Here is a 128658-nt window from a genome sequence, read left to right as displayed (position 1 = left end):
ACTTGGTCGGGAATCGGTTTGCAGAAATGACTGCTTCAATGCGGCGTGGCGTGGAGGCAGTCAGCCTGTGGCACTGCTGAGGTGTTATGGAGCCCCAGGATGCTTCGATAGCGGCCTTAAGCTCGTCCACAGTGGGGGGTCTGGTGACCCTCAACTTCCTCTCCACAGTATCCCACAGATCCTCTCTAGGGTTCAGGTCAGGAGAGTTGGCAGGCCAATTGAGCACAGCAACACCATGGTCAGTAAAACATTTCCCAGTGGTTTTGGCGCTGTGAGCAGGTGCCAGGTTGTGCTGAAAAATGAAATCTTCATCTCCATAAAGCTTTTCAGCAGATGCAAGCATGAAGTGCTCCAAAATTTCTTAATAGCTAGCTGCATTGACCCTGCCCTTCATAAACACAGTGGCCAACCACCAGCAGCTGACATGGCACCCCAGACCATCATGACTGTGGATACTTGACACTGGACTTCAGGCGTTTTGGCATTTCCTTCTCCCCAGTCTTCCTCCAGACTCCGGCACCTTGATTTCCGAATGACATGCAAGATTTGCTTTCATCTGAAAAAAGTCCTTTGGACCCCTGAGCAACAGTCCAGTGCTGCTTCTCTGTAGCCCAGGTCAGGCGCTTCTGCCGCTGTTTCTGGTTCAAAAGTGTCTTGACCTGGGGAATGCGGCACCTGTAGCCCATTCCCTGCACACGCCTGTGCACGATGGCTCTGGATGTTTCTACTCCAGACTCAGTCCACTGCCTCCGCAGGTCCCCCAAGGTCTGGAATCGGCCCTTCTCCACAATCTTCCTCAGAGTCCGGTCACCTCTTCTAGTTGTGCAGCGTTTTCTGCCACGCTTTTTCCTTCCCACAGACTTCTAACTGAGGTGTCTTGATACAGCACTCTGAGAACAGTCTATTCACTCAGAAATTTCTTTCTGTGTCTTACCCTCTTGCTTGAGGGTGTCAATGATGGCCCTCTGGACAGCAGTAAGGTCGGCAGTCTGACCCATGATTGTGGTTTTGAGTAATGAACCAGGCTGGGAGTTTTTAAAGGCCTCAGGAATCTTTTGCAGGTGTTTAGAGTTAACTCGTTGATTCAGATGATTAGGTTAATAGCTCGCTCAGAGTACCTTTTCATAATATGCTAATTTTTTGAGCTAGGGATTGTTGGTTTTTCTTTACTTTTTGGAAAAATATCATCAATATTAAAACAATAAAAGGCTTGAACTACTTCAGTTGTGTGTAATGAATCTAACATATATGAAAGTCTAATGTTTATCAGTACATTACAGAAAATACTGAACTTTATCACAATATGCTAATGTTTTGAGAAGGACCTGTAGGTTCTATGTGATGAGCCTGGCTGATGGAGACATAATCAAAAACAGCACAAAAATGTTTTGTTTGAGTTTGGATTGGAGTAATTTGACTCTGTACCAAAGTTACCAAAGCAGGGTTGAATAAGTTTGAAAAACAAAAAAAAAAAAAGTGCAACAAAACACTGCATAGATGACCAGTGTCATTCCAGTGAACTGAAACATAACACACAGAAAAAGGATACAAAAGGAAATAATTCCCCAGTAGAAAACCTTGATAACATTTGTTATAGAGGAGTAAAATAACTGACAGAAAGAACAAAATCCTTACAGGAACCTTGTCTCTAAGGTTACTGTGACCTTGACCTTTGACCTCCCCAATCTGATCAGCCCATCATTTGAGGACACGTTCGCATTTGAGACAAATTTCATAACATCCAGGAACAAAAGCAGAGAAGCGTGTTGACAGGAACACCCTGGAACAAGCAGAGACGGTGACGAGCGGCGTGCTGCGGGTGGAGACGGTCGCTGCAGCAGCAGATCCTCCTCTGACCGCGACTCTGAGCAGTTTGAGGAACGCCGTGTTCAGACTGGCTGTTGACTGTGTTTGTGTGAGGTGCCAGCGGCGGTAAACAGAGTCTGATAGCTCACACTTCTGCTCAGGCCGGTCCTGGATGGAGGCCAGCAGGGTTAGTGATCCTCCCCCCCCCCCCCCCCCCCCCCCCTCCCACGTCTGCCCCCATTCTCCCTCTCTTTCCTCATGAACTTACATTTTTCCCGGGTTTGAGAGAGAATTAGACCCAACGGACAGCATCTGAACGAGCCGCAAAGCAAACTTTACTGCCAATCTTTGGACTTTTACTCCTAGTGTTGGATTTCCATCTAACTTTGTGGCTCCTGGCAGCTTTTTGAAGACCTTTTTATTCTTATTTGGGGACTTTTCACCTCTGTTTTCAATGACACTGGCAATGCTAAATCCACAGGTGAAAAGCTCCCTGAGCGGGAGCAGATTTTTAGATGCGGGCCCGACGGAGGAGCAGGAACCTCCACCTCCGCTCCGCAGTTATCTCTGTTTGACGATTTTTACGTGCTTTTGCCCGGCGTACCCCGTCAACATCGTGGCTCTGGTCTTCTCCATCATGGTAAGCACGAACTCCGCCACGTGAGACCCTCTGGTCCTGATCTGAGGCGCAGCGAAGAAAAAAGTGTCGTCATTTGGGTTTATTTTGAAACGAGATGTACGCGGCTGCTGTTGTTGCTGAATGTGCTGGACATGAAAGTGTAACCCAGTCACACACACAGCTGCTCTGCCCATCAAACGAACCCACTTCATGTTCCGTTTTGGAAAATTGAATGAAATTTCTGTGTGCATAAGTGATGGCTCCACGCTTTCATTCAGCCAGACTACAAATGAATTGATTTCACAAGACTTATCCTCTTAAGATCAATTTTAAAGGTTCAAAATCTGCAATGAATCACTTGATTTTTTTTACTCAAACTACTTGGAGCTGTTGAATTTCATCAATATCAGACATTTACTCCCAAAGTCTGAATGCAGAGGTGTCCAATCCACCTCCTGTGATTCCTTCTGCCCCCAAGTGTCCTGATGAGGTCTTTCTTTATATGTCCAGTCTAGAAACAGTTACTATCAAGGGGACTTCGACGGGTCCAGGCGGTTGGGGAAGAACGCTCTCTATGTGGCTCTTGCGTCGATCGTCATCGGCCTCCTCATCATCGCCACCACCTGTATCATTCATTTTACCACCGTAAGGCACACTGGAGACAGGCTCTGGTATCATCTCTGGGATTTAGTTGATTTTAATGTGTTTTTCCAAGACTAAATGGAGGTTTATTCCCTACAATTTGAGATATACAGAAACTATCTGTCGTGCTTTTGATTATAATAAAGTCATCAAGTTATTTAATACTGCTGTAAAACAGGAATCATTTTTGTATTTTGATTAAATACCTTTCCAAATACATAATACCTTAGGGAGTTGCTAAGTTACATTTTTTTTTGCAGTTTATTTGCAGGCACAGTGGGATAGTTCAATAGAGAGCAGGGGTTTTCAGAGTGAGGGTCGATGAATCTTCCTCATGGAGCTTGAAGCACTTTTCTTCCAAATCCATATTAGCCATGAAAACTGCAACACTGCTTGTGATGATTAGTTACTTTGAATTTCAGTCAGTAACACGTGATAACTGCTTGTTGTGAAATGAGATCTATGTTATTGTTTTAGTTTTTTTTCTACTGAACTCCCCTCTGGTCTAAAAATGTGTGTTTTATTAAAACTGATTGGCCGTAAAACTATTATTATTTGTTTTAATCATAATTTCATCTGACCACACACTTTGAAAAACATCTTATCTTTCAGTGTAACTAAATCTTACTGGAGAGACTGCTGCATGTCAGCAGTGTAATAATATCAAAACAATATTCCACTATAGGAGTCTTTTGCTGAGTGTAGTTGTCTTTGTGTTGCAGATGGATTTCTAGTGCCGTGGGAGTGAAGAACGGATGAAGAACAGGAAAACAGAGACTTGAGCAGAAACCTCTGGATGGTGACGGCTGTTGGCTCGAACATCTGCCAGTGGAAGGAATTTGGCTCGACTCATGTTTACTTCAGCCTGTTCATGATTTCCTTTATTTTCTATGGACACTTTTAATAATTTCATTAACAATTTACACGAAAAAGGCAGCTCTGAACAGCTGTGTATGGATCTTATGGCTTCCACAGCAAATCCTGGTACTGGAAATCACTGCAGCGGTGGAATGTGGAAGATGTTAACCTGACGGTGACCTGTCCTGGTCAATATAACAATGGGAACAAAGGGAAGTCAGGTGTTAAACAGTTCAAACCCACAAGGCCACTAAACAGTGCACCTTAAGAAACACAGAAGATTCATTCTCACTCAAATTATTGTGCAACATAATTTATTTGCTGTGTTGTAAAAACTCTCGACGCAGGTTTGAATCTGGAAGAAAAAAAGAAAAAACTAAATTCTGACATTACAGTATTTAAGTTTTATGTAACTTTCGTTTAACCTTATCAAAGCTCTGGTTACAGCTGTGGTTTATGTACGTTATTCCTACGTGTGTTGGTTCATTAGAAGATCATGGTATAAGTCATCTATGTGGTTTAGGAAATCCAGCATCACGACCCCCACTAGAGGTCATGTGATGAGAAATGTTTTGCCAGGGTTTGTTGTTGTTGTTGGCTGTTAGTTTTGCCAGATTTAGCATATATTCAGAATGTGGAGGAATTAAAATAACAATATAATTGCTTTTTTTTGAAATATCTATTATATTCATGACAAACAAGTCACTGTTCTGTAATAAAGCTTTTTGGAGGTTTGTCTGGAAACATTGGAATTGTGTGCCATGGTAAATTAGGCTCAATTTAGGTCTAAATCCATTCATAATCTATAAATAATCCCTTGCTGTATATTCAGCTTGTGCTTAAAAAAATCATGAACCTGTATTTGATAGATCTTGTGCCATCAATATTATAAAGAAAATATTCCAAGCGGAGCATCCTCTGTGACTTACAATAAACCTCTTAAAGTGAAAATCTGTGAATATTTGTGAGAAGAAACAATCCACTTTTCACTTTGAACAGTAGAAAACAGTCACAGAGTTTGTTCTTGTAACTTTAAGTAATCAGTTTGTGCCACGTACCTTTCAGCCGCTAATCAATGCAACGTTTGCAGACTGCAGTTGCATAAAGGCGCTCCATATACATATGTGTCCATATGAGTGCTTTTAATGAGATTAGAGGCTGGAGCTGCATTAGCAGCGGCGTAGCTCCATCAGTAAGAACTGCCCAGCCTGTTTTTTTAGCGCCTGCTTGCAGCAGCGTGGGCAGGAATCGCACAATCATGCAAAAAGCTACTCAAAGTTAATTCTATTTTGCCTGTTTGGCAAATCAATTATGGCTAACAAACGCTGTGAAAAGCACTCACGGGCAGATTGGAAACACAACTGAACTACTGAATTCAGGACAGTCATTTTGCAAGCCTTTTTGAGCTTGCTGCTTTTCTTTAAAACATGTTTTCCCCTTTTCTCTCTCGTATGTCATCTCACTAACCTCCCAAGCCCTGCGAGAATTAATTGAGGGTAATTCCAGAACTGCGTTTCAGCCATATTGCGAATGACAGAGCTATTCCTGCGACATTACTTCCTGTGTGGACTGATGCGACACGGCTCGGCTTCTGCAGGCGCTCCATTTGGCATAGAGGCGATAATGCACAAGTAAACTCACCCTGAGAGATCACGTAGCACGTCTGTGATCTCTACACCTGTTTCTCATTCTAACGCATCAGCCACCTCATTTTCAGCGGCAGTCACGACAATACACAGAGACGGGCCCAGGCCTGTTTGTGACGTCTCTCCTTCACTCGATCATTCCACTCATAAACCCACCTTGAGAATTGAATTACAACACGTCTTACTGGTACATTTCCCTGTAGTCTGATATGTCATAGTATATCCACAACTAAATATAGCAGGTTTCCTCTGCGTGCAGCAGATTGCCCCCGTGTGTCACATGGTCAAATAGAGCTGCCCCTGCTGGGAAGTGGCTGCATGAAAAAGTGGGCCAAAAGAAGTAAAGCGGTGAGTCGGAGCGGTTCTCGATCCCGGTCTCATCTGATGACTCATCGCACTGTTCTTATCGCTGCCGTCCAAAAAAAAAAAGCAACACCTTTAGTGTGTTTTCATGCGCGTCATGTCCTTCAACACCAAAAACGTCTCCCGTGGAAACATGCAGATTACACACGAAACAAAACTAAATGTCCGGCTTGAGTTTTTCTCATTTGATGTGAATCACAAAGCTTTCCATCAAACCTCTCGCGTGCAGGCAGGTGTAATTCAAAGCAGCCTCTCTGATGGAACGAGCTCGCTGCCAAGATTCAACTGTTGCCGTAATAAAAGTCGACAAATCAGTTTTGGCAGTAATCTTGTACTATTATCTTCCATTACTTGAGAGAGAAATACAGCGTGATTGTAGCGCTGCCTCTTTGATATCACACCAAAGCAACAACTCCAGAGGACGAGATGAAAAAAAAAAAAAAAAAAAAAAAAGGAATGAGTGCAGGGATTAGGCGACTCGAAAGCAATTGGACAGATTATCAAGGGATGAAGGTGGACTCTGCGATAAGAAGCAGACTGCCACAGTGTGTAAGAAAGATTTCCCACAAACAAATTAATGAAAATAGTCTTCGTTTTTCATGCTGCATCAAAAGGAGATCCTGGCTTTCATCTGCGTGCGACAGCCGCTTTTTCCCCCCCCTATTTTTCTGCATGAAAACAGTGAATCATTTCATTCTCCACTTGCTGCATTGGCAGCTCAGGCTTCACCTTAAGCACTGCTGTTGTGTTGCTGCCTGCACTGCAGCCAATAAATCTGGAGAGCGCCCGTGACTCATATGAAGTGCTCATAAACAGGCCACTCAAACAAGTTGCCTCCATTAGCACCTGATAGAGCCTCCATTTGTGCGGATCCCATGACACTTTCCTCCCGTCCAGCTGCAGATTGATCCGGTTGGAGTAAATGAAAGAGGAGCGATGCAGAGTTTATAATACAAATGGAGACACCTGATAGCCCAGACTCTGAAGAAACAGCAAAGATTGCTTTTTTATTATGAAGCAAAATGGAAAAAAAGTGCTTTTTTTTTTTTTTAAATATGTAATTATAATAGTTTTCTATCTAGCATTTCTTAAAACTGCATTTGCAGTTGCACTTGTTCATCCTATCCACATGTATTTATCTAAAAAAAAAACAAACAAAATGATGAAACATTGTTATATTTCAGATAATTTGCAGAGGAAGTGGATTAGAGAGAAATGACCAGATTCTGGATCCTTCAGTAGTAGCGAGTGAATAAACAAATGAGAGAATAAATAAATCTTTATTCCACTCAACAGCAGCAATGAGGTTAAAAAAAAAAAAAAAAAAAAATCAAAACTGACCTTTTCTCACAGCCTCTGCTCAGAAAACTCCCTCCCAAACACTTGATTACTTTGCTCACAGGTGATCTGAATCCCTTTTCCAGAGAAGCACAGGAAGACTCAGCTGTTAAAAACAGTAAAGGAAAAACAAACTTGCAAAGCCGTCTTGAAGCAATCTTCAAAATTTCTGTGAGTCTGCGTGAGTGGTAACTTTACTCTGATAAAGAGGCTTTTCTCACCCCTGCTGCCATGTGTGCCACTTCATGATGATTTTTCTTCTTCATATATCTCATTTGATTTTTGAACAACCATGAGATGAGCAGATTTTCATTTGTGCTTTATCAGAGAAACTCAATCAAGGTGCTTAACTGTCATATATTGACAGTATTTCTTCCCCTGTGTTTTTAACAACATCATTCTGTTTGTGTGCATGATTTGTTTGATACAGCCGATCACTACAATTTATGTGAAAACCTGTCAGCTTGTTTTTGTAGCATCCTGTTACTGCAATGTTAGAATATTTTGACACCCACTCCAACAGTGATATTGCTTGTGTCGACCTGTTTCTTTCTCCTTTTGTAGCAGGTACCGGTGTCGATTGTTACAGGTACTAATGGGAGTTTAGCTGTGAGGTTGTTCAGAAACATGGCTTCCGTGTTGGTAAAATAATTTCATGAGTACCTCTGTGACATTCTTATAAGTTACTTTTCATCTACAATTTTGGATCATTTCATATTCCAGTCATATTTTCTTTTAATATGTGATGCTTACGTTGTCATATGATGGCCGATCTTTGTTGATATGAATAGAAACTTGTTGGGATTCATTTTTTCAGTGTGACAGCACTGCCCTTTGAAGACATGCGGTGGAAAAAAAGTGGGTCACGACTTCCACAAACGAATTAGAAAAGTATGGAAGACCTGTGTGTGTGGGGAGTGTGTGCCGTTATCCCAAAGCACTCCAACAACGGCAGCTAACCTTCAGTGCACAGAGACAGACGGCAAGGTCTGAATACCTGCCAGTGTCAACTAGCTGAGAGATTTGAAAATACAAAGTAGTTCTGACTGTTTTGGATTCGGCAAAATATCAAGAGTTGAAGACTCAGACATCTGAGATCATATTTCAGAAACACTCGTGGCACTGACTAGGTAAATTCAAATTAAAATGTCAGATTTCATCAAGATGTGTCCTTATGAAAGAGAATAGTTCAGACTTGTACAACTCTTTATTGTCTGATTCAGATACGCACTGCTAATCATATTTTATCGGAGGCAGCGTGAGTTCGCATTATTATAGCGAAGATATAATCTACCAGACAAACATCTTCAAGTTTATTTTGTGCTGCACTTAATGATACAAAGCAGCTTCATGATGCTGTTCATTCAGACGCTTGGTTTGGGAAAGGGAGACTAACTTGCACAAATGTCAGACAGATTACGGATCAGTGACTCAGACAGACCAAACTATGGGTGGTTAACAACAGGAATGTATTTCGGGCATTTTAACAAGGGGGGAAAGCATCTCCCTGAATCTCCCACTGATGGAGGGTATATTAAAATCTGTGGGGCGTTTGTTATTCACAGATCGGACACCTGCACCAAGTGTAGCCTGCAAAACTACAACAGCAAAGACAATGAGATCCAATAAAAATGGCAACCGAATAATCCAGTTATGAGATGAAATGATGCATTTGATCACACTGATCTCTCTGTGATAGGATGTGAGTTGGTCTTTGCATTTGCACTTTGGCTTTTACCGTTTGTTGTGTTTTTGCATTTGTGCTGTGGCTTTTTGTTGCTGCGTTGTGCTTTTTGCAGTTGTGTTGTAGCATTGGCGCCTCTGGGCCACCATACGATCCTGATGGGTTTTGTGTAACATGATATGTGTTCGAGAAGGTTTCAAACTAATAAAATTGGAAGCCACAGAAGAGCTTCAGCCCGAGTCGCTGTAACAAAAATGAACAGAACACAGATAAAACCACATGAAAAACCAAAAATGAAGGACAATGCATATCGGAGAGAGCATGTTTTGCGTTCTAATGTCCACTGAGGTAGACGGATGGAAATGAATGGCTTTAATAATTTGCTGCATTAAATCCTTTCCTGTTGTGACCACAGCATGAAAATATAATAACAAACAACATGATTACTGCATCGGAAATGCGTGAGTACAACACCCAAAGCTGCCGTTAAATGGAGAAAAGCCAACATTTCCACATGACCAGGCCATTAAAATGTGACAAAGAGGAAAGCAAATACAATGGAGACGCCAAAATGTTTAATTCATGACGATATTGATGCTCGCTCGGTGGAAATGTACAACTTAACAGGCAAAGACGTTTTCTAAAGTGAGTTCAATGCTGCACTCCCACTGCTCTGCCAGTAATAATATTTATGGCCTGCAGAGGGGCCTCGTGCAGACTGTCCTTGTGTCTGCAGCTCCAGACTCTCATAAATACTCTGACTTGATAAAAGTCAAAGTGGTTTGCGTGAAGTGGCTGATCACTTTCATAAAAGAGCTCCATAAATTAAAAAAAAAAAAAACAAAAACACCTGAGTGATAGATTATAGACTATGAAACTTGGAGAAGAAACACTTCCACACTGACACGGGACAAAAGCCGCAACGCTAATTGCTTGACTCTGCATTGTGAGAGTCTTTTGGAGCCCTGACAGCGGTGTGATAGTGCTGAAGCAGTGCCACATTAGTGAGTCTGCAGCACTTTTAGAGTGTGGTATTGATCCTACAAGCCAAAGAGCAGGCCTGGAAACAAAACAGGGAGTGACTGTAAAATTCCAATTAATGATCTTATACTTATCCTAACATACTAATGAAAAAAAACCTGCCAGGTTTCATCACTTGTCAGAGCTCTGAGGGAGATCCCCAGGACGATCAGGAGACAGATCGAACAAATCAGGACAGAGGAGTTTTAGAAAAACTGTGAATGTGCTCTGCGCTGGGGTGTACCACCAGCAGCAAACACTGTGGTCCTAATTGGGTCTTAATTTGGATCCTTTTCATCAGCGCTCAGTGTGGTCGCCTCTGTTTCCAGGCCTGTTGTTGAGCAGCTGAAATAATTTGTTTAGCCATACTCTGCACTGCGATACGAGGCGGAAGTCATTGTTTTGCCTGACAGGCGGCTTTTGCTTGTTCTCCGTAACAACCTCCACACACACGCCCCCCCCCCCCCCCACCCCCCACCCCCCTCCACCCCCACCCACCCTGTCTGCAGCAGGAGCCCTGTGTAATTACATCCAAGCCATTCCCCTCTCCTCTACACTTGATATCACTGCTGACACCCACCAGCTCAGCCTCTCTCTCTCTCCCTCTCTCTCTCTCTCTCTCTCTCCCTCTCTCTCTCTCTCTGCTGAGGGAGAGCTCTCTTGCAGGCAGTGTGCAGTCCCGGTTCGTCTCTGGTCATGTGTGCAGTGCAGAAGAGCAGACAGAGAGGAGAAGAGATGCGAGAGAAGAGAGGATGGAGCACTGCAGACAGCTGAAGAGGGAACTGTTTATGCACGTGAACAGAAAGACGGGGATGGAGCATCACTGAGACACAATGTGGGATGTTCATTAAAAGAATAAAACACACACTGTTGGCCGAGCAGGTAAGCGTGCAACTAGTATGAATGTGAAACTTTGCATGCAACAGGATCCATACAGAAGGCATTTAAAGTTGTCTTAATGACTAGAATTGGGATTTTTTATTTTTCTCCCAAACTAGAGACAGTCTGTGCTTGTTTAAGTGGAACATAATCAGTAAGTTTATACATGATGCACAGGGGAGATGTCTGTGATTGCTTCATTCAAGAAAAAAAAAAAACAAAAAAACAAAAAGGAAACAGGTGTCGGCTGCTCTGCTGTCCTCCTGGGGGCTGAAGGCTGCACCAAAGCCAGATCAAATGCTGTCTGCCTCTATCAGATCCACCTGTCACAGTCCGTGGGCAGCCGGCTCTCCATCATAGCAGCGTGTGGAGGTATGAAATTCACCCATGCAGGGGGAGTTTGATTTACTGGTGAGGCTGACTGATCAGAGATGGTTCTGAGTGTGTCTGTGGTAGACCTGTGACTTCCAGCCAGGTGTGTGGTGAATACTTTTTAACCTCACAAAGCCCCTGAACAGTTGTGTGGAGTTTCGTGTGGAGCGTAAAACCAGCAGGGGAAATAAATAAGCATATTTAACAGGGATAGATTGGCAGAAAAACACAACTGTTAACTATTGACGGAGGGCTATTGACCTGTGATTGAAGGTGTTTTCCCTCATGAGAAGTGGGTGTACTCATGCTGCTCTGCTCCTGTTTGAGAAGGATGTGGAGAACCGGCTGCTGTGAATAACAAGATCAGTGACACTGCTAATTGTGGCGCTCTACATCCAACACATCTTGACCATCGCGTCCAATACGGCGCCTTCGTATTGCTTCTATAGTAAACAGATGCTTGAGACCAAACTAGTGTCATTACCACACAACAGTGAATCTTAACTTCTCATTTTGCAGTATATGTCAACAAAGATGCTTTGAACAATTTACGAATAAAGTGAATTTGTATTGATCAAGTGTCTTTTGATATTTTTTTGAATGACAATAAGGTTCAACATTTGGAAAACACAGTCACTCTGCAGGAAAACACAACACTGAAAAACACATGTCAAGATTATAGACATTAATGTGAAGGGTTATAAGGAAATGACAAGAGCACATGAGTAATGTTTAGTTTGGTGAAAGAAAAATGTTTTATGCAAGGCTCTCCTAGTCTAATACTGCCTGGGAATGATTTATTATCAGCGGATCGAGCATAAATTGACATACATTATCTCACAAAGCGGCGACAGGCATAGTGATGATGAGGATTTTCCTGGTTAGCATCTTTCAAAGGGAAACCATTTTTTGCGTGTGACACATCTGCAAAAACACAGCAGCCTTTCATTTGTGGGGGATTATTTTGCGCCAGGCTAATGGTGGTTGTGTAAACCTCCACAAAGCAAGCCACAGTGGACCAGATGTGCTTAACTGTGCTTTGAAATGCACTTTAAGCCAAACACTGACAAAAAAAAAAAAAAAAAAAAAAAAAAAAAAAAATAGAAGCCCGCGGTGTGTGTACACTGACTTCTGTTGGCCGTGGAGCCTCTCTACAAAAGGAGAGTGTCAGAAAACAGATGTTTACAGGGATCAGACGGCCGCTACAGCAGGTGGTGGACGTCATTATGATCACATCAATCTCATTAGGTCCACTTGTCCTGTGCAGTGATGTGCTTCTGTGCTACTTTGTGCAAATATGATTATCTTTTTTACGATTGCAATACGTGAGCGTAAAGGCCAATTTGAATAATGAAGCTTAAAATCCGGGACTGGAAAAACTGATTCGAGCTGAAAACGTCTTAATAAAATCATTCGTCATTCATGATGGAGACTTCCTACTAAAAACATATAGAACAGGAAGAGACTCTTAACATTCATAAAGCAGTCATTTGTGTATTTTTGGCTTTATGACTAAATTCAGATTCATTTGGGGATGGGGCCCTGAACACACAATGCCGATTAACTTATTTTTAAGCATCCATTGACACTATAAAATGAAAATAGACAATGATAATTCAGTAATAAATGGAATGAAGAAGGTGGAAAACATGGAACGGTGGGGAAAAGATGAGAAGATTGACATGTTAAATCGCTGACACACAGCTTGCTCCTGTGCCCCATTTTATACTCTGCTTGAGTTCAATTATTTGTAATTGTTCTATTTTTTTCCTCTCTTCCAGACAATTGGAGGCATTCACTGGAGCTGATCGCAGTTTCTCAATCGGACAGACGATTCTTAAATCGCTCCTGCGAGCCAGTTCTCTGAGACTGCTCCGTATGGTGAAGTGTTGGTGTGTCGTATCAGAAAGACCGTCCAGGAAAACTGCGCCAAGAGGACCAAATGTTGAGACGGCTTTCCTACTCTCTGATCTAAATACTCAGCAACTTCTTTTAAAGAGCACTCCTTCATTAAACTGAGACTTTCTCCAACTCATTAGTGATGCTTCAACACTTGCAGTCTCCATCTTTAATAACAAACTATGAAAATTATGGAAGCAGCTTAAAATTCGGCGTCCAAGAGAGTGACCCTTGACACCGGAAGTCCGTTTCCCCATCATGGAGTCCGAGGACGGCACAGCGGGACTGTCCACGGCTGCGCTGGTGGCGATCGGATGCAATGCGTTTGTAGCCGTCCTCCTCGTCCTCCTCTGCCTGATCCTCTACCGAGCCTGCAGGGTCCCCTCCAGCCCGGAGCGGCTGCCGGTGCTGGATCCCAGCGAGGCGGGAAACCAGCAGACGAAGGAGCACAAGTACTTGTTGACCTCCTGACTGCAGAAAGGAAAACGTCAAACGCAGCAACAAAGCGAAGGCGTCGGCGCGCCGGCGCTGAGTGCGAGCAATAAAAACGCTCCTCCTCTCTAAGATCTCAACGTCTGTCGTCCATCTTAATATCACAAATGGCGATGCCACACAGAAGTAGCGAGAGTGAACACTGGCGGAAAGAAAAAGAATATTTTCTCTGTGTGCATGCGCGTGTGCACGTCAAAATCACTTGACTAATCTGAGAGTGTGTGAAAGGACATGGCCAAAGGCACCGCGAGAGAGAAATGCTTGGCGCACAAAGAACGGCTGGCCTGTTGTTGAAGGTTTCTAAATATACCCGCTTATTTCATAGGGTGGTCTATAAAAAAGAAAAAGTCAATCTATTGCTGAGAACAGGGAGTTCAGCCTGTGTGTGGGGTGTGTGTGTGTGTGTGTGTGTGTGTGTGTGTGTCACTGTCACTCATAAATATCAGTGAACTGCGAGGCACAGCGCCTTGCTGAGGGTGTTACATAAGGACTAGAGAGGCTTAGTTGAAATTTGTGTCCTCTTGAAAATGGCCCTCAAGCTGACATCTGCTCGTGGCTGTCTGCGACGGGCCACTCCGCTCTGGACTGAATCACAGGACGCCGACAAACAGCCAGACCGGCGTTCTCAGAATGACACAGGCCGCAAACATGTGAGTCCGTGTTCCTCACAACCCTGCTGCAAACGATCAATACCAACAACAGAATCTATATCACATCAGACTCAGCAAGGCCTGATTTAGAGAAGTGGTTTCCAGACCCTCAGAGGGCTTTCGTGGGGGGGGGGGGCTGCAACAGTATGACGGACAGAGGGCGGGGCGCCTTCAACAGGCATTTCTTGTGAAAAACAGTTACAAAAAATATATATATATTAGAATTATATTTCGGAATTTCACCATTTCAAAAATAAAAAGCACTCCTTCCATTAATTAGAATACTACTTCATTCAACCCAATACATGCATGAACAACAAAAGCCACAAAAGTGGGATGAATACAAATCAGGCAGATCGGCATCCATCCTTTGTCTATCCTACCACGAGAGACACAGAGAAAGACGCTGCCTGAGACAGAAAGTTAAATAAGTGGTTGGGACCCAGAGGAAATGTGGGAATAGAGCCTTGCACTGGATGACAGGGTGGTGCTTTACTGAAGGACAAAATCATTAATACGGAGGGGAATGCTGAAAAACATCAGAATAAAAGACGTGCCACCACTATGACTCAAAACAAAGTTCCCCCTGTCGATGGGATATTAATAGGCTCAGACTTCATCCCTGGACGGCAGCCCGGAACACTGGGTGCCAGGTAAGATGCTGTCTGGATGTGGTCCACAAATGTTTAATCTTTAGCAGTAATTCATCTCTCTGTGTTTCATTGCTCACTTGCAGTGTATCTCTCCTCTCAGTTTTTCATTGAAATCAGCTCATATAATATACATGGAAAGGATTTCACATGTTCCTTTGTGACAGATCAGCTGTATCGGGAGACTTCTAAAAGCTTCCAGGTCACTGTATCAGGTTCTGCTGTGTCAATAAATGCAATGCCCTTCAAATCTGGGAAAAAAATAAATAATCATATACAAACGGCTTGATGGTTCTGCAAACTGTTTTCACTGTGTGTATGGAAAAAAAGAAATACAAAATACAACAGTGACATTGTTGGTATGCATACTTGAACTGCGCATGTGCGAAGGGACCGTGCCGTGCTTTCAGCACCGCCTTCTGGTGGACATCCAGGATTCATAGAACCGTAGTTACATTTGCAGACTTCGTTTCAGTCTTTGCTCTTCTTCAGCAGACTGAGGAGTTTCTCCATCTTGGCAATTTCGACTTCTGGACCCTCTGGCACCTCTTCACCCTTCTTCACCTACACAGATAGAAGTAGAACGTTATTTGGCCCGGTGATGGAAAAGCCCAGGATGAGCTGACAAACATGAACATGAACTAAACAAAGGAAACGGCAAACAGGTAGAAACTGCAATGGATGCAACAAATGCAAGGAGCAGAAAGTCTCATGAAAAGGCACTGGGAAGAAAAACTGGAAGATAAGATGACAGACAGCAGTCGATTCTTCATCAGTTTTAATTGTGAAATTTACTCATAAACGGCATGTAGCTCTCATGACAGGCCAACCCAATATGGCTGCTTCCTGTGTTTCTTTGAAATCAAAACATCTGATTTCAAAATTCTGATTTTTAAAACAAGTATTAAAGTTCGATGAACGTTGAGCATCATGTTTCATTATTCAGGGTGAATTCTACAAGATCATCCATCTGTGGAGGGTCAAGTTTAATCTCTTCAGAGGTGGATGTTCCACCTCTGAAGAGAGGATCTTTGGATTTCCAGTGATTCCTCAGAACATCACTGAAAATGTGTCCTAGTGTTTTCTTGGAAAGCAACAGTCTGACAAGGTGAACTTTGAATCTCCCACTGCCCACTCAATTCAAAAAGCTGCCTGCTTTTTTTTTTAAACAAGCATGACAACATACATTAGTAAATCCAGGCATTTTCCTTGCCAATTTGTTTTGAGTCTATGTAAAGGCAGGTACACAGTGAGCTGCATTCTGACAATAAAAGGAGACTTCAGATGACAGCAGAAGGTTGAGATGGTGATGAAGATGATGTTCAGGGAGAGGAATTATGTATTCAGTGGATATGTCATCCTGTTCGGGCTTCACTGGGAGATGAAGGACATTTGGCTCATGAAAGTTAACTGTCTTGATCCAAGAACAGCAAGCCCATCTGTTCCGATTAACAACAAACACCACAACTGCACAGAAAACCAGAACTTCAAATTCATTCTTTAAAAACTGATCACAGCCTCAAGATGTCCATCTGGATCCAGACCCCCCCCCCCCCCCCCCCCCCCCCCCCCCATATTTGCATTTTATTTTGTCTTACAGGTTAGTTCATCACACGCCCTCTGTCTTAAAAAACAAAACAACAACAAAAAAAGTCTAATGAAAAGACATTCCTCATCTTTTGCTGTGGGGCCTAAAAAATCTGCCTGCTCATTTTCTGGCAACCTACACAGATGAAAATATCAGGGCTATTATGTAAGTTATATTCCAGGGGACAGTCATAAAATATTTCATAACATGTTTTCTTTTTCTCTGATATAGTTGCCTCTTGTAATGTGTGAGCAGCACAGACTGAAAAGAGATGTGACGAGCACAGACAGAGGATATTTCATGTATGGCACATGAAAAGTACTTGGGAGTGTGTCTGCAGCTTCCTCTGTACTATACGTCTGTTATGCAAGATTTCAAAGCAGATCAAGTTCAGCTCGCCGTGAACTATAATATCCCAGGACTTCTTGTGCAGGCAGTTCTATATGCACTCATTATAGCAGCACATTGCTTGGTGTTTTCACTGTTCTTCTGCACACTGCTTAAAATTTACAATGATCTCCAGAAACAAAGTTCAGCAATGCAGGACAGGAAGGCACTTTTAGTGGGTAAAAGTTTTTGGTGCACTGACGGGCCCTCATGCTCATAATGTTCATTTTCATGGGCTCACATGTCAATTTTGAAAGAAATATCACACGCAGTATTTACCGTCGGTTTTCGCTGTGTGGTGCCTATTTGTCATTTTAGCTTCCAAAATGCTCTGAGCACTGTCAGTGATGCTGAACTGAGCAATTACTTCCCAATTGTACGCTTTGGGGCTGCAGTCTGAGGTCACTAATGAGGCAGCGGCACTGTGTGTGAGTCTATGCGCGGTGCTTCTGAGTGCTGTTTATACATATTGCACCCAGGAATGGAAATACCATGCCAATTTAGAGCACTGCAAAAATAAATTCATATGATTTGAGCCAATAAAATGTCTTCTACTTTACGTGCAGTGAAGTGAACAGCACAAAGAGAGGCTGAAAAGCTCCTTTCAAACGGGCTCTGATTAAAGTGTTGTGACTCAGTGTGTCGGTTTGGTTTCCTCCTGTGTTTAGAAGCACTGCTGTGATCACTCCACAGCTCATTACCATCATCATCGGGGGCAAAGACGCCTTGGGAAGTCAGTCATTGAGGGGGATTAAAGTGGGATTTTGCTTTACTCTTTAGCTACAATAACTTTCTTTGAAGAGTTTGGTTCAGACTTTAAAAAAAACATTTTTGAATTTTAGAAATAGTGGGCACATGTGAGGGATGGGACAAAATGAAGAAAATGATCCATGCACTGGGCCCCAAAGGACCCAGATCCAAAAGTGTTGTATCTTTTTTCAGCCTGTTTTTGTAATGAACATTCTAATAAGCTTATTCGATTAAGATGGACACCCTGCTCTGTGGATAATTGTCAGAAGAAAAGAAATACCAGTGATTAATGATGCTGACAGAGGGGTGGAGGTGAAGGTTTGTTATTTGGTGAAATTAAATTGAGGTCAGGACTTTGCACTGAGCGAATAATCTGATCTTCTTTCACTGATGAGGACCAAGTGGCAGAAAAGAAAGAATATTTTAAACTGTCCCGAATCTGGTATAGCATATGTGAATAACCTAAAAGAATAATACTGCAAATCATTTAACTAGCAGCTTGTTAAGAGTCTCACCTTTGGTTTCTTGCGTAGGTTTGGGGAGAGTTTGAGGCTGGTGACGAAGCCTCGGTCATCACCCACGATGACGATGGGATAGATGGGATTAAATTCAATGTGAGTCAGCTTGGTCTTCTTTTTGGGAACCACCGGCTGCTGGCAGATGGGCTCGTATTTGTTGACGCTGAGGTCAAAGACATGAACCTGAAAAAAAAGACGTCATCATTAAAGTCTTCATCGGTGTCTACCCACCCTGACCATGACTGCGTGGGTCCCAGGTTCGAATCCAATTCACCATCGTAACTTTCTGGTGAACAAAGCAACTTTTCTCTTGTGCAACTTGCAATAAATTATTGTGGCTGCCATCAAAAAAAGGAAAAATAAAATCAAGGAGCACACCACAATCGATACAACAGGGCATGGCCTTACAAATTAATATCAAATCAATTGAGCACAAGTAAAATTAAATAATATGTAATATTAATTTGCGAAAGAGTCCACATTTCCGGTGGTAAAAAAAGAAGAAAGATAAACATTGTTCTATGTGGAAAGTGTTTTTGTGATATTATATAAGTAATACTTTAACATAAAACTAGATGTATACTGTATCCATCTCGTGTTATATTAAATAATCATACTCTATTCTCTGTTCTTCGAGCTGGTTTCTGGCCTTTGGGGCATTTCTTCCTTGCTGGTATTGGCTCCAGGCCCTTGCTACTTTAAATTGGACAAAGCTGTCTAGAGGATGAACAAAATATTGGAAAAATCTTTTTAATGAATGTATTTGGTTCATTATGATGCCAAAGTTATGATACCGAATGTGCGAAAGGATTACAAAGGATTCTCTGCAAGAAAATTTGATCTTCGGTACATTTACAATCACAAGACAGCGTGTTGCCACAGGACTCCCATAATATTGAGCTGGATGAGAGCAATTTTTATTGCTCTGGGCTGCTTTTGCTGACATATTAGATTGAAAATGGCACAGAAGGTGTACTAAATGAAATATGTGGCAATACATGCGCTAAAGGTTAATAGGAGCTGCACAGAGAGAAAATATGGACCTCATGATGAACAACTTGTGGAGGAGTCTTGACTTCTCATTATTTCATCCAGACAGCATTTTCTCATCAGTCAGCTCAGACGGAGAGGCAGGAACCGAGAGAACGAGTGATATTTGTTTGCGCTGCACAACAATGCGTCATTATTACACCTCAGCCTGCCAGCCAAGTCATTATCTTTAAAAACACATGTACACAAGCATGCATAAACACGTACGCCACTCTGGATCTGACATTTGGCTGTATGGCAGCAGCAGCAGGTCGTTCTTAACAGTGTGTGCACGTCAAGAGGCACAAAAAACTCATGCTGAGAGTCTCAAGCTCTACCAGAAGCTTGTCAAAAACAAACAAATAAAAAAAAAAAAGGCAAATGCACCGCAAGTAGACTGCTATCCTGGAGAGATTTACATCTTTTTATTTATTTCTGTTTTTGTGGATTAAATCAATTAATATGAAACATTGAGCCCACACCAGTAAATGTGAGGATCTGACACTGACCACTGTCACGTAAATCCGTGATGTTTGGTTGTGGAAGTGATAATTAAACTAGACCAGAATACAGTTTAAACACTAGTCATTTGTCGACAAAGTGAAAATTGTTTCACGTGAAAGCATGTACCTAAAATCCTCGTGGAATGATCAGTTCAGCTGTGAGAAACGCTTCCTGAGAAAAAAAAGACACCAGATTGACCTTAATGGACTCCAATTTTAGATTATTATTCTCCTCTCTGCTTTGAAAGGGCAAGATATTGTGCTTAAGAGATATATGCCAAGCGATGAAGTTTTAATGAGTTTTTTTTTTTTTTTATGGTGACTAAAAACTGCTCTGATCTAGTTATAGACCATAATAAAGAATACACTCGAGACTCCATGTGCTTTCTAGGAAAGCCCTGTTCACATTTTCTTTTGTTCTTCTTTGGAAAAAGATATTTACAGTTAAGGAATATTTATTCAGAACATAGTTTATGGTTGTAACGGTCTGTTATACAGCAAAGGTTTTTATTAGCAGAGTGAAAAACTGAAGTACGGTGTGGTGGATTGTGAAATTATCGACACTGTTGGAGGACACACCACGGCTCGTCCTCTGTGTGTGCTGACAGGATCTCAGTATCACACGGCGTCTCTAAAAATCCTCATCTATCTTTTCCTCCTTGTCATTCTCATTCAACTTCGCTTGGCACACTGGACAGGAAATGTGTCAGACACAACACTCGCCACTTTTCTAGTATCACACTGTGGAGGCGAACAGATGGGGACGGCTTGGAGCCACGCTAAGAGAATGTGTGGAGATAAGAAGCGTAGCAGCCACTGAAATTAGTTTTGCCGGGAATCAATAACAACTGGCAGAGCAGGAAGTCCTTTTTGTTACAAGAAACAGTGTTTGGACAAACTTGATTGCCCAAGGCTGTTCGACATTAATCTGAGGCTCCGTCTAGCAAAGGTTTAGGCAGGAAAGCCAATCACCGTATTATGAGGTTAATAATAAAGCTGGTGGCAGGTGCTAGATAGTGCAGCTGTTTGTTGCTTCACATGTTCAATCAGGGAAGTGTTATGTTATCTTTGGGGACACAGCATCATATGCCTTTGGAAATTTCTTGTGAGACTTGTGTATTTGAATTAATAATAATTGGAACAGCGGAAATATCAGAGATGAATTTGCAATTTTCAAGCTGCTAGGGTTCCAAAACACTAAGAATACTTTTTGTCAGAGTTTCCGTGTTTTGTTTGTTTTTTTTTTTTTACTCATTTTCATCAATAAATTCAGACTTATGATGGATCCTTCTTTCATGAATGGTATAACTGACATCGTCCAATGAAACTGTTCTTTATCAGGATATCAAATAAGTCCCTGAGGAGTAGTAGTAACACAGAGATAGAATTCTAGTGTAGAAGCCTACATGTCACTGCTGATCAACATTGACACCGCAGAAAGTCAGCAGTCATGAGTTTCTGTGTGAAGTTTGCATCTTCTCCCTGAGACAGTAAATGATCTGTAGGTATAGAAGTGAAATGTGTGTGACTGTCTGTCTCTCTGTGTCCCTGTGATGGACTGGTAACCTGTTCAGGGTGTACTCTGCTTTCATCTGCAGTCAGCCGGGATTAACTCCAGCCTCCTGTTCAGTAAAGAGGATGATGGATGAATGGAAGCATAGTTATAATTGAATTCTTCAGAAATAACACAATTTATTCCCCCGTCTTCTTTATTCTTTTTTTTTCTGGGAAAAGTGGATGCTGCCAGTCTCTGCCAGGCGCAACATTTATCAGGGCTGGTGGAAGCGTTTTAAGTTCGATCAAACGTTCGGTTTGTCACAATTTGCAATTAGTCCGACTCGTGCGCTGCGCTTGTGACAAGCTCCTTTTAGGTGGATGACAAGAACAGAATGAAATGTTTTTCTAACCTTTACACTAAATGTGTAGAACAGGTCTTACTTTTTTAAATAAAAGGTGATGTTCCATTTACAAAGTGACATGCAGTGGAGGTGTGTGCAGTATTGTGGGATCAGTGTTTAGTGTCTCACAGCCTGCAGTCACAGACAGGCAGGAGCTGCTGAAGCCTTCACGCTGGGTGTGAGGCAGATCCGAGGAAGAGCCTTACTGTTCCATCTGTTGTCACAGCAGCAAAGACAGTGGAGGAGTATGGAGACCAGGCCACGTCTGCAACGGGGTCTTTAAGATCAAAGATCAACATCGGAGTGCTGGAAAAGGAAAAAAAACACGCATCAGATCAGCAAGGGAACATCAACAACATCAAACAAATGTGAACTGTCCAAAGTATGTGAGAGATTCAGTGTCATCAGAGAAATAAAAACTGGAAACTTGCAAGATAACTAATGCAGGACTGTTTCTCCAGTCTGCTGTTTTTATTTTCAGGATTTCAAAATATGATGTACGGGTAAATGACATGTTGCCACAGACACAAACCCAGCTCTTGACTGTCATGCATAATGATAACATGTCCAGACAGTGACGAGAGAAAAACCCGACATTGAACAAAAGGTTTCTGCACATTGTTCCCTCACACATTAACCTGTGAAAAACCACTACAAGTAATCTTGTGTGAGTGTGTGTCTCTCTCTCTCTCTCTCTCTGTATGTGTGTGTGTGCACCTGCATGAGTATATTGTGAGTGAGAAAGTGAGTGCAAGCAAAACCATATAACAGGCTGTAACTTCAGTAGCTGACTAACTGGTACAAGAAAGCAATTAGCATTTTTATTGTGTGTATAACTGCCGTTTGATTTACTATGGCCACAAATAATTACATCCTCAACACCCGAGATGGTCTCCGGGGAAAATTTTGCAAATCGAAGCAGAGATTAAAAACACTGCTCAGAAATCAAGCACTGTTCTCCATCACCAGAGGAAGAAGTAAAAATGTGGTGATAATGACCACATTTAAGATTGCGATTTGGCAAACAAACATTGGCTTAACAATGTTTACTCCATGTGAACAACTTTCAGAAATTAGGATTCAGTTGCAGATGCGATCTGCATGAGGTATCTTTATATTTCCGTCACTCACCCATCATTTCTTCTTCTTTCATTAACACACTATACTCTTAAAATGTACAAACTGATGTGGAGTATCAGCAGACAAACTAGAACATGTAATTAAATGCCTCATTAAAAACTTGCTAACATTTCCCACCCACCTTATTGGATGTCAGAATGTTCTTCAGCACTGCTCGGCCTGTTTGATAAATAACATTCAGGTCGGTGTAAAACTCACCTCCATTACATTATGAGGCGCTGATTTATTTTCTATAAAGGACTGACACTGTTATAAACCTATAAACACAGCTAATAAGATTTGTAAATCATGTACAGCATTTTCAGTCAGCTACGGCGCAAAATGTTCGTTCATTTAGTTTGATTCATTGACCTGTTATCCTCTTTTAATGCCAGCCTTTCTGCTCGTCCAGAGATTCCTGATGGCATCTGCCAGTTTTACATTTGACAAAGCAACCGAGCGCAGCTTTTAACCTTTCACACTGTGCGGCAAAAAGTTTGCGACCCACTGTTTGATTACATTCGTCCCTTAAAATAGCACCTTCTGTATCTCCAGGGCATTATAGATCATACTTGAAAACCCTGTCTCTCATAATGGGCATTTGATTACTATCATTACTCAGTCAAGCAGCCGGCGCTGACAAGAGGTGGGAGGCACTGTGGGCTCCTCAAATAAGGCTGGAAAGTTTGCTTGACCAATGAAGACTATTGCAAAGAAAAAAAGACAAATGTGTAGGAATATTATGAGAATGTTACGTAAATGGTGAATACTTTGGACATATAGTTCACTGATTGCACATATATATTCCTTAAGAGAGCATTAATAGTATTGTTTAAGATTATGATGCCAAAATGTAGATGGTTATTAATAAATCGCTAAATAGTTTTATAAATTTCTTTGGTGTCATAGTTAGGTACATGATCCCTCACCAGCTTCCCACCAGGCAGCACAGCCAAATGTGTCTAATGCTACAAACCAAATGAACCGGCGGCGACTAATATGGAAATTCATTCATTGTGATGGTGGGCGGGTGAAGAAGCAACCAGATGTCACATCGTGACACACATCATTTGAAAGTCAAGAGGATTCAAGAAAAGTTGTGGTGGAGGAGAAGAAGTTAACAGAAAAGCAGTTTAGAAAGAAAAGCATACTCAAAAGTGTTTCGTGCTTCCTGGACTCTTACTTGATGAGATGGTCCCAGACCACGATGGTCCAGTCTGAACTGCAAGAGATGAAGACTTCTGGATGGAAGTGGTTCCATTTCACTGCATAGATGGACAGACTGTGGGCACAGTATGTCTCCAGGTACTTGGTTGAGTAAAGCTTGGAGCACTGCAGGATAAAGACAAAGGCTTTAGTTTGAGTAGCATAGTTTCAAAAAAGGAAGTAGTAATGTTCCATCACCTGATGATGCTGCAGAACTGAGTGAAGAAAAATAAGCAATCTCAAATTTATTCTGGAAAATTTAAGCTTTGAAAATCTCCAATGTACAATTGAGAAAGTACTGGGGTGAATTGCACCACACCTTTTAAAATCTGGAAATGAAAACAAATTTAAGATACTAAATATTTGGGTGACACTGCTTTATATTTGCACAATTTCCAAAAATATCCAGAGCTTTAATCCAGGCTGATGAGTAGCGCACCATAACTGACTGATCATTTAAATTTTCCATATTTGTTCAACAGAACAGGATTAACAGTCCTCAGACTGAATTGATAAATTAACAGTTCAGTTCAGGGTAAGAACAGCTCTGTCGTTGTGGGTACCGTGTTGTCCGTTTGAGACAGTTTGATTGCTGATCCGCAGCGAGGAGAGAGATTCTTAATTTGTCCTCTCCTGAGGCGCTCACGCTGCGGAGCCTTGAGGTGACAGACTGAGCATATTTCATCACACATAATGGGCATGTATCTGTCAGCAGCTTGGCAAGGCGAGCTGAATCGCTGAGTAGATTTCACACAGAGTCAGTTCTTACTGCAGCCAGACAAGGAGCTATTTAAAAGTCTCTGAAGTCTGGTGACGAAGAAAGGTGCCTCCAAAGAACTGCCTTGTTGATTGTAAACACTTCAGATACATACTGCCTGTTCCCATTGTGTACCTCATCAAAATAAATCAAAAGAGAAACAGCAACTTCAGAGCAACAGTAAACACCTTGAGTCATGATGAATTTCTTTACTCATTTCTTACTGGAACACTACAGGAGACGCATTTTAAGGGCAGGGCTTTTATGATCACAACTGAAAAATGAATTCTATATATCTGATGACTATGAGTGACTATATGACTATGTACAGATTAATGTCGCTTTCATGGTGGAAGAATTCTATAACATTTTGCAATGGGTGATTATTTTGCCCCCGGTTTTTCGATTTGGACTTCAATGCTACAAATGAATTGTAATTAATCTCATCTATGAGTGAACAGACAGGACGAGGAAGTTCCGGTCGCATTTGACAATAACTTGGATAAGTGTACAAAGCTTTCTTTATATGCTTTCTGGTAATATCTGACTGTTCTAGATGAAATTAAACATTAAAAAAAGAAACAAAAATACTAACAAAATTCACGTTCATGAGAATTTTACATGTGATCCTGTCAACACAAATCTGAATATAGTAAATGAATTAAATAATAATAAATATATATTAGATTGCTTGTACTGTGCAATGGAAGTTGTCATACACTCCATTATAGTCACACTGACACTTTAGTGCCTGCACCATTCTTGTGACACAGACCCTCTTCAAGCACTACATTGATGTAAGAAAGATCTGGCAGGTTTAAACCACACTGCCATATTATTAAATGAATGGAAGAAGTCATCTTAGAATAAAGATTGCTTCGCTTGCCAGAGAGTAAAACATAAAGAAGATAAAGGTGGAAAGAGAATCAATTGATTGTTTAAAGCTGATTCTGAAAGATCATAAAGGGATCACATGGACCCACAAACACACACATATAGACAATTAATGGAAGATTTCTAGGCAGAGCAGCCTCTGGAAGGGAATCTCAACATCTGTAAGTGCTCCACAAACAAAGGGAAGTGATTCTGAGGTCACTTCAGGATGGTGCACAAACACACAACTGATGCTCATCAAATTTGCTCAAATACTTTTGGAAAATTCATCTGAATCTTTTAATTTTATATTGACACCACTGTAGACGAATGTAAGAAGACCAGATTGCCTAATGTTGGAATAAACATGGCATCACGTTGGTAATGATGATCAGTCATAGTAATGTAACATTGGATTTTTTTGATAACTGTTTGTTGCAGGTAATCCTTGCAATATTGTAAAGTTATATTGTAAAGATTATAGGTTCCGGAGTATTTTTTCTCTTTTTTTCCCTGGATATCATCATTTATTTTCCATCATTTTACGCCTCAACGTTCTCATCAACAACTTGTAAAAATTTAGGACTCATTCAATGGAAAATCGGCAGAGTGGAATCATGAAGACCTACCTTATGTATTTTCCCCTCCTCAGTGCCAACAAGGAACAGAAAGTCAGTCTGTTTGTGGAAGTCTAATGATGTCCCACAAGCTGTGTACAGGAAACAACACTGAAGCTCAGGTCACACTTGCACAGACAGTTAACAAAAATAACTCGACAACATAGTATATAAACTTAGCAAATTCAGAGAGAGACTTCACCAGTAAGTTGCAGGTGTGCACATTGTGGTTTCTCGGAGATGGCACCATGCAGTGGCAGAGTAATGATGTCTGTGAACACCAGTTCATGCTGCAACGGAGAGAATACACTAAACAAAATGACACATTACAGCAAGCAACAAAAACCTGTCAGCAAGTGTCAACAGTAAAAAGGCAACACAAGGTCCGTAGAATGTATTTTCTGATCCAACCTTGAAAAGTGTCCAGGACACAACTCGACCGTCAGAGGACACTGAGTAGAAGTTGTGGTAGTTGTCAATATCATCATCTTGCCAGCGCACCTGCATAAATGAAATGAAAATCATTCCACTTTAAACAAAAACTGGTTACATTGGTTACAAAGAGTGATAAAGCAAAAGACACACTCACCACATAACCAAGGTTTAACTTCTAGCTGCCTCACAGTGTATCTACTTAACTATAACATGAAACATCTGTTGGCCACGTATCTCCCATCATCCCTGGAGTGTCACCTCCCCTCACCTGCCACACAGGGTCAGTGTGCTGGCCAGTCTTGGGTGTGCTCTTGTACACAGGCTCCTGGCCCTTCTCCTTTAAGTTGTAGACCGCCACAGAGCCATCGTAGAAGCCAATCGCCACCAGGTAGGAGCGCTGCTTGTGGATGTCCAGGCACAGCACGCCAGAAGCAGTGGAGTAGACGTACTCTGGGAAAGCTGGGTTCTTCAGTGAGTAGACTATGAGCATGCCTTGTCCTTGTTTCAAAAAGTCATCTGACAAGGAGATGATCACAAAACAGAGGATGACAATACATGATATTGCATATTTCACAGCATTTACTTATTTTCTGAGATGTTTACAGACCATTATCAGTTGTACTTACATGATCCCATTCCAACGGCAAACAGATCCTGATACTTTTTATTCCTGTTAGAAACAAGTAACTGAATTTATCATCATTCTAGGGATGTTGAGTACGATCACTGAAATACTGCAGTTGGTTCTGAAGAGATGTGCTGATGAGCCATCCTACCAGCAGAGGGCAGTGACAGACAGCCCTTTAGCTTTGTCATATCTGAACTTCCACAGAGGGAGAAGGGTGCCCTTCTGACCCCTGAAGTCATCAGAAGCGTCTTCAAAGTATTTAAAATCTGTAGAAGAGTACAAAGATTAAAATGTGATGATGATTTGTTTACACGAGTATTAAAAGGAAGTACATTTGATGCATGTGGGACTTACTTTGAACCAAACCTACCTTGTGCAATGTCATCATACGTGTTCTGACTGACCATTCTTTCTAAGATCTTTGCTGCCTTCCCCACTTTTGAGATATCATCGCTCTGAGAAAAACATGACAACTTGTGCTGAAATATTCCTGGACGATCATTTCACAACAGTTTCATTTTGATTGGTACAAGTTCAAAAAGGGTTGACTTGAGAGGATGATTGACTTTCATCAATTTTGTTTAACTTAACTCTGAAAATACCGACATTGTATACATTGACATCCACACCTGTGCTGTAAAATATATTCTATTCTACATTTATTGAAATGATCTTAAATATTAATAACATACGTGCTGAATAATCAAGTTTTACCTGAGTCTCCGTCTGCACCATGTTCTTGTTCTTCTCCTCATCTTTCTTTGATGGTGCAGCTTTTTGCTTCTCTTTGTTTTTTTCTTGTTTCTGCAGCTCCTCCTGGTAGGCATCATATATTTCCCACTGCAAAGAAGAATGATCAAGTATCCTGCATGGAAACTTTTTTTTCTCCTTTGTACACAAAATTGACATTGATAACATAATATATTTCCTAACTTATGTATATTGAATATATGGTATATATGTTTTGAAGTACCTGGTTAGCAGTAGCTGAGAAATTGCTACGCAGAGGAGGTTCAGTCTGACAGTATCTTTCCTGCAGTGAAATAAAAATAAAGTGGCACACATTTTTTTCATTAGGCCAATAAAACTCCTCAACATCATAATCACAAGCAAATGTTAAAAATCTCCAATATTATGCAAATGTTTCTGGCTACCCTCAGTGGATTATTGAGGGTCTGGGAGGCCCTTTCACTGAAGTTGAACTGGTTGGTGACTTTCAGCTCCTTCTTGTCAGCTTTGGAGGCAACACTGTCTGGCCTGTCCTCCTCTCCAGCCTCCTCTGCCTCCCCTCCATCCTCTACAGGGGTTGCCTTTGGAAAAACAACAATGACAGGTTTCACCTTCAGTGTTCTTGGGACACTTTGGAAGTTTTTGTCACATATCTTTGAAGAATAGAAGCATTAACCAAAATGTTGTCTGAAAAGTGCTAGTAGAAAAAAAAAATCACCGGTGTTTCAGCTTTTTCTCCATCAGATCCTGTTCCATTATCAACTGCTTCCGTTTCTGGACCCATCAGAAAACAAAAAACAAAAGTGACATCTTGTGGCACTAAGGATGTACTACACAAAACACACTTCATCTGACTCAATGCAAAAAAAAAAAAAAAAGAAGGATCATTTGTACTGAAATTAATTTTTGGACATGTAAACAAGCTCGACTCAACATGATAACCTTTTCCCTTTTCATTCAAAATATACAAAAAATAGAATCAACATACTAATTCCATGTATTCACTATGCACAACCCCCATCAAAATACATTTAGCAGACAAATAGTACAGTCAAACTATTTCAAATACCTCTGTCACAGAATGAGTGTGTGTGTGTATTTTGTGACAGTGATTTACCTTCTAGGAGACGCTCCTTGGCCATCAGTCTACGAGCCTCATCAGAGTCTTTATGCAGGAGATTGCTCTCCAACACAAAGTGCACAGCCATCTGATCCACAATTATCGGTTTGAAGGATCGTTCCTAAGTAAAATGCATACCAGAAATATAAAGAGTAGCAACGGACATATCAGTTTCATTTAGTTGTGAGAGAATAAGTTCATAAAATGATATAAAAAATAAAGATTTTCTAAGGCATAGCTTCCAAAGATTGAATCCCTTTCTTATTGACATGAAAAGCTTGACATCGAGGTAATACAGGGGAGCAATACTGTGTTCCTTCCTTAATAATACATGTATTTTATTTAAAAAGTCTCCAGTACCTGAGCAAGGTTTATATTTCACCAGTGTTTTGACAAGCAGGTGAAGTGATAGTTTTACCTTGAAGCTGTAACGTGCAATATTTTGAGGGGCATGCGGGTTATTTGCAGTTAGGATCCTAGTGAATTCTTCATTCAGCTCCTGGTCACATCACAGAGGAAGGACAGCATGGCAACACAAATTAGCAAAGATTTGGTATAAATAAAAAAGTAATTAGTATCGCTGAGGTCATCCCAGCTGACTGAGGGCGAAGGCAAGGTTCACCAGGGACAGGTCATCAGTGCATCACTGAAACATAGACAACCACACACTCATTCACACCTACAGATGTCAAACACGTTTTGAGAGTGTGGGAGGAAACTAAAGAGAAAATCCTCTCAAACACAGGGATAGCATGCCAACTGCACACAGGTCACCTTACAATTTTGCAAGAATGCATGAAATGTAGGAGGTGATATGGGATCTGATCGGACATCAAGTTGATAGTGTAATCAATTAATAGCATGGTGGCCGGCATTCATCAGTAAGTAATGTGAGGCCAAGTACTGTATACTTACAGCCTCTGTGAGCTCTGCCTGGTCTGTAGGATGAATGAGGCCTCTGCCATGAGGCTCTTCATTTAATTCACCAATGCAAAACTTCTCTTCTTCGTCCTGCAACACCACAGAGTCAATTTATTTTCCCCAAAACAAATCAAACCAAAAAAAAAAAAAAAAAAATAAATAAATAAATAAATAAATAAAATAAATAAATAAACGCATGCACATGTGTTCCTTGTATAGCTCCTGTCAACAATGCCCAAATTAATTTTAAGAAAATGACGGCATACACTGTGTAGGAAAGACACTCACTTTTTTCTTACTTGCCTCTTTGCTGGGCTTCACAACAGTTTTGTGAACATTAGAACTCTGTTTGGGGGGGGTGGGGGGGGGGGGGGGGGGGGAAGAGAGAATCAACTGACTATAGAGCAATGAGGTTGCATAAATTTTACATTTTACAAGAACATTTTCACTTCAGACGTTCCAGAAAATTACCTTTTTGGAAGCCATAGTGCTAATTTTCGGGATGACGGACATCACGGGTGAAATCCAAGATAAATGCTCCAGCAAACAATTTTCCTGAGTGGAATTCTCTCGTACCAGAAAGAGTCGGAGATATTTTTAGCTGTCAAAACAGAAAAAGCTCTCAGTTGCTGTCGGTCTCTGTATATCTGTTACCAAGACAACCAGCGCTCCGGCCGGCGGGTCCGAGGTGTCACAAAAAGACTGTCAACATAGTTCCGTTCACATTGTTCTATTTTGAAGAGTTTTATTTAGGCGTACTATTTGGGGTTTGAACGGTATTTATTAATTTCAACTTTATAACACCTTATTCCCATGTCTGTCACGTGCAAGACATTGGTTCTTAAAAAAAATACACACAGATAAATGTGTCTGACAATTTCAGAAATGTCAAATATATAAAATATGAAGTATGTGCAATCAAGCACGTACTTTTATTCGGTGTCTTTATCGAAACTAGTGATTGTAAATGTATTTCCATGCGTTCTGCTCCGCCATTGGTCAGCTCCTCATGAATATTCCACAGACCCGGAAGTGGGGCGGTGCTGCTGTTTTGCTGTCGAGTCACCTCTGTCAGGATGGAGGAAAACGAACTGCAATCATGGTGATTAACGGAGGATTCCCGACATCCGAGCATCATAAAGCGGGATAGCTACAACGAAACTCAACGTTCCGTTTCCGATCACTGCGTCGTTTCGGTGCCGCTTCGCCAAGATGATGGAAGAAATCGACAGGTTCCAAGTGCCTCCAGTCAACGGGGAGACACAGCCTTTGGTGAGAGACGAAAACACATCCGATGCAAATCACTGTGTGTTCAATGCTAACGGGAACATTTTCTCCGTCGCCCGGGTGGTTTGCCTGTGACAGCTGTGTCACATAATCTGCGTGTGAGCTAGCCGATAGCAGCCCCGCGCGGCTCTGGGACGCACCGGGTCCTTGGGATGGGTTTAAATCGACCATCTACAGATGCAAGGATAGCGACTTTCGTTCGCCCCACAAGACACCTACGCAATAATTACATGCGATATACATGCAGCGTCCTCTAATATTATATTACATCATGATTAAACTGCGCACTTTGCTGAGATCGTGATTTTTTTTTTTTAACAGCCACGTCAGTATGCGCTTGTTTACATCAGTAGCTGACATAGCCCACTGTTTCCCCCTGTTTTTCCTTTTTTTTTTTTTGGTCCACATTTCGTCATGTGGTGACGTGTTTTTTGAGGTCGGGATGGGTGCAGGAGCAGCCAGCCGACAGGACTGCGTGGACCGGAGCTGTGTGTCCAAATCACACACTGTTCTGAGCCATCTCCACACTGCAGCTGAGCCGTGGCGATCGGGCCTGGGAGGAGAGACACTTTCTCCTTCTCCTTCCTCCATCACAAGTTTCAGACCTGCCACTGAAATATGAATCAAATGTGCGTTGATCTGCAACTCCACTGATGTTGTATTCCCTTCATTGTATTTGAAAGTGAGCATTAATTTCAGCAATACTCCTCTACCAGCTGGCCTTATTCTCCAGTCTTCAAACAAAGCAGTGTAGAACAGCTGTCCCCTTTTTAAGTGTTTGCCTCTGGGTTTTAGGCAAAAAAAAAAAAAAAAGCAGAGCAACAAGTTCCACTGTTCATCCCACATCCACGCTTCCCCAGCCCCTCTACCCCTGAGGCTAAACTCTGGCAGAAATCACAGTCGAACAAGCTTTCATTGGTAGTGAGAATCTCCCTTTTTAATGCTGCTGAGAGCGCTTTGGCCCATGAAGATTTGATCAGTCCGCTCTCATGTTTCATCCTGTGAGATTTTTCTTATGCAGAGATGAATCCAATGCCAGGGATGCTCAGATCGAGGCTGCAGTCTGTCAGCGGTCAGCTCTTGACCTAAAACTCTCCAAACTACATAGTTTATTCTTTTTCATCGCATACTGATAATAGGCCATGCCACTCACACAACACTGGGGGCCTCTCCAGCGCCATATTTTCCAGGTCAGACTGTCAAAGCGGTCCCTTTTCTTTTATACCTACGTGGTGTCTGGCCATGTCAGGGTCCCAGTCTCTGTGACACACATGGCTGTGCATTGAAATGCTAATGTCCTCATTGTGATTCCCAAACCATGTGATTGCTCTTGGCACCTGCTCCTTTGTTCTGAATTAATTTCGCACGACGAAAGCCGCTTTATGTAGAGTTTTGAATCATTATAGCTTTCTGTCAGAGAAACAAGGGATCATAACTAGTCCTTTTGTTTTTTTAAGGCATAATGCTCTGGAAACATATGTGTCATAGTTTGAATCTATTGATGGGACGAATGTCCTGCAGTAGATCTGGCTTTAATATACACTACATTGCCCCATTGCTGCTGTCATGCATAAGGACAGCATTGAACTGTTTTATTGGTCACCTGATGTATCATTCCTCCCTGTGATTGGTCAGTGGATAGCCATGATGTATAATCCTACAAATCACTTGGAGTTTATGCTGTGTCAGCAACCTGGTGCCTCCTCATCAGAGGTAGAGACGGAAGACAGACTAATGAAACTGATACTCATCGTGCTCATTTTTACAATGTTTGCATGTACATTTTGGAGTTTGCCTAATCTTTAAAAACCTGTATGGCCACAACACTTGGAGAGAACACCGTGGGTGGTGAATGAGTCCAAGTGGGACAAAACGCATTGGGACAGTCATGCAGTTTTGTTGAGAAGCTGTATTTCAAGGTCAGACTGTGGTTAATGTTAGACTTGCTGTTCTGAGCCTCACACTGAGGTTCAGGTAAGTCCGCAGGTAATTAATATAAGTTGTTCCCCCAGAAAGCAGTGTGTGTGTTGTGTGTGTAAATATATATTTCGTGTGCACGAAGCAGGTGTTCTTGAATGTGTGTTGAAGGTCAGGTTGACAGGCCATGCTTTACGGTCATACATAAAAATCAACGTGTTCCCTCCAGTGTCCCGGGTCAGATCCAGTCTTTTTTTTGTGGTTTTCATGTTTTTAAGACACCACAGCCTCTTCACGTATGTTGTACTGAGTCAAATCTTTTTTTTTTTTTTAAGTAATTATTACTACCAGTAGCTTCTTTGATTCATGTTTTTGTTTCATTAAAACTCCAGATTTAAGTTTTCTTTAACCAGGGGTTTTCAGAGTGTTTGAGAATGGGGTCTCCCCTGTCACACAGCTTGAAACAATTCTTACAAGCTTTTTTTTCATGTGAAATTTTTCAATGACAGCCAGACTCATTACTGTTATTCAGATTACACAGTTCTTATTATTTATAGCTTTTGAGATCCGTAGGCAATGAAAACCGAACCTCCTGTTTTGCTCGTAACATGTTTCATGTGAAATGTCTGGTAAGTTTTAATAGCCTGATTTTAATTAGTTTCTGTTACAGTTACCAAACCTTCAGGGATCGGTATTAATGCTTTTGCATCAAATTAGTTTTACAACCCAGTTATTTTTTTTTTCCCAGCATGATTTCCTCTCAGAAATGCGTGGGACACCCTGACCCCCGTCACTTCCCCGCAGCTGAACCCCTGTTGTCGACTCTGTTCAACATTTCAAGTTGGTGCATTTCAGGAATAGTTTGTACGTGTTTACCTTGTGCTCACTCTCAGTAACTGTGCTGTCCTATTTTTTTTTTGAAGAAGTGGCAGAAATTTCTGTCACAAACAGCTTAATATTGAATCCCTTTCATTATTCACTGGAAGCTCCGCTGAAGGATTTCAAAGGGATTTTTTTTTTTTTTTTTGACGGGCTGTGTGACCCCTCTTCATCGCAGTATCTCTCTGTAGTGAGGAAGTGTTAAAGAAATAGGGAGGAAAAATCCCTAATGATCTAAGGGAGGTGTCTGTCACAGAACAGAAAGTGTTTGTGCTCGTTACAGCAGGAATACCTCATCTGTGGGCTGCTTCACCGCCGCGGTTGCCGCGGATTGCGTTCACTCATACAGCACTTATTAATTATTCCAGCAAAGTGAACATTTCTTCATCACCACATGAGGATGAGGCTGAACGTGCAATCCGGATATGCTGGTAATTAGATACATTTATTTTTATTGTGAGAAGAAAATGCACATTTATGATCGGTCAGCCCGTATTGATAACACAGTGTCACTGTTGCATTGAGCAGTCGCTACATGCTTCTAAATATGTTGCGCTCTGCCGTGCCGTCTCATCTGGTCCCACTGTTGGCCGCTTGTTTTTCATTGTGTTACATAAAAATTGGTATGCAAACTAAGCTTTTCACTGTCCCCGCTAAACACTCATGAATCTTTCATCAGGGCCTGTGAGATTGGATAAACTCTGTTGGCGTCATGGGATTGGCCTAAATTGGTGCAGAATTTCTCAATAACATCATAGAAAGGTTATAATGAAAATGAATGAGCCATATTTGTGCCGAGATCTGTTTGTTTTGTCATTCGTTCTCAGAAATTTCAAATATAAAATCTTTTTATTATTTTTTTGAAACATTGCTGTGGAATGCCACCTGGATAGCTTGAGGTGTTTTCTGGCATCCAACACAAACAGATTTATACAATCGGCTCACTATATCTGCTGCACAGGCTGACACGCCTTTATTCCAGCTGAAATACTCGCAGTATGTTTTTAGCACTGCAGCCTTTTTCTCAGGAGAAAACTCAGCGACTGAAAGCCAAACGCCGGTCGGCCGTCGCCTGTGAGGCCCGCGGAGTCCCCGAGAGCGCAACAAGGGGAGGCCTGTGGGCTCAACATAATGTGGCGCTCTGTCAGCAGAGCGGGCCAAGCGCGGCCCGGCTCGCCTCGCTCAATCTGGGGGAAACCGTGGCTCCAACAGCAGCCCCCTCTGTTCTCCCACGGCCGCCTCCCCATGCCATCGCCGCTCGCTCGCACATGAAAGAGACGCAGCCAGCAGCACAGGCCGAACACTCACGCCTATTGATGCAGCCGTAGCGGGCTGCAGGAATCCTGCTCGGCTTTTGGAGACAAGCAGGTTTTGGAAAAACAAGCGAGCTGTTTTCAATAGACTTGGTCCACATCTATGTACTTAAGATAATCAGAAATGCATCACTAGAAAAGAGTTACCAAGTACAAGTATCAGCAAGTTAGTTGATTTTTTTTTTTTTCCTCTTCCCAGGACCCAGCAGCGTCCTCCACCTCCGAAGCGGAGCCTGACACGAAGGGAGAGAGCGTGGCCTTGAACTACAAGCCGTCTCCTCTGCAAGTCCAAATAGGTATCAGAAGCAGCGTAGCTCCAAACACCATGGAAGTTCACGCGTTATATGTTCAGACAAGCGGCAACAGCGAAGACATGCACGCATGAAATTCACCATGCAATGCTATAGGCTGCCTCAGACGAGGTCAGGGTGGCTGAAAAAAGCATTCGGCGTCATATGATCGTCCAGAAGCATGTTATATATCACTTCACGGTAAATTTAAAGCTTTTGATTGGTCTCTCGTTTGTATTTATTCTTGAAGGGCTGTGATGGGTCTGTTGACTTATCGCATCCATGCAGATATTTCAAATGATTCCATCCACATCTTTACATTTAGAATCAAAACGTCTGGTGTCAGCTTTATGTCCCACTTTCTTTCGCAAAGAAACATTCTTTAGATGTCTGTCACATACTGTATCTCAGAGTGATAAGACTCACAGGGTGTCACAGTTTTCTTGGCATACAGAAATGTGAAAACTTCGCAGAAAGGCAGAAAACAGTAGAAACTTTTTTTTTTTGTTTTGCTGTTTTTTTCCTAAGCATAAATAAATCATCACATGATGTTACATTCACAGGAACACCAGAACTACATGTCCTCAGGCTGCAGTGAGGAAGACTGGTGTGCACAAGTAGTGGAAACGGACAAAAACCTTTGCTATGAAAACAACAGCAGACCGTAGACCAGTTGAAGTGAGGTAGATGTGTTTCGCCTAATCGGTGCCTTTTACTGATGACCTCACATCCTGTGGTTGCCCAGAGAAACAGAGGGACCTCGCCAGGAAGGGATCGGTGAAGAATGGCACCGTGGGAAGTCCCGTCAATCAGCAGCCCAAGAAGAACGCCAGAACAAGGTAGCAGCCTCCACCGACCCTTTGGTTTTTTCTTTTCTCCATTATCTTTTACCTGCCCAGTCACAAATGTCAACACTTTGCATTCATTAGCATCACAAGCAATATGTTTTTTTTTTTTTTGCATCCTCTCTTCTCCATGCAGCGCAAAACACTGTAAGCAAGTGAAATGCAAAGCAAAGCACGGGGACAGCGCTCGCTGCCTCTGAAGGCTTTGTTTGCTGCCAGCCTGCAAGGGACACCATCAGACTTCCTAATGTTACACCCCGGCACAAACAGCGCAGCAGGGCTTCGCAGGGAAATAATATACGTTTGTGGAGTATAAATGCTGATAAAAGAGTCGGCATATGCTTCCCTGCAACCCGCAGTATTGACAACTGGCGCTCATCTTCTTAATCCCACTCCATAGTGGATTAGTGGAAATATAAGAAAGACTACCCACTGGTCTGAACCCAGATTCTCTGAGGCAGAAAGATAATCTAGCTGCAGACGGCAGCCTGAAGGCTGCAGATTAGCCGCCAGTTCAGGAGAAATGAATGTCAAGCTTATGGAATATGTGGTCATGTATATATTTCCCCCAAAACTGTGAAGGTTTCACTCATAGAATAATGGTGTAGCTTGTCATATCGATACATTTGAGCCGTTTCTCTTTCACTGTTTAATCACCGATGCACACTCGTGTTGTTTCTCTTCTTTGCTGGTGTCTAGGTTGGTGGTGCCAAACAAAGGTTACTCCTCCTTAGACCAGAGCCCAGATGAGAAGCCTTTGGTAGCGCTGGACACTGACAGGTGAGTGCCCAGCAGGTTTTTCTCTGTCTTTTTTTTTTTATCACACTCAAAAATGATGACGAGAACACATTTTTAGGAACACAGTGTCTGACTCATGTTTTTGTGGGTGTCACTCACTCTCTTATTAATCCATACAGCAACTTGAGAGAGTTCTTAACAGAGGGGATCCTAAAAAGGGGCAAAAGCCCCTCCCAGGGCTCAGGATTAGCGGGATAGCAGGGCGAGGATTTGGAGAGGCAGAATCAGCTCAGAGATAGCGCTCGCCTCCGTCCTGAAACAGCAGGCCCGTATTTGTCACAGATGAGGCCCACCATGCACCCCCCCCCCCCCCCGCATGCTGCTACATGAGGCAAAGCCTCTCGGGGTCAAGCTTACATCATGGAGTGCATCACGCAACTCTCTCTGACCAGCTCTGTGACTCAGAGCAACACGGGATCCCCGTTTGTTTGTTGTCGAGGTGTTCCATTCATGCGCACGGCCCCTGCACAATGTCTCCCTGTGCTTGATGTTGGCAGTGCTGGGATTACACTGCAGATTACTCATTTGTAAGAGATACGCCGTCTACTCTGTTACCACGCCGCTGATTCTCCTCAGAAGCGTCTCAGATATAACAGATATCTGTTTGTCATGATGTAAAGGTTCACGCAGTGGCTTCAGTCTTTACTTGCAAAGTTATAAGCAGTGATTGTTGTTGTTTTTAATTTATTTATCAATCATTATTCAACCAGGAATTTCTCCCTGAGACTAAGAGGCTGTTTCTTTAGGGAGTCATTGCTGAGAATAACAGCAGGACAGAGACAGGTTCTGAAAACACAATGACAACATTTACAACGGCATAATACTATTATGGACAGAAAATTAAGTTCTGATGGGTTTTTTTTTTTTTTTTTGTCCTCCGTTATCTAATCAATTAAATATTTCCAACCAGAGGCCTTTTCTAAACTATTTGTACATTATCGGTCTTAATGGGCTCTAAAGATAAAAAGAGACTGAAACATTCAGATCTAGTAAGTCTTTCTGCTGTCGGCTTCAGTCTGATGTTAAAAATAAGGAAATGTGAGAATGCTGAGCCTCATCCGCCGTCCCCTGCTGTCTTTCAGTGACGACGACTTCGACATGTCCAGATACTCCTCATCAGGATACTCCTCAGCCGAGGTGAGATGTCTGAGGGACCAGGTATCTATGCACATATTCTATTGTTTCACAGCATCATTTGGTGGAACCACAAACATCGCCTCGTGATCACCCACTTTCTTTGTCACGCCAGGTGTCCGTGCACCCATTGGAAAACAAATGTACACCGGCTCCTCCACACACTCATCATCACAATGAATCTCCCTTCATTGTCATCCTCATTAATTTGTTCCTTTTCATTTCCTCTCTTCATTTATATCTTTTGTATGTTTTGGCATTTTCTCTTCATCCTTGTACTTTTCAGTTAATTTCATTTGTTTATATAATGTTTTTATGACAAATACTTTCACAATCAACTCATAGATTTAATTTCAACATCAGTCAGGACATGAGAAAGTTACTCTGCTGATACGGTGTTTGTTTGACCTCCGCAGCAGATCAACCAGGACCTGAACATCCAGCTCCTGAAGGACGGGTACCGGCTGGACGAGATCCCCGACGACGAGGACCTGGATCTGATTCCTCCCAAAGCGGTCAACCCCACCTGCATGTGCTGCCAGGCTGCCCCCTCCACGGCCTGTCAGATCCAGTAGCACCTCCTCCGCTCACCTGTCCGACTCCCGAGATCTCCTGCCTGCTCCTGCACACAGGCCGACGACTGACCGGAGGGCAGCAAGCAAGACTAACTGGCATGGGCACAAAAGGGGGGGGGGGGGGGGGGGGGTAAAAAAAAAAGAAAAAGGGTTCACAAAAAGAAAAGAAGAAGCCGAATATGTGCAGTGTCTGTGCATGTTCCTCCTATGGCAGGATGTGTGCGTCTTACTTCTGCATCGCTGGCTCAGCAGGGACTGATGGCAGTAACATTACCTCGACGGAAATCCCATTAATTCAGCTTTTTCTTCTTCTTCTTTTTTTTTCTTTCTTTCTTTGACTTCCATCTCAAAATCTGTCTGGTTTATGTGGACCACAAAGGATTATGGGACGCTGTGGGAGAAATCCAAAAAAAACAACTTGAGGTGAAAGGAATCCAAGAAAATAAATAAAACGCCTCGTTACTGTCTCACTTATAGCATCCAAGGACTCGACTGCTTCTCCTGGCCTGTAAGTCGGTGGTCACAGACAATGGACATGAAGAGGATGGACTTGAAGTGGCCACTGATTTCTCCTCCTTCCCAACTTCATCTAGCCAGTCTGCTTGGTCTTCCTGTGTATATACGTGGAAAATGACATGCGTTCGTCCGATTACGCCCAGGAAAATAGTGCTAAACCATCAAGCTGCTGAACGCTGCCCTCACGCCAAAATAGTAACCCAGATTCTTTGCCCCCCATCCGTTACACCAAGATTGTACTACTTAATTGTTTTGTATTCAGTTAAAATAAGCTGAAAAATGCATGTTGCCTGTTGACACTGCGTCCTGACGACCAGCCTGTGCAGATAAGTCAGTCTCGATTGACCCTAATCACATCCACAGCGTGTAGCCTGATGATCATGAAGTTAGTCCCGGTCACGTTTACCTGTTGCAGCGCTTTTCAAAGTGTGGGCCAGCCCTCCACTGGGGAGAAATCTGAGGGTGAGAGGAATGCATTACCCCCGCATGATTTATTCCTCAGACTATTGTTTCATTAAAACAAATGAAAAACGGACCGATGACATTGTGCCACAGTTGCAGATTATCTGGGAAGACTTCACAGACGTTTCATTACGTCTGCAGCTCGGTCGGGGCGGCTCCCCCTCCTACACTTTGAAGACCCCTGACCTGCTGTAATGTCAGTAGATCTATAGAGGGCCCATTGTAATTATGGCTGAACTGAGCTCATGAGTTCATGTGTGCTTTGTGCGCTCGCGTGCGTGTGCGTATGTGTGTGTGTGTGTGTGTGTGTCCAAGTTAACCTCCAGCAATGCAGGCTGTGAAATAGTTGGACTAATAGAGAAAAAGCAATGCGTTGGTGGAAAAAGGATCCCTGATACAAAGGAAGTTGTGCAGTTTTTAGTGATGCCTCCTTCTGAAGAATGCCAATGAATTTACATTTTTTTTAAACCGTTCATAGGGGAAGATTTTCGTGTTCATTTTAGAGAGAGATGCTCTTTTTTTTTTTTTTTTTTTTTTTTAGGAAGGGAAGTTCAAATTACTTTCTTTCTTTATAGGTTATCTTTTATTTACTTTGAAAATATGTTCCTATTCCCCTTCTGAGTTGCTTAACGACTAAATCATCTGATCTAAGGGACAAAAACTGCACATGTAGCAAGAGATAGCTGTGTGTCGTCCGTGCTTTATGCCATTTGTTGTTTTCCACTGAGTTCACTAGCATTTCGTTGTTTTAGAGGTACTGAATGTGCAATGTTTACTTTTCACATGTATGTTTACATCACTGTAGAGAGAGATGCTGAGCTGCCGCAGGTTTCCGCTCTCATTCTGTCCTGGACGGCGACAGTCGCTTGGAATGAAACGTTGACCGAGGGCCAGGCCGCGTTTTCCCAACACTGACACTGAAATCCGTGATCCTGACACACTGACAAACATTTCCCCCCCGTTAAAAGGCATTAAACATTGATGAGGTCTTTTTCTGTCTGAGTTGGTCGGCGGTGGAACCGCAGCATTCAGTACATGTAAAACAGCAGCGTGTCTCGTATTCAGAACGTTCTGCTGAAAGAACACACAGAACCGCAATGAACGATTTCACCTGATTTCAGTTTGAGCGTCTGCGTCGACTCTTGGCTGTGTTTTTTTCCCCCATTACTTTACATTGAAATAATTGCTGATTTCTAATATTTCCCATTTTTTTGAGACAGAATTCTGTGTAGTTTAATAGAAATGGCAACAAAAATGGATTTGCGATTGACTGTATTGGCATTACCGTCACAATTCCTTTTCTGTTGATATTTTTGAGGGTTATGTTCTTTTCATTTTGACGTGGCTGTTCAAGAGAAGAATGTGTGTTCTGGTCAAATGCATTCAGGAATTGTACTGCGTGGATGAGAGAGAGAAAAAAAAAGCCTGAAACCTTTGCAGATTGAGGTTTTAGCCGGTTTCAGTAAACCATCCTGACAAATTGTGTGCACCAGAGAGGAAACGATCCGGTTCTCTTCCCCTCTGTTCCCCTGGTGCCATGTGTGTAGACGATAAACTCTTTTGCATTAGGGAGAACGTGACATCACAGCACAGTAGGTAGTTTTAAGACGTCACCAATGCAGCTACTAGGCCGTGTGATTGTTCTGCCTGTAGCCGTGTACACTTAACATAAAACAATGAGGGACGGACTGTGCGACTGACTGAGGCGCTGCAATTTTCTATCAACGTCATCCCTGTGAATTTGCACTCCGAGTCGTCGCAGCTGTCCTCTACCGAGTGCAATACTTGTGGCTAATGTATAAACTGAGCTGTAGCTTCACTAACTTTTGAGTTTAGAGTCTGGAGTACTTTGTCGTAACAAAAGCTATTTATTTGCAGTTGTGTGTTTTTCATCGATTCTCATGTATGGGAAGTAATCCATATGCAGACAGGCAGGCGCTTTTTATTTGTCAGATGCTTGTTATGACGATTGTGAACTGGTTCCATTTAGATTTTAACAGTGTTGAAGTTCTGTGTATAGTGCAACATATCAACAAAAAAAAAATAAATATTAGGTATCTGAAGTTCCACAGCACCTCGTGATTTCATTCGTGTTCAACAGTCACCACGATCTTCCAGTCGAGCACTTCCTCCGACTCAAACAGCCATCATCCCTGCTGGAGATGAAACAAATAGCTGGTGGATGAAGCAGTTTGCCTGCCTCCCACACAGCCGCTGCTGGGGACGGGTGATTACCCACCGAAGTGAATGACATTACAGCCAGAGAGAGGCAGGGTGGGGAGCCGGCGTGGTCATTAGCAGTGAGCGTGAGGACTTGAAGGGGGGTTGGGCCTTTGTGATTAGCCTCGGATTGATCCCTTGGGAGCAGATGGTGAATGATGGCTTACCTAGACGCCTTGGATCCCAGGAGGGAACAGGCACTGCGTGTCCACGTTGGGTGGAGTGACGAGCTGGGAGAAGGCGAGGGGAGAAATCTAATGACAGAAAGGAGCAGGGAGAAAGGTGAGAAGCATGGCAATGCTCAAACTGCTGCTTTTACTGTCACAAATTAACTTGTCCATATAGGTACATATAAGATTTATAGATAATGAAGTTTCCATTGTTTAAGTGAAACTACTCTTTTCGTTCCAGACTAACATGACGACTGGACGCGCCGTCATGTTCCTGAACTTGGCTGCTGTTGTGCTGCTCCTCGGTGTGCGGCGTCTGCACGGCTCTGCGCTCCCCGCCGTGTCCTCCTATGAGTTCACCGCCTACAGGATGCAACAGTTCAACTTGGCACAGCACAAGCATGGTAAGTTCAGACGTCGCTCCCTCCCATTGGATAGACTGGCAGGTACGCACTCTCACAGATTCCCCCAACGCATCTCAGGCTGACTGTTGTTATTTATCTGGTGAAAGGAGCATTGTACTAGAAGATCTTCATTTTCACGGTTGCTTCTAGAGCTGAAAGATGATTAATTCATACAACTCATGTCTTGAGCCAGATGTGGTTCAACATTTACCTTTTACACAGTGTCATATGTCCAATGTAGGAAAGTTTGGTGTCTTAAAGAAAAGCCACAGAAAATGTCAGAGAAAGTGTGGTTTGTATAAATGTTAATTGCCTCTGTGATTGTATAAAATATCTTTTTCTCATTTTTTTGTTGTTTCGAGTAGAATATACATTTTTTTTGTTTTAGTTATAGAACAAAGAATATGTGCCTTTGCAGAGCTTACTTTACAGCTTTCGCACCAAACCCTCTGTCACCAGTTAACCTGGCAGGAATGAATTTTCACTGAGGGGTGAAGCTGGGCAAAAACCCATCAAGGCGCAGCGAGAGCTGAACACATAACGCATTCAAACAGGACTTCCATCTGTTTGATTTGACTGGTTTCCTTTGCCGAGGCTGCCGCGGAGCCATCGTCGTGGCCGAGGCCCGCTCGGCGGACGAGCCGTCCCTGACCCGCCGCTGCGTCATCATGAGGGTGCAGGACTTCACCAGTCAGAAGTACTTTGAGGCGCAGAGACAAAACGCTGCAGCTGTACTGATCCTGCTGCCCAGAAACACATCCAGCATCCCTCATGGCACAATACAGGTAATCGGTTATTCTGAATAACTGAACGGTGCATTCAGTGATTCAGAATGCACTATTTATCACAATGTTGACATATCATAGAGTCTGTGGATTTTTTAAAAATCTGATAGCACTGCTTCATCTGCTTGTTTCATAATGATCTTCTTTCGGTTCTCAGTCCTTCATGGTGAGTGAAAGTGAGACCTTGCAGAAGGAGACCCTCATGCCGGTGTACGTCGCCCCCGAAGACGAGCAGCTGCTCTACATGTATGAGGAGATCAAGCAGGCCGCAGCCACACGCACATCCTCCATATTTGTCAGAGGTAACAAACATGAAAATAAATGAAGAATGGCATATATTATCAGAGATTTTAATAAGAAATTAAATTTGACGAAAACAAGTGTCAAAGAATAATTGTAACAATCAAGAAAACATTTCCATTTACTTTGTTTTTGATGTTGCCAGTGCTTCGTAGTATGGTCACAGCTACAGCCTTCCAGATCCTGGTGAGCAACAACGCTCCGATAAAAGCCGTCACTGACAACTCAGTGATCACTCTGGAGGTGAGTGTGGCACTGGTTTCAGCGTTTTGCACAGCAAAGTAGCAGCAGAAGCGATAAGTATGCAAGTCCGAACCTTTCTCGCTGTTTCTTTTTTTCACTGAGTGTGTGTGTGTTTGTGTGCGTGCGGGTGTGTAATGTATTTCAGGGAGTGCTTCCTGGATCGGTGGAGGATGCACCCACTATTGTCATCACTGCCCACTACGACTCCTATGGGCTGGCCCCAGTGAGTCGAATGCAAATAAAGAAAAATAAATATATAATTTTTAGAAGTGTAGCTCAGTGTTTTCTGAAAAATGTCCATTAATATGTCAGACTGAACAACATAACGCTGCAGTCATAATGAGATGTGGTTGTGTGCTGCAGTGGTTGTCGTTTGGAGCCGACTCTAACGGCAGCGGCGTGACCATCCTGATGGAGCTGGCTCGTCTCTTCCAGAAGCTTTACAGCAGCTCCAGCACCAGACCACAGTGAGTTCACCAAACAGAACACTGGACACTAACACAGCACTTTATCGCTGTAATGTAGTACTGTACAAATGTCATAGAAATGAATATTTCTGTACTGATTTAATTTTGGCCCTCATTTTAATTAGAAACTGCGTGTTATGTCAAGTGATGTGTCGTCCAAAGGGCTTCAAAATGATAAAAACAAACAAAAAAACTATACATACCTCAGCGACATGGCAATGTCACCACGTTTCACGCCTTAGTGAAAATTGGAACACAGAATAAATCAACAGTCCTTAAAAAGACACAAAATCACCACAAAGGTGACAATGAACAAAGATGGACATTCAAACACTCAAAGTGAGTTTCAAAAGGACTGCAAAGACACCAATGAAAGCACGGAGCACAGAAACACCTCATCAAGGTTATAATAATTACAACAAAAAAGGATAAAAACTGACTACACAGGCCAGTGATGAGATAAGATTACACACTCACATTATGAGGTATGAAATATTTGATGTGGGTGAAATGGATGGAATAATCTTTGGAAATATAATCTAAAATCCAACTAATAAAAAGAGTAGCTTTAAGGAAGAGTGCTTTATATTTTAATTCACACTCCTAAACAAGAAAACTCACAGTGACTGTTGGTGTGATCAGATATTTAAATACTAAATAACAGATCAGCGATGAATAACTTTTATTGTTTTGCTGCTCTGTTTAAGATATAATTTAATGTTCTCCTTGACTGGAGGAGGAAAATACAACTTCCTTGGCACAAAGCGGTGGATTGAGGAGAATTTAGACCACGCTGGTGAGTTTTTGTGACTCTGCTCAACATGTGGAATTTATACTGTATGCGCCAACAGGATTTTTATTGGAGCCAAATATTTTTCCAGAGTCCAGCCTGCTGCATGACAATGTGGCGTTTGTTCTGTGTTTGGACACGCTGGCCAACGGGGACGAGCTGTACGTGCACGTGTCCCGCCCCCCTAAACCTGACAGTCCCATGCATGCATTCATTCAGCTGTTGGAGGAGGTGACCGCCACCAGCGTCGCTTATTCTACACGTACAAACATATCAATCTGATCAGCTGTCATGGTGTAAAATGTAATGTTGGTCTTCCAGGTGGTTTCCTCCAGATTCCCCTCAGTGAAGGTGGGATTGATTCATAAGAAGATCAACCTGGTGGAGTCCACCGTGGCCTGGGAGCATGAGCGTTACAGCCTGCGCAGGATTCTCGGGTTCACTCTCTCTCATGTTGAAGATCCCAAATCTGAGCTCCGTGGCTCAATGCTGGACACAATGTAAGATCTGACTTAATGATAAAATGACTGTCTTTTATGCACATTCATTTTTTTTTTTTTTTTTTGATAATTCATTTTTGTAAACACCTCCTGGCAGGTCTCAAGTGGACTTCAGGAGACTCAAGCGAAACGGCATCATTGTAGCAGAAGCTCTGGCTCGATATATGTACAATCTCTCTGACAAGGTGGGTGAATCCATGAAACTCCATATTCATGAAGATATAGATTGATTCCACAGTTGTGTTTTTTTTTTTTTTTTCCAGCATGTTAATCATTCATGTGAACTATTTCTCTGCAGGGTTCACCAAAGGAAGTGCAGGTTTTCAAGGGTCAGCTGGTGAGTCTCTGTGGATTTTGGGTCAGCGTTCAAAGACAAGTGCTGACCTCTGGTGTTAACTCACAGACACTGCACAATGTTCAGTGGAAGATCTGAGACTTTTAAATGGATCCATGCTACTGATGCAGAAAAAATAAGAGTAAATGGTGTCAGAAGCTGATTTGAAATAGCAACATAAAAAGCATTTTTCCAGATGATTTGAAAAGTAGATTTTTTTGTTTCACAGCTTGACATGTAGTAGTTTCTTGCATTGGTATGATATATCATCACTTCTTTCTCCTTCTTTAATGCACATCCACGACCTTCATGCAGGACTTTCAGGACAGTCGGATTTCCAGCCTGATGTCCTTCCTGACGTCAGTCCCTCGGGCCACCCAGCTGCTGGATAAGGAGCCCGGTCACATGCTGCTGGTCAACTCACTGGAGCACGAGTTTAAACGTTACCTGCAGCAAGTGTACAGACACACGTTTCGACAAGACAAGAGGTCACTCACCGTCGCTCAAGCAGACAAAACATACACTGCAAGATCTTGTCAGACCCATTTGCTTCATGACTCGTCCTGAAATGATGACTAAAAATATTCATCTCCCTGCAGGGACCCTGATATTACATTTTTCGATCAAATGAACCAGCCTGTCGTGATGTACAGGTAAATCATTCTTTTGAGATTTGCACTTGTATTAGATTTGCTATTTTTGGGCACTGACACTGCTTCTTTTTCAGAGTGAAGCCTGCTGCGTTTGATCTGTTCCTGGGTGGCTGCATTGCAGCTTATTTGGGAATAGTTTATTATGCAATCCAGGTGAGTAATGTACTGTCAAATCATTGATTCATGCATTTTTAATATTTTGCACCCTCTGGGGGTTCAAAGCACAGTAACAGGTAGAAACACATAATTATCAGGTATTTAGTGTCTTCTTTTTTTTTTCTTTCACAGAATTTTGGACATCTCTATACAAAATTGAAAGCAGCAGTGAAACCTAAGCACCAATGAATGCAGTGAGACTCCGAACACCGAAGCTGTGACTAACACTTTGAAGTCATTTCTGCACACGTTGGATAATTTGTTTCACTGCTTGTGCACAACATGAAAGCAGTGCAACACGAATCTCCTCACAATGGCTATATGCATATTCTCTATACAGTGTGCGTTTGCTTTGAAGTGTACATTGTTTGTGCCTCTCGTTATAGTATATAAACTCACTGAGGTATGAAACAGCAATAAAGAACTGGTGCTGCATCAAAGCCGGGAACGCAAAACCACAGTCTGGATGTGATTTAATCAGCCATGAAAGACGTTCCCGTCACATCACTGCCATGATCGCGCCCCCCCCCCCACCTTGTCCTCTGCCCTGCATCTGTTGACATGGATTTGACTGGGCTTAACGCTGCCGCGAAACGGGGCCCAAGCACTGCAGCGGACGAACAGCCAGTTCCTGTCACTGATAACTCAGCGAGAGCGCTGGAGACACAAAGACACCCTACAGCGCTTGGTGAATTATTAATGTTTGTGTTGCATGCTGACACAGAATGGAGGTGAGTGTGGGTGGCGGTGGGAGATTCTTAGAAGTCCCATTCCTCCGCTGGTTTGTTCCAGCTCTGTAGATCTGAGTCGGTTTTAACTACAAGGCAGCTCCGCCGCCGGGAGCCCAGACTCGGTGTTTGAGATCAGTGCTGGCTGGTTTGTGAAGGGGCCCCCGGGAGGGAAGCGGGTCATGGACAGTGACCCCAGGTATGAGTCTCTGCAGGGGGGCTCAGAGCTTTAGAAGGATTAGTGGCTGAGTGCTCAAATGGCACAAAGAGTTGTTCTGCTTCAGCAAGGATGCTATTAACCTCCAAAGGAGTAAGCACAATGGCAACAGGTAAATAAAGTGATAAAAGAAATCAATGAAGATGCTGTCAGGATTTACGACAACTAATGTATGAGAAATTCCTTAAATGAGGAGAAAACATAATCACTTAAGACAGTGAAGTTGTAAACATGCAAATCCCAGCAACAGACAAGCCTCACACTTAATTCAAACAAATGTCAAAGTGGAGCAGGTGGAGCACTGATAAAGAGAAGAGGTGGAGCTAACCTCATGGGGGTCGGAAGGATGCTGCTGCAGGATTTTCTTTTTTCCTTCAGCACACAGGAGACAAGCAGTGCACAGTGAGCCCGACAGGAGATGCAGATGGCTCCTCAGCTCTACATCACAGCGTACAAAGAGCAGTTCAGATCTCCCGGGAGAATGAAACGAGCAGAGCTTCGGCCAACGTCGGCCAACCGCAGGAACAACCCCCAGCCCCGGCCGGTAAGGCGCTCAGGCTTCTGAACTGCAAACATGTATCAACACAAGTATTGACTGGAGATAAAAGATAGGTTTTTTTTTTTTTTTCTTGAGAAAGAATATATTTGCTTAATCTGTTAATGTATCTGATAGTCTGTTATTTAGCAGATTTGAGAAATATAGTGCAGTATTAGACAAGACTAACTTAGTTATAAATTTACAAACACTGATCCTCACTGAACCGCAGTGAAGTGCTCTGCACTAATTTGCAGTTGGTTGTTTATGTTCCACTATGCACATTGAAAGCTCTAATGGATCTATTATTCATTAGTGCCTCCGTGCCTATTTATTCATATCAGAGTACACAAAGGTGTGTGTGTGGGGAAGAGGGGTGTAATCCTCCTACAGGAAGAGGAAAAAACAATGCAAACATCAAGTAATTTCAATAAATCAGAATCAGACACTGATTTGTGGACACTGCAATGGTGCTGAGGGGGAAAAAATGAAAAGAAGTTAACTCTGAAAACTTTTCCCTAATTCTTTTAAAGAGAACACACAACTTAGAAATTGCACGTGCCTGAAAACTGAGGCCCCTGTAAAGAAATGAAAGATCCTTTTTTAAACGCATTGTGCTACAATGTGGAGACAGTGGGGTAGTGTATCTGTTTTCCCCAAGAATGTAACTCATTCCCATCTACGTATCCATCTTTCTGTTGTCCTCCTCAGGACTTTCTGTTTCCTCGCAGCCTTCAGCCCAGCTACAGGTCATCACGTGCGCCACCGCGTGGCGTGACCCCGGTGAGCTCACACCGGCCCCTTCTCCCCCCTGTCAGACATCTGTCATTCCACTGTCCTGCCACGGCTCGTCCTGACAGCAGCTCCTCAAACGCAGTCAATGCAGACAAACGGCACCGCATGCCTCCCCTCACCACATTCAGGGAGCAAACTCTGCCCTCTGCTGACCGACTGCTGAAACTACAGGCGGCAGAGCCTCCTGCTCAGCCACACACTGAGCTCGACAACCAGAGGTAATGGTTCATTTCATTTCAATATGTGGCCCTAAAACAACTCAAAACCAACGCTTTTCATGGTACAACATGTGGTTAAACTGGAGGAGATAATTATAAGGTATTGTTCTTAGCTTAACATTCGGTATAGTTTCTAACACCGTTGGTTTTGCACTCCAACTTGAATAATTTGTCTGTATTACATCAAACTTGGTTCCAGATATTTAGAATCCACTCATCACCATGACTAATACCTAAATATAAAATAATGCTGAGAGAATTTGACCCTCCGACTCCTATATTTAGCTGCCACTGCCCCCTGCCCAGCTCCCTGGCACCCCTCAGGGGTCCTGCACTCTGCAAACCACTAGTCTAAATAAATAGTGAGGGTGTATTGATTTGCTTAGGCTGGATTCACAGAAGGATTTCCATCCGCTCTCAGCACAGCTAAAGTAATTAAGTGATTTTTTGACTTCTTTTTGTGGCCTCTGGACCCTGAAAACACTAAAAGAGCTGATAAACTTTCCAGATAAGTAACTTATTGACAGTTAAATGTATGTCTAAAGCAATGTTTTTACAGGCTAAACAGAGGCCCTCAGCTTCGAGCAAGACCCCAAACTACCCATCCTCCTGCTGCTTCTCGCCACTTTTCACAGACTCACAACCAGAAGCGTCGCTCCAACAGTTCTCTGGATCATAGGTGCACGTCGTTGACTCACAAACACATCTGTCTTTTGCATATTTTTCGGTTTGCTGAAATCTTATATCTCTTCTGTTTCCTCAGCAGTGGCTGCTACAGCTGCTTCCATGTGGTGAAGCCCTACCAAGCTGGACACTACATCATACATCCTGAGTTTGTGTCTGAATGCCTTTACTAGAGCAATTAGAGCACCAGATTCCACAGTGAGGATTTAGGATCAGCAGACGTCCAGCGGAGGGCCTGCAGGGGATTCCCAAGTAAAACCAGCAACTGTTAACTGTTGTTTTTTTTTTGTTTTATTTTGGGCTAATTAACCCTGTGAGACAAAGTGTAACAATGAATAATGCAGGCTGCCCTGGAAGCACCGTCATCTTCTTTCTCACAATATAAAAACTTTAATGGCTAATCAGCAAAAAAGGTTCTCCCAAAAAAAGGGCTTCTGGTGATGCTTTCAAATGAGCTACTGTGATCCATGCTGTTCTGTCTATGACATTAAAAATTATGTCTCCTATTAGAAATCGATCATTTTCCACATGTGACACCGTGTGAATTTTCTGTTGGATGTTTGCATAAGATAAAAAAGTGGACTCCCCATGGGAATTGCAATCTTATGATCGGTATTCTCCAGGGATACTACACAGAGAGTAAAGGAAGAACTGCACAGCAATGAAGGACAGAGTCTCTCAAGCAACTTGGTTTTGCCCAGAAATGACTTGGCCACAGCAGGTCTGGTCTGGTGCCTGGACCAGCTCCGTTGCAAATTTCTTAGTTTGGATTCTGAGTTCTCATCTGAGCCATAACTGTGTATTGAGGTTCCTCCACTTAAGACTTGGTAGGAAACCAATTTCAAAATGTGAGTGTGGGATACTGCAGATAGACTCAAGAAAAAAAAAAAAAAAACTGGAAAAGTCCAGATGCTGAGAAAGTTGTTTGGATTTGTACAAGATGTACATGAAAAGTTTGACTTACTTGATTACCTTTATCTTCATAAAGCTTTAACTTTATTTACCCTCCCTTTCATGCTGTTTTCAATCCCTTTGCTTTAATGTAATTCAAAGGATTAATCTTTTAGGATTAACATTCTTAATCTTTTTGTATTTCTTTCATTTCTCTTTTTTAAGGACTTTGATTTGCCTTGTCTCTGAATGGTGCTCTATAAATATATTTGCCTTGCCTTGCCTATAGCTGTACTGAGTTCATCTTTGTCAGTATCGCCTCCAAATGAGATTTTTTTGTGTGATATATGATTATCCAAGAGATCAGGGGACCTAAAAAAAACAACAATCACAACGTGAGACCCAGTAATGACCAGAAATGATCACAATGAAACTTCAATGAAAAACAAAGAAACTAAGGAAACAAAAGGACAATCAGGACACATAAAATGACCGTGAAGTCAACGAGTGTGAGGACAGACAAATGAGGACCATTTATCACAGAGACACAACAGGGAGATATATAAAATAAATGAAATATAAAATAACATTATTATTGCACTTCTGTTTTCTCATCAAGGTTAGACTGTGTGAATCTGTGTGTGACTGTGGTGAATGTGAGTGTGTGTGGACCGGTGTGGGTGCCTGAGCAATACCCTTTATCCCCAAAAGGTCCTAGAAATGGAGATTAAAAGTATTAAATGTGGATATTTCACATAAAGTAAATGAAATGCCTGCTCAACATCTAAAATGTGATTTATAGTCAGACTAACTTTAAGAAGAGCACTTTAACTAGTAATTGAATACAATCCAAACAAAACTGACTCAAATGGGTGTAAAAAGTTCAGAAAGACACACCTCGGTCCCTGTGCATCTGTAACTCGAGGAGGAGAAAGCAGGCCGCGAACTACATTTCCCATCATGCATCGGGCGCGGAGCGGGCGGACTCGCACCAACACGCTTTGGTTCCTTTCTCGGTCCTTTTCTGTCAAGTTGTCAAGTGAGGCAAACAAAGTTTGGAGCTGCTGAAGAGGGGCTTCTGCTGACCGGTAGGCGAAAACTATTTTTAGCCACTGAGCTGAGAATGAAAGTGGATATGCTTGAACAGAGAACTCGCAGTAATTTCTCTCCCGTTAACTTTCCCCCAACACCCATCAAAACAACAACGTGTGGTCTCTGCATGAGATCAATCTGTGACTAAATGCTGAAAATATGCCATTTGATCCTGTGGTGTCTTTTACCTATCAGAGTTCGTGCACGTGATTAGCGTGGCTTTGTGCAGTGAGTACTTTAAATTGTCCCCGTCTGCTCATGAATGCACGCTTTTTGAGGAGAAGGCGTCAAAAAAGTGGCTTCTGGAGGCAGCGAGACTTTCTCACACGGCTTCCCTGAATCAGCGCTTCTCGGTTTGTTTCCCTCTACTTCAGCAAAGATACTGAATCGGCTGAAACTGCACATGTGAACCCCTATAAACAAAGGCATGACCGCCACATGAGCAGGTTTTCAGTGAAAGGAAAAAAAAAAGGACTTGGTCGAAAGATGAGCGGTCAGTAACCTATTTTTCTAGATCTTTATAATTTTATTTATTTGATGCCAGTTTCAAAAGACAGCTTTTTTGCCATTCTTTAAAAGCAGAAATGAAATATTATGATGCCGCAATTACTAACAAAAAGGCTTCAGAACTTTGATTTCAAACAGCCTTGAGCATTTGTGATGGAAAGATTTTTTTTAAAGAATTGACTATAATATAAATGTAATGTGGATAGTTTCAAATGACAATTAAGGTAAAGTGCAAAACCATAAGTGAAATTAAATTTCCGAACTATTTTACACTAGCAAACATCTATCTACTAACCCTGAAAGTTGTTGACTCTTAATTTTCAGCCTGGAAATTCTTGTAAAGTCTTGTAAAATCTCAGCTCTCTCCTCGTATTTACTTGCTTAAGGATTCAGTTAATCGTTTGAAGACTTTCCTGGGTCAGGATCCTAACGTCTGGCTACTCGATTGATCTCTGTGGAATCAACAGTTAGTTGTGTGTTAATTAATAATGGGCTCATGTTATCACTGCTGTTGTTGGGTGGAATCTATAGTAAGGGGTGGTTGAACACAGAATTAGTCAATAGGATTGCTAATTAATTGCCAGCATTTTTTATTATCGACCCCTGCTGCCAGGGCAAGGCATGAGGGTCAATTGGTGTTAGGTTTAGTCAGCAAACTGGGAACTTGGAGGGGAACGAACTCCCATCGCTCTGCTCTGAATTCTAATCAGATCTATTCTGATTAGCTAAAGTCACAGTAACTATTCTCGACCAGTTCATTACCAACAAGAACTTCCCTTATATCCATGCTGGGGGGTACAGTGAGGTCTGTCTCTGTTGGATTTGTTCGCACAGTTGTCAAAGTGGACTAATACAAACCCAGTTACCTCGACTTTAGGATCGCTGGGTTTGGCCATCCACAACGTTTAGTATTCTTTCCTCTCCTTCTTGGTGCTGGCAGAGGTATAAGGCTAAAATCCCACTTTTTTCCTTTTCCACCTCTTACATACAAATGAGATTTCTTTCAATTGAACTCGTGTGTTAGAATTACAGCTGGGAACATCCACTTTATCTTTTTTTTATGTGCAACTGGCAGTAGATTTGTTTTGCTAAATCTCGAACACACCTTTAAAGTTTGCATCCTGACAGCATAATACCTCTAAGTGCTTGTTCAGCGTTGCAGAGCATGTAAGACTTTGCTAAAAATGCAACGGAGGCTTTGAACTGACAGAGAACAAGGGAGACTGACAGCATGTTGTACGCACTGACCTGACAGGGGTTGTTTTCTTCGTTTCCTATCATTAACTCAATAAATTCTGATTATTCTCAAACAATAAGTAATGTATGGTACAATGTCCTTTAAAATAATCAAATAGTGGGCCTTATTTCCCCAGAAATCCATTGTTACTCTGTGACAAAGAAAAACTGCAACAGTATCTTTTCAATCTTCGCTATCTCATTTTCAGGACGTTCAGGCAAACAGATGTGACAACAGGGCAGAGTCCAACAAAAGAGGATCCCTCACTGAGCACTTTGATGATCACCTTGTGGGTTTTCCTGCTGAAGTCATGTACCAAGTAGTACCAGGAGGAGCGGGGGGCACAATCACAGATGTTATTCCCAAGCAGAAACACAGCAAGGACACTCGACCCTTAGTCGGACATGGAGTAATCTGTCTGGTGCTGGTGATTGCTGCGATGACTGCGTGGTGTTATTACATCGCCTCTCTCCGCAAAGCTGAGCTGCTGAAGACTCAGCTTCTGGATCTGAATAAGGACGGCTACATCATCCGCAACCAAGGAGGATCAATTGTTTTCAGAATGGATTTCAGGTCAGTACTTTCATCTGGTTATTATTCTTAGATCTTAGAAGTGTTATTTCCTAGATTTTAGAAATTCTTAGATGTTAGATAAGTTAAGGTGAAATGTATCGAGATAAATTAAAATGTTTTTTACAGTGTGGAACAATCTGTTCAGTATATTGATTTTTTTTTTTTTAATGAAAAGTGAATTTGGTTTTAAAAGGGAATAACTAAAAATTAATCGTTTTTAAAATTTTGGCAGGTCAGGGACCCTTGATTTGGATTCCTGCACAAAAGAAGGAGAGCTTCTGAGCTGTGGACGCACCACCGATCGAAAACTGAACTTCTTTATTGAGACGGTACGACCCAAAGACACCGTGCAGTGCTACCGTGTACGCTGGGAGGAACTTGTTCCTGACATTTCTGTCGAACATGCCATGACATACAAGTTTGCACATTGGTACGGTGGTGCCGTGTCAGCTATCCAACACTGGCCGATCTCCATTTCCGGCCAGCAGTCTCCAAAACCCTTTGTGACCAGCGACATCTACTCAAACCGCAATGAATTTGGTGGCATCCTGGAGAGTTACTGGCTGTCATCAAACGCCACTGCAATCAAGATCAACAACTCGGTGCCCTTTCACCTGGGCTGGAATGACACAGAGAAGACCATGTACTTCCAGGCGCGGTACAATGACAGTCCCTTTAAGCCAAACCCAGGGGAGCCGCCGTGTGCTGAACTGAGCTACAGGGTTTGTGTAGGCTTAGACGTCACATCCATACACAAGTACATGGTCCGCAGATACTTCAACAAACCAAACAAAGTGCCTGCCAAAGCCATGTTTCATCACCCTATTTGGTCGACTTGGGCTTTACATAAAACTGACATTGATCAAAAGAAGTTCCTCGCGTATGCTGCCAACATCCGCAAATACAACTTCAACTGTAGCCACCTGGAGCTGGACGATCGCTACACAAAACGCTATGGGGAATATGAGTTTGACCCAGTGAAATTCCCCAATGCCTCATCTATGTTTCAAAAGCTGAAGGCAGATGGTTTCTTGGTGTCTCTCTGGATTCACCCTTTTGTTAACTATGACTCCGAAAACTTCCAGAACTGTGTAGAAAGGGGCTTGTTTGTAAGAGAACCCACAGGCCAGCTGCCTGCGCTGGTGCGTTGGTGGAACGGCATCGGCGGAATTTTGGACTTCACAAACCCAGAAGCTCGTGATTGGTTTTCCTCCCAGCTGCGTTCGCTGCGCTCCAGGTATGGGGTGTCCTCCTTTAAATTTGACGCAGGAGAGACTAACTACTTACCGTGGAAATTCAGCACTCGGACGCCCATTCGCGATCCAAGTTTCTTCACGAGACGTTACACAGAAATGGCAATTCCCTACAATGACAGAGCAGAGCTGCGCAGCGGTTACCAGTCCCAGAACATATCCTGCTTCTTCAGGCCCATTGACCGAGACTCTGTGTGGGGCTACGAGTTGGGTCTCAAATCTCTCATTCCCACAGTGCTCACCATCAGCATTCTGGGATATCAGTTCATACTACCAGACATGATCGGCGGGAATGCCTATCTGAACCACACAGATGGAAACCGGGTGTTACCCGATCGGGAGCTCTATATCCGCTGGTTGGAGCTGTCCGCCTTCATGCCCTCCATGCAGTTCTCCGTCCCACCGTGGGAATACGACAACGAGGTAGTCGCGATTGCTCGGAAATACACGGCGCTGCACGAAAGCATTGTGGCGCCGCGGGTCCTTGAGCTGGCTGGCGAGGTGCTGGACACCGGGGACCCAATCATACGTCCCCTGTGGTGGATTGCCACAGGCGATGAGACAGCCTATAAAATAGACTCCCAGTTCCTGATTGGGGATGACCTCATGGTTGCCCCCGTTTTAGAGCCCGGAAAGCAAGAACGTGACATCTACCTCCCAGCCGGCCACTGGAAAAGCTACAAGGGGGAGAGATTTGATATCAAGGAGCCGCTGCACCTCACAGACTATCCAGTGGACTTAGATGAAATTGCCTACTTTGTTTGGGTGTAGCAGGAAGGAAACACTACACTTGATCAGTTCTCTAGTTGGGCTATCCTGTGAGAAAAAGCTTCAACTTTAATGCCTGAAATATGAACTTCTGTCTGTTTTTTTAAGCTAAATTTGAAAAGGTTTACATGAATTTATTAACATTTAAGCTCATATTACTTAACAAACCTCAATAAGCTTCACTATAAAATCTTGAGAGGCTCATTAAAGTTTATTATTTAATGTAATTATTCTGTCTTATTTTAGGTTTTAATCACTCCATCAAGATATTGCTTTAAAATTTAATGTAATATCCTGGCAGAAGATAACCAAGTGGCCTTAAAAGTGATAATATGCTACCTTTCCTTCACAGCCATAGAAAACTAACGCAGGAATAATGGAATAGACAACAAATTGATCAGAGAATACTCAGGTGTCTGTTTTTGTAACAGCCATGTTAGTTGTAATTCCAGGCTGTAGTCAGGCTGTCAGTCATAAAAATAATTTAATTCAGTAACTAATGTTCAGTGTTTGAAGTTGTATTTTCTTTTTAAAGGTTTCCATTATGTGCTTTTGAAACATTTGTTAAAAAGGGAATGAACAAACTGTGAATTGATTGAGGCGTGGGTGCCAGAGTATGCCATGTAGCGCTTCTATTTTTGAGTCTCTCTCTGTACTTTGAATTTCAACTTCAGCCACATGGACTGGGCCGTGGGAGGACAACTGAGGCTGCATGGTTATTGCAGCTGAGCAGATGGAAGGCTGAATGAAATCTTGATATCTCCACCTGTCCCGTGACACGGGCGTCTGACATCTTCATCTGTTCTGGATGCTCTTCAGGAACTCAAGGTTTAATGCTTCACTTGTTAGGATGAATGCTTGAGGTTTAATCATTACAAACCGCGTGTGCTCTCATTTGTGTAACACAGTGTCATGTAACTACTCTTAGCCCAGGAGAAGAAGACGCCTTTTTATTAGGCTCTAAATTTTTAATGCTCTTCCTCAGGTAACCGCTTCCTGCAGCCGTGGAGGATTTAAAGGGTCTGGTAACTAATTTTTAATGTTGAAATGCAGCTAATTAGAGTTTGTGGTATATTTCTGTCTGTTAAATGTATGATAAAACTAAAAGGAAAAACAAATGACATTACCTCCAGGCCAATGTTAAGTGTTTTGAACTTAGTCTTCAAATTAAGTGGTACAGTGTGTTTTTTGTCAGCCTGATTTCTTGTTTTTTTTTTTTTTTTTTTTACATGAATATTTTAACTGCAGTGATGCCTGCCTGGTGATGCATGCATTGCATTTTTACGCTTTTATTAATATAATGCAATACTTTTGGTGATTGGGATCCCCCAAATGTCCTGTAACATGATACCTCTTGTTTTATATGTGCTTTATGTATTATTTCACTCCAGTTCTTAAATTGTACGACATAAACTTCTATTATCCGGCCATAAAACAGATATTGATGTCGCATTAAACTAGGGAGCCATGAGGCAAGCATATTCCACTTGTCTTCCAAAGCATATCTGTGCTGATAGTGTGGGTCATTTTAATCTATGTTCCAAATGTATCAGTCTCAGATTAAAAACAAAACAAAACATATAATTGAAGAATCTCTTTACAAAAATGAATTTGCTGAAAATGTATTTAATAGCGTCCGTCCATGATTTCTATTTTTGTTTTGGTTACTTCCTTTTAGATTGTTTGGATGTAAAATGTGTTTATTCCTGAGTTGAGATAACAGCAGTAACTGCTATTGAGAACTGGTGGGGATTTTCACTCCTGACCCTTGAAACGGCTTCATGCCGACCTGTGGCTTTGACATCTGGCATCTTTCTTGACCTCTGTGGGTTTCTGTTTGTGCCTAGTGACACTTCCATCACAACAATCCCTATTTATAGCAACTCTCACTTAGCATCTGGGCCAGGCCAGGCTCTCCGGCTATTTCAGTCTTAGACTGAGTTGCTTCATGGCTGGAAAGAGAGGTTTTATATCTGGAACTGAGGGTTTGTTTGCTGTTAGCTTTTTCACACAGTGTGTGCTATTAAGGGACGATTGGCAGAATTTGCGCGTGACGAATCATGTACGATATTAAGTGATTTATTTTAAGACTCTTTGTTTAATGTATTGAAAAAACGAGTACAGATTTCGCTTGATTGTGATAATTTTTGACATGTTCTTAAAGTAAATCTGAAGTGTTAACATTTGCTGCCCTGATGCATTATTGCCCAATATTTTTTTAAAGCACACTGTGTAATAAATTAAGCATTGAAAGAAGACAATCATCTTCGTATAGGGTTTTTTTTTCTTCCTTTTTGCATGTCTGTGTAATAACAAATTACTACTGAAGTTAGCAAGTGAACCCCAGCCTGGTTCATCCAGCATCCAGTCTGGTCTCCGTCCAATAACAAAACATGGCAGATTGCATAGGAAACCCAACATGATCTAACAAACCACACTGGAAGAGTTCAGGAAGTTATAAAGCGATATGCTGAAAACAAATTGGATGCAACATCGACTCGTCACTGCCACCCATCGCACCAAAGTGTAATTACTTAAATTACAGACGCTGCCCCTTTAAAGAGCGGCGACTAGGAATGATGCTGATGGATTAAATTGATTTACATTTACACCTCAAACCTAATTGGAATGTATACACCGTCTGTCTGACAAAGGCTTTCGGTATACCTAGAGAATAAAATCTAAATTGACTTCTGAAATTACTCCACCCATTGGATTAGTATTTGTTAACCAACGGCTGTAGTTACTACTTTCTCAATCAAATTAGTGGATCATAATTCATGTGGAATGGCTTTGAAACGACTGTGCTGCTTTTGCTTCTCAAAAAAACACCCAAAAATATATAAATAAAACACGAGAATGTAAGACAAATGGGTTTGCTGTCCGGGCCAGCGAGCTGACCGTGCAATCAACGAGCCACTAACAACCTATAACCTCGCATGAGTCTGCGATACATGAAAACTAATGTGCCCATCAGTTCAGTATTGAAAGGGACACCCTTGGGGGACTTCTCTAACTTTTCTGATACCTGGCTCATCATGGGGCAATAATGACAAGGTGATGAAACAATTGTGCAGGTTATTTGGAGGCAGTGTTTAGATCAATAAATCATCTGGCGGTTCATGATGTGAGGCCAGAGAGCAAGCTATATAAAAGTGCATGAGCAGACACCGAGAATAAGACAGATAAACTTACTGAAGTAGGTGATGTAGCAACAATATTTATTACAATTACGCCATTAAACATGGTTGTTGTGAGTTCAAACAGCCTGGCACCTTCATTCCTCACAGCTATAGTCGATCTGTCATATGTTTGGGGGAATTTATTCCATTTCACCTCAGCGGGATATGCTTCAGAACTACTTCACTTTATTTGCCAATGTCTCATCTGTCTTCAGAATTGATCTCGGCTTTGCAGCCTGTGCGGGGAGGACATACATTCATTGATTAGCTGTCTGTATGCTGCTGGGATCAATATTATTTGTCAGTGTGCTTTCTGCAATCATATTGTTTGGTTCTGCCCATCTTTTCATAGACAGAGCCAATAATTTATATAAGATGTTCAGAGGCATTAGTATACAGCACATTTCTTTGTGAATGAGGTGGAAAGCAGAAAAGTATTAGAGGTTAGGATTATGTGCCATGGATTGTGTGCCTGGATATTAGGACCTAGTTAAGTGTACAAATGCCTTTTTCTAATAGTGTACACCGCTGTTATAATAGAAAGACAAAGAGCATTTTAACCTGTAGTCAGTGCAAGCGACGTGTTTCAAAAATACAGATAAAACTGAATTAAAAAAAGGTAACTCACAAGTTAATGGCTCAAACAACTGATTGTTGACGTTTTCCAGACATTAAAAATTAAACAATGAGCCATTAAAGCTGGCTCTGCCGGCCGTGTGGTGCTGCAGGCATCCAGAAGGGAGCAGTGTAGCTTCATTGATGAATTTGTCTGCTGACATATCAGTGGACCACGGTCCAGATGTTGTGCACACACATTTGCGCACGCACACACCTAGCAGGACACAAAACTGGCAGCACGCTCCCCTCCCCCTTCCTCCTCCACCTGTGAGCCCACCTGTGTGTCCATCTGCAGAGGAGAGACGCCAGTTGTTCTGGTTAGGAGCCAGTGTGTCTCAAGTACCTTCCCATATCCTCAGTGAGAGGCTTCAGTGAGCCTGTCTGCTGTCTCTCTCACTCAGGAAAGCCTATATATACACGATCCACCGCAACACACTTCAGCCACAAACTCAGAAACATCACTGACAACAAAGAAAATTGAAAATAAAGGCAACCGCATGAAAATGTCTTTAGTTAAGAAAAATAAGAGAGCACAGGGTCATTGTTTCTGATGAACGGGCTTGAAAAAATAATAGTTGCTTGCTCACTCATAGGAATAGGAAAGGAGACAAACAATGATAAATATGCTTCAGTTTTATTAAAGGAAAAAAAAAAAAAGGCTCCTTGGAGCTAAATGTGGAATGAGCATTTATCGTACAGGACCACAGGGGAAATAAAAGCTCACGGCCGCCTCCAGTGTGGAGTGAGAATCTTTGTCCTTAACCCAAGATTTTCACTCCGTAACTAGAATGACCCCTCATCTGGTGTCGCCACGGCTTGTCTGACAGGAATATGTCTGTCCTCGCTTGGTAACAAATGAACCCAACACCCCAGAGACCGGGCTCACATCTGTTTGTCTTTTTCACCTGGCTGTTCAGTGCGCTGCATCAGACTGACAGTCTTCTGTAGCCTTTATGGATTTCAACTACGCCTCTGGCATTACACGGACAGAGCCGGTCCTGTCTGGGGCAGAGTTTGGGTCTGAGTGTGGCAGGTTATTATAATTCTTATTAGGTAATGTGAGCAGCGCTGTACTGTTTTTACATTTTTTTCTGCTTTTCTGCATTAACTGCTTTTTGAGACACTCATTTGATTGAAAGAACTTCATTTATAAATGAAACGTTCAAATCACTTTCAGCAGCATCATACTGCATACAATCCTCTCTTTAGAGTGAGTTTACAACTAATGAAGCAACTTTCTATTAAACACTATGATCCAAACAGAGAAGGTAACAAATGCTGAAGATAATCATACAGCCATACGCTGACTGTCAGGGATCACTGATTTGCTGTTTGGTTCCATGATTCTGGTATCTGGTTTTGGAAAGTGTGCTGTGGTGTGAGGGATGAAATGTCCCCCAAAGACCCTGTCACTAGTTCAACACTTTGACTGATAGTCGCGCTGATCACCGACATGTGCTGACTCACCACGATAAAGAGACAGTCTGTGCTATTGTCCTGTTATTTTCAGATTTTAGCTGATAAATGTATTTGTCAATCCTGCTCCTGGAATTTAAGTGTTTTTATGTCACCTTTCGTTTGATGAAATTGTTCATGAAAAATGGATTAAATCAAGTGTAAAATCCCCCCCAAAACACATCAACTCATATAATCTACAACTGACTTTGTAATGAAAACCTTTTAGTTTTGATCCTTTTTTTTTTTTCCTGACATTGAAACATTAATCTTTTCTGAATCTTGACTGTCTCCAGATCGGCGGTGTAGTACAAGGTCATGTTATGTAAGCATGCAGGAAATGTTGGCGCTCGTACTGAGTAAAATTAAGGGCTGGGCATGAGGACAACTGGCGAGGAGCTTGACGCCGTCCGTATAAGAGGTTCAACATAATGTCGGACGCTGAAGAGAAGACACATAATTGAAACATTGCATCGCCTCTGCAGGCGCGCACAAGGTTGTTTGATTGATACTGTTTTAGAGCACTCCTGTCCCCGTATGCTCATGGGGTTTACCTGGGGAGAAACCAGGGGAGTGGGAAAGGTGCTTAGGTGGCTCATCTGGGTTTTGGAGGAAAATTGGTGCTATCCATCACACAGTGCATTTAACAAACGCTAACGCAGGCCCGGCCAACAAAGGATTCGTATATAAGGCAGCAAACTGGGAAACGCGTGAAGTGCAGGGACTGCTGAGGGTCTATCAATCAGCAAGTCAGCTCCTTTATTTAACAAGCGAGGGCCACAGACCCCGAGGGCCACACTCCATATTCTGGCTGGTTGGGCATGCAGTCTTCCCCTGTAAAGCGACAGAAAAAGGGGAAGAGAGGGATGTCGGGAGGAAGGAAAGAGGGGCATGAAGGGATTGGGGTTGGGGGCATTGATGGAGGTGCAGGAGGGTTTGGCCCGTGTCCCCTGGCGTGCCGGTGCGCTTCATCTTCTCAGTGCAAGGGCCTGGAACTGCTGCTTGATGGGATTTTCAGCCCTGTGGCCTCCGCTGTCCCAGCATCCATCTGGAGGGCTGCCGTGTGCACAGCGGAGAGCCAGCCACTCAGCGACACAGCCATAAAGAACAACCCGTAGGCCAGCCAATGCCACTGATCTGAGGCTTGCAGCTCTGTTCAGTGGACAGGCCAACGCTCAGTGGCACACATTCCTGTCAGGGACACAGGCTGATCCCTAAGCTACTGTGTGCTCAGTGGAACAGAAGACACGCTCTGAGAGGCAGGCCACATCCAACCAGTGACTCCTTCAAAGCTTAGAAAATTGGAATGGAACAAGGAGTTTACTATTCAGCATCCTTAATGACGTAGAGAGGACGGTCTCCCCCTCTTCCTCTCTCTCTTTTTTTTTTCTGTCTGATGCTCTGACATTGCTTCCATGCACTTGTCCTATAGTTTCTATGGCTTTCCCCCCAGTTTTACAGTATACTGCAGGATCTGATTGTACTTGTAGAGGCACGAAATCAGGTGTCTGTGCGGCAGTCACGCAGTTTTTTTTTTATCTGGATGAGATCGTTGAAATCTTCGCCATTAAGAAACATTGTCTGAAAACATTTGCGATAATACACTAAATCCATTTCTTTGGAATAGTTTGGTTTTAATACCACACTGCACAGCACCCAGAAACAATAATATCAGCGATATATATAATTGAAAATCAACACCAAATATGCAAAGACAATCATTACTGCCTCTCGTTATCGGATCCAATTTATGTATGCCCCAGGGAACATGGCAGAAAATAATGGATTGGTGTTATGGAGAGGGAGGTTACTGTAAGCACCACACAGGGGTGTCGAGCAGACACGAGATCGAGTCTGATATGTCTGACACTAGTGTGGAAAGTTTGGATTGGAAATGTTTTTGTTTCTCCTCAGGGCTAAGCAGCATCATTACCATATTTTGTCCCTCTCGACGACTGTAAATTCTGTGAATGCAGCCCTGTGGTTGGTAAGGTGGGCAGACGGCAGACTGTATAAATAAACAGAGTCTGTCTGAGGGCAGCACTGTGGCCCCCACCTGCCCACCATCAATCAATATTACAGCGGCCACTGGCAGCCCAATCGCCCTTTTATAGGCCTGTGAAATGATCAAACATCTGCTCATAACCATGCTTCATATATAGATGGATCACACATACAATATCAAATCCTGCAACAGGACATGATGATGACAATACAGAGTGTTGATCCAAAACTTTGCTGTGCTGGGAGGGAGGGGTGTAAGTGGTCTGGAGACAGAGCTCATCAATAAGAGAATCCCAGGATTATCGGGGCTCACCAAATCCTGAGGATCAATACAGTCTTGTGTGCTCAAGTTGGCGCAAAGCTCAGCGTCAACTATTTTGTTGTTTGTTGTTGAAAAGTCAGCCGTGTTGATGGAAGCTCAGTGAACACGATAAAAGTTAAGGGCAGTAACTAGTTTGGCAGCTGTAGTAGACAGAGGTTGCTGGGGCCTGGTCCACGGAGAGGAGGAATGAATCCAAGTGGTCCAAGGTTAATGGTGGCTTGGAACAAAATGGATTCAGTGCCAGGGGCGTGCTGACAGGTGATTTGACATGAATGAAGGTGGGCCATCAATCTCCCGTTGGCCCCTCTGACCCTCCCCCGCCCAGTCCTAGCAGCTAGGGGGCGCCAGGTGTCATGGTGCCCTGACCTGTACAGGTCTCCCGATAGCCCACCTGCTGTCTGCCTAAAGCTCCCCCTACGGCGAGAAGAGACTCCCATCACTTCACGCCTGGCTGGCATAATGAAACTGTGATTGGAAGATAGTGAACTGTGACAGACAGTAGTAGACTCAAAGTCTTCGAGCCAAATTCAAACCTCTCGCTCCGGGTTTCCTTTTACAGGCCCCTCTCCTCTTGCATCGGTCTGACAATTTAATGGTGCAAAAGTGATAATCTGCCAGCCTGTCTTTAATATGCTCCCGCACACGCTGTGATTATTGTCTGGTGTACTGTAGAAGAAAAGGATTTAGTAACTCCTTCAACCCAAGGAGCAATATCAGCTGAAGTGCTCAAGTATGTTGAGGCGAAAACTACTTTGTGCGGCGTCATTACATGCGTGCGTAGGGGCCCTCCCACCCCCGCTGCCACAAAGTCCACCTGGAGGAGGTTCAGCTTCACATTTAAACCTGACATAAATTCCCTGTCACAAATCCCCAGGGCAGCCAGGCTTGTAGGCACAAAAACAAATATTTCCGTTCCTCATCATGGCCAATCCCTTTTAACATCCACACCCACTGACCACCGGCCGCCCCACCCTCCCCGAACCTACCCTAGCACCGCAAGCCAGCCATTTGTCACAAAGTAATTATAGAATTATCGATTGGCAAGCAATTAACACCTTTCTTCTCTTTTTCCACCTCCGTTGTGCCCCCGCCACCCCAGCCCACCCTCCACTCCATCCTTTAATTTGAACTCGTGGAGAAAAAGAATGAGCGGTGGGGGGGTGGGTGTGAGGCGGGGGGGCCGGGGAAGCGTTGGGAGTAACACATTTAATCCTGCTGGCATTTCCTAGTTTTCCTCAAATTAATAGGGTGAAGGGACAAAACGGCTTTTCTTCCTCTTCCTCTGTTTCGTGTGTTATTTTCTCTCCCCGTCTTTTCCCGCCGATCCATCTTCGACAGAGCAGAAGCTTCTCAGAGCACAGCCAAACACTCCATTCAAGCTGAGATGAATTGAAAATGCCATTAAACCTCGTTTCAGAAACGGGAACACTTTACATGTTTCATAACCACCCGGCTCGTGATATGATAGCACAATCGGCGCCGCCGCTGAGCTCCGAAAAGGGAAGGCAAGAACACACTGTACCCACCCAGTACAGACGGTTTCCTTTTCATATTCTGGCAGCCTTTCCTTTTACCTTTTCTTCCTGTCCTGTTTCCCAGCTGCCGGTGGTAGTAGTGGTCCAGATGGACGAGTCGGGGCGCGATGTTGAAACCTCCGGCTGGCAGGTGTCTGAGTCAGGATGGATGTCATGCAGAACCACCTTCCTAACATATGGATAGGGACAGAAGAGTTGATTCTCCTTCTGGCAAGTTTGATAACACATCACACCCCCCCCAGCCGCCCCCCTCCCCACACACACACCTCTTGCTCTCCTAGCTTTCATATTACGCTCACCGTGTCCACTAAATGGGCTTAATGTCATACTGATACTTTATTTTACTTTCCACAGATAATGTCTTCTTATTCTAAATACTGGGATATTTTGTTCCAGCTGAAATGGGAGCATAATCTGTATTCTTAAACTGTGGATCAGGCCCAAAGTGGGTCACAGCTCTACTTTTAGTGTGTTCCCACAAAGTAAAAGTACCAATAAATATTAATGAGTCTGTATGGTGGGATGAGAGACTAAATTTCTAATTTGGGGTTCCGCGCTGAAAAAGAACCCCTGAGTTACACGATTTAATTTTCCCCCTGCTTTCCCAAGTGGAAGGGTGGGGCGCAGGGCCGGGGTGTGGGGGTGTAAAAGCTACTTCCAAATTGCAATTCGTGTCATCACACCAGCCTGCTATTTCTTTTTTTTTTCTTTTTTTTTTTTTTTTCCTGCCGGCAGCAGATGACATAGAGCTGCCGCTGTGGCTACCGATGGCAGCGGCGATGACAGAATTACTCACATTGATCACAAATTATACGAACGGAAGCTAATTTTCTTACTAACACCACGAAAAAAAAAAAAAAAAAAGGTGAGCCGAGTGCCGAGCTAAATTAGGCATGATCAGAGTGATACAATTCAGCTTCGCAGAAGGCTATTCTAGAAAATTAAAAACAGCTACAGAAAAGTATTAGATTAAATGCTTTAATAGTTCACATTTTGGCACTTTCATGCACATTAAAACAAACATTACAAAAATAACGGCTAAAAAAGCACACCCAATTTCACCCGAGATCTTCTATTCTTCCCACAAAATGCCGCTAACCTAATGTGAATGGCATTAATTTGACGGCAATTTAGGAACAATTTGAAGCCATTTAGGGACCTTTCTCTTTCATGCTGTAGTGTTGATCAATAATTCCCCTCAGGATGTTATTCAAACACACATACAGCAATATTCCTTCCTGAAAAACACTGTGATATTGACCTGTTTTTCCTCCCCTGCAGCCCTTCTTAGTTTCTCAAAGAAAGGGTAACCCAGGAGACAGACATTGTTGTGGCCCTCTGCTCTATGCAGGGTGTTTTTTTTCCCCCTTTTTTTTAAAGTCTCGGCTTTTCTGTTTCTAACAGCAGGGCTCTCTGTCACAGTTTCTTTAAAGTCTGCTTACACTGTTGGAAAACATTCTGCATGGTTGACATTTAAGATAATGCGATGCCATGTGGTTGTGCGTGTTATGTCTGCGTGATTATTCATCTGCATTCGTGTTGAACCTCTACTTAGATCCTCCGCCTGCACAATGCAGGACATTTTGGGGGAAAAAAAAAGCCACAATATTATGATCTCTGAAAGTTGCCCTCACATAAACCCACTCAGTGATATTCATTTCACCTTGGTGGGTGTTGCGTTCATAGTTAATGGAGCAAAGATACAAGATTTGGCAATTGGTGAAACAGCGGTCCAGGCTCACTACTTACAGGACGAAGAGGATCTGCGGCTACAAAATATTAGTCAGGTGGTCTTATATCTTAATGGCTCATCAGTGCATGACCAGCACATTCATGCATTTTATTATAGGTGAAAATATTAATACTTTTACAGTAATCCTGATTGAAGATGTCTCTTATCATGAAACCTAATTTCCAGCATTCAGATGTTTGTAGCAACAGAAAGTTCTGTCCATGTTCTGATCAAGATTATTCTAAAAGACGAATTGTTTCTTTTTTCTTATAATTCTCTACTCCTTCATGATGTCTGATTCATTGTATGCTCATCACAACCACCCGTGCTTTGAATATGTTGTGCAACAGTGTAGAATCAATTTACTTATAGATATATAAGATAGTTCTTTTGTAATGCACAGAGATCCTGAACACAGTTTGCAATCTATTAATTGATAACTGTTACTAAATCACATGATTATAAAGTCAGTGACAATATCTGGTTATGATTTATGAAAAACAGCAAGTGCTGGATCAAATGTTCTTCCTGGTATTGAATCAGCACATGCCTCGGGTTCAGTAATGTCAAACACAATATCGTAATCGGTCAATAATATAGAAAAAGCACACAGACCGCTTTCCCGTAAGAAAAGAATACCTAGAAGAAAGAATCCAAGTAATCCAATCTCAGTGCAGCGATGGAGGCGACTCATGACTCATCAGAAATGTGCTTCATCCACTCTGTGCTGTCATGTGAACGAGGCTGCATGGCAGTCATGTGTGAGCAGTTTGAGGAGGTGTGTGTTTCTGCTTGGTGTTGCAAGGTTTCAGCTCCACCTAATTTATCAAGTGGATGGTGGAGCTCAAGCAGTGGAGACTGGCGCGGACACTCAATTTCTTGACCCCCTTCTTTTTTTTTTCTTTTTCTTTTTTTTTTACAGAGAGACAACACAATCTAGAAATGCCCATTCCTTGTTTGACGTGGCTTCTGTTGTAAAATTGATGTTATCATCCACTGAGCTGATGCGTTTTTGGAGGGGTTATTTTTTTCTACACATGAGTTGGGTGGGGGTGTTTTCCTGTGTTCAGTTCCAGTATGTGTGGGGTTTATCAATGACTCTGAAGTCGCCTTTACATGTGAATGTTGTGAATGTGTGTTTCTCTGAGTCTGTCCTTTGATGAACTGGTGTTCCTGCCTTCATACACCACTCTGTAGCTTCTAGGTCTAATCAGCGCCGAAACAACATAAGCAGTCAGTGTTCTGAATTTAAAAATAATCAGTTTTTTCCAATTTTTTCCCTTTAAATTGTTTACCCCCACCTGTGCAATTACAACAAAAGGTTAAATGAACTTCATGAAATACAGTTTGTTTGTTATATTCTGTAACTGTGAGTTCCTTTTCTCTTAGGGTAAACTGAGTTCACACACCGTCTCGGGGTGTTTGGTGGTCTGGTGCCGCTTCAGCTTCCAGCATTTCAAACTTTAACAGCATCAAGATAAATTCAGCTCTAATTGCGTTCAGTGAATCCATATTATATGTGACTCTCTTGGTGCGCTCTTTTTGATTTTTGGACCAATTCAACTCTCTATTTAGCCTGGTGAACCGCCATCGTTTTCCTTTGTGTATATCACAGACACTTCATAGTTTTTCATGAAAAAATACTTTTCAATTGATTGCACACTTTATGGAAACACTTAAAATCAGTAGTTTTAGCTTTGTTGATTTGTTGTTTCTTATAAGTCACAGAACTGACCTGTAAAGCTGGTTAAATCATCGTATAGCCTCTTTCTTTCAATATAATTACCATCTCCAAATTTATTTTTATTTTTTTTTTTTTTTGAGGGAGAGATGCTGCTGGGGCAGCAACAGGTTGGTGGTGTGACAAACAGTGGACAGATGATATAGTTGTGGGGATGTTGGGTGGAAAGGTGGCCCAGCCCGCTGGCACGCAGGATGGAGTGCCACGGAGCTGGGCTTGTTCCCAGTCGGGCCAGGACCTGTGAGCGCGAGGTGGACACCCCTCATCAGGCCCCGTCCCCACCCTTACACTCGCCTTCCAGGCTCTCATTTTCCACATGATTAGCTCGCCACCTGTCCTCCGGCTGGCCCCTGGCCTCTGGGCCGTCCGTGTCACGGCACCATTTAGCATGGGGAAGAATTTCACCGAGACATGCTTCGTCACTGTGGAACCGAGTCTCTGGAATTATGCACTGAAATATGAAAAGTTGTAGAGTTTTGCCAACTGTTTCCTGATGAAACGTCTGATTCGTTTCTAGGTCAGATTTCATGTATTCATTCACAGTCTTATCATTAATTTATCTAGACAGCTTTTATCGTGTGACATACTCAATGAGGGGCATGTTTTGGCAGAAAATCACAGAAGAAGATGGACATGTTGTCGCAGTGACGATCTGAGGAGCAGTTAACTGGAGATACTCAGGCGTGAGAGGACGTCCATGTTCCTGTAGTTCTCAAAAGCATCAGCGGAAGGCACTGTTTACTACAGAATGCCTGATCAGACGCTGCAAAGCGCTGCTCAGCAGTGAACAGCCATCACTCTTCATTCTTCTGCATCAATGGCAAAATGTGCGGAGGCCGTTTCTTCTTCCCTGCAAAAAAAGATCGCAGCGTGTTTAAAATCTACATGCACAGAAAAAAATATACCACAAGATCACATGTTGCAACGCTGAAGCAGGCTCCAAATCAATGCTGACATTACAATCTATTACTGAATAAATCGGTGTCATTATTTGAGCAGCAGGAATAATCACAGCCGCATCTTTTGCCTTTATTACTGTTCAGTGTCATGTCGTGTCATGAAGCGACGCTCGCAGCGGAGTCGCGGTTATGTTATGTTAAATGGACAGAGGCTGATTTCATTCCTGTCCTCCGGAATACATTTTCCACCTGTTTGAACCTGTTGTGTGATGCACGGTGGCACGGCGCGACACGCGGCGTCATCCCTGGGTAATTCAGTCCGCCGGTAATACATTTATGCTCCGTCAGAGCAAGGGATTGGCCCTGACCCGTGCTGGCCTCGTCCTCTGATGTTGGTGGCTTGAGACAGCGGGGACAAAAAGAGGGTTACTAAAGAGGAATGGAGGTCACCAGGTGAGAAGAGAAACCTTTTTCCACTTAAAATTATGACAAGTCAGTACATTAATAAAATCGAAGATCGCCGTGTTCATCTTCCGGCTCGCACAATCATACATAATAAGCCACTGAAATTTCATTATTTCTTTTTGAATGAATGCAGTGATCTTCATAAATATTTAAATAGATTTTTTTTTTTTTTTTTAAGAAATATATAGTTTCTTCCATTGGAAATAAAAAATGTGACCCACCGATTTGAATCATCCGCAGAGGAGGATTTAACAGTGAACAAGTTTTTGAAAGGAGTCCTCAGCAGAGTTAAGCTGTGTGATGTGGAACCGCATTTACATCTGTGACGATACGGCTGACTGAAATGACAATATGAAGTCTGGAAGTTTTTGTTTTTACGACTTTAAGGTCATGCTGCTGTTGTCAGGAGTACCAGCAATTAGAGCTTCCATACTCCACAGCCGCGGCATAAATTCTCAGACTATTCAATATAGATCCAGGCTTAATTGAACACAGGTGGGAGTTTGGCAGCAGGGAAGAAGAGAGACAGGAAAAAAAAAAAAAAAGAAAAAAGGAGGAGGAGGAGGAAAAGGAGGAGGTGTAAGACAGAGTAAAGTTTTTCAAGTCTTTGTCCCTTCTCAATTTGCATGCCTAATGAAGCTGAGCAGGAGTTAATAGCGGGTGTAATGACTTCTGACTTGCTGGGCCGTGGGCTTCGGGGACTGGAAAGGGCTTTGAATGGCTGGCCGTGGAGCAAGGTGGGCAGAGGCGAGGCAGGGCGGCGCACTCAGTGGCAGACCGGGCCGAAGAACCCCAGCTCAGTCCTCACACAAACACACGCAGGAAGTTCACTCAACTATTCATGTGAGTACATACACACTTTTCTTTTCTTTCTTTTTTTTTTATTTTTTATTTTTTTTTATCCACGAGCAGGCACGGCGGGGTATTTTGGGAAAGAAAGTAAGTAAAGGTTATGCTGCACCTTTTTGCAGCAGATGTCACAAAGTGTTTCACAGTGCAGTTAATGACAAAAGTAGCAGACATAAAATTAGACACAGCATGGCAGCCAGGAGTGCGATGAAAACCACAGAGTCAGAATAGAAACGAAAAGGATGGACTAACCACTTTACGTGTCTGGTGCCCACTATTTAACTGGGATACATTATTGAACGTATATTGCCATATCTTTTTTTTTAACCTAAAAACTATTATCTATGTGCATAGTTTCTATTTCAAATATAATATTTCTTTATTTGATTATAATATTTCTATGTGTAAAAAGGAGTCGGGGTGGGCCTGTGCCAAGCAGGGGCCTCAAACTCAGTTTCTGTTGGAAACCGCTTCAACACAGCTGATTGTAATGAGGCTGGTTTTCAGGCTTTCTGCTGAACTTGCTGATGAACCTTCATGAGATTCAGCTGTGTTGAAGCAGGCAGACGTGGAAAACCCGCCATGCAGCCCCCCAGAGTCTGAGTGTTACACCCCTACCATACAGGGAAGTTTTTTGATTAGAAAAAAACATGATATATATAATATTGAAACCTACAATCAACACACACAAAATGAAGTATGTATGGAATACTATATAAAACAAATGTCTGTAAACCTTCAGATTAATTTATTGATGGACACCTCTGAAACAGATACTGCATATTTGAAATATATTCTGCCCGTGTGCTTGGTTTGAAAACAAATAGAACTGAACTAAAATGTTTTAACAATTCCAAACAGGAAAATAGGAAATGTATTTTTTAAGCTTGTCAGGTTTCATATTCTATTTCAACTACAACTAGAACTGAAAATACTTTGTTCACAGATTACTTCTTTCATAAACTAATATTCAAGGATTATTCTAGGATTTTAGGACAAAAAAAAAAACAGGTAAACAAGACTAAAAACTTTCAAATAAAGTCAGATCTTCTGTTCCGCACTTCCCCAGCGTCCTCATTTCCTTCTTTTTCATCTTCTAAGTTGATGTGTTTTCCAGATTTTCTGGCGCATCTCACAGAAAATTCAGGCTGGCACCGTCACCCACACTGGTCACGGCGTGCCAACACTTCTGCTGGCCATAGGATATTCGCAAACACACACACATACACACACAGACACACACACAGACACACACACACACACACTCCTGATGGCCACAGATGTAGCGGTGACCAGCCCATCTCCACCAGGTGTTGTTTTATAGCTGTGTCACTTTGAGCCTGACTCCATCTGCCACACGCAGCAGGAGGAAAAAAAAAATCCCAAAACAAACTGCATTTCACAGCATGTGCACATGCACAAACACATAGAAAAGTTTCATGTTTAAGGCGGATCATTGTCAGTTTTGCGATCACTTCCGTGACGCACGGGGCGATATTTACTCATGGGGGGAAGAAATGCACACGCTAAGACTGTGTTAGTTTTGTGGTTGTTTTGATGGTTTGTATAGTTTTTTAGAACTTTTGCATGTAGATGAATTCTTAACTGAGTGTATATTTGTAGCTGTAAATTGATCTGTCGCAGCATTAATGAACTCCTGAGTCGATTTATCCTGGGACCTGTGACAAACCTGAGTTCTTCATGTTGTATTATCTTTTTTAGGATTTTAATTTTAGTAATTTGAGACAATAAATGGTTCATTTCAGCGCCGTTCCAACACAGAAGGAAAAAAACCTAAAACAGCAGGAAGCATTAATATGGCAGAAAAATAATCAACTCAATAATAATCGAAACCAGCATTTAGAATGTGATGCTTAAAAATCTGTTAGCAGGGGCGAGGCAAGTGAGGAAAGAAGTGGACAGACTGAAGAGTCTCAGGTGAGGATTGAAGGATTGATGATGAAAATGCAGTGATGAAGGAGCACCTTTATTTTATTTGACTGAAACAGTTTTCTCAGAGGACAATTTGTGATGCAGTGAGGAGAAGAGACAGGTGAAACTGCACAGTGTGAGGTGAGGTTTTAAAATGTCAAGAACAAATTGAGAGCAGGCAAACAATGAGGATGAGTTACTTTCTGTTTTAAATATAAAGAAGATGATGAGGTGTAGTTCCTGACAGAATCAGAAGAGGCTGATTTCTTGATTTCTTTCTTTCTCATTGGGACAATTTAGGAAATGTAGCCTGGCTGATGGGAGTGAAACAACTTTAACTGAGTGCACACTCAACATTTGCTTCACAGCAAATATATTCTGACAGAATTCTAGATAGAGAGTTCTTGCATAATGAAATGTGTCAACGATCTAAAGACAATAAATGCCATTTGTTGACTGATGTGACTTTAGGATTTTTTTCTTTGAAAGTTGAACCTGTAGAAAGTATTTCTAACTATCCTGTGTTTTTTTTGTATGCATTGCATCGTGAGTGCAAATTACTTCCTGATAATTGTCACATTAATTGTCCGAGGTAAATATGCGAGAGTCGATCTCTTCAGATTAATGTTGGCGAAGGACTGTTGCTTCTTCAACTGCATGCTTTCTTTCGCCTTTGAGTACTTCTCCCCCCCACAAACTCACCTTCAAAATAAGAAGTGAATGGTAATGTAATTTCGCTGGCAAAATGACAGCTAGCTTTTACAGCAGCAATCAGCAGCTGATCTGTAATCTCGTGATAAACTGACACGGCACGCCCCACATTTCCATAAAAAGACACGCCATTCCGAGTCTGGAATTCTGAGTGCCGAGATCCCCGGATAGCCCAGTCAGTTTTTGCTTTATGCCTCCTAATGTCCAAAGCAGTTACTTTTATTGAAAATATGCCATTAATGCTCACGCTTGACACCTTTGGAGTGAAGGGATTTTATGATCATTCGTCTTGTCTTTCATTGTCATTAACTTTTTCTTGGTCAAGTGCAATGATTGTTTTATTGGTTGGTTTGCAAATATTATTATTTGTTGTCATGTTTGGGCTGCTTGTGGAATCCCGCAGGGGTAAGTTCTGTAGGTCCTACATTATTTAATTTGTATATTTCCAACATGTTTTACACATAATGTGGACTTTATTAAATTAAACTTCTTGCCTTCATATCAGAAGACAGAATCACACAGAAGTCTCAAAAACATAAAGAAATCTTAAGAAGCCTTACAATGATAAACATAGTAGCGATGGTTTTTCATATTAAATCACTAAACTTTTTCTACACCTCCGTCATCTTATCCTTTTGTTCTGACAATACTTTCTGGTTCACTGGATCATGCTTTAAAAACAAGCACCAGGAATAGATTATAGTGACATTTGCAATTTTTTTTATTTACACTGCTGAAAGTTTTACTTCTCAAAGAGTTCACAGAATGAAAAATAATTTCACAATTCACATTTAATTTATTTGTGAGTAGTTTTTTTTTTTTTTTTCAGATTCTGACTCTTCCTCTTGTTTCAGGCTCCCTGACTTGTCCTCTTTCTGTCTGACCACTGTTTCCTGCCCTGACGTCTCTCTGAGTGTGTGATTGTCTTCACCTGGTGACTGTGGTATATATTGTGCCTCTTTTCCGTGCGTTCCGGTTGTTGGTTTGTCTGTTTGTGCGTGGTGAAGCTCTCCAGTGTCTCAGTCTGTGTTTCTTTGTTCTGCTTTCTAGAGCCTCAGTATTTTGTTTGGTGATACTGTGTGGACCGTGTTGGATGTGGAGTAAAGCGGTGCTAAAAAAGAGGTTTAGGAACATGATCTTGTCTATAATGGAAGTAGGAAACCTTAAGAGGATTGAACAGAGAATCCATGGCACATACCCGAACCAGGGTTTGAATCCCTCGCCACGATGTGTCTGTCCAGTCCTTTTGTCTTCTCCTATCCCCTCACACCATCGGTGCCTATGCTCGCTCATGTGGAATTGTTTGTTCTCTGTGAAAGTGCCGTGAGATGACTTATGTATTTGACATTAAAGAAATAAAACTGAATTATGAATATTTTAATAAATATCCATCCAAAACGATGCTAGAAATAAGCTGTGATTTCAAGCTAAGTTCTAGATCACTCAGTACAATTCATTAAAAGGCACAATTTCTCAAATGGCTTTTTATTTTTTAAAATTACTTGCAGTTATTCATTTGAGATACCTCAAGTTCTCCAAGGCATTTGGTATAGCTTTGCCTCTTTTATAATCATAATTGCATAATCATAATTAATCACGCTCTCCAGTATCGCAATAATGTTGTTTACTTGCAAAACTGAACCTGGGATCTGAGTCTCTGGCATCGAATCCTAATAGCATTGTTTGGGCTCAGCGATCCGTCATCCCACCAACAGGTAATATGATAGCAGAGGAAACAGGCAGTGCAATTAGATTTGTGTTGAACAGTGGGGCGTGTTTTTTTTTTTTTTTCCTTTGTTTTTTTCACTCCACCGCTTGCTTGAATTTTTAATCACAGTTGCTCTATTTTGGAACACACCTGGTTTGACACGGCGTTACAGAGGCTGCGAAAGAGCAAAAGGTCGACCCCCGAAAAGCGATCAGGAGATGGAGACGCTCATCACTGCCTCATGCATATTTATTCTTTATTTAATTATATGTAATGAGAGGGTGTATTTGATCTGCACAGTGCTCTTAATCAAGAGCTGGGGATAATTTTCTAGTCTACCAAAGACAGACGTCTTCCAAGCGCTTATGGTAATTTGATATTTGAAAAGTAGACTCGGGGCCTATGTGGGACTAATTGCTCACATTTCTCATATAATCGACTCCCAACTATTTGAATGCTTATATGATCACTTCTGTTACTGTTTGTAGGTCATCTTGAGAATCTTATTTGCATTGGAAAAATACTGTCCTGTCACATCTTAGGACTTTAAGGACTGTATTATGGCTTATGAGGGGCAAATATTCCCAAAAATGATTTTATCAGGAAGAAAATACAGTGCTTGTTAGGCCTTCAGAATATACACAACACATTGTGGTGTGGTACATTGAATTCAAACACAACTGTGTTTGTTTACAAGAAACCTCCACAGGGCACCGTAAGTATGTTTCACCACCTGCAAATGTCTCCATCCTTGTTTTTTTATCTGAAGAGAAATCTTTCTTTTTAGAGCCGAAAAACCTGCTGAGTTGATCGAGGTAAACAGTGTTTTAGCCGAAATCAGCACTATGCCCTTTTTTGCATAGAAATAGAATCTTCACCCACAAAAACAGTAGTGATGCCCCTTTACAGTCTGTTCCTGCTTATTTGGAAGAGAACATGGAAGTGAATATGGGATTATTTTGGCTACCGAGGAAGAACGGACTGACCTTGAATTTTTGGGCTGTTGGCTGAATCCACAAACCCCAAACACTCTTTGAATGTGATGTTTGAATGTCGAAAAGAGAATGGTCAAGTGAGGTATGAAAAACATTGTTTAAAGTGAAGTATGACCCGTAGACTGAGGAGTGCATTCAGGATGCATCACTTCATCATGGTGCTCTGAAAGTTTTATCGCCATCTGTCAAATTCTACTTACTTTGTCCAACTTATGGCTGTTGGAGGGGGGTGCGGTAGGATCCCTGCTAACATGCAAAAAGCAGGGTGCATCACGGACTGATCGTCTGTCCATCACAGGCCTCGCAGAGAGGAAGAGGATTACACACACCTGCGGTCAAATATGAGGAACAAGCAAATAGAACAAGTGTGCATTTGGGCTGCGGGTGGAATGAAGAGGAGTAGAGAAAAGCACTGAAGCTCAGGGAAAACATGAAAATTCGACCATTCATCTTTGGACGTCTTTAGTTGGTGCTGCTGGCCCTGGATTTACTCTCAGCTCCCCCACTTTGTCACTTGGAATTGGTGGAGAAGACAGATGGAGAGGAGGTTCAGCTTTTATTCAGCAACTTGCATAACAATCCATTTTAACCAAACCAAAAATACAGAGTGTGAAAAACCCTTCCAGCAGAAGGGAAGCACTTTGAGGAAGGTCTGGATTCTCAAGGGTTTTGAATTTTTTGTTTTGTTTTTGTCCTGCTTCGCTCTTGTTTGCATCTTTTCCTTGTAGTTTCAGGGCCTTTCTAAAATCACACTCGCTGGTTTGCTACCATAATTTACCTAGATTACCACCTGCGTGTGTAGCTGGGTGTAATTTCAAGTCTCTCTTGGTGGACGGGTGAACTATCCAGGGTGAAGTCTGCCTTGGAAAAAGGCTCTTCTATTTCCGAAGTCCAAAAGTAATTTCAAGCAAAATGTGCCAAACAAAATTTGTTTTGCAGTTTTAACCTGCCAGTCGTAATGGGCATTAATAGTTCAGAACAGACACCGTGAGAGCTTTTCTCCGCTGGACAAAGTCTTGAAGGTCTGCTGTACTGATCAAAGGTAGAAAGTAGTTAAAAAAAAAAAAATTAGAATATGCTGATTATTGATTTACTTGATGGTTCATCTGGCATTTGAGCTTCTTGGCACACCAGAAAGAGATGAAGGACATGTGCATGTCCCATCTGTGGTGGCTACTTCCTCTCTCCCACACTCTTTTATCTCTTACCTGCTCTCGCCGTTAGAAGTGTTCCTTAATCTAGCCTTGCTCGCAACCTGTCTCCGTCTCTTTCTTCCCCTGCATCTGTCCACGTGTCCGTCTGCCAGCCCCTACCTCCCGCTCTCGCCCAAACCCCCGCCCCCACCCCACCCTCGCCCTCCGTCATGAGGAGATGAATGGTGCTCTGTCACTCGCCAGGCTCTTCAGAGGGCCGGTGCTCCGTATGAGGAAAGTGCCAGTCATTAACAGGGGAGGGAGGAGGGAGCGAGGCAGGATGAAAAATGAGTTCATTTACGGGCAAGTCCTGTGAGCCGCGTAACGTCAGCACCGGCAGCGACGCCGCCGCCCCCCCCTTCAACTTATCCCCCTGCTTCCTCCCCTCCCCTCGGTTTCTGTAGGTGCCCAGCATATGTGTGTGTGTGTGTGTGTGTGTGTGTGTGTGTGTGTGAGGGGTGGCGGTGGTAGGATAGTGGTGGGAGTTACTCAGCAGATTTTCACCTCTGTAAGGGAAAAAAAAAAAAAAAAAAAAATGAGGCCACTGCCTGTGAGAAGAGGCAGGCACAAGATTAAGGGAGGTAAGTTGGAGTGGGAAGAGTCCGAGCACAGAGGAAACGGGGGGAAGCATTAGCAGGTGGAGGATTAGACGAAGCCTCATTATTCAGGCTGGAAGGGCCTGGATGAATTTTAGCCAAAGATTAACGCCTCTGGTCACAGCTAAGTACCACATGAAATCTAAAATACTGGGTCAAACCGTCTTAATTAGAGGTTCAGTTTCTGTTACTTGAACTCTGAGAGCCACTCAGTAACTCAACGTATAAACAGGAATATACATAACTCATTTTTTTATCGAGAAAACCCCCCAGAAAATATCATTATTGCTGTCAATATTGGATCTGTTTATAGAAGTACAGCCACAGCAGGTGTTAGATATTACTTTGCAGCATTGCAGTAGGTCAGTAAAAGTGAAAACTTGCGTTTCTGTAGATGAGACAATATTAAAATGAAATTAAAATGTTCGTTAAAATCAAGGCTGCCCCACATGTAAAAAGTGGTGATTAATGATTATATGACAATAAATCACCAAATCCTAACTTTTTCATGTGTCAGTTTGTTCCTTTACTGAAGCATTATTCAAGAAATAGTTTTAGCTAAAAGCAACAATACAGAAAAGTTTATTTTACACTCTTTACAATTGATTTGCTAAAATAAATGGAAGACAGGCTTAGAGACAGGCTGGCCACACTCAAAGTGGAATACAAATTCCACAGCTGTCTGTCTAAGAATTTGCTCCTCGCTTCCATCAGGACGCTCCTTTGGGTGGAAGAATCTGCATTTTCTTCCTGTTTGTACTGAGCTCATTTGATTGTGGTTCTTGTTGTTCACATTATATAACATATTCTAAACTCAGAGGTGTGGGCATGATGCCGTATGATGATGAAAATCTATACATAACTTGCAATCTTCTCGATTGTGAATTTCCCAACACGTTTCGTCGGTAGAGAAAATAAAGTTCACATCCTGCATTCAAGGTTGATGTAAACTGTGAGTCTGGAGGGTAGTATAATTTGTAGTGACTTCATATGACACAGGAAAAGGAAATTAACATTAATGTGTGTTGCTGGGAATAACTGCAGGAAGACGTCAAAATGCAAACCACAGCCATCACCTCTCCCAGAAAATTACAGGCATCCATTCATCCATCCATCCTGTGCAGACAAAAGGCAATTGTTGTGTATAATATTAAGATTGCTACCTCTGCTTCTTGGAGCAACAAAATCCTGTCGTTCTGCACCAGCACTGGTTAATGCATTATTGGCTGAGCGCCAACAATTGAGCCTTGTCAATGGTTCAAAAGTGTGTTTTGATCCCCTTATGCTCGGACATTATGGGGCATATGGCTGACCACATAATGAACAAGAAATTGTGAGAAAATGTAAGCATGCAGTAGCTTCATGTTAGAGTTCTGTTCCACACTGTATGGGGGTGTTCTTGGAAATGGACACAAGTCATATAGAGTACAGTGCTTTATGTGCTGTGAAACCCTTCTCTTAAGTCACGGATGGATGAGCATTTTGATTTATTAAAAAAAAAGTTATTTTGTGTTTAATGAGACGTTAAGATGCATAGACGTATATAAATACTCCTACCTGCCCTTGTTTTGGGGAAACGATTACTAGGGGCATGCAAGGGAGTGTCTGGAGCTGGACAAAGAGTAGAAATCGCTGCTGTACCTGAGGAGTTGTGGGTCACTGTATTTAATGTGTTGGTGCAAAAAAACAATTAGAAGAAATGACCAAACCACACAGTCTGCTTATTAGGGGAGACGAGAGAAAATTCAAGAACGAGATTACAATATCAGTGAAACAAAGTCTCATCCAAACATTTTGTCTCATCTTAAAGAATAAATGCGAATGAAATGAAGTAAATAATGACAAGTTTGGCAATTGACGAGTCTACCAGTAGTATTTACCAGCTATTGTGACACTGAACTGAATCTGCGCCTCTACTCTGAACCACCTACAAGGTTTCTGTTTGAAGGAGTTCAGTGACTTCTGACAATAAACCCTCAGTCGAGGACGACTCACGAAAGGCTCAATGAGACCTGACTGCTGAATTCCTGACTGATTTAGCGTTTTTGCACCTTCACTTTACCTATACAGGCTTCCTGTATGACCGCTGTTATTTTCGGTCAAGAAGTTTGTCGCTTCAAGTCAATTTCTTTGATGTAAATGAGCCACTAATCAGCAAATAATGCTGACATCTATCATTTTTATGATATTGAAGACATTCAGAATTGTGCAAATGTGAGGATTTGCTGTAGCTTCTAACGGAGATAATTCAGCTTTTCTTGGCAGCTGTTGAACATAAGGATACTTTTTAGCGGAAGCGTTCATCTTTCCAGCACAGACGTTATCTTTTCTCACAGATTTTCGGTCAAATTTATGTTGATAACGCACGCGGAAAAGTCCCAACTGTTAATCAGTATGAAATGTTGGTCCTGAAACTGCCTGATTTAAAGCCCTGTAAAGATTTGATTTGGTTTCATGCAGTGTTATGTGGACAGTGAAGTGAGAAAGTAAGAAAATGAAGGGCTCTCTGAGTGGGCCGAGAACACATTGCAGGTGTGTTGTGCTTTGTGAGTGGTGGTGTCCCTTTTGTAATTTAATTTCATACATCATAAATGCCACTTTGACACTTAGTCAGGCATGTGGCGACATGAAAGCTGAAGCCGTAAATTAAGTCAAAGCCATTTCCTCTTCTCTCCTGCTCTGTCCAACTTCTTCCTGATTTACTCTGCTTGGCTGGAGAAGACCGAGGTGTTGGCGCGCTGATTAATGTCGCTCTTTGAGTGTTGAGCACAGTCACGGCGGCTCTTATTAGAGCTCGCATATATGCCTGTGTGAAGTCGTCCAGTCAGTCAGAGACTCGAGACAGACTGAAGATGGAGGAAAAGAAAGCAAACAAAGAAGAGAAGATCATGTCTTGATCCCCTGGCTTAAAACTGCATTTTCAAAAAAAAAAAAAAAAAAAAAAGACTCTGTGTCGAACTAGCCCCCGTACAAGTCTGAAGAATGTGCTCTTGTAGAAAACTCGGTTTTATTCCCATGCTTTTGCACAGTTGGAAAATCCTCATCAAATGTAAATTCAGTGCAGACTTAGAGCACTGGGACTTCTGGATTACCCAGAGAGTACAATATCTTTTTTCTGAATCTCCTTTCATGAGCATCATGCTGCTGTGATACGCATGCCACTGCACTTCAATAGGCTATACTATTGTGAATGATTGTTAATGCTTCATGTTGCTTGACTAATAGCGCTAAGCTTTTTGACAATGGTCTTAAGTGCATCATAGATCTTCAGTTTATCACCCCTGTGTTCAGAATGAATTTTTGCCACTCACAAGCCAATACTCCTCTGCAGGAATGGTGAACTCGTGTTTACGAGTGAATTTTCCCCCAGGGCGCTGCCATTATGTGCTGTTGATTCCCTCCAGCACTGTTTAATTTCAGGCTCCAATTGGAAGTACACATTAAAAGTTAATGGGTGAGGTAGCTATTGATTTTAAGATAAATAACACACATAACAATACAGACCAGCTTTTGATTTTCATTTACCTTTTCATTACTTCATACTCTCTCAAAGTTTATGGCAGCCCTGCCCGTCGGACGGCTCGTCTGCCGGGCAAATGGTCTCCGTGTTTTTCACAGGCTGCAACTCATCTTCTCAATTTTATAGTTTCTCTTTTTGCTTATTTCACTGGAGTATCAGCGAGATGGACCTGCCGTGAAGAAAATCTGCCCTAAAGCATCGAGGCCACATATGCGTCCTGGCTGGTGCAGCTGCGTCTCAGCTCGCGCTGCTGGCTGCTCCCCGCCTGCACCCAGCGGTCTGTCAGGCAGCGGAGCAGGGGAAACGGTGGGATAAATGATTATTTATGATCTGCCACCTCCTATCCTCTCAGCTTTCCCCAGGCCCCGTTCATTACTGCTGCAGGCTGCCACTGTGTGGGAGAAAACACGTGCGCAGACGCACACACACACACATACACACTCTCGTAAGCACGCACGCACACACAAGCACAGAAATGCTAAATAGCATCTGCACACATGTATCCTTGGATACTGTGCTCAGGCAAACAAACGCCCCCCTCCCCCCCACCCCCCACCCCCCTCTATATCTCATTCTGTACAGTTAAAAGCAACATGTCTAAGGCACAGTCTGCCATCATGTCATTTGCAACCATCATAAATAGCGGAATTGGGGACTCAACTTGCAGAACTTTCTGGCGGCGTGCTCCCGCCGGGAAGTACAGACGTCGTCCCGTGCGCCGCTTTGAAAATCAGATCTTCACTTCTCACGTCCCGTGCCTGGCACTAAGTGGCACATGGCTGACAAGTCTCTGTGGTATTTGTCTCTCTCGCTCCATGCATCATGTTTTTCATTGTGCCAGACTTCCAGCAGCTGGACCTAATAAATCCTGGGAAAACCCAGAGAGCTCAAGGTAGCTTAAATAATTGATCAGACTGAGCATGGAGCCAGCATGCCCAAACTGCACGGAAATCACAATAAGATAGAGAACACCGTCGGGCCGTGTTTACTTGTGTGCTCGTGCCCGGGCTTATGTTTGTTCTGTCCCACAAAACCTGTAAATGAGATGGATTCTTTAAAATACAAACTTCAAAGCCACGCACATGGCATGAAAACCAGTAAAGGAATCACACCTTTTCTCTTTCATACAGCACGCGCTCAATGCGCTGTACAGCGGTCTTTACAGAAAACGAGGGAAAGCGAGGCGCTTTGACGCGTCGGTGTATTAGCAGCGGTAAGACCAGAAGAACACAGGCTATTTCATGTTTTAAAAGCTCTGCGTGACGTCTTGTCTATAAAGGAGAGAGTTAGGGTGCGCTTTAAATGGAATATACATCACATACATCAAGAACTTGTTAAGGAGAATGTATATATAAGTCCCAGGGCTAAAGTGATATGTTACAGCAAGTCCATTTAGCTGAAAATACATTGTTGCACGCTGGACACTGTAATTGTCCACTGGGCATTGGAGACCGAAGTCTGTTGAGTCTATAGGTGGGACCCCACCATGATAACTCACATTAACTGTCCACTGCTGACCGTTTAACAGTGGAAAGAGAGGGCCGTCTTGGAGCGTGGTGTATACAGATGATGAATCAATATATCGGAAGATAACGTATGAATGGGAGGAGACGTGTGCGAAATGACGCTCCATTAGGGGGCCATCAGCGGGGTCTTTCCCAGGGTGGAGCGACCGCGAAGCATTCGTCAAGATCGTCAGATGGATTGGCGGCCTGACTCGACCACCTCCGCTTTGTTGCTCCTTGGAGTAAACCGTCTTGAGGGTTTGTGTGATTTGTATCCACAGTTTTCCTCCAAACTTGCGTGTCTGATATTATTACTGTACATTTTTTTTTAAACAGCTTTTCATTATGCGTGGAAATGTGAGCCAATAAGCTCTGGTGCCCAGTCAGTCTCCACAACAAATGCCACAGAAATACTACATGCTCTTTTTCCATTTACCAGACTGTGCACTAGTGCACTTACACCTGGTATTTTGAGGACAGAAACCAAACTGCAGAGCACAGCCAGTACTCGGATGGAGGGCTTAAAACCATAATAGAGATAAACAGCAAAGGCTGGACACCTTTTACTCTCAATCGTCACCATTTTGGAAAGAAAGCACGAGGTAAAAGACTGTGAAGAAGTAAAGTAGAACTTAATAGATCATTGAGGTTGACATTAAAAGTAATGATCTCATTATATCACAATAGATATATAGACAATATACATTTGACCAAACAAAGATACAGATATTTTGCTGGGTGATGAAGTCAAACATTACCATGAGCCTCTCTGGTAGGGGGTTGACTAGAGCAAATAATTGTAGGCTTAATTTATTAATGACCGATGCAAGTTGGGACTCTTAATACGCTGCACTATATGGCTGTGTGGCACAAACAGAGTAAAATAGAAGCAGTTTAAAAACAAAATGGAATTTTGACATAAAAGTCTCACATTCACATCTTTATTTAGTCCCCTTTTTCTTTTAAGGATTTTAATTTAAACTATTTGATGTACTGGTTTTAAGGTTTTCATGTTGGTTTTGTAGCAGTAATATAATCTTTACAGTATTTATTATCTGTTCAGTCCATATTGTATGAGTTGATATAGAACTCGAAGCGCTCCAAAATGCCTTCTTCAGTTCAATGACAACAAAGACACTTATCTATCTATATCAATAAGTGGCAACAACTGACAACTAGCTGGACACACACTTGTGAAAAACGTGTGAAAAAAATGCAAAGTAGGCAAAAATTCAGCAAGAAGTTGCAATGTTGCAAGAATGTTGCATGGCACTCAACCACAACTCGCACCACATGTCAAAAACATGTCAGTATGTGAGTGCATGTTGAGCACATTGAAGCCATGTCAGCTTTGTCATAATGTGTAATACAGGCTATATTTACAGAGTACGTCATACAACAACATTTCACATGTGCATTTCAGAGCCAGAATTTCTCAATATACACGCACACATTGATTTTCTATAGAATATTAAAGTCCTTTTTTGTGTCATTGTTATCCTCGTGCTCATGATTGCAGTGGTGGAGGCATGATTTTCATCAGCTGAAGAAATGCTTGTCCGTTACCATCTGACAGGGGGTGCTGCAGCACCCCGGTAGTCCTGCTTCCAACAGCCTTTAGATCAGGGGGGGGTGGGCATTCCCGTTCCTGAGGGCTGAATTCCTGCACAGTTTCAATGTGCCTCACTTCAACACACCTGATAGTAGTGATTGGCTCATTCTCGGACTTTCTGCTGAGCTTCATCATGAGGCTCTCATTAAATTCAGGTATGTTGGAGCAGTCGGACATTGAAAACCAGGAATGCCCACTCCTGTTTTAGACATTCCCCAGATCAAATTACAAGTCTTATCACAACAGACGCACAAATATGAAACATGTAAGGAAGGCCTTATATGCATCCAGCAATATACATATATTTTCATCAGATGTCAAGTAGAATTGAGCTCATAAGAGAAGTGCAGGAGCTGCAGGATAAGTAAAAGGCTGACAAGCTGAAGACTCATTTCTCACTTTCCAGTTTATGAAACTTTAATTTCGAAGGGTTTGAGATTGATTTGAGACACCTGCATCTGAATATGTTAAAAATCTAAGCAATGCGTTTATGTGGGAATTAGGAAACCTTAAAAATACATCGTGACTATCAGTCCCTTCTGGGTCTAAGTTAAGTCTGCGTTTCTGACCTGTGTCCCTTCCTGTTTTATTTTGCCTCTCCTATCTGGTCCGAGTCTCCATGCGTGTTCTCTTCCAGTCGTTCCTTCTGGTTGTCAAATTAATCAGGTGTGATGTATTTCAACTGTCTCCTTCAGTGTGTCATTTCCAGATGTCATTGTACTTTGACATTCACATAGACAGATGACGAACTGGATGCTATTACGGGGTAATTTCAACTACATAACTACAGATACAGATCAGAAAAGTAGAATATGGACTGGGAGTCATGCCACCCACGAGGCTGCCATGTTTGTTAATGTACATTTACTTGATCATCAGCAGAAGAGCTATTTATCACGGCGGGGGTTTGCATGCACAGAAGCAGCACTTCCGCCTTCTCTCGGGGTGGAATCAGAGTGTTTCCGAAAAGCAACAGATTGGGAGCCGTTTTCAGAAAGTGTTGTTTTAAGTGGCAGCCACCGCTGTTACCCCAAATGTGACAAAAGTTGTGCGTTTTCACTAGTTTATCATTGTGTCTAAAAATAAGGATCACGCTTTACAACTGAGACAATTCAACTCAAACTTTCGTTCTCGTACCAAACCAAACTTAGACTGGAACTGTCAGAAATTGGCCAAGTTAATTAATGTGGGTGTTTATATGCTATCCATTGTAGTTCTATTACCGACCTCTGCAGGGACGTATTTTCCCAGCAGAGCTTGATTTTATGAAACTGGACAGTTATTATGATAGCGTCCTCCCTGGATCTCATTTCCCTCATTGACCAGCAGTGTCAAGACAATTTGCAATTGGTCAGCAGCATAAATTAGCATGCTAATGTTCAGTAAGGTTGAATTCTTTGATAGTTATTAATTTTCTTCTTAAAAGAACCCATGGATTGCGGTAATGAACTGTTTTGGGCCGTTATAATTACTGGTGAGCGAGTCCTCCGTGCCTTCAGACTCCAGTTAAACAACTGATGTTTTCTCAAAGTGATGCTATAAGAAAGCTGACATAATTGCACATTTATGATCTGCCTTTGAACCTAACTACACCTCCCCTTGCCTGTTGAGAGAACCTGGCAGAGACTGATACAGTAAAGCAATAGGCTGTGGAAGAAAAGCCTCACTGTCACCTTTCCTTGTTTATATCCTCTTTCCCTACCAGGACGACCCATCAATAATTACACGCAAACTCCCTCTGGCTTAAAATCTTTTTTGCTCTCTCCTTCGCCTCTCACTTTCCGTCTCTCCTTTGATTTTCTCTCCTCTGCATGTCAACACAGTCAGGTCCCCTGGCACCGACAGAACTATCCGCTGTCGCATCCTCCCTCCCTCTGCCCTGTCCCATTACAATGACAATAACAGATAAGAATATTTATTATGTTGGCTCACCACTCCCCGTTCCTCCAAACATCTCTCAGGGGAGCGGCTCCTCACTATCACCCTCAAAAGCCTCATTCAGTTAACAGAAAAAAAAAGAAGAAGAAAAAAAAAATACACATCCACCCCTGGCCTTGATGCTTTCCTTTATCAGTCCAATGAAAGAAGAGCCAGAGCATGAAGGCGTCTCATCGCCTCTGCTCCTTTTCTTCTCTCGCAGCTCTCCCTCCCCACTTTTAATTTTCATCTCTCTTTTCCTACTCATTTCAGAAAAAAAAAAAAAAAAAAAAAAAAACGGGGGTAAGGAAAAGACGGGGGGAGGGAGGGCGAGCAAATGAGAGTGGGACGCTGGCTTGTGATAACTGCCATGCAGAATGGACATCTCCCTTGTTTATTGGCTTTTGAAATTCAATCCATTGTCTGGGACGGGAAGTGATAAAGGGAGTGGAAATACAGACGCTCTTATCATGCCAGCTCAGTGAAAGGAACTTTTTTTCCTTCCTCCAGATGCCTCCGTTTGTTGTGGGGTGCGTTTGTTGTGCGCGCATCACCACATCCGAATAATGGTGTCTGAAAAATGCATTCATTCAGCTGATTATTTGGACCCGGCTATGCCACTTACTATTGTGCCGCATCGTTGTGTGTAGTCATCACATTTAGAAGAGGCACACAATTGAGAGTGGTCACACTTGTCTCATAGACTTTTCCCTGGATGTGTCATATTTAAAGGTTGAAAATGCTCTTGTTCCCGAGACACCGAGTATGTAGAACACTCAGTGAGTATTGTGGCCGTTCTGTTGACCACGCTGACCTTTCGGCTCCTTTCTACTGTCGGATTGAATGTCTGACTCATCCTGCCGTTGAAGGCTGCTGTCACTTCAGCTGACTTTTATTCCGAGCTGCACCAATTTGAATGTTTACCTTCATCGCAGAGCTCATTTCCATTATGATAGTTAGATATCAGATGTTCGGGAGATCACTGTGTCTCGCAAATTAAAGCTTCGCACACATCTGAGGCACAGAGGAGAAATTAGTATCATCTGGTGTGAAATAAAACGGGTCTTTGTAGCAGAACTCGTTCATGGGTGAAGCTACTCAACATTTTATGTTGGTATAATGGAGTAAAACATCACTTGAAAGCCTGCAAAGTGCGTTGTTTTCGTCAAAATCAGAGCTGATATTTCCGTATTGCCCAATGTAATGGTGTCATTTTAATAATAAATGGATTCAATAAGGATCTGTTAATTGATTCCGTAGCGTAGTTAGAGCTGGTAAATTATTACAGTAATTAATTGCGATTAATTGGAGGGTTTTTCTATAATTAATCACATTGTTACAAGCAAAATATATTCAAAAATGTATTCAAAAGTTGTTATTTCAAAGTCCCTGTAACAGAAACTAAAGTGCAAAACCATTTGTTTAACCAGCAACAAATAATGTGACTTTGAACAAAACTGTTCCTAAGCAGTTAAAATGAAAAGAATGAACAATAAAACTAAAGTGATTTGACTCTAAAGAAAACAATCTAACTCATAGTCCAAAACAATGGCGATCATGTCATATTGGTTAGAATTCAAGACAACTTTTTTTTTAAAGAAAAATTAAGTAACATCCAAAGTATATCAGTTATCAAGCCGTTAACTCTCCTAGTCCTAATAATGTTCCTTTCAAATTCCTTCTTATGTTATTACGTGCGTTGGGCTTTGTGTCTTTTGACATTCAGCTGCTAAATATTTTTTAGGAACCCCTCTGATAAAATCCTTCCCACCTCTCGTCTTACTGTTGGGAATCACAGAGGTGAACCGGTAAGCCTGGAGTTTATGTTCGACTTCTGCGGTATCATAGGCTTATAAATACTTTATAAATACATTTAATTTATATAGGTGCTTGAGAAAACCTATAGGAGAATTTAGTTTTTACCCTGTTATGGTCATGAATAAATCTGGATTGCCTCCAAAATATGTAGAGGCTGACTCACAGCGAGTGATCTTCTTATATATTTTCCTGACCATACAGACATGTAGCGGATGTCCTGTCCTGTCGATGAAGATCATCTCATAAGGGACTTGGTGTTACTCAACAATGGTGAGGCCTTTTCACTTTGTAGTTAAAGAAACACATTAAAAAAAGACTCTGCAGGGAAAAGTAAAATCGCAGTGCTCAGCAATGATATTTCATCACGCTAAAGAACGGAAGGACTTGGCAAGACAAGAGGTGTTTTCTGATGCCAACGCACAAACTTTAATCATTTACCTGAATATTTTGACTTTCTTGGGGGAACTGAAGCCAATGAGTCACACTTTTACTGAGACATCGTTGCTATTGCACTAACTGGGGGAAAAAAGCGATTTAAAAAGATTTTCCTGAAAGCAGATCTCCATGAAAGTCATCAGTTTTAGTGATACAATGATAAAACCATAAATGTGCAGACGAAAGCATATTGAGTCAACATCTTTTCTTTTTCTTACATTTTTTTTATTTTTTACAGAAATATGAACAAATGTGAGGGAAAAGCTTTACAGCTCTGAATACAATTCACTTAATAAAGCATATCCACTGTTTCTTTGGGAAGTTTGCACAAAAAAAGACAACATTTAGTTTGTGCGAGCTTAACCACTGCAAATCTTTGGAACAAAGTTTTTTTTTTTGTTTTTTTTTGTGGCCGGGTGCAACGTCTAATTCCCAACACTGGCAAGATGACAGTTATTATCTCAAAGATAAGGAGGAAGGATTGATTTTGTTTCTGCCCATAATGTTTTCTTCTTCAGTGGATGCAAAGTTGACCTATTTGAAAAAACTGTTTTCCCCACCCTGATGACTTGTGATTCTGTAATCTGGCCTTGAGCTTCTCTGTAGCGATTCAGTTCTTCATCAGTAGTTCTAGCTTCTCTTTGCACCTTCTCTTCCTAACAAGAAACATGTTTTCACGTCCACAAAGAACTACCTTTTGTTCAACGTGACCAGCATAGTGACAAACTGGTTTAGATGACGTCAGTTCGGACCTCTGTTATTCCGTACCTGCTCCTCTTCGATAAAATAATCCACCATCATGTCGTCCAGTTCCCCTGCTCAGTCAATGTCATTCAGTTCCTCATCTCCTCTGCGTCCCACTGGCCTCAGACCTCTTCCTGAGGATGAACTGTGAGAAATTCAACATCATAACTGGACCCAAAAACACACACCGATCCACCCATAACGTGACACTTTACATCAGTGGCTCTACAGTTTCCACCTCCCCTCACATCTGAGATACCGGACTCATCTTTGACCCTTTCCAATACATTAAGCACATCACCAGCACAGCCTTGTTACACTTCAAGAACATGCTGAACACGCTGTTACTCTTTCAACAGCAGTCAATTACTGAGCCTCCCAGCGCTGACAGGCTGAGGTGCAGAGTGGCTGTAATGGTTTGAGTTTGGCTTGAGTTCAGAGGCCTTTCTGTGTGGGGTTGGAATGGCCTTCCTGAATGAGTGTGGGTTTTTTTTTTCTGGGTATTCTGGTTCCCTCCCACAATTCAAAGCCAGAGATTTAAATCTAAATTGTGTCTCTAGAGGTGAATGGAAGCAGGTGTGAGTGTCGGTCGCCTCGTGAGGCGCTGGTGACCTGCAGGGTCGACTCCGTCTTCACCCACTGGTCTGTTTGATCTGCTCCTGTGCCCTATGACCTTATGGTGAATAAAGAGGTAGAGAGGATGGATGGATGGATGAGTTTTACTGGATCCTGTTGAATATTCGGGGCAGAAATTCAGTAAGAACCACACACACAAACAAACCTATGCTATCTGATTGTGTTGTTACAAAATGACAGTATGCATGGCTCTTCTCTCCAAGAGAGCTGATTACAGTTTTTATATGACTGGGCATGACTTTGGGTTGTGCTCACACAAAACTGGCATCTGGTTGGACTTCTTGTGTAACAATATATCAATTATTTTTCCCCCCATGCCGCCTACACAAGCCTCAGTCCCGCACAATAACATTATTCAAATGAATGGAGGGACTGGTGTTTTTCCCACATCGCCGGGTTTTGTGGGAAAGCCGCCTAATGGAGCCACCAGATCCCCTCACGGTTGGGGTCAAGAACTCAGCTTGTGTTATTAATACTGTTTTGTCGCCTACCTGTGCCTGTCGACGGTTTGTTCTTCACCCGGTGACAGCAATGAAACGGTGTGGAAAGGAGCTGATGTGTTTGCCTCTACACGCTCATCAGAGTGAGACAACATTAAGAATGGACGTTAACCTTCATAAGTTCACACTCTTTTCTCTCCAGAGGAGAAAATCACAGTATTACTGTAATCTCTGAGGTTTTATCCTGTGATTTGACTGAGACTTAAATAAAACAATGTGTATTCCTGTAATGAGAAAAAGTTGACAGTCATAGAAATCTTTTTTTAATACCGTGATAATGCGATGCCCTTCTGCATCAGTCTGAAACATATCTACAACATTAAATAATTCATTTAGTATGCACCAATAAATATTTAACCACTCACCGTTGGGATTTGAAACAAAAGAACAATGCAATATTCATGAATACTTTTAAATAAACCGCCTGTGTGTGTGTGTGTGTGTGTGTATACGTACTATAAGAGTAAGAACATTCAGTTTGCGCTACAAAGAGTGTGAAACCAAAAGAGAGCCGAGAGAGCAGTGAAATGTTTAAATCAAATGGGATTTGAAGTATTATCAAAGGTTTAGTTTATTACCCAGCAGCCTTCTGTGGTACTTTTATAAAACAATGGTTAAAGTGATGCTTTCCCCCTTCCCCAGTGGCCTTACACCTACTGAAGAGAAGTTCCTTAATGTCGAGAATAATTCATAATTTAACATTTTTCGTCTGTCTTGGCTCAGCCCGGCACGTTCTGATGTTCGAAAAGCCTCCAGTAAACGAAAGAAGGCAAATCATTTCTCTGTCATCATTAGGTTCACACTTGGGCCAAAACAGATTAAAGAGGAAAAAAAAAAAACCCTGGTTAAACCTTTGTCTTCTGTTGTTTGGATAAATGACCTTGAAGAATTTTTTTTCACAAAGAAACTTTTTTCAGGACCACAGTTGATGGAATGATGCAGTCGACGTCTCTCCACAGTGCTGGTTACCTGCTATTCCTCCCATGTCTGCTGTGGGGCTCTGTCGCACAGGAAATCACACCCATCTCTCTCTCTCTCTCTCTCTCTCTCTCTCTCTCCCTCTTTCTTTCTCTCTCTCTCCTGTACTCTCCCTTTCTCTTCTCACTCCCCATTTCCTTTGTCATCCATCCCTCTGATCATGCAGACTTTAGCCACTTTGTCCCTCATGGAAGTCCTTGACATGTCACTCTTCACATTACTCAAAGACCGGACTGGCTGAACACCTGACTGTGAAATATGATATCTGAGGGCAGAAATGTAAAATACTTTCAAGCTTTGCTTCATCTAAAAACATTTTTTTTTTTTTTTTTTTTTTTTTTTGGAAATGCTTCAAATGCATTTTGACACTTTGCCACAATGACGCGGAAACATAATCTCAATCGCTGTTTGGTGATGGCACGGCGCCACGCCAGGGAGCATAATACAGTATATAAAATTGTTGATGAGCTTTTTAATTGGATGGTTAAGAGGAGATTTGTACCAAAATCCCTTGACGCCCTTCATGGACACAAGGTGTTGTGTCACGGTACCGTAGAAAATGGTACAGTGTTAAGAAGACTTAAGTATTAATTACCCTATTAACCACATAGGATTCACTGTCTATATCGGGTCAGCCTCTTGTGTTGGAGCAGGCTGTGGAATTAACAGAGGGCTGCATTAATCCCCTCTTATTTTCCACATCAGCACAGGCGCATCTGAAAAACATGGTCCTTTCAGGCGTTAATTACATAAAGTTCAACGACGTGTGTGTGTGTGTGTCTGTGTGTGCGTGTGTGCGGACGGCCATTTGTTTTCTTGACGACATCAGCGGAAAAAGCATTAATCAATTAAGTCTTAGGTGATAAACACACGAAGCAAACCGTCACGTTTCACTTGGGATTCCCAGGTTTTAAGGTTTCTGAGGCCACTGACAGGCCCACACCACACACACACACACACACACACACACACACACACACACACACACACACACACACAGATCTAATTAAAACCATTGTTGTGAATAGATCTGATTCTATTTCAGTGTGGTTAACAGACCTTCATGGATAAGTAATGAGCTGATGCCGACAGAGGGAGAGAGCACTTCAACCCTTAAACTCTCCGGCTCTGCTGCTGGACTGCAGCAAGACTCCTCCGGGGGTTTCAATGCTGATAGCTACTGTATATGGCAGCGGAACGAGTGTAACTGTAATGAAGTGAAATACTACCAACCGGGCGAGCCACGCTACGCTTCGTAGTCACATGAATGATTTATGTGACAAAGTAGAATTCAGATTCATGAAATACTGTAAGTCATTACTCTGATTATCATCTGGACACTTTATACACAGCACAAAGGCAGAGGGTGATATTTCCATCTCTAACAAATTGTCCAGTAAATAGACGTGAGCTTTAAAGGCAGAAAAGAAGTTGTTCTTTTTCCTCGTGAATGTTCTCAAACTATCACTTTCCAAAGGGAACGCGCCGGTGTGCCCGAATGGCCGCCGTTATTCAGAGTACAAAGGACAGAAAAATCAGCCTGTTTTTGAAAAAAAAAAAAAAAAAGGTGCACCCACCGTCTGTGGCCTTTTTCAGCTGAAATGAGCACAGTAAAAGAAAAAAGAAATGACTACAAAACCTCTGTAGTAAATAGCAACAATAACCCTCCATCTTTATAAACTGTTAAAATTACTTTGAAATCAATTCTAGGTAGCCAGCGCTTTGTGCTCTGAGCAACGGGGCAATGTGTTTTTGTTGTCAAAATCCTGGCTGTGGCATTTTAAATTAGCTGTAATTAGCTGTAATTTTCCATTGGTCATTTTCCTTTGGCTGTAATGAAAGGATGTAACAATGCTTCGGTGCAGCTCTGAATTAATAATGGGCTGACCTCGACGGTGTTCCTGATGGGGAAAAAAAGATGTTTTTGTACATAAATTGGCACAAAACCTCGCCCCCAAAGCATTCAGATGTCTAACTTACACTTTTTGTTGTAAAATTGCTTCCAAATAAACAAATACGTCTTTGTTACATCTGTTTTCTTCAACCATGACACTATCAGTGACAAGGTAATTACAAATGAAATGTGTACCTTCGGTGTACGAGGCCCTCGTTTCATGTCTGGGGTTGGGTTATAATAAAAAAAAAAAGATAAAAAAGATTCTAATCTGAAGACATGTTCATGTGCGATGTAGCCCATCTGTAGGTGTAGGAGCCTAAATGCACAGTTCATGCATAGAGAGCAATTTCGATTATTTTAGATTTTCTTTTTATATAATGTGGAGGTGGATTTAACAGACTGGTTCGGGCTTAATGCAGCAGTGGCACAAAGTAAAGCAGTGAATTTTGTCGAGGTGATACTGAAGGGAAAAAAAAAGGAGACTAACATCTGTTTAGTCCTCATCATGGTGCTGCTGGCTTACTGTGACGACTCACTGCAAATCAAACAGAGTAACTGCTCATGTTTCTGCCGTGACGTTGGAGCTTTTTATACTCTTCCTGGACAAAATGTGTTTAGTGAAAGGCTCGGCAGCTGTACAAGCAGTCCTGCCCCCAAAGTAACACGGACGAGTTGACAAAATATCGTCCGTGTTCTATACTGCCTGAGCCGAACAACAGTCTGAAGCCCGTGTTTCAAGACAGCGTTTTGAAGTGAAAATGAAAAACTTTGATTGAATTTCGGGTGGTGCAAGACAACAGTGGGGGGAGTCGCTGAAAATGTAACCTTCATACATGCTTACACTAAAATTTGTCTCACAATTTCTTTTTTTATTTACAAATTCAAGAAGCTGAGGCAAATTTTTGCCTTTCCTGTACAATCCATAAAATAATCCAGAATATTAGTAGTACTAAGAAGAACAAAGAAATATAGCCTTATAATTATTTCACCTCAATTTTACATTGTAATCCTTAATTATTTTACCTTCCAATGTTTTTTGAAACTCAATATAAATCTACACAATTTCAGTTAATTAAATCAGTCCACTCCATAATTTAACTTCCAAAAATGTAATATCTGTATTTAACATTGAGTTTTATCTTAATTTAAAAGAAAATGTTGAATTCAGGTGGGAAGACTTTTATTTTTTTACTCAAAATAGTATTTCTAATGTTAAAAGCATGCAGTGGGTGCCTTTTGGTTTCTCTTCCATTCTGGAAAAAAGTTAATTCCACTTTAAAATGGCCATGCACACACTGGAAATTTTTATTTGGACTTAAGTTTACATTCTGAATAAACCGGACTGTTTATGTTCATTCAAGAGTGGAAATATATGTAAATTAAACATGACTTTATTCGTTCTGCGATTGCTCGTTCCCTCACGATGACACAATAATCCAAGATGGCGGCCAGTGGCAAGTGTTCGACTCGTATGGAGACGATTTACTTGATGGGAGCCTTTGAAGAAATGGATATCATGAAAAGAGCGGATAGACGGGTGCATAACAATACAGGCCTTTTTAAAGCTGCAGCATAAAGGTTAATCGAGAAAGAAAGTGAGAAAAAATGCCGGCACCGGGGTCTGTTTACTTCCAGTAGATGTAAATCAGTCACGTTCGCCCCCTGTCCAATCAGAACACTTCACCACCCCCACTGCAAAGCAGATTCAATTTCTCCCATGTAAACACAAAGCTAATAATTACTTGTAAATACTTTATTCTGAACAAACTAATTCTGAATTAAAAACGCCCCATCACCGTGACCAGTATCTAAGAATTTTAAGGTGTAAAACTCAGTGATTAATTTCTATGTGGTTTCATGATGGGAAGCTTTAGAGGAAGCTGCTTCAGTTTGCTCCTCTGACATGAAGTTCAAAGATTTTTTTTAACCTCCTTCATGTCTTCTCTTAATTTCCTTGTAGCCTTGTCTTTTAGTTGTACTTAGAAAGACAAATTCACCCACAGTGTTGTGGAGATTCCAGGTCGTCCAATGTTGCTGGTATGTCAACACCATAAACATCACAAACCTCAAGCATGGCACAAAATAATCATGCCACAGTGTTCTGGAGGAGACCCTTAGTTTGTTGTGGCTACTTGTGGTGGACTTGAAGAGATAGTAACCGGCCTTTGAGAAATTGTGCCCAGAAGTGATCAACAGCTTTATGACACCACCATGTCCGAGTGCGTGAGTTTGGGAGCATCGGATCAACATCATATCAACATAACACAGCATCAACAACATATTTTGTGTCACTGGATCTAAGGACGCATACCCTAAATGTCTGGCATTACGAATGTCTTCTACCTTGATCAGAAATGTGAACAGGTAGGTCATCACTCTGCTTAGAGGATATTCGAGACAGGGGCTTAATGCGCCCATCCAACTGACCATTAATGGTTCCTCAACTGCTCCAAGTGGCAAGCGCAAACAGAAGACAAGTGTTCCCAAAGGCCGAGCAGTATGCCTCATTGGAGAAGAGGCATCCTCCTCGGTCTGCATCTGTGGAGCCCAGCAGTATTCGTTGGACTGACTGTCTTGAGATGTCGCTACCATCAGAGCCAAGGACACCAGGACAAGCTTGCTGGTGATTGTTTTCATTTGTGGCAAACCTCTCTCCAAAAAACAGGAACCTACATGGAAGTGTAAATAATAATCATGCTGGTATTGAGCTCAACAGCACTTCTGCTGATGTGATTATTCCTGAATTATTGCTTTAATGTGTGACATGCTGAAATACAGCGGTGTCAGAACTTATCTGAGAATCTCCTATTGCTTCAGCAAAGTATGTGTTGGTCAGTCATAAAGATTGGCAGGGCTGTAAAATGAAGACAATAGGAAACACAGGCAGAGGAATAGGAGAGGCAGGCCCATTAGGGAAGAAGAGAATTTTGTTATTGGTCTGTGCGACCCTCGGGATGGACGCTGCCTCCACTGATTGGAGTGAATTCTCTGCCGAGCTATCGACAGCAGAGCTGTCGGAAAATAGGAAAATAAAACAGGACAATCTCCTCCTGTCTGTTAGTGTAGATAAAAAGTGTGTGATTTGGATTGCGCGCGCGCGTGTGTATGTGTATGTAGTGCCTCTTCCTTTAACATATTTTCCTCTCTGTGCCTGTCAGAGCAGCAGGGCCACTTTGATCAGAACGTTATCTGCACTGCTGCGGCCTAATCCGTGTATTTGCTCCGAGTCTTAGCTGGATCACCGCGCTCAAATCAAAGCACTACAGAGTCAGACCAGGAGAGGACGGAGGCACGCAGGAACACACACCTTCAAACGCTCACAGTCATACTGTATGCACACACACACACACACTCAAAAAACACTTAAAAAAAACCTACCGATGCTTCTGTGGTCATCACACTCTACACTGATTATTAAAACCTGAGTGATCAAAGTCACACAGACATCTATGTAACGGTGGAGAACACACAGGAAAATCCCAGGGACTAGATGAAAGTTCTTTTTGAATTAAAGGCTTACATTTTGTCTAAGTTCTGTTTGAACAATGAAAAAAAGCACGACGGCATGAATAATTTCCATACTGCACCTCTGAAACCGTTGTTTACCGCCACAATGCTCGAAACGAGGCCGCATGGAAGGAGCTGTTTTGTCTACCTCAGATTACTAAGTACTGCTAATTGCAGTACGACTGCCTACGCGACATTATAAGACGATCAAAAGATGATTTTTGTGTAGCTTCTCATTCTCAACACATCCAAGTAATTTCAACTGTTTGCTTCCTAATGACACACAACAGTCGTTAGGCTATCTCCCACCAAAGAGTCCCGTGGATAATACTGCAACAAAATAACAAAATAGGCAAATATCTGGAGTCCTGTGTGAATTTAATGAATATATGTATATTTAATGAAACTCCAGTGGTGTCATTGACCATTTTAGCATTTTAACCAGTTAACTTCATATGAGCTGCCGTCTAACAGGCAACAACAAGAAAACTGAAGTGTACCACTATCCCCCCTAAAAAAAAAAAGAGAAGAGCGAGAGACGAACTCATTCAGCAAATAGCCTATAAATGCTGCGGACGTGTGGCGGCTCAGATTATTATATCAACCACTTTGACTGCAAAATCATTTCTGGAATGCCCTCTATTTAGTAGATAATCCCATACCCTTCTGTGTGACCTCCCAAAGGAAGCAATACACACAGAGAGATAGAAAAACAAAGCAAGAGAGGGAGAAAGCGGAGCTCGTGAGATAATGAAATAACTTATGGAGATGTGCCTACCTCTTCGAGAGGGCGAGCGGGCAAAAGAAAGGGAGAGAGGAAGGGAGAGGTAATTGCTCTGGGCTGCACTACCTTGAGTTCGGGTCAGACTCGGGGCGAGGGGGTGTTTTATAAGACCTCCTCCTGTTGGACACAGTATAAACACGATGGAGGCCATTATCTCCAGCAGGCGAGGGTGGAGTTGGGGATTTTTCTGCTTCACTTGAATATTCAATTAGTGTTTGGAGCTGATTACAAGTTGGCTCCAACTGCCACACTCAAACTTCTCAGTTTGTGCCTGCAAAAGCTACAATGACTTCCACTGCAAGAGAATGACTCACAGACAGGATAGTTTTTTTTTTCTTCATATAATTGACTTCATATTCCTCTTTTTACTGGAATATATGTGCATTAGTTCTTCATAACAGCAAATCTTTCCATAACAGGTGTCTGATGCTTCACAAAAAGGTTTTACAACCACACAGAAAAAGTGATGATACAAAGAGGTAGAATAAAACCAATGTATGGAGCAAATACAATGATAATTTACACTGTTGATCATTTACATTTTTACTAATTTTTCACATTTTTGTGCTAAATACAAGTTACTTGAATTTCTGAGAGTATTTCTATTTGATGCTACTTTATTCCTACTTTACTCCACTGTGCTCATATGACAATTTTCATGTGAAAATGAATTATATAATTCCATTTTTTTATTTGACATGAAATGAAATTAGGATTGTAGCTGCAGCAGAGACAGGATAGACTGAAATTTATTTCAACAACGCAGATATCGTTTTAGAGATACTGCCTACAAACTTCCTCTTATTATTAAAAGAATAGTTTTAGGAATAATAACAGATTAGAGAATTGTGTTTATGAACTGAACATGAAGGACCCCGTGTTAAACAACAGTTTAATCATCTCAAGGAAACTTCAGATGTGATGCGAGCTAAGTTAAGTGAAAACTTTGTAAACTACTGACTGGCATAAATATAAAAACAATGTGACAGTTTATAATGCCAGAAAGCGCCAAAGCACCAACTTCTTTAATAAAACGTCGATGCAAAAAGGTAATTGAAGCTGTCAAACATTTCATTGCAGAATGATTGGAGACAAAATTGGACTAATTATTTGAGGTTTTTCCACATTGTTTTTTTTTTTGGCAAACATACTTCAGAAAATAATGTCAGTATGTTTTCCACCACTGCATAATGGAAACCTAATTTAGCAACAATCATTAGCAGTGTGACAGATATTTATTTTTTTCAAATACTACACTATTACACTGCCAACAAAGACCCCGAACTGCCATTAATCTTTAAAAAGGGAGTCACAGGAGTGCAGTCTGGTCTGTCACTGCAGAGGTAAAAATGATGGCTGGCAACACTCTACATTTCTCTCTCTGTTAACAAGTCCTGAAATGCCTGTAATGCCAAAAACACACTGGATCACTTCAAGGAACTACTTAGATTAGGATTATAATCGAACAACAAAACCAAACTATGATGCTAGTTATTGTTAAATTAGTCCTGAAATTAAAGGAAAGGTGAAAGGTAAGAAAGGTTTCTTAAGGGCCTTTGAAAATCTGCAAATATATACCTTAAACAAAAAAATACAACAAATAAAAGTGCACTAAATATAACACTAAATACAACAGCAGTTCAGTGAAGTCTTTTCACGTTTCTTTTCAATGCACAGATAAATAACATCTATATTAAAGACGAGAGAGAGGAAGTTATTTCTCTTAAAACGTGAACATTTTTCCCCTCTTGTGAAGACTGTTACATAATTAATTTTGAATAAGGGCCGTGATTAAATAGTGTTCATTATTCGAGTCCCACCTGTTGATGGAAATCCCAAGTGCTTCCTGCCGATGATGAGAGCCGAGCTGGAGCCAAACTTTGATGCTGAGCTTTCTGATCCCTACGAGACTTCCATGTTAATAAATGAGATCTCCTGCAAAGCAATACTGCTTTAACCCTATGTATTATGTATGAGGAAAAAGAGAACGGCACTAAAAAGGAGGAATCATCTAGGCACACATAAGTGCCAGAATCCAATCTCAGCTCCATTAGTGCAGGACAAATCCTATACAGTGAGAAGGGGTCTCCATATGTTTCCATGAGAGAGCTCAAGAAGCCATTATGGAAATGAAAGGGGACAAATCACATGTTACAGATCACTGGGTAAAGCAGGAACAAAATCATGGCACAGTATACTTTGGGCTGGTTGGCTCAGCGGAAGGAGGCAGAAACGTGCCCGGGTCCCTCCGCAGACTTCTAATAAACTCTCACCGCGAGGACGGCACTCGGAGATTTCTATTAGCTCACATTTGTGTCATCTTGTATCTACAAATGACGCTGTTCTGTTGTTCTGCAGATCGGAGATTACGCCTCCTTCTGCAGTTTTTCATCGCGCTGGCACCTTCCGCATGACACGCTAATGTTCAGCAGCATGGCGTCTTATTGGATCACGTGTCAACGCATTATCGGTATCTCTCCATCTGAGCCGGGCGCAGAACTCATTCTGACTGCGCTCCGAGTCACAACTACTGCGGAAGGTTATAGTGGAAGACAATTTGTCTGTGTTTTCCAATGAGTTAGCATCCCCTCTGAGCGTATGCTCCATCACTGTAGATACAGATCCTTACAAACAATCTCCCAAATGCTAATTGAGGTAATTAAAGCCGCAGCATCCAGAGGAAACAGGTGCAGGTGGTAGGCATTATTCATGTCCTCTTGCCCTTGGAGCTAACCCTCTCAATCTACCCAGGTAAACAAGACAGACAAGGGTGCAGTTTTCACTGTTTTCTTTGTTAAGACGAGCACACAAGAAGCTTTATTTCCCACTGGTGTGAGTGCCACTGCTGGTGCGTATGACAACAACAGATGAGTGATCTTCGCTCCTCGTGCCAATATCTTTTCAAACACACATATTTTCCTTCGGCTCCACGTGTAGAAACTTTATCATAATTTCTAAAAGGAATATACTTCCGTCGGTTGCTACACAATAGGCGTGCCGGTCTAAAAAAAGACAAACCCGGCGACACCGGGGCCTGTTCGGTTACCAGGGAAACACAGCCGCTTAATTAATAAATGACAAGTTGCTCCTTTAAAAGTCAAATGCTTTTCTTGAAAAGCAATGGGAGAAGTAATTTCTCTCGTCATCATTATCCTTCCGTTCCCGCCTCGAGAATGTCCTTCAATTTGTCAAGACTTCTCCTTCCTTTCTTTCAGTTTCAGTTCAGGAAATGCAAATGGCCCTCAGCCTAAATGCCAGAGTCAGGTAGTGACGGCTGCGCGGCTCTGACATCGTTACAGAGGCCTTGTTTATATCAGACAGTGATTAGATTAATACTCATTAGAGAATATTTGTGTCTGCACACTTCCTGCCCCCCCAGGCAACCGGGCAACAGGAACCATGGCAATTAAAAAATGGAAAACTGTCATCTTCCGTCACCCCATTGGTGTGTTGGTCCTTGTGTGTACACACACACACACACAAACACACACAGATGGAAGCAAATTTACTGATGAAACATATTAGGAGTGAACCCACTGTCTCAGTCCAATGTTTCCATCGTGTTCTTCACTCACTGTTATTTATTTCTCAACAAAACATTCGTATAGCTGCGAAAAAGGAGAAGACATTTCAACAATATGAAAAATTGCTGTATGGCCTTCAGCAGTCTAGACTCCTGAACAATTGCAATCATCATTGGCTTTCATCAACTTGGCCTCGTATGCAGTAAAAAAGAATTCGCTCAACATTCATTTCCTTCTTTTGTAATATTTTCATCGCAAAGATTCTTTTTTTCTTTTTTTTGCGATTTCTTCTTTGCTTGGTGTGAGCAAGCTTTTTCCTTTCTCGCATTCCTTCCCTCCAAATCCGCACCAGTCTAATTTTAACAGAGATATGAAAGTGGAAGCTAATTTGAATTTTGTCACAGCTTTATTTTGGATTTTCATAGTTAATTATGCCAAAAAAACACCTTTTTTTTAAGAAGCTTATGAACTCTAAGTGAAAAACTGTAACCTACCTGTCAAGCCTGCTATGTGCTTAAAAAGTATTGAGTTGATTATGAAAGTATGCATGATCCATATGTATGTTTGATTCTCATTATGTCTTGTTTCCCTTCACTTGAGACACATCTGAAAAATAATGATCTTGATGACCGCAGCATAATTAGGACTTGGAAAGTCACCACTGCCTCCTCGATGCCATTGCTAACTCTATCATTATAACTGAATATATTCATGCCACTTTTTGAGTCATTTTAGCCAGCGTTTGGTGCTCCATTAGCTATGGGTTATGATCATTAGGATAAAAGAAGGTTACTTGAACATGCCCGTGTTCCCAGTGTTTGTCCTGGGGGGACGGACTTCAGAGAATTAGGCTCACTCAGAAACTAAGTAAAAGGAAAAATGCTCAGTCTGAGGCGGCTTTAATTATGCCTGTCGTAAAGCCTCCCCTTCCCTTTTGCCATGGAGGAGACCAAACTCTGATCTCGCATGTCTGGGAAAGAGGTCCTCAGATGTTTGTTGAAAGGCGGCTGCTGGCTGCGAGCGAGCGGATGAGCCGGTCCCCCAGATTGTCACTTTTACCTTGCACTGTCTAATTATCCAACATGCCTGGCTCTTCATTTTCTACCTAATTTCCCTTTTTCTCATGCACTCCCTCGATGGAACCTGAAACTTTCAAGACGAGGAAAACGGGGGATGCTTTACGGCGCTGAGGGAACGAGAATGCAGAGTCAAACATGCATGCAGGGCAGGAAAGTCTGACTGAAATGTTACAGAAATGTCAAAAAGGCGGACAAAATCTTACCAATATGCTAATGCATGACTGAATTATTGTTTACTGTTAGTTGAGTGTTTTAGCAAAGCTTAATAATCTATACCATTATAATATTCCCAGTCAAACATTCACACCCACAATCAGTTTATGAAATTCATATGCATGTTTTTTGGATCAACAGCAACCATTGTGGTAAATGATAAAAACAGAGGACTTCTGTTGAAAGCGCTTTATTTAATCCTGAATTTTGGATATATTCATGTAAACCCACACTTCACTGACCTCACTTTGGAGAAATGTTCTCTGAAGCCATAACGCTGAAAATAGCTGCTTTGATTTGTACAACTTAACTCCAAAAAACAACAACTTTACCTTCAATCTGTTTAATGACAGCTAAAACAGAGTAATTTCCTTGAAATGTTGCCAGTAATGAAAGAACTGTTGCCAGTAATGAGAGGTATGATTTTTGACTTTTCACAAAGGTTACTGCGAAAGGCATTCAGTGCAGCAGCTTAGTTTATAAGTAAAAGTGAAGTTTTCATTGGTGTTATGTGGTAAAGTGCTGTCATTAGTGCCTCTCGGATCAATATGCTCTTAACACAATGTCCATATTCACCTGCAAGCAGGGAGCTTTAAGAGAGGTGGTATCGAAGCAGGAATGGCTAAAAAGACATTGCATAGCTTTTTGAAAATCTCAGGGGCAAAGTGTTTAATGGAGGAGGGATGTACTCCGACACGCTGCATGCTCTAATATGTTCAATTAGATTTTTTTTTGATGAGCCGCATGGATGTGAAACCAAGCTTTGTTTCTCCTGCTTCATTTGTTGTTGGCTTAAGGCAGTGATTCCCTCTTTCCAACAGTGAATTAGGTTGAAAGTCAAAGAGGCTCAGGTTGTTGTCAATAGTCATTAGAGCTGGCCACTGGCCTTGGGTTAAGACCTGTCCCGCGATGCTGTCAGGTTCAATGCCACAGGGACACATGTGTCCTCGTCATGTTTCCAGCAGCTCAAAATTACCACAACTTCTGCAGAGAGAAGAAAAAAAAAAAAAAAAAACCATGCTGAAAATAAAGTGTGAAAAGCTTGTTGTTGTTTTCTATATATGACATATGTGTCTGCTAGCACATGCAAAATGTAGCCAAGAGCTGAGAGGCTGCTTTAGAGGTGGACATTTCCTGATTTAATCAACAAAAAATGGAATAATGCTTTTCTTTTTGTTTCTGGGATGCAAATGTTTTTGTTTAACAACTACTGGATTGACAGTTGGATTCACGAACCTCATTTCAAACACACACACATACAAAAACACGCTCACAAACACACACACACACTTAATTCCTGCAAAGTTAAACATACAGAATACTAATTAAACACTCTTACTTATATAACATGCATCGTGCTTAAGTGGTGAATTGCATTTTTATTTATATAATCAGAGCCTGAATCTGTCAGATACTCTTTCATGGATGTATTTTTTTGAAGGATAAGTGGATAGTAGAAGGATAAGCACTTCACCTCAGCTTCAAAAGATCAAAACCTCTCATAATGCACACAAAAGCACAAAGAGCAGCTCCCATGACTGATGGCCAGACCCCTTCCATCTCGCTAAAAGCACCTTTCATGTTTTGTTTTCCTTGTTTATCTGCCTGCCAATTTGTATTAATTCACATATCCAGTGTAGAGTATAAGGCATAAGTGCTGGCTTTTGCTTTCATTTTCAGATTTCGGTTTTATTCAAAGGCCGATGGCGGCATGTTGTCGCCCTGCCCTGGATTTTGTATATTCCTTTCCATGAGCACGAGTTTTGTCCATTATAAAGTGTCTGAAGGATGGACGGGAAAGTTTAGAGGGTAAATGTGAACAGACTTTGTCTTATCAGACACGAGGGACCGATACGGATCGAGGGGCGATCTCTGAGGTTGGTCTACTAGACATAACAAGACCTTCCTCCTGCTTCAGCAGATATAATCAACTTTGAGTCGGGTGTGAATTGGCAAATTGTGTTTTCTTTTTTTTTTTTTGAGGTCTTTCTTCGTGTGTCCTTTCCCTCTTCTTTCTATCTGTTTCTCCGCCACTTTTTTCCTCTGAATTGCTGCCAAGCCCTGTTTGCCTCGGTAATTAGGAGCCAGTGCGGGCTTTCACGACTCCATTATGAAAACAGCAAACGGTCCAGTGGTTTATTGATAAAGCATTACACTCTGCTGCAATACTGTATGGCGATGTACAAGGAGCCTGCAGCTTTTCAGGTGGCGCACCATACAGCCTCGCCCGACGCCAGATGAAATATCATAATGCTATAATAGCCCTATCACATACCCCATATAATACAAGACCCAACTGTCGGAATACAGCACGTCGACTGTATTAGTGAAATTTAATGCAATAAAAAAAAAAACAAAACAAAAAAAACAAAAAAGCGGCAGCTACAACAACATGAGATGTGCCTCGCTTCGTCAAATGGAGAAAATGACCACCGAAGAAAATATAGCCAATCTAATCTGCCGCAGACAGAGACAGTTGAGGAGGTAATTTTGCTCAGCAATATGTGAGGACAGCTATTTAAATGTGTTGTTGGCGCTCCCAATCAGGTTTCCCAGGGTGCTGTGATATTTAAAAGTGACACGGGTGACCCTCCACATTTGCGAGGTGTCATCATGCATCAATCGGCAAGGTGTATATCAAAGCTGCCTGTAATGGTGTGTGCATTGGGATTTATATTTCCAATTAAATCTGCAAATTATATGATTATCCTCTGCACCGTGCCGAGGCCATTTTGGAAACGGATTGTGCTGTTCATTTTGTTTTTCCACAAAGATAATAGTGCCAGTGGCAAACCTGCTTATGCAGGGAGAATATTAATGTCTGTGGCCTTGTCACAAACCAACATGTGAGTTCATACTCATATGCACACACACGCACGGCATTGCACTCCCGCAGAAGCACAGAGACGCTCAGAAAGCGATACCGCTCGGTATTTATTTCTTTATTTTCTGTCACTTAACCCTAAAGATAGACAGCGTGTAAGTCCCTATTAGCTGAGACCCGGCACCTGCTGCAGGCTTTAATTGCCTGTAAGAATGATATCAGACCCCGGATCTGCCTGATAAACCTACATGTCGACTTGTCAGACACACGGAAGACCTTTCTGATAGGCGGCGTGGCTCTCAAAAACAATCTCATGCATGTAGACAAACTCACACACACACACACATACACACACACGGGCGCGCGCAGTAACACGAGCACTCACTGGATGTGAATTATTGATTTGAACATGTCAGCTAAAAGACAGCGCAGACCGCCACTGTGGGAAAGATATTTTGCTATTGCTTTGCTATGCTTGACTGCCAAGACAGTGTTCACCAGAAAGTTTCCACTTTCTGAATGTTTACAGAGCGATGCCTAACAATGCCCTAAGACAGAGAGAGGAACTGCGAGAGAGTTTAAGGATGCCGGGTGAGTTGTACAATCATGAAGGAGAAAGGGTACTGAAAGACGCCAGAGACTGAGAGCGTTGGAAAAAGAAAAAAAAAAGAAGAAGAAGAGAGAAACGAAGACTAAAAAGAAAGAAGGAAAGTGAGAAGGAGAGGCTGAGTGGAAACTTTTCCTCACAGGCTATTTGTATATGCATCTCTAGGGTGCCATTTTAGCTTCCAATATTTTATTCTGAATAAAATGCTGTGGGAGTATTAACTGAGTTGCCATTGCCTTCCCCTCTTTTATTACTTTTCCGCATTGAACTATGAAAAAAATAGAGAAAAACAGTTATGGCTGTAATTTGGTGCGGGTGAGGAATGCTCTAAAAGCAAAATTTATTTCCATATTTTTAAGATACTGAAACTTTCCTCTTAGAAGGGCAATATTGACTGGGCTGGAAAAAGGAAACATATTCATAACAAGTGAATAAGAGACTGACATTAAATGCTGTTATGAGTAACCAGGGTACAATTTACGGAGAAATAATGGGAGGGATGTTTCTGACCAAAATCAAAAAACAGAAACAGAAAAAGGTTTTGTTGGTGGGGTGGGATCGGACAGAGATCTATTCCTGCATGTTTCCTGAGAAAAGCAGAATAACTGGAGCTTAAAAATGATGCTTATTTTATTCAAACACACACTTTAAAAGCTTTAATTACCATGAAGGGGAGAAAGATTTTATTCACCTGCTGCAATAAAGATAATTCAGCAGAAGTGAGGATAAGTAGACCTCATCCATCGATCCCACACAGCAAATCGCATAATAATCCAAAAATACAAGAATTTGAAACATTGGTTTATAAGGTGTCTTTCACAGTAAATAATTCTGAATTCAAATACCAGATAGATACATTGAAAAAGAAGGTGCTTTAGCTCAGCTGTTTTTTTTTTTTTTTTTTTTTGGTCAGCATTTCCAATTCTTTGCATAAATTTGAGCCTGTATATCTGCACATACTGTAGAATGTGACTGTGGTCAGTGATATGTGCAAATTGAAAGAGTGCTTATCCATGGCGACATGAGCGATGTTAATATTGTGCCGTGGCGCGGACAGACCCGAGGACCTGACCTTGCACGCATCCACAGCTGGTGTGACGAAGCACCGCAAAAGGTGTGAAAGAGGCTGGAGAGACGGCACGGACGGAGGGATCCTTGGTGGATTAAAGAGCTAAAGAAGCCTCTCCCAGACTGTGTCAGCCGTCATACCTGTGGCTCAACGTCTGTTGAGGGATAGGGCAAATTATTTAGAATTATGGAGCAGCCAAGGGCGGAAATGCAAAACTAATACTAAAAGAGGTCTGATTATTTCATATCTTATATCCATACACTCTTTGGCTTCTCATTATATTATTTTGAAGCTTTGTTTGCCAAATGTGTCTGATCTAATGAAGGGACTGATTTAATTTCTCTGTTCATTATGACATTGTTATGTTGTTAAATTATCAACACTAAGCTGTAGGGATGGCCGCCTTTCCTCCGCATCTGGCCATGCATCTGGTCCAAACTTTCCCCTTGTTTGGATGAAGCCCTGACAACAGGTGCAGTTTTTTGGAGATGATCTGACCCGGTTGTCAAGCTATCACATCCTGGACAAGGAGTCAAACTCACTCAAATCATTACACTTGACTTTTTATTTTTTTCCCCCCTGTGTCTAACACATCAACTTTCAGAACAAAATGTTAAGTTACTGCCGAACATTTCAGCAGTGATATCAGTATCTGGCTTATGAGGATTGTTTAAAATTAAAAATAGATGAATGACAGAATTTCTCTAAGACATAACTAAGTCATGATCGAGTGCTAATATTTCATTCAAATCAATACCAAATCCCAATGAAGACATCTGCCTCTGCTTCTCTCCTGCTTGCCGCTAAGCAGTTAGCCTACAGTTGGTTTTACGAGCTTGAACTTCTTTCCTTTTTTCTACAGGAAGCAGATGCCTGCAGCGCCTGGAAGCTGCTCTATAAAAGCAATGAGAGTGAACCAAAACAGTAAAGTTGTGGGTTAGAAACCAAAACCATGACCAGAGGCAGGCTATAAACTTCCACAGAGCCGAGCGGAGCTGCAGAGCCGGGCGGTATGTCTCTGTATCTGTAGCAACTGTCAACCTGTTCAGCACAGTCTCACCACACCAAACAGTCATTTGGCCTGTTTTTAAAACACCGATTTTCACGAGTGTAACTTTGAACAGAAACTCGTCTTTGTGGAATTGTGTTGTAACTCTCTGCATCCGGAAAGCAAAGAGCAGACATTCAACTTTCACTGACGAGCCACTGAGTTGAAAAGCCTCATCCAGAAGTTTTTTTTCTCTCTCTCTTTGGGGAAACATTTCTTCTTCTTTTTTTTTTTTTTTTTTTTGAAAAGATCTCAACACCTCTTGTTTATGCAGCTGAAGTGATTTGTCAAGTAGAAGATTTGAATACGCGAGCGACTAAATGAGAGAATGGAGGAGAGAAACAGCTTGCCATCCTTCATGATGATAATCTCCTCCGTGCTAATGCACATCTCAATATCCCAGGCAACACAAGTCAGATTGTAGTTTATGACAAGTATGGATTGCATAACAGCAGCTGGCTAATCCTCACCCTACAGGCGCATGAGCATATCTCCCCTCTAATTAGATTTATTTGCTGCCTTCATGGGACTCGTCTTTACCATTACCATTAAGTTCTCTGGTGAAAGATGTCATTAAAATTCTCCCCTATAAGTTTTAGTGGTTTTTCTGCTGATTTTCACGGAGTCAGATGAAGGATGAGTGAGGAGAGATGAACACTGGGAGATACTGGGGGAGAACAGGGGGAGGGAGGCGATGCCTCCTCCTGCTAACTGGAGCGCATTCGCTGCCGGTGTGACCGCATGGTTGCTGTGATACACGCACCTCTGGGATTATTCATAGATCTGATTAATATCAGTATATGGGAAATATACCACCACGTTTTATGATAGTCATACGTTTCACAGCCCTCTAGATTTGAGAGGAAATTATGACTTTATGGTTCAAGTGACGACCTTCCACTTCAGTGGTGTTACAGGGTGTCTGCGTCCACATTATGAGAAAGATATAGAAATCACAACCCTTTTACCTTTGAAGGGATGTGATTAAAAAAAAAACCCCCGATGTAGGTATTTTTTTTTGTATGTGGATGTACGTGCTGTAGAATTACTGATGAACGTTGCCACTTTAACCTCCCGGACTGTGTTTCACTTAACATCTGTTTTAACCATCACAGGCTGCACCGAGCCGTGTGGCTGTTTAATCCTGCTTACTCCAGTCCTAGAACAAATGGGAGTGTATGGCACAGCAGTTTATTGGCACTTTTGGACAGAAAGTCACTCGCCAAGGTCAGTATAGTTAGAGAGCAAATTAATAGTGCAAGGCAGTTCGATTATCCTTACAAACTCCACAATGAAAGATGAGACACAGTAGCTCATGTTTCTGGGAGCTGCCATCTAAACTTGCGCCTTGAATTCCAGAATATAGAGTATTTTAAATTCGCGTGGGCAAATCAGTTTTTATCTTCTTGATTTTGTGGAAAAAAACAAAAAAAAAAACACAATAGAATGAACAATCCAAATGAAAGCCAGCTAATTAATATGATGCATCGGAAATGCACCGCTGGGCTTTCGGTGCAAACATTAGCATTGTCTAGAACGATCACTCCTGTGACTGCTGTGCCTGCTGTAAATGAGAGAGGAACCGTACATTTTCCATAATTTCTTGTAGCATTGCAGAGGGAAATAAGAAACCCAACAACCGTGGTGAATGAAAAAAAAAATCACAAATACAAACATATAAAAAAAATGGAATTTGGTTGAGTTCTCAATACAGTCTTGGCTGTTTTCCCGAGCTCTGCAGAAACCTGCGAAGCACTCTCCTGTCTTGGGCAGACAGTGTCAGGTGTGTGAAGTCAAAATGATTTTCCTTCGGCGCTGAGAGCCGAGAGCACATGCTATTCAGACGCGCACCTTTCAATACCTGCAAGGAAACATCTCTGAAAAATGTTTTGATAAAAAAAAAAAGAAATACGTGGTGTGTTGGACTTTGCAATTAGAGCCAGCCCTGGCAAGTCGTACTTGGCCCCGCTGTGAGTGAAGGGCAGTTTTAGCCTTGCGCTGACCTTCCAGTCTTGAATAGGGATTAGTCTATGAGGTGTCTGAGTAGATATGAGCTAGATCTGTCAAGGAAGGGCATGACAGGCTTTACGTCACCGACAGCGCGGCTTTGTGAGATGCACTTAACATTCCTCTCTCAGGATTTTGAAGTTGCACAATCAGAAAGTAAACTAGTATTATCTGAGGACTTTTTGGCTGCATTTTTTTTTTTCCTTTATCTGAATCTCTTCCACAGATAATATAACCATCCCAACTTGTGGCAGAACAGGAGAACTGAGATTGTGCAAAACGATAAAACTCAAAGGACGAGCGGCTCGGAGTGAGAAATGTAGGGGGCAGGTGGTGCACTGGAGACTTGATAGATTCAATTTTATGGCTAAGCGGAATTTGAAAATTCATCACATGTGGGGTAGAGATCATGGCAAACCTGCCTCATGCACCTTTTTCTTCTGATGTGAACAAGTAAGAACGAGAGAGAGAGAGAGAGAGAGAGAGAGAGAGAGAGAGAGAGAGAGAGAGAGAGAGAGAGATAACCCCACCCCTCTCCTAAAGCCTGATGGCAAATACATAAAAAATGAGCACATTTACAGCAATGTATTTCACACGTTTGGCTATGGTGTTAAAGGATTAGCATCTGCAGATGAACTAACTGCGGGAATTAGTGCTCTTGTTGCTGATGACTGCTTTTTACTTCTAATCTCAAGATGGATTCGGGGGGGGTGGGGTGGGGGAGGGGGGGGGGGGGCTGAAGAATTGCACGTAGATTACAGGGACGAAAAAACATAAACAGGGTGAAAGCGTCTGCTTCACGTCGCTTTCCAGTGTGACTGATACATGACACCTGTGATTAAACAGTCATGAAGCATGCCGCTTCCAACACACAGGCACACTTTGTAATTATTGCCAGAATTGCATGTAATAGAGTACAAGACAGGGTTAGCAGGGCCCAGATGTAATGAAGGCCATCAACTATCGAAACCCACACAATGTTCCTGCACTCAGTTTCATCTGTGCAGTTGATGTCTCTGTGTGTGTGTGTGTGTGTGTGTGAGAGAGAAAGAGAGAGAGAGGCGAGGACTGTTTGCTGATGTGCAAACATCACTTCAGCCGAGAGAATCGAGGAACGAGAGTGTCGTCCAGCAATTTCCCTTCTCCTGTGTTTCACGCCGTCTCTGTCTCAACCTGTTGGCTTGACTTCAGTCTTCCCGCCCAGCGTAGCCATGGAGATGAGGTGTGTAATTAAAAATATCCTCCCTCCTCTGGCTATTCACTTACTGCTGTCAATTAGCAGCTGTTGGAAGTGTCTGTGCTGATGTGGGTTGTTGCGTGCCGCAGCCCTCAGTGTTACATGCTGGCTTTCCGGAGTGTTTTGTACACTGCGTTCCTTCCTAAGGATGTTACAGTGAATGTGGGCAAACATGGAGACGAGCGGCGTAAAGGAGTGCTGCTATGTGTGCCAATTAGACACCTCTAAATGTCTAAGTCTGCAGTTTAATTACTGTACGAATGCATCTTTTCAATAAACAGAGGGGGTTATTTTGCTGGCTTGTTTGTTGTCTCTAAAGTTTTGCGTGCTGCATATTTAATCGGTGGTCTAAAATGTCCTCGTTTCCATCCACGGGAGGCTGTGTAGCGTGCTTTCCGCCGCTTCGTTAAACCAAAGTAAATGAGCGAGCACTTGGCCAGATGACTCCCCTGTGCATTCTGCCTCCCTTGTGATGAAGAATGAATCAGTCTATCGCGGGAACTTTGCCTGCATTTATTATACATTATCACCTGGATCGGGGATATAATTTTTCACTGTCTCACAGCTTTCTCTTTGTGATTAAAAAAAAAGCCTCTTTCTGCTTAAATAACCTCTCCTCTCTGACTGACAGAACTACATTGCTTTCCAAGTCAGCTCGGATTTCATTTTGTGCATACGCATATTTCACTCCACGCCGGCTGATCCGGCCAGAAATCTCTCAGAAGTCTTTCCGCCGCAGTCGCTCGGGTGCAGTCTGGGACAGAAACCCTGTCAGAGTCAAAACATTTTGCTGTGTGCTAATCGCTGCGGGAGTTTCATACGTCAGTCGCAGCACCCCAGACACTATTGTTGGTGTGTCTAATTAACACTACTGTGTGGTGCTGATGCCACACACTCTACTTGTGCTGTGACACCTGTCCTGTGACAAACCCAGCGTACAGCAGCAAGATGATTGTCAACCGACATTTTGTTGGGCATACAGTTTTTTTTTTTTAAAAAACACCGACGCACCGCGTTTGTTTTGCTGGTGTTGAGATGAGAGGCAGCAGGTGTTTCTGGAAGACTCAGCAGGTATGACACAGTCGTGCCCGGGGGTGCCGCTAGTGTTGATGGGTCCACATGCATAAGACTGCACGGAAACAGATGGATGAGTATATGACAAAGTCTGGCAGATGACAGAAATGAAATTGTGTGTCTGCGATTTAATGTATTTTCTTTTAAAAATGTTCCTCCCCGTCTGGTGAAGGAATATAATGACGCTTTCTTGCCAAGAGGTTTGTCAGGCAAGATGCTTGTGAATTTGCATTTATATTTTACACCAAGGCTTATCATAATCATCACACAGCGGAACAAGTTAAACCTCAAGAACGCAATGTTGAGAGGAGGGCAAAGATGTTCTGCAGCCTGGAATATTATCAGTTCAACAGTATTTTTAATCATGTTTATTTTAATCGCGTGTGCGCGGTTGTCTCTGTTGTGTGTCTTCACCCATTTGCCAGCACGCCAGCTTGCTCTGACCCCAGTGACCTGGTGTCCCTGGCTCTGGTCCAGGTAGCCCACAGCCCCGTCCTCTCTGCCTGCAAAGCCGCGCACACAGCTCCACAGCTAACCGCTCGGCTTTGGTCATTTTCGCTGTTGGCACAATTTAAATTGAGGCATACGCACTGCATTTCCAGCCCCACATTCCCCAGCAGTAACACCACGTCAAACCTCAAATGATAGGCCCAAGAACCTTTTGGATGTTTGGGAAGACATGCAGTTTTAACACAGAATTTGTAGAAATTTAACCCCAGAGTGTGTTGAAGTTTTGAACACGCCTATACACCGATGACATGTTATTATTTTACTCTGATTACTTTTTTCATGTGTGCATAATTGTATATCAGTTTATTGCTTTTCAGAATTTGGTTCAGGTCTCCATTGATATTCAGAGGATGCACAGAGAAGACAAAGGAGGAATGCATTTTCCCAGTATGAGCCACAGAGCGGCTTCGACTATCGTCAGTTCAATTCTGGGCTCAATTGGCCATTATGTGGAGAGTTTTTATGTTCTCCATGTGAGTTTGTCTGTGTCTCTGTTTTCCTTTCATAGTCCAAAATGCACTTGAGGTTAAACGGTAGCTATAAAGACATTGCATGAGTGAAAGTGTGTGTGAGATCGTCTCTGTGCTTGCCTGATGAAATGCTCGAGGTGTACCTTGCCTTCGCCCACAGTCATCTGGGACTGGCTCCAGTTCCCTAAGATGGATATACCGGTATGTTTGGATGGATTTTCTCCATTTAATTTTTGAGAAGAAGCCTCCAGAGATTCAAACACATATTTACAGAACAGATATTTTGATATTTATTGAGAAAAAATACAAATTAACAAGTGAGCTTTTAATGAAAAACCAAACATCTTACTGTTGTAGTGGTTTCAAACTACATCTAAAGTAACTGTAAAGTACCTACCTTATCAAAATTAAACACATCTAATTAGCATGGAGTGAGTTTTGATTTTCAGCACACATGGATCCCAATGGCCATCAACAATAATGTGGCTGAGATCTGGGAGGGCACGATGTGATCTGAACCCATCCTTCAACACTTTTAAAACCCTTGTCCTAAAGCTTCGAACTAATTATGAAAGAAAAAGTACAAAAGCTGTGATTTTCTAAATAGGAATGCTGCATTCTGAATGTCTGTATGGTTTGGGTGGCCTCATAGATGAATTAAATAATCCATTTATTTAATCTATTTTTAAGAGTACATCATGCATCACCAGTAAGCTCATCATCAGGATTTTAAAAAATTGGGTGCAATGGAGGTTTTATTTTAAAGTCATGCCTGGTCTTTTGAGTTCAGCGATATCGAGCTATGTACAGATGACACATGTGTACATCGTGCATGGATTAAAAGAGAAAATCTGGTAATAGCCTATTTTTTTTTAAATCCATTTTTCATGAATGCCATTTTAAAAAAAAAGACCAATACAATAATGTGTGAGTCTGCCTCTCAATAATTACTCAGACACTTGGCAACAAGCATTACATAAGAAAATGATGGCGAGAATGTGCCTTTTTTCTGTGAAGTGAAAAAGTGCTTTTTACTACACTCTGTGTGGTTCACTATATGACTTCATGAGCTCAGTGGTTTTGGTCGTCGTAGTCTCCTGACCTTTGGTTAAGCATTGTGAGAGAATTTGACAGAAATAACTTAGTAATTATGAAAGGAATAACTAATTCAGCTAAGGAATGTCCTTCAATTAGTCTCTAAACTTTCACACTGTCACTGTCAACCAAAAGCATTCAAGAAGATCTAAAATTTGCAACTAAGTTTCAATACTGAAGTTAAATTCAGGTTCTGCTGCCAGTGCTTATTTGTGAATTCAATTGGTTGATAGTTTGGTTGCTGGTAATGTCATTGAAGTAATGATATTACTTTAATCACTATCAGATGAAAAACTTGAAACTGTTCAAAAATGGTCTTTGGTCAGAGTGAGCTGGAATAACCTCCAGTATCCATGACCCCGAAGAAGACAAAGCAATATAGAAAATAGATGGGAGTTAAGTTTCCATCATCAGGTTAGGCGTCACTTTTCTGGCAGATAAAAACGCCTATTGCACTACAGGGTGTCTCCGCCCTGCTCCCTGTGTCATCTATTAGCTGGTAGCATCAGTTGTTTGTTTCAGCAGTTTGTTTTTCAAAACCTTCTGTTAGTTTGAAGAGATAGTTTCATTAATCCTGAACTGACTCAGTCATCAAGAAAGATGTCTGACTGGAAACAACGTGAACCTCGCCATGCAGCAACAGCAGCTGAGATGTATTACTGGCCCTAAATAAACGTTAGTCAATCTTTACAGGAACTGTGTGATGCTTTTTTTACATGTTTTGTAACTTTTCTCAGCTGTTTAGTCACAGTTTGTTGTGTTGTCTGTTTTCTTCAAAGATTCCTGAGATATGAAGTTTTGTTTGACCTCCTAAAAGTTCTCAACCTTTGTGTTAACTTGTGCAGTGGAACACTTGCTGTTGAGTAAAGAAATTAAATTACGGCTTATTTATTATTATATAATCATTATGAATCATAATTACTATAGAGATTGAAATATATAAAATCCCATCTTTCATCTCTTACTGAATCAGGACAGGCAGCGAGTCACACCTGCGGTGCATCTCCACTCAGACGTGAGTATCCAGACCTGTAAACTCTGCAAACCTCTCTCACGCCGTCGGATTGTTTGGAATCATGAGTGACAGAGTGGCAGAGCGTGGCAAGTTGCTCTCATTTGGTGACAGCCAAAGATGAATCATTTAAAGTGCTCGTTTGTGGCCTCACGGAGCAGTGTTTTCTGGACTATTAGCTACACAAGCAGCATTAGGCAGATGAGGCAGAGTCTCCTCATATCTCACCACACGCCTGAGGCAACACACAGAGGGAAAGACTTCAAAGTCTTCAGATAAGGAGATAAACACCTCACGCTGAACTTGAAGAACCTTGACAGATTTAATAGAGGCAAAGGGTCCTGTGTCTCCACACTGACAGGCAGCTTGCCTCTGGCTTAATTTGGTCAACAATTTATTGATTATCATTAAGTAAATAGCCACTTGTGAATTGATGCTTTATTTAGACCAAAAAAAAAAAAACTCTGTTGTTATAATGGTAATAAAATCTATATGTTTTTGCTGTCTCCTTGGGGGGTTGTGCAGTCTCTCCGATTAACATAGTTTGCCCTTTCTCCGAGGACCTGAGCCGTGTTTGTGTGCTTCCGAGATATGTGATGGAGGAGAAGATGCTGTGCGGCTAAACACGGGATGAGAGATTGTGTGCGGGAATGGCAACGGCGACGGGGGGAAGGGTGAGAAGGTTAGTCTGTTTATGTGGGTGCGTGTGTGAAGGTGTGAGCGAGCGTGAGGATGGGCTGGGTGGGCTGAGGTTCTTGGGGGGGGGCGAAGGGGGGGTTGGTTGCCTGTGGGTCCTGCCTCTCAGTGTAATTGAAAAATGTGACCTGGAAAATGTTTGCCCAGCGGAGCATGAAAGTTACCTCCACAGCAGTGGTGGCATGCTCAGAGGCGGCTCACCTGGCCCCTGACAGGGAGAGCCCCGCGTTGGGTGGGAGCTCACGTTAAGAGCCACTTTATCCCTCCGCCACAAGCTGAAACATGCATTATTTAATAGTCCTAAAGAATCCCAGATTGACCAGGAAAAAGAAGCACAAAAAAATTGAAGAAAAATCCTCACCTATTAAGTGTGAAAAGACTAACCTCGACAAGGACACTCGGTGTGACTCACTGATGGTGTGTGTGTGTGAAAGAAGTCAAAAATATTTGCCCTGAAAAGGATACGACTTTGTATTCTCCAAAAAGAGGGGCTTTGTTAAAAATGCATCAAACCAAGAAAAGAGCTGGAGAATATTCTTGCATCTCGGCGTATCTGACGGCTATTAAAGGTGTTGGTGAAATGTAATAAAGAAAAAAAAAAGCAACCTCCTCTCTGCACGCCGAGTCATTTTCATTAACCTGCGGCCATTATTTCAAATAACACACGCGTCTTCATACTTCGACAGGGATGAAGACGCATGAGCGTGGCCAATGTGGACAAACTAAATGAATGTGCAGAAGTGTGGAGTCAGCACAGGACGGAGACATGATGTATGTTTTAAGTGCAGCGCCGGTCCAGCCAGCCGCCGAGCGGGTTTACATGAGGTAGTGAAGAAGCTCCAGCGGCGGTCTCCGCAGCCGCAAACTGGACTCAAACTATTGTTATTTATGACAACAATAGCTTAAGTATTTTTTAAAACTAATCACCACAGTAATGGCTCGAGTGGGAACAAGAGAGTATCTTGTAAAACTTAACTTGCGCAGTGAGTAAAGAGCTGCGAGAGTGAATGGAAATATAACGGCTTCACTTCTGTGTTGTTTCCTTTCAGGCAGTCGGTGAGCAATGTTATAGCGCTGTCCTTACCCAGCTAATGCATCAATTTGTCTTTCTGATTATTTTCAGTCATGGATTTGAGCACAATAACAATAAGCTGTAATTGAACAGAGATAGAAAAAAAAAATCATCATCATTTGAAAAGTGTTAATGGAGACTCTGTAATGGACACAGGTGCTAAGTCCAAGGACACATGGTTTGTGTCCTTGAAGTTGTGCTCTAACAAATCAAGGCCATTTTTTTCTGCCCAGACGCACTCCGGTCATTACAGTGACTGGCAGAAGACACATTGATTCACAGATTGAATATCATAATTCTGCCATTACCTCACTACAGCCGTGTTTATCTTAGCCTGGCAGCAAAAGCAAGATATATCATGCTATGGGTGATTAGTTGAGTTGGATTAGGTGGAGGTTTAAGGCAGTGATTCCCAACCAAGGAACCTGACAAAGTGTTGGTCTTCTTCTTCTTAATCCCTGCCTTTCCAGATACATCCAGTCCATTTCAAGCGGCTCCTACACGCTGACAATGAGCAGTGAGGCTGTGAGAGGCAGCAACGGAAATTTGAAGATAAGTTGAGGAGTGGCTGTGTGCCAACATCAGTCATCAGTGTGAGCTGACAATGTGCAGATTAGAGGTGACAAGACGTACGACAGCTCAGGACGCCGCTGACGCGCCCAACATATGGTTTCGCACGGAGTGATCATTTCTGGCGATTCAGCACAAAGTTTGTTTAAAGACGTCAATAAAGTTATTTCAGCTATAAAGTTAAGGGTCAAGAAACAAGCCTCTGAAACACTCTGGTTTCTGCTTCGTATAAAGCGCTTGCCTCAGGAAGCAATTACAGCCATATGTAGCATCTAATACAATTCCAAATGTACCGATCTCTCCATGTAATTTACTTTCAAAGTTGCAACAAATGAACAATCAGCCAAACTCCTTTATAAGAGCCAGGAAGTGAGCACACTGGAAGCCACACCGAGCTGGAGCGAAAGGATAAAAAAGAATAGCGAAATATGTCTCATGAAGTACTGTGTGAAAGCAGGTTAATAGTTAATTGTGTCATTATGTTGCACATTTTCATAATAAAACAAACAAAAACAAAATGTTTTTTCCAGAACTGAAAAAAATGTGGGCAACAAAATCCAGAGTGTGCAGCTAAACAAAGCAATCCCAAACCATAACAATGAAGCTTAAATGTTTAAATGTTGCCGGCACAGGCGTGACGTGAGCTGCCTGCTAACTCCAGTGCTAACGGCAAAAGTGCTAATGATTCTGTATGGAATGGAACAGGCAGCAAGGAGAGTGAGCATTTCGTTAATTTATTTCAGCACGGCCTATTGTAGTCGAGCTGATTAGCATCTGGATCAAGGTTACATCACTGGATGACAGCAAGAGAATAAAAGGACCTGCAGCCTCTGGTTCGTGTGTGTGTGTGTGTTTGTGCGTGTGTGAATTTGAGAGGGACTGACAGCCACAACGAATGCACGCAACTTAGAGAGGCTGTAACACAAAGTCTGTTGCACGCAATGTGTTGCCTCTCAAAATATACAACAACCTTGGTGGGGAGTCCTCTGGTTTTATGGAACCTTAATGTTTTTATTCCAGCCCGGTTCACTGCGTCTTTCTGTCTGCGTCGACCCTGCACAGACCAGGAGAGGTGAAGGGATGCTTTTTTAATGTTGCTAGAACCAGGACATTATTTTTCTTCCAGGAGCACCAACTTCAGAGCACAACATCTGGGGAACTATTGCAGTGAAATCTGGGCCTATTAATACACCGAGTGGCTAATTATATCACATTCATCTCCCTGGCCAGAGTGCAACACACTGAGGCTCTTCTTGTCTGTGTGTACCAAAACAGGCACTGGAAGGCTTGTACTGTATGTTGATGGTTCAATAGTTTTTTTCAACGTTTTAGCTTAGTTAAATTGAAAACATTCATTGTGAATTTTGAGATCTTAGAATACTTTCCTTGTTCATGATAGCTTCTGTTTTAACGTGTTTGAAAAGCACATGTAAACTACCTCAGCTGTAGAGAGAGACATTTCCTCGGCTGGCTTGCCACAACTTTTAATTGGAGACTATTAGATAATACTTTCTGTGTTATCCTCTTTGATAGGTCCTGTACTCTTTTCTGAATCTCCTCTGTTGGTCTTGTTTTTCATACAGCTTTGTTTTTGTGACTAATCATCTCTCACAGTAACTTATTTATTTATTTTTTTTCCCAGATTCAGATATATCTGCAGCAACACTCCATGGTATCACATTTTATTTTTGTGCCAATCAAGCTCTGCTGATGTTCACTGACCTTTTATAAACAGGCTTATAGAGTAATAATAAGACAACAATAAAGCTTATAGTTTGGGTTGACTTACGCCATATTGATCCTTTTTCTTAAGTAAACTTCTTTAGGTTTAGACGACTGGGAGGGATCATTCAATACATGACAGTTCCACTTTCCTCACTTTCAAATTATTAATCATTCTCAACATCACTCATCTTTAACTGCACATCTCCCACAGTCTGTTCTCTCTCCTTGGCCTTCTCTCTTTGTGTATTTTCGTGCAGGTATGTCATTTTGCTGTTTGTTGTTCTCTGTCATGCTCTGTTCTCTATTTACTGTCCATAACTGGATATGCTGGAGGTTTTCTCTTGTTACAGGGAATTTTTAACCTCTCCCCTGTCGGATATGTTTGCCCATGTGGGATTAAATGTTTTTTAATGTGTTTCCTCAAATTGTAAGTGATGTCAGGCGGCATTGTTTAATGGATAAATTCAATCAAACTGAGTTGCGCATGTAATGCTAATCCTACCAAATACTTCCAGGGGAAGTGTATTGTAGGCCCATGATTTCACAGAATGTCTGATATGAAAAGTGTTTTTTCTTCTCAAGATTACTTCTTTGTCCAAAGAGCAGAGTTTGAAAATCTTCACAGCCCTGCTGTGTGCAAGGTTCCTGACTTTATATGAAGAAATAATTCAGATCAGAGTTTAGTTTTTTGTGAGATAAGTAATTTAACTACATTTACAAGGGCTTCAAATCTATTAGAATTTCATTGTCTGTATTTATACATATTTATTTCCATGTTTCAAGGATTTCTCTTCAGTGGATGTTTTCACTTTTTACGTGAGCGTATAGCTGCAGTCATCGACTCAGTCTTTTATTACAAAAAAAACAAAAACAAGCAAAAAACTCAAAATGTTTGTGGAGCCCAAAGAGGTCTGCAATCTTTCATAAGAGGCCTCCAGTTTTTTTTCTCCTTCATGTGTACAGAGTTAGATTCACAAACCTAATATAACCCTGTACAAGTACGTGCAGATGGTTGCCCTTGGAGGATGTTCATGGCATCACTGCTGCACAGTCAATCAGAAATCCTATTTTGACTGGATTAAGTCTGTAACGCACATTGCAGCCACACAGTTCAGTTACAACTATCACATAAGTGTTTTTGTTTGACTGATGCTTGTGAAAAGTTCAGAGACCCAGTAAACTGCATACACGAGCACATGGCTACACAGATCTTTTCTTGATATGTACAAGTCTCCTCAGAGTTGACCAAGGAATGTCAAATGTTGTCACAGGGTTGAGAAAACTGAAGTTTGCATTCTCGTTCTCCCTGTTAGAAAAGCCATGACTGCCGTGTTGCTTTTATGTCCGGAAGTGCACCATTTAGAAAAGGTATAAAGTACTAATACTAAGTACTAATACTAATACTATTTTAAGATTACAGGTAATCTAGAGAGTAACTGAATCGGTCCCTGAGTAAAACTTCATATTTCCCTCCATATGTGCTTGGGCCAATGCAAACCACACACTGCTCACTTCACACTTATGGTTATTTGTCTACTTTTTATTCAGAGAATTGAATTTTTCAGACCGATAAATTCTTTGTTTTTCATTCTCTCCTACTGAGAAAGGTGTAGCCCCACGGAACTGATATAGTCAATGAAATTATTTCGCTTACTTGCTAATTACTATTTCATACAGCTGAAGTAATCAAACATAACAGGTGTCCAGCCGGACGGCATGTCAACAGCCAAAGTTACTCGACATATAACTGTGAAGATTCAACTGTGAGGTTGTCAGAGAAGGGGATATTTGCTCTCTAGTGGATTTAGTGCTGGTTCTCAATTTATTGGTTAAGTACTGTGATGAAAAAAATGGATATATCAGTGTAGATAAAGTGGGTCACTGATATAAAAAAGGCTGTCAAAGAGTGAAAAGGATGACCCACATAGTAAAATATTTCCTCTGCCAGCGCTGAATATTGAGCTCAGTGCTGGCTATGCAGGATTTGGCACGTTGGATGTTTTTCCACCATAACTCTTTAGGTGTGAACACATTTGTAAATGTTCTTTTTTTCCCCAGCCTTTTTTACAAATTAGCTGAACTGCATTAAAACATCTTGGCTGGCAGCACCACTTTGTTTTGCTTTGCTGCATGAGTTGAATAGTGTTTAATTTATGATGTCAGTGAAACTAAATGGATCTTTTTATTTGATGACAAAAGATGCTGTCATTGCTGTGAAACCCAAGTTATCAATTTTACCAATAGTCAGGCGATGCGAACTACAAGTTCTTATTGCAGCTGAAAGGTCTAATCCAGTTTGAAAGTGTTTTTTTTTTTTAATGATCAGGGGAAAAAAACAACAACAAAAAAAAAACATCTAAACATGTTGGCACTTGTGTGTTGCAGACGTACAATACACAGCTCATACAAAGCTCCGCTGATGATGTGACGCTGAATGAGCCTTCAGCTCATACAGGTGGTTATGATCCTTCAGATCTCACTGAAAGCCCCTTTTCAAACAGGAAAAAAAAAAAAAATGACAAAGAGAATGTGACAAAGAGTTTGTGTATTTTTTTGTTGTTTAGTCAGAAATGCCCCTTTTCAACTTTCTTTCAAAACGTGGTATAAAGAGTATTTCCATTAAAGGCAGACTTTGCAACATACAAACAACAGTGGCAACTGTTATTCAGAATTCAGAAATAAATCAAAATAAAAAGGGTTATGTTCATGTATTTATTTTTTTCAAAGGGGCTCTGTCCTAGAGGACATAGAATATATAATTTAGAATATCATATCCCTGGATGAATTAGTTTATCCATCAACCAATCTCTTGCCAAGGAGAGGAAAAAGAAGCAAACAACTGGTGGTCTGCTCTGTAAAAACCTGACTTATATAATAATCTATTTTCTCTTATATCTCTAATAGTGGAGAACTACTTGAGCCATATACTTTAACTGCAACACTGCAGACTGTATTACACAATATTGAATCATGACTATAAATAAAAACATGACTTTCAAGGTTATCCAAATATAAAATAGTCAATTAATGGAGTAGTTCTCACCCATAACTTGACACAGCAATGAGTGTATGAGTATCAAATAAGCTGTAAATCAATCTATTTATGTGCAATCGCTCCATTAATCTTCCATGAAAAAAAAGCAAAAAGCATTGCACACAATGGACAGCCTGTCAGTCTATCACGGTGATAAATTTCATCCAAAATAAGTAAAGAATATGTGAGTAACCACCTGCGATGAGCACCACTGCTGTGTTTAAAGTGGGAGGTCTGGGGGATAAAACCCAACAGGAACAAGGAAACGGCGGGGCTAAACAAGGATATTGTCAGTGCGAGGTCTAAAGTGTCTTAATAGATGAGCATTCACCCCAATCACACAACAGCTTGTGGGGATACATACTAAGCAGAAGACTGCAAGGCAGATGTAAACAGTGGCAGATTCAATGAGTCTGAACAAAAAACATGCAAATAGCCTATAATGAAAGCTTATAATTGGAGGCCTGTTGTTTAAAACTGCAATGAAAAACCATCTGCTTGCATTTCTATCTCAGATGCCTTTTCTTTTTTTTTTCTAAATCCAAAATGCAGTGCACTTGTGCTGTTGAATCCAGAATGCTTGGAAATGCCTTCAGGATTTCTTTTCAAGTCATTGGTGTTTTGTCTGGACCTGCAATGTCATCAGCCGGCTGGGTATCCTGAATTTGAACGAGCTCTTAATGAGATGAAATTGAGATGTAAGTAACAACAGACATGCCAAACATGATCAGTTTCGCATGTTGATCTTCACTGTTTTTGACTTGAATAGAAAGAAGTAACGTTAGACTTGATTTTTCAGAACTGCCATGTGCTAGTGTGGGTTTTCTGAGGCAGTTGTGAAAAATGAAGGAACATACTAATGAGATGTTGAAACTATAATCAAGGTAAGCTGTGTGACTATTGTGCACTTTTGCTTGACTATTTTGAAAACAGTTTTATTCTTTCCTTCCCTGCCTGTTTTCAAATGGATACAAAAAAAAAGTCTATTTGAGTGTTTCAATCATCAGTCAGAGGCCCCGTTTACACGACGATGTTTTCAAGTAAATGTGGAAAACCTTTGTTGTGCTTTGGGTTCTTGTTTACACGACAAGGATCCTCAGAGCAACTGAAAATGCAACTTTTTTTGAAAAATGGCTCAAAAGGTAGAAGTTTTCAAAAACATCTTTGTGTAAATGGAGTAAAACACATTTTTGAGTCTTTCCTCTAAACGAGGCAAAGTCTGCCAATAACGTAATGTTCACCAGTTTTAAAGTAATAAAGTCAAAAACTTCATAACTTGCCAATTGTATAATAAAATAGTACATCAATGTCAAGTTTATTTATCTAGCAAAATTAAAAAAAAAGGCCTACAGGTTGACAAAGTGTACAAAAATAATTGAATAAAAATTAAGATTGAAAGAAAAGGAAGAATGAAAAAGTAAAACAGTGATAAAGAACAAATACAAGATGCAGAGGTGACTCTGCTCAGCCAAAGACCGGGGCAAACAAATGGGTTCTAAGACGTGATTTAAAAATGGAGAGACGCACAGAGAGGAGTAAAGTGGGAGCAACGACTGCACAGGCTCGATCTCCTCTGGTTCTCATGAGGGAGGAACGCCCAGGGCCAGCTGGTCAGCTCACTTGAAGGCTCTGGAAGGCTGATACACCTTAACAGAAATCTGATAGATATTCGGGGGGAAGCCCATTCAGAGACATTAAAGTCCCAGTCCCAGTCCCAGTTAGGAGACGAGCTGCTGCATTCTGGACATGTTAGCGGTGGTTGAGTTCTGACTTGTCAATGCCGTCACACAGGGAGTTACAATAATCCAAGCGTGATGAGATTGAAGCAAGGATGACTTTATCTCGACCTCCTTAGATGTGGATTGACTTTGGCTTGAAACTGAAGCTGAAAGAGGCTAGCCTTGACCACCCAGCTGAAGCTGACCTGTTTGTCCAGTTTAAACGCCCCATCAATAATAACAAGTAGATTTCTAGCCTGTGATCCTATACAAGGTGTCTGTGAGCCAAGGAAGCAGGCAGGGACCTGGGCCAGGTCAGGGTGACCAAACAGGACAATCTCGATTTAGTTTTTAATCTTTTGAAATTTAAGTGCATCCATGTCTTGATATCACTCAAGCAATTAAAAACAGCGTGAAGAGATTCTTTAGAGGGGACCTTTAACGGCAGGTACACCTGCACATCGTCAGTAAAGCAGTGAAAAGAACATCATGTTTCTTGAATAGTGATCCCAAAGGAAGTATATAAAGGTAAAACAGTAGAGGGCCCAGAACTGACCCCTGGGGGACCCCACGGGTCAGAAGGGCCACTGAGGAGGAGAAACTGCCCCATCCGCACACAGAGGGATCTATCAGCGAGGTCAGAACCACTTCAAAGCCCACAGCCTTTAATGCCCACACAGTGCTCCAGACGTGCCAGGAGAATAGAGTGATCCACTGTGTCAGGTCTCACAGAATTAGCGGCACCATTACCGGAATCAAGGTTTTAAAGCAGATCATTAAAAACTTCGAGAAACAGTTTCAATGCTGTCAAGAGGCTTAAAACCAGAATGAAGCACCAACACGGCCCCTTTTTAAAAATTCTTGGAGTTGGTCAAGAACGACTTTCTCTAAAACCTTGGAAATAAAGATTAGAAATTGGCCTGAAATTAGACAGAACCAAAGGGATCCTGATTTTTTTTCTTTTTTAAAAGAGGCTGCACCGTGGCAAGAGGATGGAACACATTCAAAGATAAGACACAGGTTTATAAGAAACAGGATGAAAGACTAAACTGAGCTGAAAACCTTTTTAAATAGACGACATGGAATTCCGTCAGATGGGCAGTTAGCAATGACATATGGTTACAATATTGGCAGGTATTATCTAATTGTTTATTATTACATTAAATATGTTACAAATCAGTTTAATTGCACTAAAGCCTCAGAAAGCGGGCCTATATGAATATAGTGCTGACAGCATTCGGTTTAAGTATTGCACTAAAATCAACTTTTCTCAGCAAAACAGAAAGGATATGACAAATAAATCCCACTGCTGTCCCAAAAAGCTGTTTCCTGTGCTGCTATTCATTGTCTGATGCTTTAATGTAGAATAATATTCTCACAAAAGTCTGACAACAACACTTTCCTTGGTGTTGGGTAGTTAATTTGGTTGATGTTGGATTTATGCTTGGAACATGGAAAAAAAAATGGATGGAAATCCCTGCAGTCAAGGCTTTTTTCTCCAGTTTGATGAATAACATCACTATATTTTAACTTGATTAGTGCATTGTTGTATTCTGTTTGCTTGCAGAGCTTTCTGCAACAAACTCTGCCAAGGCAGGGAGGGTTCTTCAAAAGCTTCATCAAGCCGTTTTCATCCAAACTTAATTTTATGCATAGAACTAAAATCAAATCATGCACTCAATCTTAAAACAGACACTTCTGTCCGGGAACTGATTTATTCAGGAAAAAAAAATGGAGAAAAAGACAAACTTAAATGTAACACGAAAAAGTGTATAACAGCAGATTCTCTTGATTGACTGTAAACTCACTGTGGGCCAAAAGTGGATTATCACACACGTGTAGTGTCATTATAAAAACATGTTTGTTTGTTTGTCTCTCTTTCCTTGTTTTTTTACATTTCACATATATCCTTTATGTTGTCTACAGCTCAATAGAGCACGACATGCTCCATTTACCGTGCGCTTTCATCCAGTACGCCTGTGACAATACTGTTGTTTCCTTTCTCCCGGACTCTCATTAAACCTGCTTTCATGTGGATTTCAGATAATTATCTTCCTGTTCTCTCACCTTCCCGTCACTTTCGTGCCACGTCTCCTTATCTGGTTTTGACTGCTAATTTAAATCTCGTTACTTCTTAAACCAGTGGTGACTTCATAAGTAATTCACACCTCGGCATTAGGTCAACTAATGTTGCAGTTGCGATCAGTCACCGGTGGACGTTAATGTTCAGCAGATCAATAGGCTAGACTTGCTAATGTTGTGGAGCCTCTAAAAAAAAACAAAAAAAGCGTATAAAATACCAACTTCAACAGTCCTCGGAGACGGAAAGACGTATGACTGGGTTTGATCTTAATGAAAAGAAATACATTCTTTCAAAAATGAGATGTGAATTCTCACACCTGTTAATTACTGAGCTTTAGGAACCAGCTGCTGGTTATGCTTATGTAGGAGGCAGAACTTCACAAATTTACTCCTCCAGCTCATGTGTAATGCGCTATAATGTGATGTATCTGCACATACATCAGTTTAATGGAAAATGTAAATTAGAAACAGAGGCAGAGAATAACTCCTACACAGACACAACCCACAATTAGCACAAAAAGCTCAATAATTAACAGGCTACAGCTTGTGATACAAGCATGTATATGTTGTTCACCTATAGATGGAAGCAGGCGAGCTGTTTCCAAGTGTTATATGAAAGTGACAGATTTATTTATTGCAAATTCAATTTTTTTTTTTTTTTTTTAAATGAATGCTCTTTTTGAAATTCTTCCCTAACTTGCACCACTGTGCCGCAGCTCTCAAACAGATGGTGGAGAAATTAATTACATTCAGAAAAGCCAATCTTGTGTTGCATACTTCTTTATATTCTCTCTTTATCTACAGTAAGATATGGTGGTACTGGTTGAGACTTATAGGGGGAATTAGTTTTCACCCTGGAACCTATTAAATACCATTCTCCTTTATTTGTATTACAAAATACTCATTTCACTTTGCCATCTAGTATTGCTGTAAGTCTGACAGTCCGACTTTGCAGCATTTTAACTCTACAGGGCAGAAAGACAGAGGCCAGCTGCTCTGGCTGGCCTCAGACAGTGTTGGAGGAAATGCTTCAGGGCCAGTGAAGGGAACAAGCTAATTATGAATCAACTCTGTAAGTAGGAATCTTTAATCGGAAGATCTCCATCTTCCATTACAGTGATGTATGGGTGCACGCATCACATTATAGAATATTCCATATGAGCTGGAGGAGTGAATTTGTGAAGTTCTTCCGCCCACATGAACTGCTGCTCACAAAGATCAATTGCCTCTGCCTTGGGCCGACTCTGGCATTTCCTCTTCTGGAGTATTTAGATTGTTAAAAATCACAGGATTTCTGCAGGAGTCACCATTCAGCCACTTAGTTGGAATGCAAAACAGATGGGAGCGCTGTGCAAAGGTTCAATTATATCAGAGGAAATGTTCCACCAGTATGACTTCTTTGCCATTTCTCCGCTACACCAGCAGCACCACCATCATCATCATCCCGAGCTCCTACATGAGATAAAGAAAAGCTATATCAGGTAATGTATAAATGAGAGTACAAACAAGCTAGTAAACAGTGTGAATCTAATTAAAAGATAATGTCAGCCATTTTGTCACAAATGTTTCTGCTGCTATGGGCCTATCTTCTAGCCCTGGGACTCTCTATCTGTTGAGGACTATTGCTCTTTTGCAGGCTGTATCTTTAGTTACGCTGCTATCTCCTCTTC

The 128658-nt window shown here is 41.8% G+C and overlaps 5 protein-coding genes and 1 long non-coding RNA gene across 8 annotated transcripts; 5 read left to right on the top strand and 1 right to left on the bottom strand.

The window, feature by feature from the left end:
* Positions 1-2093: 2093 nt before the first annotated feature.
* LOC115388297 (transmembrane protein 233) lies at positions 2094-4764 on the top strand. The gene is made up of 3 exons (XM_030091364.1): positions 2094-2446; positions 2936-3070; positions 3790-4764. Exons 1-3 carry the CDS (start codon positions 2261-2263, stop codon positions 3799-3801), a joined length of 333 nt encoding a protein of 110 aa, XP_029947224.1. The 5' UTR covers positions 2094-2260; the 3' UTR covers positions 3802-4764.
* Positions 4765-15389: 10625 nt separating this feature from the next.
* On the bottom strand, positions 15390-30509 carry dnai1.2 (dynein, axonemal, intermediate chain 1, paralog 2). The gene is made up of 18 exons (XM_030090897.1): positions 30468-30509; positions 29991-30086; positions 29494-29574; positions 29063-29196; positions 28381-28576; positions 28200-28259; positions 27941-28066; positions 27597-27681; positions 27375-27492; positions 27225-27268; positions 26867-27114; positions 26575-26664; positions 26366-26453; positions 26176-26255; positions 23894-24042; positions 21798-21897; positions 18159-18344; positions 15390-15482 (listed from the first exon to the last, which is right to left on the bottom strand). The coding sequence occupies exons 1-18, from the start codon at positions 30507-30509 to the stop codon at positions 15390-15392; spliced, it is 2016 nt and encodes a 671-aa protein (XP_029946757.1).
* Positions 30510-31026: 517 nt separating this feature from the next.
* Positions 31027-39830, top strand: fam219aa (family with sequence similarity 219 member Aa). 2 transcript variants are annotated; one of them, XM_030091412.1, is made up of 6 exons: positions 31027-31268; positions 35592-35688; positions 36428-36521; positions 37227-37307; positions 38408-38462; positions 38876-39830. In XM_030091412.1, exons 1-6 carry the CDS (start codon positions 31209-31211, stop codon positions 39032-39034), a joined length of 546 nt encoding a protein of 181 aa, XP_029947272.1. In that variant the 5' UTR covers positions 31027-31208; the 3' UTR covers positions 39035-39830. The 2 variants fall into 2 exon arrangements, with proteins under 2 accessions (XP_029947272.1, XP_029947271.1); XM_030091411.1 differs by having other exon boundaries at positions 38408-38483.
* A 483-nt stretch (positions 39831-40313) lies between these two features.
* On the top strand, positions 40314-56956 carry LOC115388331 (uncharacterized). Its single transcript, XR_003931469.1, has 3 exons — positions 40314-41896; positions 48870-48877; positions 56945-56956. It is a non-coding gene; the product is annotated as an uncharacterized LOC115388331 (long non-coding RNA).
* Positions 42671-47364, top strand: LOC115388330 (nicalin-1). The gene is made up of 15 exons (XM_030091414.1): positions 42671-42806; positions 43401-43591; positions 43749-43893; positions 44037-44134; positions 44280-44357; positions 44498-44601; positions 45309-45397; positions 45483-45622; positions 45713-45891; positions 45989-46076; positions 46190-46228; positions 46541-46713; positions 46825-46878; positions 46953-47031; positions 47167-47364. Exons 1-15 carry the CDS (start codon positions 42671-42673, stop codon positions 47221-47223), a joined length of 1650 nt encoding a protein of 549 aa, XP_029947274.1. The 3' UTR covers positions 47224-47364.
* Positions 52079-58093, top strand: myorg (myogenesis regulating glycosidase). Of its 2 annotated transcripts, none has more exons than XM_030091409.1 (3): positions 52079-52190; positions 54147-54511; positions 54744-58093. In XM_030091409.1, the coding sequence occupies exons 2-3, from the start codon at positions 54249-54251 to the stop codon at positions 56533-56535; spliced, it is 2055 nt and encodes a 684-aa protein (XP_029947269.1). In that variant the 5' UTR covers positions 52079-52190; positions 54147-54248; the 3' UTR covers positions 56536-58093. The 2 variants fall into 2 exon arrangements, with proteins under 2 accessions (XP_029947269.1, XP_029947270.1); XM_030091410.1 differs by lacking the exon at positions 52079-52190 and adding an exon at positions 52652-52687.
* Positions 58094-128658: the final 70565 nt, after the last annotated feature.

This window comes from Salarias fasciatus, chromosome 5 (genome assembly GCF_902148845.1).
Source record: "Salarias fasciatus chromosome 5, fSalaFa1.1, whole genome shotgun sequence".
NCBI lineage: Eukaryota > Metazoa > Chordata > Actinopteri > Blenniiformes > Blenniidae > Salarias > Salarias fasciatus.
The sequence above is the reverse complement of the archived record's forward strand: the minus strand, read 5'-3'. Positions and strand labels throughout refer to the sequence as shown.

Bases quoted from the DNA above. Each gene is read 5' to 3' on its own strand.
- fam219aa (XM_030091411.1), top strand. From the start codon at position 31,209: ATGATGGAAGAAATCGACAGGTTCCAAGTGCCTCCAGTCAACGGGGAG. The intron at 35,689-36,427 runs GTATCAGAAGCA...GTGGTTGCCCAG, and splicing joins TCCTCTGCAAGTCCAAATAG to AGAAACAGAGGGACCTCGCC. The intron at 37,308-38,407 runs GTGAGTGCCCAG...GCTGTCTTTCAG, and splicing joins GTAGCGCTGGACACTGACAG to TGACGACGACTTCGACATGT.
- LOC115388297 (XM_030091364.1), top strand. From the start codon at position 2,261: ATGACACTGGCAATGCTAAATCCACAGGTGAAAAGCTCCCTGAGCGGG. The intron at 2,447-2,935 runs GTAAGCACGAAC...TTATATGTCCAG, and splicing joins CTCTGGTCTTCTCCATCATG to TCTAGAAACAGTTACTATCA.
- dnai1.2 (XM_030090897.1), bottom strand. From the start codon at position 30,509: ATGTCCGTCATCCCGAAAATTAGCACTATGGCTTCCAAAAAG. The intron at 27,493-27,596 runs GTAGGTTTGGTT...ACTCTTCTACAG, and splicing joins GTATGATGACATTGCACAAG to ATTTTAAATACTTTGAAGAC. The intron at 24,043-26,175 runs GTAGGTCTTCAT...TTTATCCTGCAG, and splicing joins AGGAGGGGAAAATACATAAG to TGCTCCAAGCTTTACTCAAC.
- myorg (XM_030091409.1), top strand. From the start codon at position 54,249: ATGTACCAAGTAGTACCAGGAGGAGCGGGGGGCACAATCACAGATGTT. The intron at 54,512-54,743 runs GTCAGTACTTTC...AAATTTTGGCAG, and splicing joins GTTTTCAGAATGGATTTCAG to GTCAGGGACCCTTGATTTGG.
- LOC115388330 (XM_030091414.1), top strand. From the start codon at position 42,671: ATGTTCCTGAACTTGGCTGCTGTTGTGCTGCTCCTCGGTGTGCGGCGT. The intron at 43,592-43,748 runs GTAATCGGTTAT...TTCGGTTCTCAG, and splicing joins TCCCTCATGGCACAATACAG to TCCTTCATGGTGAGTGAAAG. The intron at 46,229-46,540 runs GTGAGTCTCTGT...ACCTTCATGCAG, and splicing joins AGGTTTTCAAGGGTCAGCTG to GACTTTCAGGACAGTCGGAT.